Genomic DNA, 144,179 nt, shown 5'->3' on the forward strand with positions numbered 1-144,179 from the left:
ATCTCTCTTTCCCTTCAACAAGTACTTTTGGGAGTAGATCAATAGGATTCTTCATTTTCTCATATGGTCCTTTAAAGGAATCAGATGTCTCCATTTCTTGACATCTGATCAATACCTCGAAGGCATAGGTGGTCTAGGGATTGAACACATCAAAGACAAACCATGTGGGTTGTCTATCCCATGTTTGAGGAGGATGGAGAAAGAACACATATGGTCAATGTTGCTTTGGCACTTCATCATCTTTGTCAAATTGTTTATAGAGAGGCATAGTAGTTTTTGTATTTGGGAAGAGATAGATTCCAATAATGATTTCAAAGTAAAGATTATATGATTTGATGTTGCTAGGTTGAAGACTCATGAGTGGAAATCTATATAAAGGAGTGTGGATAAGCAAGTCGTGACTTGCGAGGTGACCCCTCTCTCAACCAATGCATATGACACACTTTGAGGGCTTTTTATGGGCAAATCACCTTGGTCAGTGAGGACCCAAGCCTAGTTAATGCTATAATGGTCAAAGGAATATGTAGATAGATTGACATGTGGGATTATAGACTTTTGGCTCTAAAGAACCCCCTTCAAATTTATTGGGATGTTGAGTTTGATACCAGGGAAACCAAATTGTTGATAGATATATTTTCCAAGAGAGAGGATGAATGATCCACTTTCCCTTTCCCAAGCCATTATAGCTCCACTAAGTTCATGATGACAACCTTGTTTTGATGGATTATATCTAGGATCAAAGCATTATACAATACAAGGACATGTAGGATATAGTGTTAGGTAAGATGGTATTAGGCACTAGATAGGATATTTATATGAGCATCCACTTGGTCCACAACTGCCCACCTACCTACCTTCAATGCTACTTGTACCTATGTGTGCGTATCCTTGATATGTAATACAAAGAGAACTCCAGTCTACCATTATTGCTCATCTACTCTACTCTCATTGCAATATTTGTCATCATTGTGTTTCTCATATTTATCATCATTATTGCTAGTCTATCTCATTAATTAATATAATTGAAATACTCAATGCTACTTTTACATATATGTGTGTATCCTTTACATGTAGTACAAGAGAGAATTGTAGTCTTATCATTATGCACTCATCTATCTGATTATCTATTCTCATTTGTCATCATTGTTGTGTATCTCATATTCGTCATCATTATTGCTCATCTATTTCATTATTTAATATCATTGAAATATTCAATGCTACTTTTACATATATGTGTGTATCCTTTATATGTAGTACAAGAGACAACTCTAGTCTTATCATTATTGCTCATCTATTTGATTATCTACTCTCATTGCAGTATTTGTCATATGGTGTTAAAAGTGTTCTTAGCTACACAACATAGTAATACTCATCTCTCATAAGTTGATTCAACCCTAGGTTGATAGGTTCTTGCATTCATCTTAGAGTTCATTCCATCTAGTTTGTTATGATATCTAGTTCGTACACTCTTGATAGGTGTATCATTGAAGAATCATTAATCTATGTCTTGGTTTCACTTACTGAGTTTGCATTAGATTATTGAATAATTTTCTTAATCACAAAGCATTGACTTACAATAAGAATTCTACATCAACAAGAAGGTGCTTTCCATTGAACATATTCATAAGTTCAAGGTTTATATTTCAAAGAGGCATTTGAAGGATGCTTGCTTCAAGGATAAATCATACATCAAGTTCTATCAACTATAAGTTCAAGTGCAAGATCTATGTTGGATCCCAAAATGATAATATTAGTTGGTTGTCATGTAGCTCAAAAAGAACTTCACATCTTAGAGCACCAAGTGGTTATATTCTTTGATTGTCATGTATCTCAAAGAGAGCTTCACAAAGGTAAAATCTACGCAAACATTGGAGTATCTTATTCAACTATTGGATGCTACCTTTCAAGTGGTCATCTTGAGGAATCTACTATATTTAGTAAGCATATCCTTCTCAAACTTATATATGCAAGCAAATGTGGGAATTGAATACATATTGAGCCCCTTAATAAATCCACTACAAGGAAGTGCTATTCACTATTAACTTGGAGCCCAATTAATATTCTACTAAAGGCAATGGTCACTCTCTATCATCATGGAGCCTTACAATATGAAGCATTATTGATTCATCTTTTTATGTTTACTTGAACCATGTTTTTGGTTGTCTCTAAGGAGCTACACTTTTCAAGGCAAAATTTTCACACATTGTAAGGTTTATTGTCTATTGTCTACTTCTCAAATGTGAGCCTTTGAAAAGAGGATTTCTTTTGTGAACTACAACAATATTCAGTAGTACTTATATTATCTATAGATCAAGCCATCATCACATCTTTTAAGTCTACTATAATTAAATAATGAGAATAGGAAACATACACATTGGCAAGGTGATATAATTGAAAAAACTCTCGCACATCTTGGGCTTGGTATATCAAATTCATCTTCAATTATACCCATTTATCTATCATGGAAGCTCTTTGCTAGCCACAGTGCTGTGATTGCATACTTTCAGGTTGCAACACTTATCACTCATTTCACGTCAAAAATTAGTCCCTTAGTTCTCTCACGTCATTATAGCTAGCTAGTAGCAATTTGACAATCCATTAGCACATCTAGGCAACAATGCCAAGTTAGTTGTCCTTTTTGACTCATCACCTCCTCTCTAACTATTATTAGGATAACATCTTTGACAATTGGCTCTGTTCCTCCTATTCCTCAACCTTGCTACCATGGATGTCAATATCATCAAAAGTGTCCTTCACCAATTGATGTGCAAATCTCCATGATATAGTGATGCATTCTATCCAATTAGTCCACAACTTTGGCCATCATAGCCATAGGCATCATCCTTCCTCTCTATCTTCCCTCTCTGCCAGATCCATCTCAATCATGTAAAGGTAGTATATCCTCAAAAAACAAAAGCATTTGTTATCACATCCTTGTTCATATATCCTTATATGTATCCACTTATCCTCATTGTTATTCACTAACATATGCTCTTATCTCACATTAACATGCACACTACCTACCCCTTTGTCCACATCTCAAAACATCTAATTAGTTTGTTTCTTGACAATGCAAAGTCTTGTTGTAACACTTAGTCACATAGATTGCTTTATTCATTCTTTCCAAATTTCAATGTTCCACATCCACATTACTTTGTTTCTGCATCAATGCAGTATGTGCATCTTAAAACAACAAAGAGGAAATAATTGATACTTTTCTAGGTTCTCTTGAAATTGAAGGCATAAAAGACAAGGATATCCTTAAATTATGGGTTCCACATTGCAATCATTGATGATTTATCTTCAACCACAAAAGCATCTTCTACCCATTCTTAGTTCTTGTTGATTGATGGATAACTTTGCCCTAATCATTGGTGTAATAAAAAGGATGGCTAGCTCAATATCACTTACAATTTCATGATGTAAAGGGCATGGACCCCCATTAAAATCCAACAATGAGCACTCTTATCTTGGATGAACATCTACCAATATTCTCAAAAGTGGATGTAGTGAAAATTACTTATTTGTTAGGAGGCATTGGTGTTGATATGGTAGGGGGATAATTTGTGTAAACATGGAGTACGAGTCACACATGGCTTGACCAATAATTAAAATCAGTCATCTCCGCAAGGATCTCACATACCTAGGCATCTCATGATTTATCACAATGCCATGAATGTTCCATAAGCAACGGAAAGGTGTACTACTCTTGCTCTCATTGGCATAATGGAGAGGTCTTCCACCTTGTTTGGCTCTCACAACAAGACAAAAAGGGTCACACCCTTAGTGCACCTCATGAAACACATGGAAAGGTTCTAGTCCACCACCAAATGATACGAAATAGGAAAATTAGAGTATGGTTTGAGTATGATAGAATAAGATTAGCTTTTACTCTTGTGTGTAGCCAAGAGGGCTGTCTTGTGCTTATATAGAGGTCCCGAGCCCTTACTTTCATCCTTGTTCATGAGTTTAGAGCTTGTCTTTAGCTTGTGGGGGATGATTTGAATAAGTTAATCAATGTTGTGAGCGGCTCAGGTTGCTCCAAACTGAGTAGGACTACTATATACTTCTATTTACAACTTGCTATTGCCTATCTTTGTTCTCAACTTAGTCCTTCTCATCTCCAAGATCTTGCTTTTGCCATAGAGTAGCCATTAGGCCTATTTTGGGGAGATCAAATCAACTACAAGTGTAGTAGGAGGAAAAAACATGGTAGTTCATAATACACTCCTATACTTGATGCTTGATTTTCAAAAAGCTAGATGAAGCTTTTTAACATGCTGGGTATGTCATATGTTATATAATATTACTGCTATTATTTTACTTAGCTATCACTCTACTTCTTTTTCTTTTAATACTCTTCCTTCCCACTATGATATGCATGCTTATGTGGGCCAATTTAAACTATTGATAGTACTAATATTTTATGAATGAACTACTCGTGTTAACAGACTAATGTAGCAAAGTCATACAAGAGCTATAATAAATGTATGAGACTATTACAATGGTCAACTCATGAATAAAATAAGTGTTGGCACATTACAATCTCAAAAGTTCTCCCTAACTAAAGTGCTTCAAGTCTTGATTACTTAATATTCACTTCAAATGGTATTCCACAAGCAATACTCATCGCTAGCACCCTATCCTTGTGTATTTTTGAAAGGTTCGTGCACATTAGAGTCATAGTGGGGAGAAACAATTGGATCGTTCTCTCAATGCAACAATAAATATGGAGCAATTCACATATTGATTCCTATAGTTTGGTTCACAATATATGGTGCTATTATCATGGAAACTTGGATCTACATTTGATCATATATCTACCACATCACATGAGCTACTACTCATCTACTACAAAAGTGCAAATTTTAGTAGATGCTCCCCCTAGTGCCCTCTACATTCGTAGAGTGAGGATTCACCACACCTAATCTAGGAGTGTAGGGAGGTCAAGTCTCTGTGGAAAAGAACCTTTACTTGAGTTAATAGTTTGGGCTCTATGAACACTCCTCTCTCCATTGTATGGTCATTAGAGATAAGATGCATAATAAATGAGATGTGGTTATTTTTGTCAATCATCATGTTAGCCACTCTCAATGTTGTTTGGAATTTAGGAACAAGATGGTTCTCATGGTGGCTAGCACCAGTTTTGTAAATGCCTTTGCTGAGGAAATTGTTACCATCAAGAACGAGGCCCTAGCTATTTTTGGCCAAAAGGCCAGGCCTCAAGATAGTCTTGACAATAAGCTTAAGTAATGATGTAAGGATGTCTTACTTGCAAGTGATGTATATAGATTTACTTTACTAATGTAATCTCTTTGTGTTTATTTCTAAAAGACCTATACAAAAGGACATGTTTTCTTTTTTTGTTTTGATATGAACTTAAAATTTGAATCACTACATTGGTAAATTTAGATGCTCAATCACCGCATCTAGAGTGCTACTTGATCAAGTGTACATGATGATGTTCCTCCATTTGGATTATTACTTGAATCTTTACACTTGCGTGCTTTGTACGTGTTTTCATTGCGTTTATCTTACCCATATTTCCACATTAAAATGTTCATTGTGGAATCAAAATAAGTGGGTGAACTATGGTGTATGAAAGATGTGCATTACGTAGTATACTCTAGCATGGATTACACTTTAGAAAATGAGGCAATACATGTAGTTGTCTGCTATCTTACTTATCATATATAATAAATTCACAATTTTTATGAGAGAAAATTTCAACCTCTACTTATATTAATGGATGGTAAGAATGATGTAAACATTAAATGAATACCACATCCAACATGTGACTGCATGTGGGTAATTTTCTTCTCAATGTGAAATAGTTCAATTTGTATAAGTATATCTTCTTTAGAACTATGTACACCTCTGTGTGTGTGTGTGTGTGTGTGTGTGTGTGTGTGTGTGTGTGTGTGTGTGTGTGTGTGTGTGTGTGTGTGTGTGTGTGTGTGTGTGTGTGTGTGTGTGTGTGTGTGTGTGTGTGTGTGTGTGTGTGTGTGTGTGTGTGTGTGTGTGTGTGTGTGTGTGTGTGTGTGTGTGTGTGTGTGTGTGTGTGTGTGTGTGTGTGTGTGTGCAGAGATTTTTAACACATAACAATGCACATGAGGTAGGATTAGCCTCATATAGAGTTTGCTTTTGAATTAAAGTTATTATCAACATGAAAATAACACAAGACTCTTTTAGAGCCCTGCCACACCTATGTCGATGTACTTAGGTACTTAGGGTGGAGGGGCAATGACAAGAAAGCATTGTAGCCACACACAACTAACAATTTGCGTGGACCATGGAGAGCCAACTGTGAGGTATGCTTTATCAAAAGGGTGGGGGGGGGGGGGGGGGGGAGAGAAAGAGATTTGGCTACCACCACCAAACTTGGCCGAGTCTTGCTTGAACTTGACTTCCTAGACTTCTACAAGTCTTTTTGACCTAAGCATGGCCTGGCTCATAACTTGGACTAACACATTGTGCGAGAGAGAGAGAGAGAGAGAGAGAGAGAGAGAGAGAGAGAGAGAGAGAGAGAGTGTGTGTGTGTGTGTGTGTGTGTGTGAGAGAGAGAGAGAGAGAGAGAGAGAGAGAGAGAGAGAGAGAGTGTGTGTGTGTGTGTGTGTGTGTGTGAGAGAGAGAGAGAGAGAGAGAGAGAGAGAGAGAGAGAGAGAGAGAGAGAGAGAGAGAGAGAGAGAGAGAGAGAGTGTGTGTGTGTGTGTGTGTGTGTGTGTGTGTGTGTGTGCACACACACACACACACACACACACTCTCTCTCTCTCTCTCTCTCTCTCTCTCTCTCTCTCTCTCTCATGTGTGTGTGTGTGCACACACACACACACACACACACACACACTCTCTCTCTCTCTCTCTCTCTCTCTCTCTCTCTCTCTCTCATGTGACTTTCAAGGCAAGTAGGCCTGAGGCAAGGACGAAGGAGACCATCTAAAGTGCACATGAGCTCTAATACTATTGTAAACAATGGTCTTGAGCATTATCACTAGGGCTAACTCGACCTTCAGCTTGACTTGATTGGTAGCTTCCTTTTAAGTTATCATATGCTTTATGTAATGAGAAGTCCCTATGTGAAATCATTCAACTATCCACCTATTCTCTTTGACGTCTACCCTATCCCTATCAACATGACGTTCTAGTCACATGATCATTGGGATAACAAATAGTGGAAACACTAGGCTTTGTGACATTGCAGCTCACAAAAATTAATACACTATGCACATAATAAATGGCACGCTCCACAAATATAGGGGAGGGAAACACTAGGCTTTGTGACATGATGGTACTCACAGGGCATGCATGCTCTATCTCTATCTCCCTATCTCTCTTTCTCTTACATTTGTACTATAGGTTGTCTATGCTTCTTATTTTCAGTTAACACGAACAAAATCATGCCGCGTGTGAAACCTCTCTATGGTTCTCATGCTCTCACATCAAATTTTAAGTTAAAAATAACTGAAAGATAATCAAATTAGGAATTTCTTTTGGTTCTTTTAAGAAATATAAAATACTAATAATTTATTACCAAATAATAATGAAAAACAATCAATCAAAACTTAGGTGAAAAAATAGTGAAGAGGCAATTAATTTAATGTAGATTTTTTGGGTCTTTTTGGCCTCTCCTTTTGGGTGCATGCAGGCGACGGCCACTTAAGTGTGGAGTAACAGATCCTGAGACAGACCGAGCACGCAATGTTAATGTAAGCCTTTCCATTTCCAGTAAAGTTGAGGGTGATCCTGTGCATTAATTTTCGTGGCCCCTTTCTCTGTTGCTGTATTTTTTGGGTCAATCTGGCGATTGCTTGGCGCAGATCAATCGGATGAGCGGTTTTCTCTCAGGTTTGGCTTCAATCGATACTCTAATGAACTGGGTTGGGTCATTAAACTCATCTTTTGTCTGTGATTCTCATCCGAAGCTACTGAATTCCCTGATGCGTTGACTTACCCAATTGGTTTGTCATCTGAATCAAGTAATCTTCTCAGTTGTTTGCTTTAAATCATTCACCTAATTGTGGTTTTGATTGGTTTTAATCTTTCTGATTCTACCTTCAAGCTGTTAGCTGAGCTTAGTTATCTGTAATGATTGTTATCTGTAATGGTTCTGCCAATTCATGGTTGTCCTTTCTGTAATAGTTATCTTTACAACAACTTAGTTGTCTGTAATGGTTGTGTCTTGGGTCTCGGGTTTTTGTCTGTGTCAGTCAATATCTCTGCCAGCATAGCATTTGCTCAGAGAAGACCATAAGACCATCTTTACAGCATGGTGTTGTCTGGTTGATTGTATCAGAGCATCAATATAGGTAATTGATGTTGTTTGCTTTATTTTGTATCAGAATATCAGTTTATGTCATTCTTGTTGTCTGGTTCATTGTATAAGAGCATCAACATAGGTAATCGATGTTGTTTGCTTGATTTTTTGCCTCAAGTGGACTAGGTAATCCAGAGTTTTTATTGCATCAATTCATGGCATTTGTTCGTTGTCTGCTTGATTGTATCAGAGAATCAATTTAGGTAATCGTTGTTGTCTGCTTGGTTTTTAATCTGAAAGTTGATGAGGTAATCCAGAGTTTTAATGTGTCAATTCATGACATATGTTTGTCCTGGAGAATCAGATTATGAGAAGAAATCAAGTTCTTTGGTTATCAGTGTGATATATAATACAGGTCAGTTGTTACTTGGATATTTATGAAGATATGTTATTTACAGTGAGCTATTTTTCTCTACTCCATATCCTACCATTCTGAAACACTATATGCATCTCAGAAACACTATATGCGTCTCAGAAGTTTCATTTATGTTTTCTTTTGAATCTTAGTGATTTATCGCTTCAATGGCTAGCCGTTCCCTCTTGTCATTAGTTCTTGTTATTCTTGATGTTTATGAAGAGAGTAAGTCTGTTTTTTAAGGTTTGATTCCATCAATACCGAGTTTCAGGTAGTTAAATATGTGTGTAGTTGTTTTCAGAAATTTAAGATATATCTAGTTGTTTCCAGACATCCTTTCTCTTGTTTTATATTTTCATACTGTTCATAAATCAGCCCTCTTATACATCCTTAGTCTCTATAATGAGTTTGGAAGACCTGTGTTTGACATCAGGAGAATCAGGAAAAGGCTTATTTCTTCAGAATGCAGCATCCCATCTTCATTTTCCTCTTCTTGCTAGCTATCTTCAACATCAACTTGCTGCCTGCAAGGGCATGGAAATATACACGACCAGACCCTGATGATGCATTGAGCATGGCACGTTGGCTTGTCCAATCTAACTATTGGGGCGTTGTCAGGTGGCATTGTGTTCCTTGATCTAACTTGCTTAAGAGTAGAAGATTTGAGATGAATAGCATCAGTGTGCAAATGCTGCTGCTGCTGCCGTTGTGTTCTCATGTACTCTACAGATACTAACAATGAAATTTTTGCTGAAATTTTTGCAGCACTGTATCTGTTCATCTGAATGGAATCCCTTTCGGGTAAGCTCCACTCCCCATGGCCTATTTAATTTTCGACATTGTCAAAAGTTTTCCTTAGTCCAGAAAATAGATTTTTATTCTGCTTCCTATTATCAACCTTTTATCACATCAGTTCTGCATGATTGGACATAAGACTCTTGAAAAGTCTATATTGCGCGAGTAACATTGTAGTTTCTTCAGGAACCTGATGACTTAAAAGTGTAGCCAGTAGTCTGTGCACCTCCATTTCTATATGGTTATATCACATCAGGATATGTCAAACTCTAGCACTACACATGTTATAAGGTCATTCACTTGCTTTGGCATTAAACTGAGTGCTCTCATTTGGCAGCTGAAGCTCATAAATGACTTTTAAGGTCCCATTTTCACTTCACTAGCTTAGGGACTGAAAGATACTGTTCTTACCTGTCCTGACCTGTGAGATGCGCTGTCATGATGTCTTACTAAAGTAAACTTGTTTAATGCAAATTGCATTTTTTGTTCATGCATTCTTCGATGATCTATATGGGGTAGTACCTCTTCTTAAATTTTTATTAATAAAACCCAAATGTTACTTCAACTATTTCCTGCTAAATCCTGACATGTATTTAACTGGAATTCAGTTAGTTTATGTCTTGCGGAATATCGGGGCAAACTATAAGATAACATGTACTATTTTTGCCTTATTTTTCCCATCTATAGAACATTCACCATTATAGTGACACTATAGGAGGCACAGTCTGAAATTTTGATCTTGTAAACATTTTCCTCTATTGTTTCCATCTTTAGAGCATTACCATTACAGTTAGATGATAGAAGTCTGGTCTGAGATTTTGATCTTGTAAATTGTCTGCTTGATTAAACCTTGTTTAATCAAGTGCACAAGTTTATAATCAAAATTTCAATCGTGTAAAAACTGTTACAAATTGTATGTCAAGTCAATTGTATGTCAAGTCTTCAAATCAAGACCAACTCTCTTGCCAACTGATAGCACTGTCATGGAGCTAGTTGATTTGTTCTTGTTATGGCAATCTGCATATCCTTAGTTCTTGACCTGCATATACTTCTGATGGCAGGAATGTGGCTTCCTACAGTGACGGACCTGTTGGGAACTCAACCGGTGTACCTTATTTCTACTTATCTAGTCTTGATCCAACTCCAAGAGATATAGCTATCATTCCGTATTGTTCTCTGACTGTCAGTGAGTCTCCACTCGGCACCTGTGGAAACACTGATATTGAAAACCCTACATGTGCAAAGATCACATTATCTGGACAAGTATGCTGTTTATGTGGGGATGTACTTTTGGAATTTGAAGCGCTTTCAATCAGTTGAAATTTTTTAATGAGTTGCTTCTCTGCAGATGCATGCTGTCACTGATACAGAGGATTCAAGTTTTGCAGCAGAAGCTCTATTTTCAAAGCACCCTGAAATGAAAGGTGGGCATAAAGGAGAGGGAGTGCTGATTTATTTTAAGGCAACCTTATGTGTGTGCATCGTGGGACTTTTCTTTTTTAGGTATTGACACTTACAACTGCCTGGCTTTTTCAGACTGGCCTAAGGACCATAATTTTCAGTTCTATAGAATGACTGTACAAGATATATTTCTTATCGACTGGTTTGGTGGGGCCAAGACTATACCTGTGGAAGATTATTTGAATCTTAGCCTCAAGGCCTACCTGTAAGCAAGCGTCTCTACACCAGAGAATTATCCCTATATTTTGACACTATCATAATCCCAAGCGAAGGAAAGAGCTTTGAAATTATCGACCACATTGAGCCATTAAAATGTTGATTCCTACCTGAAGCAGAATAACTTGTATATCCATCTAACATTATATGTTCTGAAGTCAATGTACGAGCCGGCACATCCCAAACCCAAGTGCAATGTATAGTGTAAGTGATCAAAACCAAAACTGGATCTTCGAGTTTCCTGTTGAGGATTTCTTTTCTTTAGGAGGAGAATTGTACAGTTGTATCGCATCTAATACAAGTGGTGCTTTAGGCTATGTGCTGACAAGTTTGAGGCTCATGGGTCCTTCAATCTGTACATTTTCAATGAGGTCTCTAATCATGGCATCATGTAGTTGACACTGCTGGTACCTACAAGGACCACATGTAGTTTACATTATAGTTTTTACAATGACATTATGCAGTTTTATCCTGTGGTCCAAGTGATACAATGACAGCATAATGGAAGTCTTAAAAGCTTGATCCCTATAGTCTGTAGTTGATGTTAGTACAAGTGGTGCTTTTAGGTTATTTACTGACAAGTTTGAGGTGATATCATATACCAATAATATAACAATGCCCTACCATTCAACTTCATCTGCACCAAACCAATATGCAAACATGGTGGCATTCACGTGTACATGGTGTGGTAGGAGAGGAGTATTAGCGAGAATAATATCAGAATCTTTTATCATTTTGTGGTACAAAGGGACAAGGTTGGTTTAACAGTAGCTGTGTCTGCAGGAGTCTTGAGTGATATATGACTTTCCCAAGTTGTAATGTCAGAATTCAGGTTTTCCAAGGATGCTTGAAGCTTGCAAATGCTAAATTGGGGTAAAATGTAACCAATTTTGGGCTAAAACACCTACTTGTTAAACTTAAGGTGATGCTTGCTTAGATATATGCACTTTAGTCTTTAGTCTTGCGTTTGAGTTGGCACCTAGGCAGCAAAAGATGATGCTACGTTTCTAGTTCTATAAGCTCTGCTACGTTTCTAGTTCTATAAGCTTGGGATCATGCATGAAACAAGGGCGAGTGTTGGGATTAGAAGTATGGAGCATCTAGGACACTTGCAAATGTTGATTACAATGGAGCTTGAAGGATCAACATCTTGCAGATGTTGGGTCATGGGAGTAAAATTGATGTCCATAGCAAAGTTGACAGAGAGATCTTTAACTTGAAAAATTATAGTTCTCTATAGTACTTTTGTACAATTTCACTATGTGTTGCTATGGAGATGTAGCTTAATTCATCATCAATGCATAATGTCATTGGCTCAGTTATGTATGACTTGTGTAAAGTAAAAAGTGTAGTTTTCATAAGAGCAACAACTAATAAAACCATTGTAAAAGTTCCTTTAGAGAAGATAATTGATGACATTTTAGTTGCCATTCTTCTTCAATACTTGCAAACCATATGTCTACAGGTCACAATAATCTACTAAAGAAACCTATTTATTGATTACAAAACCAACCCCCCCCCCCCCCCCCCCCTCTCTCTCTCTCTCTCTCTCTCTCTCTCTCTCTCTCTCTCACTCTCACACACACACACACACACACACACACACACACACACACACACACACACACACACACACACACACACACACACACACACATATTGTGATATTCAATATTTATGCATTTGGTTGCACTTAATATCTCAATGTGATCACAATCCTTATGGAAAGGGATGGATTTATGTTTTTTTGATTAGCCAATCAAAATAATATTGTCCACCCATGTTGTCACTTAGTTTAGACACTCTTTTGATTTATGATAGATTTTTCAAAAAACTACAAGCAAAGGCATGTAGAATTGTTATAGGCAATCTGTAGCAAGCAACATTGTTGGGCTTGAAGCACATGCCATGATTGGTATTATTGAAAAATCTTTAGCTTGTAGGAGTTCACCAAATGTGTAGTTGATTGCACAAAAGGTACATTGAGCAATAATGGATGTATAGATAGCTCCCAAACATTTATGAGGTGAGAGTAAAGTGATTGCCTGTGTGTGAACATTTATTATGCATGTGATAAGAGTAAAAAAGGATCTAGGTGTTGTAAGAAGAACAAAGAAAGTAGCACTACAAGCATGGATACCTAATGGAAAGAGATGAGTTGAGTAAGAATTATAAAACTACGTAGTGTAGTTGACGTAATCTAAGTAAAGAATAGAGAGTACACAATGGAGAAAAGTTGAGATTCCTTTAATTCCAAACAAAGTGATGCAACAATAGCTCTATCAACACATACACTTCCTCAGTGAAGCTTAGATGTCAATCTAGATAGATTTGAGATGAAGAGATTAAAGCTAGTTACCATTTAATAATGTAGACCTTATCTAACATATATTTCAGGGCCTGACCAATATCCTGGCTCACGCATGGCTTATCCTCATAATGGGGGCCTTACAACTTTGAGCATCATAGATTGCTGGTGCTACCTTATGAGGTGGAGTATTGAGCATATCTAATCTAACAACTCACCCCCCTCCTTATCCACTCATAAGTGAACTATATCCTTGGCCCAACATTGAGTCTGTGAAGTGAAATCAATGAAAATCTTGTATAAGTATCTTAGTGAAGATATGTGCTCCATTCTCTTTTATTGAAGAATAGGCTATCCCATCCTCAATCATATCACATATATAGTGATATTGAATCTCTCTATGTTTGCTACAAAGATATACCATTGGAATTTTGTTAACTATCACATCTTAAGCACAATTAGCTCTTCATTTTTCACATGTAGCAAAACAAGATGCCTGAAAATCATTTTTGAAAAGACATACTTTTTTCAAGACTTTATTGTATAGATTTAGGCACCACTTGTTCATAAGGTGCAATTTTAATCGAATCACATCTATTACTTGCAAATGAGAAGGTATTTTATCTTTGTAGACATGTAGTTAGGATCAATGCAAGTTATAATATCTTTAGGAACTAAATTAGAAGACCCACGATAGATGTGAGAGTTGCAGGAAATCTCTATTTAGTTTTGCCTAAAATGTGCCCCCAAAGGTCAAAATGCATGCAATCTCTATTCATTTTTACTTAAAACATATCTCCATAAGGTCAAATTGCATGCTAAAGGAAAGGACCAATCCTAATCTAAGTAGAAAAAGGTAGAGGGTGCCAAGTTAAGTGGGAAATCCTAAACTTAACCCTAATGTATAAAATATAAAAATGAATAAAGAGCTCATTCTCATGTATGCAAACTTGGAGCTTTCACTCTTGTTTCTTCTTGTCTAACTAATTTGTGCATGAGAGAGAGAGAGAGAGAGAGAGAGAGAGAGAGAGAGAGAGAGAGAGAGAGAGAGAGAGAGAGAGAGAGAGAGAGAGAGAGACCTTGGTTGGTTTGAATCTAGAGAAGTCCACTAAATGAGAGAGTTGAGCTATGGTATAAGAGTATCTATCCAATGTCTTATTACTAAGCTCTTATTGAGGACAACATTTTGGTTCCATTGTTGGGACCAAGGACAAAACTGACTCACTTGAGGTGTTCACACTTCATTTACTCTAAAAAACACATGGCTAATTAGGAGATTATATTGGTGTAGAATGCATTGGGAACATTGAACATTAGGGAAACTTGGACTCAAGTTTGGGCCTTACAAAAATTCCACCTCAACATAGAGAGGTGATTAAGAAATTACTAAAAATGACATAGACTTTAATTTTTACAAAATTTTCTTTAGTAAAATATAAATTAGCACAGAGCTTTTAAGCTATCAATTAGTCATAATTAAGAGTTCAAAGGTTAATACTTGGAATTTGAGGACTCATATATAGATTCATTTGGACTAATGGCATTGTTTCTTTTTATCAAAAGATAAGCCAAAATGCTATGCAAAGACTTGACTTGTATTTGACACATTATATTTTAAAATATTCTCATTTGATGTATCTCATTTTTAAAGGCAACTTCATAAGCCACATTAAAGCCTGAGGAGATATCTAGGGCCAAAATCAACATCACAAATGAGGATGGTTGGGGTCAAATAATCTTCAAAGAGGTATATGACTTCCATGTTGAGTTTGATTTCAAGTACATGGCATTATGAAGAAAAATAAACATTATCTCATGTCTTTTCGCGACCAAAGAAATGTGTAGATAATAAGGAAATAGTAATATAGATTTGTGGGTGAACAAAAAATGGTATCCAAAAGATTCTATGCATAAGTCTATGCCTCATTTAGGGATAAAGTATCCTCGGTTGGCTTTGTTAGAGATGACTATAATAGTCTCTTAGGATATACTCAATATAATATGCAATTAGCAATGTGTGTAAGTTAAACATAGATTTGGTAGAGAGGGTGTGTGTATTTGAGAATAACATTAGAGCATTGCAAGCACAAATAGAGTGACTATTTTGGAGCTCTCGAAACAAAGGGATCGATTTAGACTCAAAGAAATAGTACTAGGGGTTCACGATGCACGGAACTTTTGAATATTCACGATACAAAGTTGTGAGTTGGTGGCATCAAGAAGAGGATGGATGCATTGAAATAATCTCTTTATTCATTGTTTCTCTATCTCCAAAGTAGCAAAGCGTCTTGATTTTGAATGTTATCTTGCATATTCAAATGAAGAGGTGGATTCAAGCCTAGAGAAATCAATTGCACATATCAAAATACTTTTGAATAAGGAAGTTATCAAAGCAATCCTAAAGAATAAAAAATACCAAAAGCTTACAATATATGAGATTGAAACCTTCATGAAAGAGAACTAACTAAATCGAAGTGATTGATGGCATCCTCAATTTTGTATTGGAGCCTGATGAATAGTAGATTGTGAAGGAGAGAAAGCTAGATTTGATTCAACAAATTTTTTGTAAAAAAAGTCCAAATTGATTTGGTATCTAGCATGAAAATAATATATTTTCTCTAAGATCATTTGAGATAAATAATGTATTTATATTAGAGGTTTGCTTCTACAAATAGTTTGGTTGTATCAATGTTATGTGCTTAATATGTGTGCATTGCAGTAGTATCTAAGAATTTTGAAACTTTATGTTGGGTTTCCATAAGACAAATATACCCCAACTCATTAATGATCAAAGGAATAGGAGGATCTTAGAGATGGAAGACTTTGGATGAACAAACTAGAGTAGAATCTAGTAGACAACATCAAGACTTTGAAATGTATGTATGATGTTTTAAAGGGGGCCAATTCAAAGAACCGATGTATATATTGCATATCTAGTGCAAAGGGCTTGATAAGTAAAATTGAAAAAGGATACTTGATAAAAATTTAAAAGATCTAAAATTTCGGCCAATTTTAGATATTCAATTTTCAAGATTCCATATCTATACAATGCATGTTCTATGCAAAATCATTGAGAAACTACTACTCTTGTACATATGTTTTGCTTGAACTCTATGACTTATGTTTACATAGGTCAAGGTAGTCATAGCACTTGAAGAGCCTTGTCAAACATTGGTTTTGTACCGATTTACCTTCTCCCCTTATGGTCACATTGCATACATGCTCATAGGCCACCGTTCCACAAGATTTCCCCCACCTAGCCATACCAATACGTCCTCTTTTTGTTTTTGAGGGCAAAAACCTTCAGGGTCGGGATGGAATGTAAAGAATGGGATTAGAGAGTCTTACATGAGGTTAACAGAGGGATAGCACATGCGAATATCCAGTTACATGGATGGGGTACTTAAGGTGTAAAAGGACCTGGTTAGGGTACCATTTTATGAATATACATTTGTCCTTTCACCTTCTTCCCTGTCCTTCCGGGCTACCAGCCATTTCTCTCTCCTCTTCTTGTCTTTCTCTCTCTTCAGCTAGTCTTTCTCTCTCTTCTTCTCTCATCTTCTTCCTCTTTCTCTCTCCTCTCTGCAGTCTCTCCCTTCTCTCCTTCTCTCTCCTAGGTCTCCTTCATTACAAAGGAGTGGTTGATAAGTTCACATTGACAGATTTTGGTAGTCATTTGATAGTTTCCTATTGATAAGATCCCTATCACAAGTTTGCATTAACAATTTCACATCAATGAGCTTGCATCAATAAGTTAACATTGACACACTTCAATTACAAAAATATTATTTCAATATTTTAATAAAAAGGACAATCCAAAAGGGAGATGTAACCAATTCCTAGCAAAAACCACTTTTGGTAATAATCTCCCTATTCAATGCTCCACTCCCTTCTCCACTCTGTCTTCCCTCAATGTTGTATATTATGATTGCTCTACAGAAGAGAAGGGATGCTAGGGACATGCAACTTCCATTGAAAAAAAAATCGGAGAAAAATAAAATGTTGAATGGAAAGTAAAAGTGAGAACAACAAAGTGTGTAAAATGAAGGGAGAAAAGGCACTTCATTGAATTGTTTGAAATTTTTGGAAAAAAGATAGAGATAGTACAACAAAGGAAAAGTGTTCTTATGCAATAATGGAGAATTTCAAGAAAATAATAAGGAGACTACAATGTATGGAAGGCTAACAAAAAATATCGCCATCTAGTATCTTAAATTGTTTGAGAGTCTCTTAATTTATGTCTTAACGAATTTGTGCCCCAAAATACAAATTTAAAGCAAGGAAGGTAGATTGAGATAAAATTTAAATCCCATGGTCATGATGACAAACTACAATTGGTTACCATATGGTGTCACCTTCCTTGCCTCGACCTTAAGCATACAACTTGTCTACAATTGAGAGGGTAGTTGGGGGATAAGCCTCTTAGTAGTTGGGACCTTGTTCCTTAAGCATATGATTGGCTTCACATGGCAAGCCTTTAATAGTTCGAGTAGTCTTCTTTGCTCGAATCACCATTTACTAATTTAGTGTGGCCTCCATTTAACAAATGCCACAACTCCAAACTACGCTTAAAAGTGAGCTCCCAAGGGTTTATAGGCTAGGGGATCCCTCTCATAAAACATACATGCTCCTTTTAAGATTGAGACGACATCAAATATTGTGTGATATTAGATCCTAAGAAGCTGGATACAATGTGCTTTATGTGATTGAAACAGTAAAATTTACGATGTGCTATTAGATCTTGATATGTAGCCAAAAGGAATTTCACAATATCAGAGCTTTCTTAGGGATTCTTATCCCCGTCACTATTTTGATCATTTGTAAAATCTACATTTTCTTTGTTATGGTAACACCATTGAGAGGCATGATTGATCTTCATACTTGTACTATGTTTAGACTTGACCTGAAGCACTTAAAATGACACTCCAAAGCTTATTTTTCATTAAGTACTCCTTGATCTTAGCCTACTAGGTATCATAGTTAGTCCCATTAAACTTGATGTTGCTCTTTGAACTCGTATTGTCAGTAGACCATGGTAGCTTAAGGCCCTCCTTTGCTTGTTTGCAAAAACGCAATTGATAGTAATCTCAATGTATTGTCACCATTGCTTGCTTAGCTAGGTGGTCTCCATCTTCCCTATAATGAGTACATTCCTATAAAACACAAAATACACTGACTAAGCAAATATACATAGAATGTGTTTCGAGCTTTGAGACATTAATAATGTTAAGGGTGACTTTAGCATGGTACATTTAGCTAGAAAAGGTTATAGTCAACAAAGATCACCTATAGTTATGAGGAAAAAGACAACTATAACCTTCTAGTGTTGTACCCACCTACCTATGCCATGTAATATTGAAAAGTTATGAGGAGGCCAAGGTCATTAAAACACAATAATTGTTACATTTGGAGATATCTCATTTGTCAATGCCAAAAAATGATAAAGGGAGCCCAAATAAGAAAGTAATGCCAATTGGTTTAGGGTTATGTGTCTTCATCAAATGTGACATCCACATTAAGAATACATTGTTAATAGGCATATTAAGGTAAGAAAAAAGCAAAATGACTGTGTTATCAGCCATTGATTTTGAGGCTTAAGTGGTAGTAGGCACTCAAGTGTCCACATCACAACATGCATGCTCTCTCTCTCTCTCTCTCTCTCTCTCTCTCTCTCTCTCTCTCTCTCTCTCTCTCTCTCTCTCTCTCTCTCTCTCTCTCTCTCTCTCCCCAAAGCCCTTGCACCCTGTCCCTTCACCCAATGCATCTCCCACCTTTGACACACGCCAAAAACGAAAATAGTAACCTTTAAAATGAAACAAATTTTCTCAAACATTTCCTCTCTAACATTTATTAACCAACATTTACCTATGTAAGGGAAAAGGTACTTTGGTGACAACATTTTAGAAAGTCAGACACCATCATCTTCCACCTGAAAGAAAAAGTATTGCTTCGAGTATTTTTTCACTATGTTCTTTGGCAATTGATGTACCCTCTCTTTCTAGATCAATGTTATGATTATTCTTGCTTTTCAACCATGTTTATAATGTGAAATCTATCATGTGACTTAATCTTAACTTTTCAAATCTTCACAAATTGCACACTTTTGTCAAATGAAAAATCTTGAATCTTTTGTCTCCATTGTGTGAACAAAAGGTGGTAGAACATTAAAAATTTGTCTCTTTCACCTATGTTGTGTGAACTTAAGGCTAGTGGCAAGGATACTTTTGGATCTTATCCACCCAGAAAGGCATTCCCTAAACATCAATATCCACCACCCCTAGTTAAACTCAGTCCTATATGTGTTAAACCTTAAGGTGAGACAAGGGAATTAATTTAAGAAGGTATTCTAACTTTTGGTGGGCAAAATGGGGGAATCTTAAAAGGTAGAGAGAGAATATTCAAAAGGGGGAATCTAGAAAAGGAAGACTAGAATTTGCTCACCAACATGAGAATGCAAAAGGGGAATCTAGAAAATGAAGAGATAGAATTTGCTCACCAAAATGGGAATATGCTTACTAGCACTTGCTTGCCAAGAAATAAGAACCAAGATACCTGGAGGTCAATTGACTTGCACGAGTCAACTTGGTTCTCAAAATAACTTGCATGGCTTGTCAACTTGACAAAACTTAACTTGATCTCCTTGAAAAATGAAACTGGCTGTAGTGAACATAGTACATTTAAAAATAGTGAGAACTGTGTTAACTAGCGCAAGCATTGTTGACATGTTCTTTAGCCATTGGCAAGCTAGCTATTCTCTCTCCACAAATGAATCTTTCCTCTCCCTTGCCACCGTATTTAGCTACTGAATATAACTAGGTCCTCCAAATAAATTACTTGTGGATGGGCAACGCACTGGCAAGTAGATAGGCCCACCACTACAAGTTGATAGACTTGTGCATGGCAAGGCTCTAACCAGCCTCGATATACATCGGTTAGTTGCATCATTGTCTAGGAATACAACCGGTATTTCTCATTCCTTACCATCAAGCACATTAGAGTATTTAATGCTTTGCTATCCACTTCTTTAGCTCGAGTCCATCTCTTCTCCCTTGTACACAATAGGTTGTGGCATCTTGAACTTTCCATAGTCATCCTCTGAAATGGTGTAATCTTTGTCATCAATGGTTGTTGGCTTCTTCCTCATTTCATCCTCGTCTCATTTTCTTTTTTCTTCTCTTTTTCTATCTTGGCATTCACCTCTTCGTCCTTTTCTACTTGTTGGTTAACATCTCAACCAACAACTTGGTCATTCGTCCTAGTTGGTGCTTGATGTCAGAGACTCACTTCTCTTGCCGCTTTTTACAATCACGTTTTTACCCCCATCTCTTGTGCTTCTCACAAAGGTACGAGTCACAGACTATGCCCAAAACACCTTTGATTTAGGTGATAAGGGTTGTTGGAATGGGTAGCAAACGATGTATCTTTGCTTCAATCAATAAATGGTATGGGTTGTTGGTTTTGATATAGGTTATGGGATCTTTTCTCTTGCTATTGTAAGCATATCTTGGCTCTGGGTAGCACAAGATGTAAGAAGAAAGGCACGTTCTTATATGCTTGACCAAAAGAAAGATACATAGACAAGCCTTTGCAACCATGTGATGCAGCACATATGACAGTTATGGGGGAGGGGGACGAGAATTGTGAGTTCTATATTTCTCTGCCCTTATCACAACACACACACACATGTGCACGCACACGCACATGCACACACACACACACACATATTGGGCTCCATTTGATGGTGATCAAAATTAGTAGGCTTGACTTGGTGCACACTTCCATACGTTGATGTCTTTTTCGACGATAGAAGTCATGACTTATGCTTGCAAGTTTACATGCGACCACCTGAGAGTTGGTGTAAACTGGCTGAAAGGGTGGCGGGTGAGTGCGGAAGTAGAATGAGCGACAGTTACGAAACACACTCTCTGTCCCCCCCCACCACCCCGGCGCCCCCCCCCCCCCCCCCCCCCCCGCGCCTCTCTCTCTCTCACAGCAGGAATGCAGGAATCCAGCTGCCATTTGCATGAGGAGGAGGAGGAGGAGGAGGAGGAAGAAGAAGAAGAAGCAGAAGAAGAAAAAGACAGCGGGAAAGTAAAGAGATGCATGCTGTCGCCAGGCGTTTTGTACATCTAATGTTCCGTCCTTGTTCATCTCCATGAATCCACCTTTCTAATCACCCTCGGCTTTCTCTTGGTCTGAACCAATGGCTGCCGCCATCACCGCGCAGGCCCCCTCCTCCAACTCCACCTCCGTGCTTTCCACAACTCTCTGTACGGTGTCTTCATCGGCTATCTCAATTCATGCTTGGAGCAGTTTGATGAAACCCTGGCTCAGTCACTTTTTTGTGTTTCTTCTTGCAGACTCCGGAGCAGGTAAAGTCTCAGGAGAATTGCCAGGCTCTCCAGAGGTATGTGCATCGATGCAACTATCAGCACAACAGGTTGAACTATAATTTCCACATGTATATGCTCTCTCCCGCACGTTCACTAAAGTGATTTTTCCTCATCATCAACAGCGAAGACAACGTGGCATTACGGAGGTCGAGAGTGTATTGAATCGATCCCTGCGGAATGAGAATGACTTACTTCGCTGTCAACTTAATGACCTTATAGCCCGTGAAAAAGCGCAGGTGCAACAACTTGTCTCTCTCAAACTTTGCATGCGTCAGTGACCAGGAGTATATCTGATACGTGAGAAACCTTTGTGCAATGCTTTTTGGCAGAGGATCGAACTTCAGAGACTACGACAACATAGGGACGCAGATGCCACATCTATGGTTCAATCCGCCACCACACAATTGAAGACGGAAGTGGAGCATCTGAAAAGCATGCTGCAAAGTACATCAGGACAGCTTTTACAGGCACTAAGTGAGCGGGAGCAAGCGAAGAATCAAAAGGAGCAGTGTGCTCGTGCATTAGAAGAAGCCAAGCAAGCAGCAGCTGCACAGGAAAGCCACCTTGGACAGCGGCTGCAGATGTTAGAGGAGGCATTCAAGACTGGTGTTGTGCTTGCAGCTAACTTGGCTGACAATGTGGATGGCTTTCAGCGTCATGTGCTTCCAACATTCAAACCCTCAGGATTTGAGATAAATAGAAGCCCTGTCAAAAGTGGTTCTGATGCTGTTGAGGCTAAAGCACTGCTGGAGCAGGTGCTTTATGAGGGCATTTATTTGGGAGTCATTCCTGTATTGCCAGATGACAAGTCTGTACATCCCTAAGGAGCATGTCTATTATCACGATTATGGTTGTGGGGTCATGAACACATGCCGTTTGCATATAATTTTGAGCTGTTGATGTTGGTTTTTTTCGAAATTGTAGACATGTTGAATGACGATACATTTCTGCAGTTAACAAGGCTGGAAAGTGGACTTACATTACTGCGAGTTATTGTGGACGCCAAAAATGACACTCTGGTTTTAATTCGTGGCAAGGTCTTGCAAACTAAAAATTTATTATGTAATTGAGATATTGAGCACTGCACTTATATGTTCATATTGAAAGGTGGATAATGTTCACATACTGTTTGTTTGATCCTTTCTACAGTTGAAGCAAGAGAATGAGGAACTCAGAGCAGAGCTGCAAGTAGCACAAGAAGCAAAACAAGGCTCACAACAGCAAATTAAGCAAATCTCACCAGTATTGAGTGACGATACATGCTCTGAGAAGAACATGCTTCGCCATGAACTACAGTCACTACAGGTCTTTAACATATTTGGCTTTTCTTGTGCTCTCCTTCAGAACTATGCACAATCTCTCTTTCATTCTGACATCTACTTGAACTTTCAGAGTCTTTTCAATGAAGAAGTAAGCCAATTGAAAGCAAAGCTGAAGATGTATGAATCAGAAGAACAGCATGGCCAAGGTCGACTCATCGAGGTCCAGAAAGAGCTTTCTGCACTGCAGAACAAACTGAGCCAAGTAGAGGCATCACGGGCTTCTCTAGAAGCTAGCCTTAAGGAAGAAACAGCTTCACGCTCTCAACTGGTTTCTCAGTTATTTACATTACGCAAGGTAAAGTCAGAAAATAAGAAAGAGATAAAAATTGTCTTTGAAGTCATCTCTGGTTCTTGGTGTCAGAGGATTGTTGCAAAGGAGCATAGGCATTTGCAATGAGTTGAAGCCAATGTTGTTGTTGTTTTTTTGGGTTGGGGTTTGGTGGGTTTTTTTTTTTGTTGTTGTTGTTATTGTTTTTTTGTGTGTGTGTGTGTGCATGATTGTGATTTCTTTCCTGTATGACCTTACTTACTAGAATAAGGAAATGATCCAAACCTTTCTGCAGTGAGCATAATATGCCTGGGTTATCTTAAACGACAATAGACGCTTGTGTGACTTGTTTTGTGAGTGCCTCATGTTGCGATGCAGAAGTACACCGTGCATCAAGGTGAATATCGAGGAGGCGTTACACCAAAGAGCATTGAATGCCAAACTTTTGAAGCTTTGCTGGACAATCGCTCCCTAATATCGCAAAGCTCAATGAAGCACTGAAAACCAGGTCTGGTATATATTAGTTAGATGTGTGGATCCACTCTAGACTATCTTCTAGGCCTTTACCCAGCTGTGTACTCAGTCTTGCTGAGGTTGACAGAGCAACAGCATACCATCTACCTAGGAATGATGGTGGGTTTTCAAAAGAACTTAAAAGGCATGAAATTAGTAGCAACGACAATGCTTTATGTACTCTTACTATAGCCAAATCTACATCCATTCTTCTTTGAAATCATTACCACCACCACAAAGGAGAGAGGTCTCTAGTGACCCTTGTGATCAAGGCAGGAGCAACTGCAAATAGGGCTGAATTATAGCAGTGAGTCCATGATTGTGGTGACCATGGGAAGAACTGTTATAGACAGGCTGAACCAGAGTAATGACAAGACCGTTGCTTGCTTGGAGCGCTAGGGTTTCATTGTACAAAAGCAATTGTGCTTTTTGCTTCCACGATTTCAAACCCTTGTTGAGGGATGCAATAATCTCATGTGCTTTGGTGCTTTTGATTGCATAGGAATTGAAGTTGCGCCTGCCAGGCAGGTGCTGATCTGAGGATTTTGCAGCATGGTTCTGTTGTTGTATTGCTAGAGAGAGAAGGAAGAGCTGCAGGCTTATAATGATGGTTGAGAGTGAAACTAATTTGGAGTTTGTTGACACAGTCCTGTGAAGTGATGCCACGGTTTGCATGGAGAAAACACAGAATGTATGAACATGACTAAAATACAATAACTTAGACAAGAACACAAGAACACAAAAACGCAAATAGAGAAGAAAGAGAACTTTGAAGTGAATGAATGAATGCTGTAAATGAAAGAAAGAGTGTGCAAGATGCTCAAAGGCCGAGTGGTGAGAGTAGTTGGAGAGTGACATCCACCGAATATAGATCTTGAGGGCTGTAATCCCTAGTTGGAATTGAGATGATGCTGAAAATGGAATGGCAGCAGGCTGGAAACCAAACACAGCAGTGTATTGCCTGAAGAAGAGTGCAGCTGTTCACATGCAGCAGGAGAGGGCTGGGCGACAGCTGAAGGTGTATTTGATGGAGACTGAGCTTGCAGTGTTGCAAATGCATGCTGAAAACTGGCCTGGAAGAGGTGGAGAGCAGGGCGGCCCGCTCCAACTGCAAACGAAGTAGTCAAGAGGCTCTAGAACAGGTTGCCAGCTGATGGAGGTAGCAGGCGGCAGTTGTAGATAGGGTGCCAGGGGTTAGAGAAGATGTGGCAGTAGTTGCAATGGGTTGGATAGCCATTGGATGGTGTGGGATGATGGCTGAACCTGCAGAGAAAAGGATGAACTAAGTGGCCAGGCAGCCTCCTATTTATAGACGATGATCTTCCCAAAGTTTGCATGTTTGATTATGGGACATCGAAACTTTTGTAAAGTTTCAGTTTTGGTGCTGTTTCAATGAGCTAAGAAAGATTGAATGTGTAATGCATCTTTTATAGCTTAACATCCCCTCTCAAGCCCAAAGGGGGAACTAGAAATGGACTGCAAGCATGAGGCATTGGGCCAAGGGTGCACATTAGTTGCCCAAGGACCTACCAAGACAATAGTTGTGATGGTTATCTTGCCAAGGCACCGGACAAAGGAAACTTGTTGGTTGCCCAATGGCCTTCCAAGACCTGCAAAGGCGATGGAACCACTTCGAACCTTTTTTTTTTCTTGGGTTTTGGTTTGAAAGTAACTATGACGATGGAGGGAAATAAAGGGATGGTCAAGTTCAACATCACAAAACATAAGACTATCCCAACCACCCATCTAGGGTGTTTGTGAAGAAGGAAATGGTGAAGATGTATGGAGGTATGGTGGTAAAAGAGCTGCCAATGGAAACACCTCAAAATCCACTCAGAGATGCTTTTGCACATTGAGATACATAGATGAATGCTACATGATGAGAATGTGTATGTAACAATATGGCACTTGGAGAGTGTTTCTCATGGGGGAAATTGTTCACTTGTCCAAGTGCCCCTTTACAAACATGATGATGATCATGTAATGCAAAAGGTAGATGTAACAGGGAATGGAGGTTGATATCGAAGACAAATATTGAAACTTGTAGGTATTGAGTGAAGAGTAGGAACCCTCTCTCAACCATGGATGTTGATGAAGCATCCTAGTTGGAGGAGCTAGGGAGAAGCAGCTACCATGGTAGCATTGAGAGGTGTCGCAAGATCCACCTCAGGAGGGGAAGCCTTCATGTTGGTAGAAGAGCAAGTCTTCAAGGAAGATGAAGCTACAAAGGAACATTGAGCTTTCCATGTTTCTAGCCCTTGAAGAATCGGTGTAATCTTGCATGTTATTGTTAGTAGATGATCAAAGTTTGGCAGGTTCAAATGCTAGAGTTGGGGGTCGACATCCATGTTCATGATGAGCTGGTTCTTTGACAGTGAGCGGTCTTGGTTCCTAGTTTGAGCTCATATGAGGGGACACTTTGGCGGTTTGGCCAAAGGCGGGAAATCTATGGTCACATATGTTCAGAGGCATTTTTGATAGGATGGTCTTGTATACTAATGCAATACATAGTTGACATATATTGAGAGTTGCTATGATTCTTCTCTATTTTCAGGTGCTAGTACGATTGACATCAACATCAGGTTCTCTCTGAGGCACCTTGGTGGTGGCTTGTGCACCCACTGCTTGGGTATCTATGGTTCTACTATAATGTACTATGATGGGACCTTATCATTGTATTCTGTGCATGTCAATGGGCTAGGGCACCAGGATATTATCCTGATTATTTAGGCATTTTTCTTGGCATTTTATGATGGTCATTTTGGCAGTTATTGCAGGTCGACTAGCATTACATGTTGACTGACTTGGCATGATTTATGGCATTATTTTTGCCTATTTATTCAGGCTTCTCCTCCACATTCATTATTATGATCATTCATCACCTGACTGGTTTTGGTGGAGGGAGAGGAGCAGATGCTAGTGCCTTCACAGCCAGTGACTCACATTGGTTTTGTACTGTATCATATCTTGGTATATGGATTCCATTTCCCGAGTATATGTTTGCTTTTGAGTTTCTTGTGTAGTGTTCTTTTCTTTTGTAGTGTTTCTCTTTCTCTTTTCTTTCTCTCTTGTGTTCAGTAGTTTATCATAGTAGTTTTCCACATGCTTCCATCACTGGATCCACTCCTGACAATTATTCCTAGATTGAAATACAAATCTTACAAAAGAGATTAGAATATGTAAAATGGAGGTTCATAGTGAGGTGCTTTAGGGTCAAACAAAACAAAAATAGAGCTAGAATGAATGAAAAACAAAAGTAAGGATAGATGAATGTAGGAATGCAATGGAAGACAAGGAAGAAGAATCCTAAAGCTAAAGTAGCCTAAGGACTAAGAGTGCTAAGGAAAAGCTAGGCTAGCCTAGAGGACTCTTAAGGAGCCTAGATAGATGCTAGCCTAAGGGTGTGGCCACTATTGTGCATGTCCATCAGTAGATCTTGTGAGAGTGTGCAATGGAAGAGGAACACAAACAAGGAGAGAAAAGGAGAAGAGAGAAGACAGCAGGAAGAGAAGAGAAATCTGCATTGAAACTGAAATGAATGCTGAATGCAATGGCGGATTGATCAGTCCTTGCACACATTCCAATGCGTCAAAGAGGGCACTAGATCAGGCTAGAAAATAATGATAGCTGTAGAGACAGTGGCGATGATGGTGATGGTGACGCCGGATGGAGAGGGAGTGTGCAGCCAGCAGTCCTCACAAACGGTTCTGAATTTTGAGATAAGTGGATGGGTGGTAATTCCCTAATTACAACTTAGTTACATCGGTAACATTTATTACAAAATTGAGAAATGCAAATTAACTTACAATCTTGGATAATGGATACCTTGTTGGCCCCAAAACTGGCAGTGAAACCAGCCTTCCTCCTCGGATAGGATGGTAAACCTTTGTTTACAACTTAATTACAGCAGCAAACAATTAATGCAAATCTGAAAATACAAATTTACCTACTGATCTTGGACATGCATACCCAATTGGCCCCAAAATTGGCGCCCCTTTCGGATTTCTTTAGCAGAAGTTGGTTTACAACAATTTTCGGTATTTCAACTCCCCTTGCTGTCCAAAGTGACCAGTAAGTCTTCAATCTGATTTGCCCCTTGATTCAGGCACTTAATTCGCCTTCACCCACTTCATGTAGGATAGAAACGCCCCAAATTCAATGGCTGGCTAGTCCTCCAATTGAATTTAGCTGAAATTCACGTTCAACCCTGTTGAATCCAAGCCTTGGAGTTTCCAATTTCTGGCACACTTCTTGATGCTACTACTAAATCCTAATTTCTGCTGTAAATTAGGGTTTACAGCAGAGAAATTTGCAATTTCTCAACCTCCAAGGGTCCAAATATTGAGATCTTTGGAGCAAGGCTGTGAAATGGTTGGGAGATGAGAGGAAAGACTGTAGAGAGAGAAAATTCAGAGTTTTGTCGCGAAGAATGATTGAAAATTAGTCAAATGCAGCTGGCTGCCCTGCCACAATAGCTTGTAGATGCAAAGAACTGAAGAAAATCAGTCATTTATTGTTGTTGCCCTGTCTCATAGTTTATAGATGATGTCTCCTGCTATTGATTGGTCTTCTTTTGCCCTTGGCAGCCTCAGAAGGTCCTCCAATGGCTGCAATGAGACTAGCAACCTCCAATGGCTTCAAAAATACGCGTCCTCATGACAGGCACCCCTTTCAGCATTTCTTTAACTTAATTGAATAAGAAGTTGGTGTACAATGGGATTCTCCCAATCCCTTTTGGTATTCTGACTCCCCTTGCTGTCCAAAATGGACAGCAAGTCTTCAATTTGATTTGCCTCTTGATTCGGGTAGTCAATTGGTCTTCACCTGCTTTGATGGAGATGGAAAATGTCCCAAATTCATTGATTTGTTGGTCCCCTCACTTAAATTTGACTAAAAACAGCTTCAGCCCTGTTGAATCCAAGTCTTGGAGCTTTCAATTTTTGACATGCTTTCTGAGATTGCTGAACCTTGATTTTTGCTGCAGATTAGGGTTTACAGTAGAGAAATTAGAAATTTCTCGGTCTCTGGTGATCTTAATGTTGTAATCTTCGGAGCAAGACTGTGGAAAGGTTGAGAGATGAGAGAGAATGCTGAGGAGAGAGAAAATTCAGACTTTCTTCATAAAAAACTAAAGAAAATCAGTCATTTATTGCTTCTGCTCTATCTCAATAGCCTATAGATGCTGTCACTTGCTATTGATTGTTCTTCTCTTGCCCTTGGTTGCCTCAGAAGTCCCTCCAATGGCTGCAAATTAGACTAGCAGCATCTCCTCTCTCTCTCTTGCATGCTGAATGCACTAAAATGCCTCTCTCTAGCCTCTAAAGACGTTTTTTAGTCTTGCATAGGCATTTTTGGCAAGTGCCAGCCTTGCCAAATGGTTTTTCCAGCATTATCCATAACTAAATATTAATTTTCAGTCTTTAAATACTGAAAATTAATCTCATAATTATTTTGGTGCCCTGAAAATAATATGATTGTCCAATAATTAACTTGGCTAGGTAACTTCCATTCTCGAGTGTCTCCGAGCCATCTTTGACCATCAGATTGGTATTAGATACCATTAAACGCCACTTCTTTAGTGACTGACACTTATGGCCAAACGAATGACCTAGGGCAACAATTGGTACCATATATCACCAAGTACCTATGCAACATAACTTATAGCAACTTTTGTCTTTGATATCCCATGATTTCCTCGGGTCTTGGGCTTGTAAATTTACTCTAATCCCAATTACACCTCACATGTGCGACATTTACTAAACCATGTGATTAAAAATTAATCTACATATTAAGTGAGGTTTCAAAAATACATGTCCTCATGACAGTTGTTGGGTAAAAATGTTGTAGGTGGAGTCGGACAAAGTTAGATAGGGTTGATTCAAGGGAAGGAATACGCACAAAACTGAATAACATAGTTAGAGCTCCTTTGTCTTGGTCAAACTCTGATAGAGCTCACAACCAAGAGATGACAGACATACAAAATAAAATGATAGGTTAATATCCACTCTCAAATCCTGGGAGTGTTTGAAGACCCAACAACCTTATGTGATAAGTATAGAAGCCTTGGGAAAAGGCTTTGTAAAGAGATCCGTTGCATTGTCCTCCGTAGGACACCAGGCCATTGCTAACTCGGAATCCGTGATCTGCTTCCGAGCATAATGGTATTGAACCTTGATGTGCTTTGTGCGAGCATGAAACATATGGTCCTTTGCCAGAGCTAGGGCACTCTAGTTATCCATATGCAACTGAATGGGTTTTGTCTGTGGAAAGCCAATCTCCGCCAACATCTGACGAAGCTGAATTGCCTCCATAGTTGTAGAACAAAGTGCTTGGTATTCTACCTTTGTAGAAGATTAGGCCACAATAGGTTTTTCTTATTGCTCCAACCTCCATGAGATAGTTTCCGATACATGGGAGAAAGCATAACTTATAGTCGATTGTCTTGAATCCACATGACCTATCCAATTTGAGTCACTCCATCCAGCAAAGAGTGGGCCCCTCTCCATACATAATCTCGTAGAATTAAGTTCCCCTTTAAGTAGTGTAATACGTGCAAAGCAGTGCGCTAGTAAACTCGAGTAGGAGCCTTCATGAAGGAAGACAACAATGCCATCACAGAAGAGATGCCTGGTTGAGTATAGATAAACTAGATCAGTGATGCAACAAGACACTCGTACCTAGTAGCATCACGAATGGAGTTTGGTGAAAATCAACTTGGACTTAGGGTCCTCCATAGGGCACGAAATAGGCCGATACTCTGCCATACTAAACTCTGAAAAAAAATGGAAGATGTACCTATGCTGGGAGATGAAGATGTCTTGTGTCATTTGATAGATCTCTAGACTAAGGAAGAAGTGAAGGATATCTATGTTTGTCATGTTGAACTCCTGCTGTAAGATCTCATGAGTCTGGTCAACTTCTTGTGAGCCACTCCTTGTGATAATCGAGTCATCCACTTACAAGATGACTAAAACACACCTGTCACCCACAACCTTGTAATAAAGGTTGGGGTCATGATCTGATATGGAAGCCACTCTGTAAGAATAATCAATCAATCCTCTAGTACTAAGCCCAAGGAGCTTGCTTCAAGCCATAGAGGGCCTTTTGCAATTTGTAGACATGATCCTCCTTCCCCTGCACAAGGAGATCATGAGGTTGTGAAATATAAATTGCCTCCTTGAGGATGCTATTCAGAAAGGCAGATTTGATGTCCATTGAAAGACATGCCAATGGTGATGGGTTGCAAGAGCCAAGATAGCTCGAATAGTAGATATTCGAGCCATAGGTGTGAAAGTTTCTGAATAATTTAACCCTATTTTCTATGCAAATCCCTTGGCAACAAGCTTAGCTTTATGCTTGTCCAAGGATCTATCAACCAAGTACTTGGTCTTAAAAACCCACTTCACACAACCACCTTCCGCTTTCGTGGATGCATAACCAAATCCCAAGTCTAATTCCGTTCAATAGAATCGAGTTGCTCTTGCATAGCACGACACCATATATCCTATGCAAGAGTCTCATTAATTGTAGGAGGCTCATGATCCTAAAGAATTTGAGATATAAGAGCGTAGTTCACATAGAGTGAACCATTCCTCTAGGACCGATCTACATGGGTTGGAAGGGGTTGCATGAAAGTGAGTAATACTTGCATCCTCCACGACCATCCATAACATCGAGGAATGGTGATAGGCTGGTCTTGCTACTAGGGAGACTGAGAGGCCACCTTTGGTATTGGTAATGTACCCATTTGGGAACTCCCCCTCATTGGGTAAAGGTACATCCCTATCATTAGAAAAGGAGGGCTTGTCCTTGGATGGCTCAAGCCCCCCAAAAGACACATGAGGGATGGAAAGCAATAGAAACACTCAATGAAGAAGGAATAGATTGAGTCAAGGGTAGAAGAGGAGCAGAAGAGGGAGGAGGGGATGGAGGGGGAGGAGTGCAGGGGTGAAGTTGATGGTGGAGGGAATCGATCGATGACAAAGAACCACCTGCACATGAAGCACCATGAATGGGATCATCAGAGGTTGAAGTCTCATCAAAGATAACATCGCGGCTCACATTAGTCTTTTGTATCGATAGGTCATAGAGCCTGTAGCCTTTTCTGGTCGTATTGTAATCCACGAAGATTTACTTCTTTGACTTCAAGTGAAGTTTACTGTCTCGTTTTTTCTTGTCCATGTGGACATAAGTAGTGCATCCAAAGATGCAAAAGTGGTACATAGAAGGTTTCTTCCTAAAGAAAGCCTCACAGGGAGTCATGTCGTGTAGTGCAAAAGTTGGAGACTTGTTACGGATATGCATTGCTATAGCAACCGCTTCATCCCAAAGGGAGTGAGGTAGACTCTGATGCTTCAATATTGATCGGGTCATCTCAAGCATGGTTCGATTGGTATGCTTCATCACATTATTCTCTGATGGTGAGATCGGATGGGAATACTCCATCCAAATGCCGTGATCCTTGCAAAACTTAGAAAAAAGGTTAGAGCAAAAACTTGTTGTTGTGGTCAATATGTACACCGCGAACCTTGAAAGACGTTTGCAATTTAGCAAACACTTTCCACTCACAAAAGTTGAATTATACCTCACTCTTGTGCTCCAAGAAGTATGGCCACACATATTTGTTAAAATTAACAATTAGCATCAAGTACTTGGCCTTCCAAAGGGAGGCTATGCCCACAGGTCTGCATAAGTTGATGTGAACCAACTCTAGTGGTGTAGTAGCCTTTTGTGAAGCTACCTATGGATGAGGTTGCTTATGCTGCTTGTCTTGTAAGAAATTAGGGCATAGGTGTGAATAGAAGGAAAATTAGGGAGTCCCTTTACTAATTTCTTTTAAGAAGCCTTTCATATGGCATTGAAGTTGAGGTGTCCATAATGGGCATGCCAAAGAAGCCCAAGCTCATAAGTCAACAATAACAACTTGGGTAAAGACCACACGGGTGCCTAGCTGTGTCAAACTATGGATAGAAAGAAGGTTAAAGCCCAAATTTTGAACATAAAGCATTTTGGCTGTGAAGGCCTGACAATTGGGCAAAAGAGGAATGGTCCCCACTCCATGCACTAACATGGAAGAGTTGTCACCAATTGTGATTGAATCCCCTTTGAAATGAAGATCCTAAAGCCAATGCTGACAATAAGTCATATGGGAAATGGCCCCATTGCTAACGAGCCATGGCTTCTCCTTAGTGGAGGAACCAAGAGCAATATCCTCCACCTCAAAGAGATGAACAAAAACAAACTCTGTAGTAGCGAGGGTAGCCTTCAAGTCCTTCGAACCATTCTTCGGCTTCAAATGGACATACTTCTACCAACAGTTCTTGCAATGAGTGCCCTTCCCACAATGTGGGCACTTGGGGCTTAGACCTTTTCTTCTCATCCTTCTTCTCATCTTTCTTGCCATCCTCTTTGTTATTGTTATTTGTGTTCTTGGTCCTCTTTTCGTTTCCCCCTCTTGTACTTGCAGTAAAAGTTTTAGTAGAGCTGGATCCACTGGCTCCTATCTCTTTAAGATGCTTGTCATGCTCCAAGACAAGCGGGCTAACTTCTCCCAAAGAAGAGTCTTAGGTACTCTCGATGTCAAAAGGTTGGCGTAGAAGACATCGTACTTGGGAGATCGCACTTGGGTAAGAAGGACCATGGCCATCCTTTGATGATATTGTTTGTCCAAGGGATGCCAGCTTATCCCTCATATCCTCCATTTTGTTGATGTGGTGCTTCATAGAAGGAGAGTCATCAACCGAGAGTGCATGCGAAGTTTTTTATTCAAGGTGATATGATGGGCAAAGGTCTTTTGATGATAAATAGAAGAAAGATTTGTCCACACTTGTGCTACCGTCTTTAATCTGTGTATATGAACAAGGATAGAGTTTTGAAGGCTCACAAAGAGAAAAGACCGGGCTCGAGAATTAAGCCTACCCCGAAGGGCTGCATGATTGATAGATGAGCCAATAGCTGTTGCTTCAAGAGACTCCATGATTGACATTGACGCATTCAAACTTGTCATGATTTGGATCCTCTATACCAATAGGAGAAATAGGGAGTGTTTTGTTTCATATTACTCAAAAGGGTTATACGAACTTGACACGGTCTGGCTATGATGAAGAAGATGGATTGCTAGTCATATTTTGTTGGAAGTTTCTATTTTGTAGTGTGGATATCTTATGTGCATGTAATTATTGAACTTTTTCATCATATACCTTGTCAAGAAGGTAAATAAGATGACACATTGTCTTCCTTGTTGAGTCCATAATGCTGCCTCAAAGCCTCTAGTAATGGAGAAACCTGAAAAGACATTCTAGGATTTCACAAGGAAGGAGTCTGAGACATTGTGAACTGGTGACGGGTGGTTCGTGTATCTCACACAAACCAAGTCTCCACGATAACCATAGGATACTCTTTAGAAGAGCACCGGCTTTGATACCATGTGAAGTGATTCTAGAGTTTGCATAGAAAAGCCATAGATGTATGAACATGACTAAAACACAATAACTCAGACAACAATGCAAAAACACAAAGACACAAATTAGAGAATAAAGAGAACTTTGAAGTGAATGAATGAATGCTGTAAATGAAGCAAAGAATGTACAAGATGCTCAAAGGCAGAGTTTGAGAGTAGTTGGAGAGTGATGTCCATTGAAGATGCATCTTGAGGGTTATAACCATCATTCGGAGCTGAGATGATGTTGAAAATGGAACCAAAACGCAGCAGTTTGGAGGGCTAGAATCGGAAAATGCAGCAAAGTACTTCTTCAAAAGAAGCGTAGCCAGTCATAAGTACTACTAGAGGGCTGGGTGACAATTGAAGATATTTGATGCAGATTGGGCCTGCATTATTGCAATCACAGGCTGAAAACGGGCCAGGAAGAGGTGGACAGCAGGGCAGCCTGGTCCAACAGCAAAGGCAGTAGTCAAGAGGCCCGAGAACAGGTTGCCCGCTGATGGATGTAGTAGGCAGTAGCTGTAGACAGGGCGCTAGGGGCTGGAGAAGATGTTTTAGGAGTCTCAATGGACTGGACAGCTGCTAGATGGCGTGGGTTGATAGTTGAACTTGCAAAGAAGGGATGAACTGACTGGCCAAGCAGCCTCCTATTTATAGATGTGGATCCTCTCAAAGTTTGGATGTTTGCTTATGGGACACAAAACTTTGGTAAAGTTTGAATTTTGTGGCTGTCTTAATGAGCTAATAAAGAATAGAAAGCTTAACAAGTCCACCAACTTCGAGTATGGATAAGGTTTGGGATGACCCTGATGAGGGCTCTCATGTTAGGGATTTTGACATTGAGATAGTTAAACATTTAACTTATGTTGGTGGCTTTTGGGTCTAGGGCCTAGGGTTCCGGCTGCCTTGTTGGTGGAGACTGCTGCCCTTTCACCTCCTTAGGAAGCCATGGGATCTTTCAGCATATATTATCTCAAGGTGATGCTTTACTAACTTGTTTATAGGAGGGTGATGATGCATAAACAGTTTTGGGTGTGGATTTTATGCTCCAAAAAAAGCTACTTTTCGTGAGAGGGCAGCCATATTCTTCTTAATGGGTAGTGCACCATTGCTTGGCCTTATTCATGCATGGTTGGAAACCATTTTGAAGAATGGTAATGCTGAGGAGGAGGTGATGTAAGACCAATCATGAAAATTCAAAAGAAATTTTGTTTTAGACTCAGGCTAGAGCTAAGATTTTGTAGAGGACATTGTTTTTTGAATGGAAAATTGGTGTACGTTGCTCCTTGGAGGCCCATGGAGGAGTTTTGGTTCTTAGACAAGTATATCTAGTTTCATAGTTTTTTGTGGATTAGCTTCAAAAGGTTCTTTATAGGCATAAACAAATCAAGTTGGTAACCACTTAGCTAGGTAGATGTGGTAAAATTTGTGTGAGAGTGTATGCAAAAGCAACAATGCAACAACTTGTAGACGAGGGAACTCGAATACTACAAGCAATCTTTGAAGAAAGCTCCAAGCAATTTGCAATGCATTTGAGGGTAGCAAAAGATTTGGTGGAAGAAGAAAAACCGTTGATGTTGTTCGTAAAAAATGAGATCTAGCTAAGGAATATGACCCCCTTCTCTAGAAGAACGTGAAGAAGCAGGTGGCCTCAAATGGGTGATATAGATTGCATCTAGCCAAAAATGGATGTTCCAAGTCACTAGCTTGACCAAACGATGATAGCGAGGAGCCATCAAAGGTATTGAAAAGCACCCTAGCTGCAGATAGACATTAGAGACCAAAGCTTATGAGATGGGCATGCTAGTAGCAAGGAAAGGGTGGCTTGGCAAAGAGAAGGGAAAGAAGTAGCTGCATGATGAGAAGGTCTTGTGAAGATGGAAAACTTTGAAAGAGCTTCTCATAATCCTAGGAATCCTTTTGTGAAGTTGAAGGAAGGGCTAGGTAATCCATAGCCTCATCCTTGATGTTGAAATTCCCTGGGCTATTTGAGTTTTGTGATGTACATCAATCATAGTGACACCACAAAACTTAGAAACATAAAAGATGAATGTGATAATAAATCATGTACAATGCTGATACAAGGAAGTGAGCCTTAGCATTCCATGTCTTGGGGACTAGTAGTAAGATGAGCAAAGTCGAGTTTATGACATTGACTAGACCTTGAAGATGATCGCGTTGGCCTAGATAACCAGGTAGCAACACCTATGTATGAGGATGTTGTGTGGAGGGAGCTAAACGAAGTCCTTCGTGCAAGGGGATGTTGGAGAAGACATGGGATGATGATGGATAGTAGTAGGGGGAGTGGAATGGAATTTGTAGGAGTTGTAGTTGATGATGACGTTCTCTCTCCGTGTGGAGAGAGAGAGAGAGAGAGAGAGAGAGAGAGAGAGAGAGAGAGAGAGAGAGAGAGAAGAAAGAAAGAAAGTTATACTAAGTCTACAACAGGCCAAGTTGGCCTATGAGACCAAAATGTTGCATACAAATGTCTGGGAGATTTCAAAAGTCCCAGTGAAGCTAACATTTATACTATGTTGAACTAAATTGAGTAGGTACAAAATGATGTCTGGACTAGATACAATCTAGAGGTAGTCCCAGTGCGGTGTGGAACTGCTCCTGGGGTGTTCATCCTAAGATGTCCCGTATGGGTCGGTCTAGCATGGAGAGGCTAAAGCGGCGGGGCAGGGCCTTCCGATGGCGGCGTAGTATCCCTTGTATCTTCGACCAGTGTCTTCTACGGGGACGGGGGCCGGCGGGGCGTGGGCGCCGGGCTTTACCTCTCGTTGTGGCTATTTCTAAGGTGGTCCCTGGGGGTCGGGAGGCCGGTTGGGCTGGTGAGGGCTCGGTGGTGGGGAGGGTAGCTAGTATTTGGTAGAAGTCGTTGAGTGTGCGTTGGTTGGTGGCTCCTTGTCTTTGCTCCGTGGTTCGTAGGAGGTGGTCTCTGTGGCGTCGTATTTCCAGTAGAAAGAGCCCCAGGCATCTCTGGTCTTTGAATTCCATCACCTTGGAGAGTGGTCCGAATCCTGCGCTGAATAGGCAATGGAAGCGTCCCCGGATTTCATAGTACACTGGGCATCTATAGATATAATGTTCCTCTGTCTCTGGCTCGAGATGGCAGAGCTGACAGATTCGGTCTTCTGGGGGGAGGGGGTTGGCCCCGTATCTGCCCGTTTCGACCCGTAGTTGGTGTGAGGACGTGTGGATCTGTCCGATGGCACTTCTAACCCCGTGAGACAGGTGTGTGTCCATATAGCTTGGGCGGGTGATGAAGCCGTCTGGGGAGATATGCAGGAAGTGTTCTCGGTAGAAAGCCTTCTTGGTTCCTAGTTCCGACGTGGGGGTCACCCATGTCCTGGCGGCGTCTGTCTGGATGATATCCATTCTGGTGATGCGATTTACCTCCTCTCGGCTGAGCTCCAGGTGTGGGCAGTCTAGGCTGTATTGTAGTGGGGGGAGGTGGTCCATGTGCAGGCCATGGAGCCATAGCCAAGTCTCTGTTCGGGCATACCAGCACTCAGTGTCCCTTGTGTTGCTAGCTGTTTGGATGACTTCAGGGCGAGTCTGGGGTACCGGTGCCGGGGCAGGTCCCATATTCGGCGCAAGAAGGTCACGGTCTGGAAGAGGGCCTCAGCCACGAGGAGCGGTGCCCCCAGCTCTGCGCGGATAATCTCGTGTGTTACGGAGGGCTTGCTTTGGATCATCCGTGAGATCATAAGTATTAAGGGTCTCTCCATCTGCTCCCATCCCTCATAGGTGGCCTCCTCCTTAGGCAGTGTGGCTGATCCTGTGGGGCCCTCCGCGTGTGGTAGAGATTGGACCCCCATATGGGAGCCCCGTACAGGAGGGCTGGTGTGACCAAGGTGTCAAAAAGCCAGAGCTTTGTCCGGGGTTCCTGGAACTGTATGCGGGCACATTGGTTCTCCATTGACCCGAGGGTTGCATAGCCTCAGGTTAGTCTATCTTCCGCGGCTTTTCTCAGGGTAAATCTCGGTCCAGAGAATGTAATCCCCAGATAGACGTATCTTTGGACCACGTCCACGGTTTCTCCGCCATATGTGAAGGGGGGTACCGACCGTCGGAGCCATTGGGTTGACGTGTTGAACACCATGACCTTGGTTTTCCCCAGGTTCACAGTTAGGTCTTTGTCTTGGCAGAAGGCCTGTAGTGCGTCCAGTTGGCGCTGTAGCCCTTCGGGTGTGTTGGAGATGAGGACTATGTCTTCCGCATATAGTAAGATAGGTATCAGTGTCCCTCCCAGGCTCGATCCCTCCTCGCCCAATCTATCTATGTACTCTGAGATCTCATCAATGTAGAGGCCAAATAGGGTGGGCGAGAGTGGGCATCCCTGCTTGAGTCCGATGGTGCTGGTGATCTCCTTTGACAGCCCTCCCGGTGCCCGAACTCGGCCCGTTACCGATTCGTATAGTGCTAGTATCCCCCATCATATTTCGGTTGGTACCTCCAGTTCCTGTAGTCTCTGTGTGAGCCTCGCTCGTGGGACTGTGTCAAAGGCCTTGCGGAAGTCCACGAAGCAGCAGTACACCCGTCTTCCATGTGCTCTGCCCTCCTCTATGATGGCTCTCAGTGTGAGGATATGGTCAAGGGTGCAGAACCCCCTCCTAAACCCTGCTTGACCTGCTGCTCGGTGTTGGTGTTGCTCTGCCTACTTGCTCAGCTCGTGGTCCAGTATGGATCCATAGAGCTTGGCTAGTACATGGCCAACCATGACTGTTCGGTAGTTCGTGGGAACCATGGGGTCTCCGGCCTTCAGGATAGGTATTATGGTGTTGGCTGACCAACTGGTTGGGAAGCCTTCACATAGGGCTCTGTTGAACATGTGTGCTAGGAGAGGTGCCAGTATGTCTCTAGCATGGGTCAAATGCTCTGCTACCAAGCCTTCGTGGTCTTGGGCACGGCCATTTTGGAGTCTATCAATGGCGTCCTGAACCCGCCCCGTGCTGAAGAATGTGGATGATCCGGGTCTGCTCCCTGGGGGCCGGGGTAGCTGGGGCTGCTTGGGTACTTGGTATAGTGAGGTTGCATATGCGTGCCAAGTGTCCGGGGAGGTGATGGGCGTCTGGGCTTCCATGCCTCTTTGCTGTCCTGTCCTAAGAATAGCTGGTAGAATTCGTGTTCCACTTTGGAGAGGTAGGCTTGTTTCTTCCGTCGCACTAGGCGACGGAAGATCTAGCGTGCCTATTTATGCGTGTGTACTCCCCGTGCCTCGTCCTGTTGAAGACGGAGTCGGGTTTCCCTGCACTCTGCATCGTACCAGCTATTCTGTGGGACATTCTTGTTCGGAGGGGTGGGGTGGGGGGAGGGGGATGTGTGGGGGAAGTATTCGGCAGCCGAGGTGTGTAGTGTGCCCGCCAACTGTGCTGTGACCTCCTCCAGGGGTGTGTGGGGGTTCATTTCTTGTAGGCTCCAATAGAGATGGTCGAGTCTCCATCTACATACAACTTTTAAATGTAAAGAAAGTGTAAACACAATAGGACAAGTAAGGACAGTCATGTGGTAAGGTAGTCAATGATGAGGGATAGACCTATAATCCAAGAAAGGAAGTAAGTCGTCTAGAAAGAAACTTTGAGAAAGAACAATAGAAAGGGTCATAGTGAGGGTGCTCGAAACTTGACCTTGAGAGAGAAGCAACTAGCTCTTGACACTTGTGTCCATGTTGGTAAGAATGCAAAGGTGTACTTGATTTTGGGCCTTGAGATAGAGGACACTATACTCCTCTTTATGTTGGACAAGGTTTGAAGGTGCAGCCACCAAGTCATGGTTGAAGTGTCCAACGTTATGTGGGTAAATCTTGTAGATCCTGGGTGTTAGTGTCAAAAATGGTTGAGAAGTAGGCCAAGACTTATTGTCAGTGTGTGCGAACTCTACATGATGAATAGTGACCCCCTCTGAAACTAGAGAAAGAAGATCCCCCTTTGAGGTCCCATTTGAGGCCCCCTTTGAGTTCCCCTTTGAAGGAGATAGGAAATTTGAAAACTCATGAATCGTGGTCTTTGGTGTGTCTAATGAAGGCGATGGTACCGTTGAGGGTATATGAGGTTGCAATGGGACAGAGGTGGACAGCTCCTAGAGTTGTCTTCTCAAAAATGAGTAGAACAGGGATGGAAGGGAAGGTGAAACCAACATTCCTTCTTGGCAAGTGTGGCGAATGGCCTGATTTACCACAAATTACAGCAAGCAATAAATACACAAATCTGAAAATGCCAACTTTCCACTTCAATCTTGGACAGCCTACACCTGATTGGCCACAAAAACTGGTGCTTCTTGTGGTTTTTTAAAAATTGTATTGCTCTAATTTGAAGAACAAAGAGATATAGGCTGATACCTCTTCAAAGTCAATATAATGGGCTGTCATAAATGACGAACAGCCTTCAGAATTAATTTGCCTTTTGATCTGATCACTGATTGTGGCACAAATTGGTTCAAGCTCTTGCATGTGGGCCACAACAAATTGAGAATGTGCTACCTCTTGGATTAGTTGCAAATTTCTTGCCTTAAGTTGCTACATTGAGTGCAAGGTCTTTAGTAATTGGGCATGGATCCTAAGGTGGCCAAGAAACCCTAGTTGCTGCTATAAATTAGAGTTTCAGCAGCAATTTCTTCAATTGCAAACCTCTTGGAATTGGAAATGGCTGATAAATGTTTAGGGCTCCATAGACAAGAGAGAAAATCAGTTGAAAGGAGTATCTTTTGATTGGTAGCCCTGATGGCAATTTTGATGGTGCCAACAAACTTGAAAGGGGGTTTAAAACCCTTCTATCGCTGCATCTCACTGAGGCAGAGAAGGAAACTTATTGCCCTTGTATTATTGTGTTGCACGATCAGTTGTTGCCCTTCTTAGAGCTCATTATAGAATGGCGCCTCCTTCCTCCCTTAGCTGTGAATGGTAGAATCACTCTCAGCAAGTCCCCAAACAATCTTCTCTCAGCTTGCATGGGTTATTTTGACTAGTGCAACTTGTTTTGCCACTTGGCAGCCTTTTAATTTAATTTCCAGTAATTAAATTTTAAAAATTAATTTCTGAATATTAATTAGTTATCCATTGATCTTGCCCAAGAATTGGCTAGTGCCCATTCAAAATTAATGTGCTAAACCCCATGGGACATTTAATTCCCCCAACATGAATCGGCCTTGGACCATTGTACATTTAATGGCCTAGTTAATGGAATGGCCTAGACTCTGACATAATTTTATACTACTTTTCCCAATGTCACCCATTGCTCACTTGGGGGTACTTAGGCCATCACTGTGACTTAACTAACTTGTGTTTCACATGTGCACAACTTCATAATACCAAAGCTAAGCATTAAAAATAGACGACCTCATGGTGATATTACCTTCCCCTTGAAATCCTTGCAATTGTTCTGATTGTATTGGAATATGAAAAAAGTAAAGTAATACTAAACTAGAAAAAGCATATACATTATAGTCAAAGAACATCGGCTGCTGCTATTCATAGTATGCTAGTGCAAAACGCATGCTGAAATTTCCACCAAAATAACTAAGTCATAACTGACCAAAAATGATCATAATTGCTACCAGAACCACATGGGATGCATTGATTAACTCTAAACCAAAAGTGTTTTGACCACACAACCATAGTAAAGCATAAGCTAAGCATAAACCATGACTTAACTATCAATGGCATCCAATAACACTTTGCTGTCCATAAAAACTAGCTGAATACCACTGATAAAAAATTGATGATCATCCATTGAGAACCAATAACTGATAATCAATCTTTAACGACCAGAATTTGTTGCAAATGTACAATTTCAGAGCTACAACAAAAACCATACCCATTTGCATATGAACAACAGTGATTAGTACATTGAAATTGACCTCATGGCAAATATAGTGTCAACAAACTGTAGCGTGGATGCATGCTGAATACATTTGAGATCCACTATATACATGAGTTGTCCATCACTAGAGGATTGGAAGTGCTACCTTCCCCTTGAGCATCAGGTAGTGCTTTGGATCTCTTGCTTTATTGGACTTAAAAGAGCCAATCTAAAGTCGGTTCTAGCTAAAATGCCTCTAGGTTAAGTTGCAACAACTGAGAGTGGTTTGCCAAGCCACTCCCTCCTATCCATTTGGCATCCATCAATGAGTAAAAAATCAGTAACTTCGCTCCCTTCTCTTTTTGTTGCACTAAAATCTCCTCTTTAGGTCTGCCCATAGTCAATCAACCCTTCAACAATGCTTTGATACCATGTGAGAGTGCAACAAATGCAGAAGCACATTATCAGACTGAAAGAAAATGAACATAGAGAGAAGAGGGAGAGAGAGAGAGAGACAGTAGAACACAGAAATCTGCAGTGAATAAATGCTGAAATGAAGAAGGTAGATATGTACAAGGATGTTGTATGTGTATGTTGGCTGTACCTCTTCATCTGCACCAGAAAACAAAGAATGACAATGACTAGGAAGGGTTGGGCATAAATACCCGAAATAAATACATAAACAATAACAGGTCAGCTAGTAAAAACTGACTGACTAGCTTGTATACTAACTGATGTGCAATAAATGCAAAGAAAATGCTGTGCATTGCCATGTGGCACTTGCTCGGGATCTGTCCATACAGCTCGCTCTACCCAGTGTGTGATCCACCCTACTAAGACTGCTATGTAAACATCAAGTGATTGCTGAAAACTGTTCAACCTACATAGGAAAATGCAGAAATGTGTCCGAGAGTACTAAGTGCACAACTGTACATTGCCTACACCCGGTGTCTAGGGGATGAGTGAATCTCTAACTGTATTTTTCCATATTGTACTATAGGCCTTGGATATGCAAATGTAATGCTCCTTAGTCTCGATCTCCTCTTGGCATAGTTTGCAAATCCTCTTGTCTCTAGGGATGCGGGTTGCTCTCTCTATCTTTATCTTGAGAATTGATGAGATGAGACCTTGAGCTGGCCAATGGTTACTTGCATCTCATGTGGCATTTATATGTCTAGGATCTAAGTGTCTAGATTTCTCAATGACCATTTTCCATAGTCCTCATAAAGTGGTCCTTGGTAGTATGACATCTGCGGGGGGAGGGAGGGTGTAACGTGCCCGTCTATTGGCTATCTAAGTACGTTTTAGCAGTCCATTAAGAAACGAATCTAAGCGTCATCGCCTGACACTTCCATGGAATGTTCCGGGGTTTGTCGCCTAGGGTTTTCTGAGTCCGCCTCACAACGAAACGTTCGCGGTCGAACCCACTAGGATTGACCTGAAATCTGGGTTTCTAGTTGTCAAGGTCTCTTAACGGCATTTTAGCCTCGGGTTTTGGACATCCTACTTTATGCAGAGATACCCAATCCGAAGCAGATCCATACCGCCTTTGGTTCAAAGAGAATGGGAAACGAGAGGGATGCACCGCTCAACCTCTCTGCCTGTAGGGCATAGTCTCATTCCGGTCCCCTAAAACGGCATAAATCGGGCTCTAACTTAACAATACCTAAAGTCAACCCGGCGATAAATCCTTTTGAGAAGCCTCCCAGTTCTCTGGGATTACCCTGCCGTAGGACGGACCCGTCGGGTATTCCGTCCACCCGCTTCCCTTGATAGCTTTAGTTTTCTAATTAGGTCCTATCACATTTATGTGTGACATTTAAAATCGGCTTCATTAATTAAGCCTTTTAGGGCACAGGGTTCGTTCGCATAATTTACAATACAGATACGAAAACAAAACAAGCAATCCTTTTGACAAACAAGTTCCTTAACTTATCTTCAAATTAATCTTTGTCTCCTGCTCATAGAGGAGAGTTATGTATTTCTTCTGTCCAATAGAAGTACCGGGTCCAAATCACATAGCACCGAAATTTCCATCCTTTATCTAGAATAGGATCTTCCAACGCGCTAGATGTTGGGCTCACGGCAGTCTACAGTTCCGTTCCAGACTCGGCAAGGGGTGTCTAGAGCTCCACTGACCCCAAGCGTGCTAGGAGTGAGACACAACTTCCGTGGTTGGTCTTTTCACCACTCGACCTTCGGCCCGTGAATCGAGCAGTGTCCTCTTGGGGTAATCCGCGGTGCGATCTTGGAGATGATCCACTCATGCAAAATATCCTTCCTTATTTAATCCATTTAGGAATCAAGCACAATCAAGGCAAACAACCTAATATTATCTTTGAGTGAAATATTCCTTTATTTTCCATGGTTACTTGTCATTTCTGACCCTTGCCATGCTTTTGTCATCAAACACAAGCACTTGGAATATTTATCCAAATCACAATGCAACAATCAGTTGATTGTAAAAAGCATTTAGGGTGTTGTTCAATCAATCCAACAAACTAATTGTATTTTCCCCAAACAATACAAGAATAGACGCGATAATAATTCCATTGCATATTTGCTCTTCCCCTTGGGATCAAAGAGCGATTCTATGCAAAATTTACTTAATACTTGCATGTACAATTCTTAATGTATTCTTTTTACGATTATGCTATTCATAACCCCTGATTGATTGCCCTGTCAACGAATAAGCCATACGCAACTAGTGCAATTAACTTCCATTGATACATGCACTTCACAAACTTTATATTTGAATATTTGAGATGCGATTTATCATTTTCAATGACCTATTCTAGCACAACAAAGTACGGAGCCTAACGTATCTCATGCGAGAATCAAAGCAAGTATCTATCAATTTAGAAATACATTACTTACGACCGGAACCGCAGTTGGATTGACAGTGATACCTTCGCCTGAAGCTTTGTTGCTGGCTATAGGATTTCCATCCGTACGCGACATTCTTTGATTGGAGGCCATCGTCTGCAAGTAGACTCCAGAGATTAGAAAGGCGGAATAAATTTGAGATGGGAGAGCGTAAGAGAAGATGGGTAAGTCGAGGATCGAAATAAAGGGAACTGGGCTAACTCTCTTCCTTGTAGCCTCTCGGGGTGACTCTTCTCTCTCTCTCTCTCTCTCTCTCTCTCTCTCTCTCTCTCTCTCTTTTTCGTAAAAGATAATTGTGTTAATTACGAAAAAAAGTAGAAGATTACATAATTACAAGATACACGGTGGCTCTACGCCATCGTGTGCAAGAACTCTCTCTCTCGCTACATGAAGTAAACAACCCAAGAGTTACAAAAAGTCATGACAAAGACGCAGCAGAAATTGCCATATGCCAGGGAAGTAAGGCCTCCTGAGGGAGCAAGTCAAAGAGCCGAATAAAATCTATCTGCCAGAGTAAGAGACCTTTAAGTCTGGCCATGTGCCCCTGAACATTAGAGGCGGAATAAAAAATAAAAGCATTCCGAATGGTCTAGTTATGCCAATAGCCCCAATATCTAAGAAAGTGAAACAAGATTTTTATATGTGGCTGTGTCGGTGTGGGGTATTTGGGCTGCCCAAAAACCCAATCAAATGGGCGTAGCGAGAAACCGACCACCGCCGCCAAACTGCTGACAAGAAGGACCAGATTTTCTTAGCGAGAGGGCAAGAAATAAATCGATGACGAGCCGATTCCACACTGGTGGTACAAAAGAAACAATTGCCATTGGTGCGACGATTGGAAAGGGCTGAAGCCAGCGGAAGACCACCAATCATTACCCTCCAAAGAAAGACCTTATATTTGAAAGGTGTCTTGTTCAACCAGCCTTCCATCACCGTTACCCTCCACCAAGACCGAGATTTGCGCAATCCCCATAGAGTATTAGCTTTAGTAACCAGCCATTGATGATCTTTAATCAGAAGATGATACACCTGGTTAGCTGAAGCCTTTTTCAAATTCAGCAGGCCTGCAAGGTCCCAATCCTGCCAGGGACGATCCGAAGCAAGGGAAGGAAAGGGTTGTCTATTCTGGAGTATCATCAAAAGCTGTACCCATAAATCCCTGTATCCACGAGGGATCCTGAAAAGTCTCCTGGCTGTACGAAACGCTATCAACACATTGCGACTGGCAAGGGTGGTATCTGCGACCGAAGTCAAGCCCAAACGTGCCATGCGGTTAAATTTTGGCCTAAGCTCATGTTTCCCTTCCTAAGAAAGTAACCGCGAGACTGCCAACAATTCTAGTTGGAAGGAGTTAGTGGCTAAACGGTCCTCCGCTGGATGCCACTGAGCCTTTTGGAGGACCAGTCTCCAGGAACATACCAAATGGGCAAGCAGAGATGATGAAGGACTAGAAAACGGAGCGTGTGCATTAAGAACATGCCACCAAGAACCCCGAATTTGGGTATTACCATGCAGAAGCCCGTAATCCTCAAGAAAATAACAGGCTATAACAACCCACGGGTGATGATCCAAGCACATGACGCGAAAAAGAGACCAACGGAGTGCCATCATATGAGTTTTGGCATCTAATATAGCCCCACCACCCATGCGTTTCGGGGTACATACATGCGACCAAGAAATCCATGAAATGCCTGCATGCAAGAAATCCTTTTTCCATAACATGAAACGAATATACTGCGTAAGAGCATTCAATGTAGTAGTAGTCCAAGGCAGCAATGGCAAGAAATATGTGAGCATTGGCAACATAATTGTCTGAGCCGCTTTGAGGCGAATATGGAAGGGCCAAGCGTGTGACTTCCAATATAGAAATTTCGCTGCCAGTTTCTGTGAAATCCACTCCAGGAGCTGCTTTGGCGGCACATCAACACCCAAAGGGTACCCAAGATGTTTGATAATGGAACCATGAGGAACAACCATTCCTTGCCAGTCCAATGACTGCAAATCCGACTAGGTGCAGCTGAGAATAGCTGATTTCAAAGTATTGATGCGAAGACCAGAGGCCTGACCAAAGAGAGTCCAAACATCTAATGCTTTACGAAGATTATCCTTGTCCGCACGCAGAATCATAAAGCTGTCATCAGCCAAGGACTGGCCAATGAAGTGCTGTCCAGAAGGAAGAGACAATCCAGCCAACTACGAAGAAGCTGCCAGATGAGCTAACATCGAAAGAACTGGATGAGTCGCAAGGGCAAAAAAGAGAGGACTCAAAGGGCAATCCTATCTCACAGAGCGGGTAAGGACAAAAGGCTTGGTAACACCTCCATTCAGTATGACTCGCGAAGAAGCCGCAGCACTAATGGTGTAGATCAGACGAGACATCCGAGCTCCAAAGCCCATAGTAGACATAAGTTCTGCAATGAAAGACCAGTCCAGATAATCAAAAGCCTTTTCCAGGTCTAATTGAATCAGCACCACCTCCTGATTAGAATGCCTTGCATAGTCAATAGCCAGTTGCGCATTTAATACATTATGCAGAATGTTGCGGCCCTTAATGAAACCATATTGGAGAGGATGTACCAGGGCAGGAAGATGCTTATGGAGCCGATTTGCCATTAGTTTGGAAAAGATTTTATACATAGAACCCATCAAAGAAATTGGTCGCCAATGTTTCAACATAGACGGCAAAGGAACTTTTGGAAGCAGTTTAATAAGTTCTTTCCATGAGGAAGGCATGAACCTCGTTTCCCACACCTGCTGAAACATAGCCGTCAATGGTTTCGCCAATTGGTTAGCAAAGACCTCAAAGAACTCATTGGTGAGACCATCCTAGCCAGGACTTTTATCCTTGGGCAAGTGTAACATAACATCCATAGCCTCCACCTCACAAATGTCTGCCTCCAACGTAGCTTGCATGTCTTGTGGAACCTGATTGCGGACCAGATCATAGAAAACTGAGCGGGCATGGATAATATGGTCTGAAGGTGGAGAAGTGGAACCAAGAAGGTTGAGGAAATAATTCCTACACATGTTCACAATAGTCTGTGGATCAAAGACCATTTGATCTTCTACATCCTGGAGTCTAGTCATATTCTCTCGAGCAGGAGAGGCATGGAGAGCTCGAAAGAACTTATGCGTCTGACAAGCAGTGTCTTGCAAATTCTCTGTCAGATTTTGCAATTTGGCCTGCTGATAAGATTTCAACTGAAACTTTCTAATAAGAGCAGCCAAACGCATCTCTAGTGACAACAGAAAAACATCATCTGGAGTGTCCACCTGCAAAGAACAAACCAAAGCCAGTAAGTCCTCCGCTGCCTGTCAACGCTGCTGACAAAGAGAGGCATGATGAATCCCATACTGCCGGGCAATCCGCTGCACATTAGAGAGCAATCATTGAAACAAAGCATTGCCCTCAAAAGAGAAGTCCAATAATAATCTATCAATCAATTGCTGCATATAGCCCTAAAAGAGTGAATGCTTCAGATAAGACAAGTTGAAACGCAAAGGGAGTCTATCCAGAAATTGCTTAAAAGGTGCAATGGGTTGTGCAAGCATCTCAAGCTGTAGAGGGAAATGGTCTGACAAGGCATATTGCTGCAACACTTTCATTTCGAGCATCTCAGGAAGAAAATCATTTGTATGCATGATGTACATGCGGTCCAACCGCGACCATGTAGTCGCATACTGCGCAGAGTGGAAAGTAAACCCTGTAGAAGAAGGGTGTAGCCAAGACCAAAAGGTCTTAAGAACGTCACGAGCCAACACATTCCACACACGACTTTCCGGAGCGTCCATTACCGAATGCTCCGATGTGGACTGCGAAGAGTCAACACACATATTAAAATCCCCCCATCAAAAAACCCCTTCTGCCGAGTGACAAGGAGGTCCACAAAGTATTCCAAAGATCCCGGCGGGATAAAGGATCACTCGGAGCATAGAGGCCAAGTAACCATAAGATCTCTCCTTCAAATACAATTTCAATCACCACAAAACGGCCATGCACATCATTTTTAACAAGAACCGGCTGATATTTTTCATGCACAATCATAAGCACCCCAGAATAATGCATGGCATGTGTCCTTGCATAAAACAAGTACGTACATCAACCCATTCATTGCTACGGGAATCCAAACCCGAAACCTGTTGTTTACCTTTATTTAAAACTCTAGGTGGCTGGGTTGCTTCCTGCGACGGAGCATCAAGCGCCATATCATCCATGGGCAGCATAACATGCTCAGTATCTGAAGTCAGTGGCTTCTCTGGGCATTCAGCCATAAAATACCCCAATTTTCCACACGAAAAGCAGTGCCCTGCAAAGTTACCCCATTTCAACCGAAAGTGCAAAGGATGCATGCCTGAGCAATTAAGACGTAACCAAGCAGGCCTTTTCCTAGCAGTGTCCCATAACATACATAAACGGTTATGATTCATGACCCTGAGGCTTGGGGGGACCAGAACAGTGCCCACCATGGCCATGGCGTCCTTTAACAGGGGCCAATAGACGGCCGGGCAATTTTCCACTTCAACCCACACCGGGCATTCACGTTGAAGCAGGCGCTGAAAATCTGCCATTGGGCGCTATGGCACAACATGGACCAAACGGCGATCAAAGAACAATGGCAGTTTGAACAGGAGATCAACATGATGCTTCTCAGATTTCAACAGCACCTCATAAAAACCTCTGGGCCCAACAAAAATCTCTTCAACACACTCCCCTTGTAGCAGACTGTGCAGCCACTGACGAATACGGGAAAGCATTGGGATCCTGCCAGTGAAGAAGAGTATAACAGCACGTTCATAAAATACTGAAAATGAGTGCAAGACATTTTTCGGGTCCACAGTGGCTTTGAGAACATCTTCAGTTCCAGAGTCAGAAAACGCTTCCTGATTATGTTGCACATGATCGCCAAGCAGAGTGTTGGCAAACTCCAAGAGATGCTCCCAGTCAACATCCTGAGAGTCCACAGAATCCGAGGCAACCTGCGCATAAGAACGATCTTGATGATCCATTGTCTCATCCGACGTATGCTTGGTGCGTTTGCCCGCAGGCAAGAAGTCAGGACCAGGGGGCATCTCCTCTGTGCAAGGAACCATATCTTCGGGTTCCTCAATATCAGAATCCGGACCAAGAGCTGCCACTGTTTGGTCTATAAAAGCCATATCCAGACTAGCCATGTTGTAGCACTACGTGTGCCGGTCAGCGGTCGAACCAGAAGCTCACAAGAAGCAGAAACGGCGCCGGTCTGGCTCTCTCTCTCTCTCTCTCTCTCTCTCTTTATACAGACCAGTGGGCACTCTGGCCGAGACGCTGCCTCTCTGACAACTGTCGGGCTTAGGATCTACAGCAGCTGGGCGCCTCGGCAGAAAAGGACAAGCACAGGCAGGCGGAGCCACGAACAACACTACAGTCGAAGGAAACGAGGCGACTGCAGACGTGCAGCGTGATTGGGCAGAAGATAGGGCGGGATAGAAGGCAGGGTGAAGCAGGGGCGGCGCTCTCTTCTCTCTCTCTCTCTCTCTCTCTCTCTTTCTCTCTTTCAAGCTCTCCCTCACAATCTCTTAGAGGGGTATCCTTCTCTCTACCTCTCTCTCGCAGTCTCTCGGGGTCTCTTTATGCTCCCTTGTGCCTCCCCATGTCTCATATTTATAATGAATCAGAGAGGAGGAGATAAGGCTGAGAACAAGAGTGGAGGGGCTCTTGAAAGACTCAGTGATCTGATGCTCATATCATAAATCTGATGGTTGCATTGGCTCCAAAAAGGGGGTAAAACCTCAAGACACTTGCTTAGAAAACTCTTAGTTCACCCCTTTTTCTTTTCTCTGTTCGAAGTGCTGTCTACTGCCTGTACACTGCGATTGCAGCGCGCGCGATTTCGCCAGTCACTTTTCTTTATTTTTTCTTTTTATAAAATCTCCAAAACTAACTAAAACATTACTTGTCTTTTCTTTTAAATGACTTTCAGTTCTATCTTTTTAGGATAATATCTAAAATATACTAGTTTTTTTTTTCCAAAAAATCTAATATTTTTGGACCATCCAAACTATACACATTAATACTAGTGATTAATATGGCTCATAAGTCTCGTTCACGTTGTAACTTCCGTGAACGGTGGTTATGGTCCTTGTCAATCCGAGAAAAATATCGGATTACGACTCTCGGTTTATTTTAAAATATATTTTTAATTAAATAAAAATTATTAGTTATTAATGTTAGTTAGTTTTTACCTTAGTTAGTCTTTAGTTAGTAATCTTACTAACTTATTAATTGACTAACTAACTTTCGAACTAATCAACTAACTTTTATTGCGTGAAAATATTACAGAGGGAGAGGGGGGCCTATTGGGGTGAGATCCATGTATGTTGTATGTGTATCTAATAGAGAGCATGTCACATGACTAGGTTGCTCTCAGTGCAAGAGCGTGTATGGAGGGTCATACTAGAAGGGGGGGAAGTGGGAAGTGGTCCATGTTAATCCTATATCTTGTGAGCCATTGCTCTACTTGTGCATACCATTAGCTTGTGTCTTGTGGCTTACTTGTGCTAGCTACGAGGAAGCTTTGAAAGCTCTCCCAGGCAATTTGTATGGGTGCATGCCTTGTACTTTGCATATTAAGCTAAGGGTCTAGAAGAGGGCCTTTGTCATCATGGGTGTTGCAAGCTCTGCTCTAATGATCTCATGTGGTACCGATGGTTTGTTGTTGCTGATCATCCATGAGAGCATGATAGTCTATGGTCTCTCAATCTATGTCCATAGATCTGTAGTTGAGCTAGGGGTCTAGACAAGTGCTTCATACATCATGCTTGGTATGACTAACGTGTGAAGTAACCACCTCCATGCGTGAGGCTCATGGAAATACGCTTGATGGCATTGTCTCTCTAGCATGGCTTATGGTGCATACACTAGTGAGTTGGTATCTAGTTGCGTGTGCCATGGTGAATGTCATGAGGACATGTATTTTTGAAACCTCACTAACATGTGGATTGGTTTTTAATCACATGGTTAAGTAAATGTTGCACATGTGAGGTGTAACTGGGGTTAGAGTAAATTTACGAGCCCGCGACCCAAGGAAATCATGGGATGTCAAAGGCAAAAGCTGCTATAAGTTATGCTGTACATGTACTTGGTGATATTTGATGCCGGTTGTTAGCTTAGGTCATTCATTTGGCCATAGGTGTCAGTTAGTGACACTAGAGAAGTGACGTTTAATGGTACCTAATGCCAATCTGATGGTCAAAGATGACGCAGAGACACTTGACAATGGAAGTTGCCTAGCCAATTTAATTATTGGCAAGTTAGATTATTTTTCAGGGCACCGAAATAATTATTAGATTAATTTTCAGTATTTAAAGACTGAAAATTAATATTTAATTATGGATAATGCTAGAAAAACCATTTGAGAAGGCTGCCACTTGTCAAAAGTGCCCATGAAAGATTGAAAAGCGTCTTTAGAGGTTGGAGAGAGGCATTTTTAGTGTGTTCAGCCTTTGCAACAGGGAGGGAGTAGATGTTGCTGATTTGATTTGCAGCCATTGGAGGACCTTCTGAGGCAGCCAGGGGCAGGAGAAGACCAATCAATAGCAAGTGATAGCATCTACAGGCTGTTGAGACAGGGTAGCAACAGTCAATGACTGATTTTCTTCAGTTCTTTGCACCTGTTGAGACAAGGAAACTGAGCAGTAAATAACAAATTTTCTTCAGTTCTTCGCGAAGAAAGTCTGAATTTTCTCTCTCCTCAGCATTTTCTCTCATTTCCCAACCTTTTTACTGCCTTGCTCCAAAGATTGCAGCATTGAGATAACTAGAGGCTGAGAAATTTCAGATTTCTCATATGAAACCCTAATCCGCTAAGAAATTAGGGTTTAGTAGCAACCTCGGAAAGCGTGCCAAAAATTCGAAGCTCCAACTTGGATTCAACAGGGTTGAAGCTAGTTTTAGCCTATTCAAGTGGAGGGACAAGCAAATAATTGAATTTGGGGCATTTTTCATCTCTATTAAAGCGGGTGAAGGCCAATTCATTGTCCGAATCAAGGGGAAAATCAGATTAAAGACTTGTTGGTCATTTTGAACAGCAAGGATAGTTGGAATACCGAAAGGAATTGGGAGAATCCCATTGTACATCAACTTCTTTTTCAATTAAGTTAAATAAATACCGAAAGGGGCACCAGTTTTGGGGCCAATAGGATGTCCAATGTCCAAGATTATATGGTAAAGTGTACTTTTCAGTTTTGTGAATTTGTTAATTGCTGTAAATAGTGCTTAATTAGGTTATTTACCACCCTATCCTAGGAGGAAGGCTAGTTACATGATTCTGTTACCGGGACACCACTTAATCCCTTAATTTGGTGGGCTTGAGGCACCTTATTCCAAGAAGCTACAAGCCAAAGCTTTGTGCTAGTGCTGATTTTTATTCTCAGCGGAGAAGTTACAGCAATATGTCTTTATACAGTGAGATAGACTCAAGCAATGACAATGCCTCTTAGTATGAACGTTCACATGGTAATGAAGGAAATGCAATGCCTGACCTTGAACAAGGCTCAGACCATGGACAAGAAGCTGAAAATGTTGCTGTTGGGCAAGATGCACGACCTTCTAGGCATAATAAGGCCGATGACCAGCAAAGTGAAGAGGAATTTGATGACCAGTTTAAGAATCGGATGAGGACAATAGCAAATCTCTTTGCTGATTTGGCAAAGGATTCTCAATTTACCCAATTTTTGAATGCTCCAAAGAAGGACAGCAAAGGCAAGAAGAAGAAGATGTCTTCTACACCTTTGGGACAGCAGATGCACTGAAGATAATGCCAAACCTTTCATTTGAAGCTCCCAAAGATGCTAATGAAATAAAACAGTTGGTACCTACGGGGCAAGAAATGCAAATGCAAGGCCATCATGGAAGTGCCAATCCAATGGATTTTGGACAGTTAGGCATGCATGCGATGATGGAGCAGCAGGATACTTTGGTGGAAGCATGATTTTTCATGCTATGGTTGGACAAGGACCGCATACGAGAATGTATGGCACAAATCCCTATGGTATGCAGCAACTAATGCATGGTGTGTAAGGCCCAATGTATTCGGGTATGGCTGGAAATATGCAAAATCCTATGTATAGCAGCATTGGCTTGATGCCTGGAGCATAAAGTAGCATGTTTGGTACTACATCTGCACCCCCAAATGCTTATGGGTCTCAAGGAATGAATGTTGGTCATGCAAATGCTCTGTTCGGCGTTGGTTTTGATATAAATTCAGCAAATGCACCATTTTTGCAGCAGCAGCTAGTGTATGATAACTTGACACCCAAAGGGGTAGCAAAAGAATATGATGAGGGTGGAGTGAAGTTTGAGTCATTCAGTGGTGTACAAGATAGACTGACAGCTTTGACTTTCATTCAGCAATTTGATGCAGCCTATTCAGAGGGAAACTTCACGGAGTCCTTAAAGGTTCGAAAGGTAGCCACTTTCTTGAAAGGGAATGCATTACAGTGGTAGTCCACTCTTTTGATGCAAGGTAGAGCACCGTCAACGTGGATACAATTCAAGCAAATGTTTGCATCGAATTGGTTGACAAGTACCTTTGAAGTGGACATCATGACAGCTAGAATAAGCTAGATGCTAAGGAATGTAAGAATTTGGAGCAATATAATAAGAAGTTTTGGGATGCATTGCTGTCTATTACTTCTTATTGCCCCGTACCCCTTCATGAGTAAGTGGAAAAATATGTTTGTGGGCTATCCAAATGAATCAGGGATTTTTTGCATTAAATCCACCGTGTCTAGCATGTCTCAGCTTATAGAGATTGTTGCTATAGTCGATGCTTTGCTGCGTGGGAAGAATTCGGGCTTCCTAGAGAGTGGGGAGAAGCCGAATAAAAAGTTGTTTAAGGTTGCGAAAAGGGGCAGATTTGAAAATCAGCCTGAAAAGAGGCCAAAACAACAAAGAAAGGGCTCAAAAACATTGGCACAACGTAGGGAATTGATGACTACTAATAAATGTTTTATTTATGAATAGAATGGTTACATTGCAAGGGAGTCCCAATAGATAGCAAGTTGGAAAATTAGAAAATCAAGGAGATTCTAAAGGAAAGAAGCCCAAAACATCAATGGGATTGGTGTCCGATATTATTAGTGATTGGTGTCCGATGTTATTAGTGATCAGCCCAATGATGATGCTACTGAGTTGTGCAGAGCATGGGGCAAAATTAGGGATCAACATGCATTGATTTTCTTTAATAATGGTGCACGAGCCAACTTTATCTCTGTTGATATGGCTGCCCGTCCAGGCATCAGAGAGGATGAGATGGGACCCATGGGGAAAGTTGGAATGGCATGTAAAGGCCATGCATAGCCCGTCACACTGCTCATTGGAAAGCTTCGATTGCATATATAAGGATATGTGAACAGGGAGGAGTTCTTTATTGCTCCACTTGAGGATTTGTAATGTATTGCTTGGTATGCCATGGTATCACTGTATGCATGCAGTGATTGATTCTCATACAAAAAAGATCACTATTCAGTATAAGGGACATGTACTCACACTTAATATAAAGTTGAAAGATGAATGTATCCCTGTTGTATCTGTATCTGCCCTTTCTAAAGTAATGAAAAATTATCTTTCTTCACACTTGGTTTTTACTAAGGATAAAGATGATAGTAAGAATGTTGGGAACATGTCTTAAGTTAAAGAAGAATCGCATGTCATTTTTGAAAATGTATGTTGATTGTTTCTCTCAGTCACTTCCAAGGTAGCTACCGCCTGAAAGGCCAGAAGATCATGATATAGATCTTATCCTTGGAAGTAGCCCACCTAATAAGCCACCCTACAGAGTGAGTGCATCCCAACAGGAGGAGATTATGAGTCAAGTAGATGAGTTGTTAGAAAAAGAGTTGATTTAGCCCAGCTCATCTGCCTTTTGTTTTTCAGTGCTTTTGGTGCAGAAAAAGAATGGTTCATGGCGTATGTGCATTGATTATCGTGCTCTGAACAAGATCACAATAAAGAATCGCTTTTCGATTCCTCGAATTGATGATATTATGGATAAATTGCAAGGGGCAACCATATTTAGCCGTATAGATTTGAAAAGTGGGTATCATCAGCTACACATTAGATCGGAAGATGTGCCTAAGACAACTTTTAGGATATCTTTTGGATTGAATGAGTTTTTTGTTATGCCTTTTGGACTTACGAATACTCTTGCCACTTTTAATCGGATAATGCATTGTATCTTCAGGCCACATAGAGGATTTGTGGGCACTTTCTTTGATGACATGATTGTCTATTCAAAGAACGAGGCAAAGAATAGAAAACACTTGGACATTCTGTTCAATGAACTGCGTGAGCATAGGGTGGTTATCAATGACAAGAAAAGTGAATTTTTCGTGCATGAAATCCACTTTTTGGGGTATATTGTATCGGCTGATGATATTCTCATAGACTTTGCAAAGGTTGAGGCAATACGATCATGGCCACCTTTGAGGAATGTGTATGAGATCTGCAGCTTCTTGGGTTTATGTTCTTACTACATGAAGTATGCATGCGGGTTTGCTGAAATTGCATCTCCATTATTGCATGCCTTGCAAAAGAAGGATGTGCCATTTAGATGGATAACAGTGGAAATTTCAGCATTTGAAAAGTTGAAGAAAAAGATGACTTCAGATCTTATGCTTGTGTTGCCTGATCTAAGAAAGTCATTCATAGTTCAATGTGATGCATGCGGTAACAGCATTGAGACTGTTCTTATGCAGGACGGCCGAGTTGTGGCTTATGAGAGTCGAATTCTCCACAGTGCATAAAAGAATTTGCAAGTCTATGAGAAAGAGCTCTTGGTTGTAATTCATGCATTTTCTACGTGGAAATATTATTTGTTGGGGGTTGATTTTACAGTGCAGACAGACCATCAAACTTTGAGGTACTTTCTGACATAGACAAGGTTGTCAAAGAAGAATATGAGATGGGTAAATTTTCTCTCTATGTTTCATTTTCAGATTATACATATTGATGGTAAAAAGAATATTGTGGCTGATGCATTGTCATGTAAGCCACAAATTTCAGCCGTCAGCATGGTTTATCACACTGAGTTGGATGCCATGAAAGAGCAATATATTGCTGATTCGGACTTTACTAATGTTTATGATCAGCTTTGCAATGGCCAAAGGCATGGATACTTTGTGCTAAGAGACGGATTTTTGATGATGTATGGATGAGTGTGTGTCACAAAGCAGTTAAGGCCTAGAGTTATCATTGAAAGTCATGCTCCTTCGTATGCAGGACATAGAGGTATTGATGCCACAATCAAGGCAGTGAATCATTTCTTTTATTGGCCAACTTTGAGGCATGATGTAGAACAGTTTGTTAAGACATATTTGCAGGTTTAGCAAACAAGCCCATTTCATTCCAGCAAGCGAGGAAGAAAATCAAGGCTGATCATGTAGCACGATTGTTTTTGTAGCACATCTTTAAGTATCATGGTATGCCAGAGTCGATCATTAGTGATTGAGACCCCCGGATGACTAGTTTATTTTGGAAGGGCTTGCTTGAGATTATGGGTACCACGTTGAAATTCTCATCATCCTTCCATCCACAGACAGATGGTCGGTTTGAGGAAGCAAATTCCACAGTGTTAGATCTTTTGAGGTGCTATGTTTCAGACCACAAGACACAGTGAGAGCAATATTTGCCCTTGGTTGAGTTTGGTTATAACAATAGAGTGCATAGTTCTACAGGCAAAGCTCCATTTGAGGTGGTTGAGGGTGGCAAGGGTACCACCTATTCTGCAAACTAAGATAAGATCTTTGAGGCTGATCGTTAAGTGGAAAACTTGGATGTAGCCTATGCAAAGATAAAATATGCACTTCAGAGATTGCAAGAAAAGCAAAAGAGGACAGTTGATTGCCACAGACGTGCTTTGCAGTTTGCAGAGGGTGATTATGTATTGTTGCGTTTTGAAAAGGCAACGTCAAACGGGTAAAGGCCAATTGATTGCCCAAATCAAGGGGAAAATCAGATTAAAGACTTGCTGGTCATTTTGAACAGCAAGGGGAGTTGGAATACTAAAAGGGATTGTGAGAATCCTATTGTACATCAATTTTTTCTTCAATTAAGTTAAATAAATATCGAAAGGGGCACCAGTTTTGGGCCAATAGGGTATCCAATGTCCAAGATTATATGGTAAAGTGTACTTTTCAGTGTTGTGAATTTGTTAATTGCTGTAAATAGTGCTTAATCAAGTTATTTACCACCCTATCCGAGGAGGAAGGTTGGTTACCGTGAATCTCCTAGTAGATGCGGTAAATGTGACCCCCAAGTAGACGTGTAAATCCACTACCTGTACTTGTCCTGCTTCTAGAGTGAAGATAGATCTCCTCCATAGTGGGACTAATTTGTGGAAGATTAGGATCATGGTTTTCCTAAGAATAATTGTCAATGTGTTATGTTCAGAGTCATGTAGAGCATGGAGATATCGTTGTGGACCCCCTCCTACAACTCAGACACCAAGACAATATCCTCATCATAAAAGACAATAGAGACCAATGTACCTACTATGTCCTATTAGAATTTTCCAATTCTATGGGTAGAGCGCAATGTTCTAGTCAATTAGCTTACAATGTGAACGCAACTAAGTTAATACGTTGTGTCACCACATGTAGAGTTAGTACTAGAGCTAGTTGACCCCAGTTGAGTTAGGGATAGGTCCTTACTTACTTAAGATGTATTGTACTTTCATTCTATCATTCTAGTACTTGCATCTTTTGAGTGTGGCATCACACACACACACGCTCTCTCTCTCTCTCTCTCTCTCTCTCTTTTCGTAAAAGGTAATTGTATTAATTACGAAAAAGACAAGATTACTTGATTACAAGATAGTTGATGACACTAAGCCATCAGGTGAAGAAGTGCTCTCGCTCTCTCTCTCTCTTTCTGATTACAAGAGGCACGAGGGCCCTAGGCCAACGTGGGGAAAATCCCAGTAGTAATGCATTAAAAAGTTACACGAATCATGGCAACGACCCAGAGGCAATTGCCATATGCCAAGGAAGCAAATCCTCCCGAGGGAGCAAGTCGGCGTGTCGGATGAGATCTAACTGCCAGTGCAAGAGGCCTTTAAGCCTGGCAATATGGCGCGGTACATTAGAGGCCGAATCAAAGAGAAAAGCATTGCGCGTGGTCCAAATGTGCCAGCATCCCCAGTATCTGAAAAAGTGAAATAATATCTTCATATGCAACTGTGGCGGTGTGGGATACTTCGGGCGCACAAAAACCCAGTCGAAAGGAGTTAGCGAGGAGCCCACCACAGTGCGCCAAATGTGCGACAAGAGTAACCAGATATTCTTGGCAAGCGGGCAAGAAAGAAAGCGATGTCGAGCCGATTCCGCTGTTGTGGTACAGAAGAAGCAATTGCCATTTGAGATGCGACGCTTGGCAAGGGCCGAGGCAAGAGAAAGACCACCAATCATTACTCGCCAAAGAAAGACCTTGCATTTGAAAGGTGCCTTATTCAGCCAGCCCTCCATCAGCGTTGTCTACCACCATGTCAGCGATTTCCGCAGTCCCCAAACAGTATTAGCTTTGTCACCCAGCCATTGGCGATCCTGAATAAGAAGATGATACACCTGATTAGTAGAGGCCTTTTCCAGACTCAACCGGCCTGCAAGGTCCCAGTCCTGCCAAGGGCGATCCACAGCCAGGGCAGGAAAGGGTTGCCTGCTCTGAAGCTCCGCTGAAAGCTTTCCCCATAAATCACGGTATCCGCGCGGGATCTTGAAAAGTCGCCTAGCAGTCCGAAAGGATACGAGGACATTGCGCGTGGCAAGGGTAGCATCCGCAACCGACGTCACACCTAAACGGGCCATGCGGTTAAATCGCAGTCTGAGCTGATGTTTATCTTCCCATGAAAGTAGTCTCAATACTGCCAACAATTCCAGCTGAAAGGAGTTAGTTTGCAAGCGGTCCCCTACCGGGTGCCAACGGGCCTTTTTTAGCACCACTTTCCAAGAGTCGACCAAGTGTAGTAACAAAGCGGAAGAGGGGCTGGAAAAACGGGAGTCAGCATTAAGGACATGCCACCAGGAGGCCCGAAGCCGGGTGTTACCATGGCGGAGCCCGCTGTCCTCAAGAAAATAGCGGGCTATGATGGTCCACGGGTGATGATCCACACACATGGGCCGAAAAAGGGACCAACAGAGAGCTAGCATATGATTTTCTGCATCCAAAAGAGCTCCACCACCCATGCGCTTAGGGTACATGTATGTGACCATGAAATCCAAGAAATGCCTGTCTGCAGAGAATCCTTCTTCCATAGCATGAAACGGATGGGATGAGTGAGAGACTTCAAAGTAGTAGGCGTCCATGGCAACAATTGCAGGAAATACGATAGCATTGGGAGCATAATTGACTGAGCCACTTTGAGGTGGACATGGAAGGGCCACGCTTGCGACTTCCAATACATAAACTTTGCCGCCAGTTTTTGTGAAATCCAGTCCAGCAGGTCCTTTGGCCGTACATCCACCCCCACTGGGTATCCAAGATGCCTAACAATAGAGCCACGGGAAACCACCTGGCCTTGCCAGCCTAATGACTGTAAATCAGGCTCCGTGCAACTGAGAATGGCGGACTTAAAGGCATTGATGCGAAGCCCAAAGGCTTGACCAAAAAGCGTCCAAACATCTAATGCCTTGCGAATGTTGTCCCTGTCCGCCTGCAAAATCATAAAGGTGTCATCAGCCAAAGATTGGCTAATGAAGTGTTGGCCCAAAGGAAGAGACAGCCCTGCCAGCTGAGCCGAATCTGCCATGGAGGATAACATTGAAAGGACCGGGTGAGTCGCCAGGGCAAAGAAGAGCGGACTCAAAGGACAACCCTGTCTGACTGAACGTGCCAGGACAAAGGGCTCTGTAACCCCACCATTGAGCATAACTCTGGATGAAGCCGCAACACTAATGGTGTAGATCAATCGGGACATTCGGGTACCAAAGCCCATAGCAGACATGAGATCTGCAATGAAAGACCAGTCCACATAATCAAACGCCTTTTCCAAGTCCAATTGAATCAATACCACTTCCTGACCGGAGTGTCGCGCATAGTCAATAGCCATTTGCACATTTAAGATATTATGCAGAATGTTGCGGCCCTTAATGAAACCATATTGGAGAGGATGCACAATAGTGGGAAGGTGCTTGTGAAGCCGATTCGCCAACACTTTGGAGTAGATTTTATACATGGAGCCCATCAAAGAGATTGGTCTCCAGTGTTGCAGCTTTGACGGTGAAGGGACCTTTGAAATTAGTTTGATAAGGCCTTCTTTCCATGAGGAGGGCATGACCCCCGTTTCCCAAACCTACTGAAACAAGACCACCAATGGCTTCACCAACTGCGTGGCCGAGCTCTGAAAGAATTCATTAGTGAGACCATCCCAGCCAGGACTTTTATCCGTCGGCAGGTGCAACAAAACATCCATGACCTCCTCCTCGCAAATATCCGTCTCCAAAGTGGCTTGCATATCCAATGGAACCTGCTGGCGGACTAGATGATAGAAGACTGAGCGGGCATGCGTAAGCTGGCTAGAAGGCAAGGGAGAAGAACCAAGGAGTTCCATAAAATAATTTCTGCACATATTGACAATGGTCTGCGGATCAGTGACCATGCGACCCTCCGAATCCTGGAGTCTGGTCATATTGTCACGAGCCGGAGACGCATGCAAGGCGCGAAAGAACTTATGAGACTGGCAGGCACTATCTTGCAATGTGTCAGTCAAGTTATGCAGCTTGGCCTGCTGATAAGATTTCAACTGAAATACTTGAAGAAGATGGGCCAAATGCCTCTCCAATGATAGCAAAAAATCATCATCTGGGGAATCCAGGAGCAAGGAGCGGACCAAAGCCAGTAGCTCCTCTGCTGCAGATCGACGACGGCGACAAAGCGATGCATGATGGATCCCATACTGCCGAGCAACACGCCGTACATTAGAGAGCAACCGTGCAAATGAAGGCAAGCCCTCAGAGGCGAAGTCCAATAAGAACCTCTCGATCAATTGCTGCATATAGCCCTGAAAAATTGAATGCTTCAAATAAGAGGAGTTGAAACGTAACGGGAGCCTATCCAGCAACTGCATAAAAGGTGCAATAGATTGTGCCCGCATCTCCAGCTGAAGGGGGAAATGATCCGACAACGCATACTGCTGCAAGACCTTCATTTCCAGCATCTCGGGAAGAAAATCGTCCCCCTGCATGATATACATTCTGTCCAGCCGCGACCAAGTAGTTGCATATTGTGCGGAATGAAAAGTAAACCCCGAAAAAGAAGGGTGAAGCCAGGACCAAAGATCCTGCTTAAGAACATGCAAAGCAAAGGAATTCCACACCCGGCTTTCCGGCGCATCCATTACCGAATGCGCTGAAGTGGACTGAGAAGAGTGAATACACATATTGAAATCTCCCATCAAAAGCCCCCTTCGGCCACGTGACATGGAGGCCTGCAAAGTGGACCAAAGATCCCGTCGGGATGCGGGATCATTCAGCGCATAGAGGCCCAATAACCATAAAATCTCTCCTTCAAATAAGACTTCGATAACCGGAAAGCGGCCCTGCACATCATTTTTAATAAGGACAGGCTGATATTTCTCATGGACAATCATCAGCATGCCCGAATAGTGCGTAGCATGGGTGCCTGCATAAAACAAACGGAATCCATGACAATCCACAACTTTCCCTGCTTCACCGTGACTTTTGTGCTCAACTGCACACAATACATCCCACTGATTTTCATGCAAGACGGTCCACATGGCATGTTGCTTATGGCGAGAGCAAATGCCTCGCACATTCCATGTGGCTATCTTCATATCTCTTCAAAAAAGAAAGTCAGGAACGAGGCACCTGTTGCCTCGATTTCACCTTTTCCGCGAGAGCATCCAAGACGGCCTCATCCAGAAAATCAGCCAATACTGCAAAGGAATTCTGGCGACCTGCTTTAGAGGTAGAGGGTAAATCCACTGCCTTTGGAGTGGGGCGGGGATAACGCCGATCCCATGGAGTAATCACATTACCTTTGGTATCAAACGCCAGCTTAGCAGGAGGGCCTTTGGGACCATCAGTATAGACTTTCCTTGGAGCCTGATTACGGGGGGCAGACGGGGCCGTAGTGCACGGAGCCTACTGTGAAGTGACCATTTCTTTTCTGCGCGTATACGTGCGCACGGAATCCTGGGAAACAGGAGGCCCAGGATCTGCCAGGCCTGCATCCAACTTTTTACCTTTTTTGGGACGTGCCTCAATCCAGTCCATGCGACGGGAATCCAAACCCAGGACCGGTTGTTTGCCTTTATCCATGACTTCCTGGGGCGGAGCATCAAGCACCATGTCGTCCTTGGGCAGCACAACCTGCGCATCCTCCAAAGACGGTTGCCTTTCAAGGCATTCAGCCATGAAATGCCCCAATTTCCCACATGAAAAGCAGTGCCCCGCAAAGTTGCCCCATTTCAAGCGAAAATGCAGAGGATGCATGCCTGAACAACTGAGGCGAAGCCAGGCGGGCCTTTTCCTGGCCGTGTCCCATAACATGCATAAACGGTTCCGGTTCATTGCCCTGAGGCTTGGGGGAACCAGCACCGTACCCACAACCGCCATCGCATCCTTCAACATTGGCCAATAGACCGCCGGACAATTTTCCACTTCCACCCACACCGGGCATTCTCGTTGAAGCAGACGCTGGAAGTCGGCCATGGGGTGCCATGGTACAACATGGACCAGGCGGCGATCAAAGAATAGTGGCAACTTGGACAGGAGCTTAGCTCGATGCGTTTCCGATTTCAACAGCACCTCATAAAAGCCGCGAGGTCCAAGGAAGATCTCCTCAACAGACTCCCCTTGCAATAAATGGTGCATCCACTGGCGAATATGCGACAGCACTGGGATCCTGCCAGTGAAGAAAATGATAACTGCATGATCATAAAAAACCGAGAAGGATCTCAAGACTGATTTAGGGTCCACCGTAGCTTCCAGCACATCATCCGTTCCCGCTTCAGAAAAAGATTCAGTATTATGCTGGACATAATCGCCAAGCAGAGTATTGGCAAAGTCTAGCAAATGCTCCCAGTCAATTTCCTGCGAACCCACAGGATCAGAGGCCACTTGCGCATAGGAACGTTCCTGAGGACCCATTGGCTCATCAGAAGTATGCTTGGAGCGTTTGCCAGCAGGCGGCAGTTCAGAACCCGGAAGCAGCTCCTCCGTGCATGGCACCATATCCTCTGGCTCCTCTGCATCGGAATCAGGGCCAAGGGCTGCCACCGTCTGGTCGAGAAAATCCATATCCAGGCCAGCCATACTGCTATCTTCTCGTTTGCACTCTCGCTCTCTTTCTTTCCTCGACGGGCGACGGACGACGGCCCTGCGGGCGACGGCCAGACGGCAGTTGCAGGCGACGACGTGGAAGCAGACGCGCAGGTGCTGACAACGGGGAACCAGGCTATGGCGACGCGACAGGCGACGCGATCTCTCTCTCCATCTCGATCCCGCTCTCTCTCTCTCTCTCTCTCTCTCTCTCTGTGTGTATCAATCTCAAAAACCTTTTTCCCACTTGCATGAACAAGTATTGCCATGCAACCTCTCTCTCTCTCTCTCTCTCTCTCTCTCTCTCTCTTTCTCTCTCTCTCTTTCTCTCCCCCATTTTCAACAATTGGTATTAGAGCTAGACATGTGGGTTCTATCTCACCATTGCTCAGCCCGTGCCACCCATGCAAAGTCGACTCAGCTGATAAAGAAAGAGGAGCTGCTGTTTTGGAGGGAGAAGTTGCTGTTTTAAAAGAGAACCTGCTGTTTTGGAGGAGCTACTGCTATTTTCAACCTGCTGTAGTCTCGTATGCAGCATAGTTGTTTTCAGACTTGTATGAAAAAAATTTCAGACATTTGAAAACGTTTGAAAAATAGGCATTTAAATTCATCATTTCAGACTTGACTTTTGTTGGGGCCTAAAATATTTGGTTAAGTTTTTCAAAAAATGACAATTTCTGGTTGCTTTCTCCATTTTCTGGTCTGTGAGTGTGTGCAATCTGCTAATCGCTGTTGCTAAGTGAAAATGACAGATTTCACAGTCTGCACAAAGTCCACAAACAGTGAGAAACATAGTTGCTTGCCTAGAAACACTGTTGCCTCAACAAGAGTGCAATGTATTTAGCATGCAGTGTTACACTGCTGAAAGCTGAAATCTTATATATATACATACATATATACATATATATATATATATATATATATATATATATATATATATATATATATATATATATATATATATATATATGTATGTATAGTGCAATCAGGTTGCACTGTAAAAGCTGGACACTCTCTCTTTTCGTAATAGTTTCTCTCTCTCTCTCTCTTTCTCTCTCGTATTTATCTTTTTATTTGGACATTGGCTCATGGTATTTGCTATGGTTTATCTAAAAGTAGTTTTAAAGATGCTTGCAAGATTAGAACTTTTCTCATAATTTGCAAAAATATGTTAACAAATTAGGGTCATGTAGGATTGAGATCTGGGGTTCAAAGCATACTCGAATCATACTTTCATATGCATTTTTGTTTAACGTTTGATTCACGTATGTAAAAACTATAGTACGCAGTCTTGCATGCAGCCCTGTAGATGCAACCTCTCTTAGCCCTGCCCCACCATTTTCTTAGCTTTGCCCACCATTTTCTCAGCCTTGTCCACCATTTTCTGCAGATTTGAAAGAAATCGCAGAAAACTTCATTTTTGAATTTGAGGATTTTTGAAAATTTTGCAATTTCTCATCCATCTTGCTTGTTTCATCCCCAATTTTAAAGAAATTTTCAATTTCTCACACTTGCTGCCAAGAAATTTGGGAGTTTTTGATTGACTTGCCCAATTTTTGAAATTTTTGTGAGAAAATTTGGGGCTTTTGCTTGATTCAAGCTTTTGTTTGTGAATCTCCACCAAAATTGCCAACATTGTGGAATTTCTTCAACATTGGTGTGATAAATTTGGGGCTTTTTAGATTTTTGGGTTTGACATGCATCCAGAGGTAAAGTCCAATTGCTGGTTGCTGTTTGCATGCATCCTGAGGTGACTACACTGAATTTTAATACTGTAAGTATAAAATCTATTCTATTTCTCAAAATTTTGTTGAGAAAAATTGGGGCTTTTGGTTGGCATGCATCCCAAAGCAGTAAACAGGTGCTCAACAATAGTATCTTGTTGTTCATGTTAGATTGGATAGCCAAATTTGTACAAATATGGGAAATTGCACTAAAATTTGGGGATTTTCGGCATTAAGTTGCTGAATTTAATATTTGGCACACATTTCGAGGCAGATGCAATGGTACAACACCGAATTGCTGTAAATTGTAGATTGGATGCTATTTTGTGTAGTGTGGGCATGCTTTTTGAGGGCATTGCTAGGTTTGATGGTTTTGTACTTGCATTAGTATCCCGTGTCGGGATTTTGGTGCTTAGAAGAGTACATTTCACACTTCAAGCTTGGAAGTGTTTGGTTGCTGAATTTGTGCATTAGCTTGCAGCAATGTCAAATGAGGACACGAGGGATAACAATATTTTGAGAGTCCTCACTAAGGAGGATAAGCTAGATGGCACCAACTATCCCTTGTGGAGTTTTATGGTGCGCAATCTACTTGTTGCGAAGGATCTTTGGGGTTATGTCATAGGTGATTTGTAGAGACTAGGTGAGCTTGCACCTTAGACACCTCAACATGGTGCTAGAGGACACCCAGCTGCCCTTGCTGTTGCCCCTACTCCTCCTATAGCAGATCAAAGGACATGGGATTTAAAGGACGCACATGCTTTGTTATTGATTGCCTTGTTAGTTATTAAGAGAGCTATTATACCTTATACATGGTTATCTGAGGCCTCTAAAGCATATTAGGATGTCTTGGAATGCATGTTTATAGCTCATAATGAAGCTAGAATCTCTTACTTACGAAGAGAATTGGCTAATGCGCATATGGATGAGGGTGACAAGATGATTGATCATCTTACACGCTTGCAGGGCTTACATGAGCAATTGCTGAATATTGATGAGGTTATTCTGGATATAGAAATGGTTAATGTTACTTTGAATTCACTTCGAGAGTCTTATCTTGGGTTCCACACCTCACTGATTTTTATTTTTTATTTTGGGGGGGGGCAGCAACCCCTTTTTTTGTGAAATTGGGGAATGGACTCAGAAAAATATTGCTATGCGTTCAGGTGATGTAGCCATGCTCTCTAATTATAAAGGCAAGGGTAAAGCAAAGCAACGTGTAAAAGATCAGCCCAAGGCTGATATGGGACAGCCATCTAACAAGGCTGCCCAAGACATAGAAAAGACAAAGAAAAAGGGAAAATAACACTATTGTAAGAAACCTGGACATTACATTGATGATGCAGGAAAAGGTTGGCCAAAGAGAAGAAAGACTCCGATTTGGTTATCTAGGAGACATGTGTTTGAATGGGGATGCTATAGCCAAATTTGTAGAGGAGGACTGTGTATTCTTGACATGCAGTTATGACCCTTCCATGGTTGATTCTGCATTTAATGCTGTTGAAATGCATCATACTTGGTATTCTGATAGTGGGGCATCCAGGCACAACACTTAATGGAAGTGTTTGTTTACATCCATGCAATCAGCCCCTGCGGGGAAGGGAGTTTCTTGTGTGAATAGCTCTAGCTATGATGTATGTGGCATTGGTACAATTGTAATCACTGCTTGGGATCACTAAAAACCCTATTTCAGTTTCAGTCTTCAATAAATAAGGTTTTCAGGTCATCTTTGAAGATGACAAATAACAATTGGAGTCTTGTTGACTTGCCTCTGGTAAAAAGGCCATTAGCACATGTTGGGTTTACAAGTTGAAAAGGAAATTTGATGGGTCTATTGATAGAAACAAGGCAAGGCTGGTCACGAAGGGATACGCTCAGAAAAAGAGCATTGATTAATTTGCTCCTACATCCAAGATGACCACCATTAGATGTGTGATTGCTATGGTTGCACATTTAAGTTGGGATATACATCAATTGGATATAGAGACAACATTTTTAAATGGAGATTAGGAAGAGGATATATTTGTTGCAAAACCTCCGGGCTTTGTTGTGCAATGCCAAGAGCACAAGGTTTGCAAGTTGAATAAAGCCATGGATGGCTTAAAACAGGCTCCATGTGTCTGGTACTCCAAGATAGATGCATTTTTTACCACACAAGGGTTCCAAAACAGCCCAATTGAACCCACCCTCTATGTCAAGAAGGAAGGGGGGGATTTGATCATCATCATTCTTTACGTAGAGGATATGCTGCTCACTAGACCAAACGAGAGAAGAATTGCAGATTTCAAGGCTGACTTGTTGTCTACTCTTGATATGTCAGATATGGGGCTCTAGTAAGGTTTAATATACAAGATTGTAAACCTATAAACAAACCTGTAGGAACAAGATTGAAGTTTTCAATGCACGATGACAATGACTATCGCATGTTGCTATTTACAGCCAAGTTGTTGGTTGTGTCATCTATTTGTGCAACACCTGACTTGACATACAATATGCAATATTATAGGTGAGCAAATACATGCATAGTCCAAGGATAATACATTGGCAAGCTATTAAGTACCTTTTTTGCTATTTGCAAGGAACATAGTCATGTGATTTGCTATTTTCCAAGGGGGGTGCAAATGCATGCTTACAATGATTTAGATTGGGCAGTGATCATGATACAAGGCAATCTACTAGTGGACATTGTTTCTTGTGCGGCTAAGTAAGAAACAACCTACATTGGCTACCTTGTCTTGTGAGGCTAAGTACAGGGCAGCCTTCATAGCAATAGTGGAATTCCTATGGTTGCATAGATTGTTGGCTGATCTATAGATTTCATTGGAGGGTCCTACACCCATTCTTTCTGATAGTCAAACTGCTATTACAGTGGCACGGAATCCTATGTTTCATGCTCGCATGAAACACATTGAGGTACAAAGATGCTATGCAGGAGAGATCAGTTTGATATATGTTTTTACATTAGCAAAATGTTCTCAACATTTCCACAAAAGCTCTACCTTATGAGAAGTTTCGGGCTTTTTGAAAGTCCTTGGACTTACTATCCTTTGGTGATTGATCTTCTTGTACTTCCATCATAGTGGCATTGCAGGGAGGTGTTAGAATTTGCCAATTCTATGGGCAGTGCCCAATGTTCTAGTTAGTTTGTTTGCAGTGTGAACACAACTATGTTAATAAGTTGTGACACCACATTTAGAGTTAGTACTAGACTTAGTTGACTTTAGTTGAGTTAGGGATAGGTCTAACTTACTTAAGACCTATTGTACTTTCATTCTATCATTCTAGTACTTGCATCTTTTGAGTGTGGAACTGTTACCTACTCTTACTCATTGTCTTGTGTTCACACACACACACACACACACACACACACACACTCTCTCTCTCTCTCTCCCCATTTTCAACATGTCCACCCCATCTCTCATTGTATGGTGTGGTCCTCTATCTCATTGATGTATAGTCCAAAGAGCGTAAGGGAGAGGGCATCCATGCTTCATGTCGATGGTGCTGGAGACCACATCTAAAAGTCCTCTTGGGCATTTGACTTCGCTTACCACCCTCTCATAGAACACATAGATGCCCCAAATAAGGTGTAATGAAGTTTCAAGTGTCTATAGCCTTTGTAGTAGTCTATTTCATTGGATTATATCAAAAGCTTTGTGGAAGTCCACAAAGCAGCAATAGAGTCTCTTCTCCTTGACTTTTGCCTGCTGAATCATGCCTGTCCTACAGCTCTCAATATTCCTCTCTTTGCATAGGCACTCAGCTTTGTCTCCATCACTTCTCCATATATCTTGCTGTGGACCACTATGGTGGTGGTGTAATTGCCTGGATCTAGAGGATCTCCAGACTTGTGGATAGGCACAATGGCATGCATGGTCCATTCACGGGGATTGCCTTCAGCAAGCACCCTAATGAATATAAAAGCAAGTAGAGGGGCCAAAATGTCCACTGCATAAATGAAGTTCTCACCCTATATACTTGTATGATCCATCAATCGTCCATGTTGTAGGTGCTTTATAGCCCTTCTCACCATATCCTATGTGAAGAAGGCAGATGTGGTAGAGTAAGGTTGGAGGATATGGAATTGGTGGCTGGTGTGGTACATCATATAGCCTCTCTACATAGGAGTGCCATCCATCCCTAGACTCATTATCATATCATTGGTTTTGGGGCATGGTCCCAAGTTGAGTGCGTTCCATAGTGTGTTTGGAGTGTGGAAAGCGCTGAAGGGAATTTGACTATAGGATGGAAGTAAGGTGGGAGGTGAGTGGCCTTAGGGGAGCTGTGCGCTCAAATTTGGTGAGACCATTGTAGATATGGTGATTGTATATGTCAACTAGCTCATGTGTGAAACGGAAGGTGGTGGTTTAGGTGTGGGTGGTGGTTGGAATCTATGGGTATGGGGAAGTGGATATGGTGAGGAATAAGTAGGAATGATTTGCGCCAATTGGGCAAAGGGGGGAGGGGGAGATAGTGAAGGATGTGATTAGTTGTATTTCGTTAATGGAGCCTAAGATGTAGTCCATTGTATTGGAACTAGTGGATTGGAAGCAAGTCAATGCTCTAGATCCTGGCCATTTCCTTATGTTGTGGATAATGAGATGATGTTGTGACCTGAGCTCTAACAAGTGCTGACCATAGCATGTGCTATCTTCTCCAGTGTCGATTGATATCCTACATGGGTCTACATCCTCTACCTCCATAACTTGTAGCCTCCGTGGATCCTCAAAGTCATATGTATCACATTGTCTACTTTGTGCCCTAGTGTTAAAATCTCCCATGAAAATAATCTCTCCCAATCCAAAGTAGTGTATAATGTCGTTTAATAAGTCTAGGAAGGGTGACTCCCTATCAACTCCTCCATCTCCATCTCCATCCCGCTTCTATATCTCCCCATCAGCATACTTTGATCCTTTTGGCGGAAGCAGCACATGGTGATTTATAGCATCGGACCTCGTGAGATCTCCAACCTCACCCACATATATCGAACTTTAGGATTACGTGCCATGATGCATACCTGGTCGTGTAGCTCATGTCAGGTCAGTACTGCTTCTTCGGATCCCTGTGTGGTTCCTCGGTGTCTCGTACTGGCTCTGTAAACCGACTTTCAAGTGTATCCATGGACTTAGGGTAGACCTCTCTCTTGGCTTTGATGTGTCTCTGTAAACATGACTCTTCTTTTCTGTGTCACCTCCTCCATCCTCCCTAGATGTGTCCAGAAGGAGCCATTGCAGTTTCATACTGCCATCCATACCTCAGATATGGTTGTCTCTTCATACTGCTGTCCATACCTCAGATACGGTTGTCTCATAGGCCGGGAATCCCTATTTGGTGACCTGACTATCAATGATGGCTTGGTTGTCCCTATATACTGCTTTCTTTCCTTCCTTGTGTGCCTGGATCACTGTAGGCACGTGAGCTGATGGATGCTCCTCCTACATCTTTGTTAGATCCCCATCGATGAAGATGGGATCTCTTGGTAGCCCCCATAGTATATCATTCTTGTGTGTGTGTGTGTGTGTGTGTGTGTGTGTGTGTGTGTGTGTGTGTGAGAGAGAGAGAGAGAGAGAGAGGTGAAATGTTGAGAGAAGAGAGAGAGAGAGAGAGAGAGAGAGAGAGAGAAGGCCCTGAGAGACGCGATGAGCAGCGATGGCGGACCTTCAACCCCCGTGACCTAGCGACCAGATCGTGGTCTCTGCGCAGCCGCTGAACCTGTCTGTACCTGCCGCTGCTGCGCCCGTCTGTACCTGCCGTTGCTACGCCTGTCGCAGGTACGCCCGCCCGTCTGTACCTGCACCTGTCAATCTCTACCCGTCGTCTGGACCTGCGCCCGCCTTCATCCACGCCTCACGACTGCTCGCCGGACGTCTGCTGCGCCTTTGTGTGCCCGCCTTCGTCGACGTCTGACGTCTGCCCTGCCGGTTAAACGCCGCCCGTCGCCTGTACCTGCAGTGCCCTTCAACTCTGCACCATCGACGCCTGCCCTGTGCCTGACCCCTTGGCGCCTGCCCCGTCGACGTCTGACCTGTGCAGAGTGCTCCGCCTGTGGTTGACTACTCTGCGTCAGCGTGCAGGGCTGACGCAGCCCCGTTTAAGCCTCCTGTGTTTGATCCGTTACACGGCGCCCCGGTTCATCTGCGCGTGTCTGTCCTGTTCTTCGTTGCAGTCCTGTTGCTGCAGCCGGGTGGTGCACTGATTTTGCAGGTCTGCGGGACCTGCAGAGCGAGTGAGAGAGAGAGAGACAACGAGAGAGAGAGAGAGAGAGAGAGAGAGCTCGCCCTCTGTGTGAAGACAGCAGTGTGGCTGGCCTGGATTTGGATTTTCTTGACCGGACGGTGGCAGCCCTTGGCCCTGATTCCGATGCAGAGGAGCCGGAAGATATGGTGCCATGCACGGAGGAGTTGCCGCCGAGTTCTGAACAGCCGCCTGCCGGCAAACGCTCCAAGCATACGCCTGATGAGCCAATGAGTCCTCCGGAACGCTCCTATGCGCAAGTGGCCTCTGATCCTGTGGATTCGCAGGAAATCGACTGGGAGCATTTGCTGGACTTCGCCAATACTCTGCTTGGCAATTATGTCCAGCATAATACCGAATCTTTTTCTGTTGCGGGAACGGATGATGTGCTAGAAGTCACGGTGGACCCCAAATCAGTCTTGCGATCCTTCTCGGTGTTCTATGACCGTGCAGTTATACTTTTCTTCACTGGCAGGATCCCAGTGCTTTCGCATATTCGCCAGTGGCTGCACCATCTATTGCAAGGGGAGTTTGTTGAGGAGATCTTCCTTGGACCTCGCGGGTTTTATGAGGTCCTGCTGAAATCGGAAACGCATCGCGCTGAGCTCCTGTCCAAGTTGCCGCTATTCTTTGATCGCCGCTTGGTTCATGTTGTGCCATGGCGCCCCATGGCCGACTTCCAGCGTCTGCTTCAACACGAATGCCCGGTGTGGGTAGAGGTGGAAAACTGTCCGGCGGTCTATTGGCCCATGTTGAAGGATGAGATGGCAGTTGTGGGAACAGTGCTGGTTCCCCCAAGCCTCAGGGCGATGAACCGCAACCGTTTATGCATGCTATGGGACACGGCCAGGAAAAGGCCCGCGTGGCTTCGCCTCAATTGTTCGGGCATGCATCCTTTGTATTTTCGCTTAAAATGGGGCAACTTTGCGGGCCACTGCTTTTCATGTGGTAAATTGGGGCATTTCATGGCCGAATGCCCTGAAAAGCAATCGTCTTCGGACGATGCACAGGTTGTGCTGCCCAAGGACGACATGGTGCTTGATGCCACGCCCCAGGAAGCCCTTCAGTCTCCTCATGTCATGGATAAAGGCAAACAACAGGTCCTGAGTGTGGATTCCCGTCGCACTGACTAGATTGAGGCACGTCCTCAAAAAGGTAAAAAGTTGGATGCAGGCCTGGCGGATCCTGGGCCTCCCGCTTCCCAGGATTCCGTGCGCACGTATACGCGCCGGAAAGAAATGGCCACTTCACAGCAGGCTGCACGTCCTAGGGCCCCGTCGGGCCCCCGCAATCAGTCTCCAAGGAGAGCCTATACCGACGGCCCCAAAGGCCCACCTGCCAAGCTGGCGTTCGATGCCAAAGGAAATGTTATTACACCCTGGGATCGGCGTTATCCCCGCCCCTCTCCCAAGGCAGTGGATTTCCCTTCTACCTCCAAAGCAGGTCGCCAGAATTCTTTTGCAGTATTGGCTGATTTTCTGGATGAGGGTGTCCTGGATGCTCTCGCGGAAAAGGTGAAATCGAGGCAGCAGGTGCCTCGTTCCTGACTTCCTTCTTTGAGGATACATGAAGATAGCCACGTGGAATGTGCGAGGCATTTGCTCTCGCCATAAGCAACATGCCATGTGGACCGTCTTGCACGAGAACGAGTGGGATGTATTGTGTGCAGTTGAGCACAAAAGTCACGGTGAAGCAGGAAAAGTGATGGATTGTCATGGATTCCGCCTGTTTTATGCAGGGACCCATGCTACGCACTATTCGGGCGTGCTGATGATTGTCCATGAGAAATATCAGCCTGTCCTTGTTAAAAATGATGTGCAGGGCCGCTTTCTGGTGATCGAAGTCTTATTTGAAGGAGAGATTTTATGGCTGTTGGGCCTCTATGCTCCGAATGATCCCGCATCCCGACGGGATCTTTGGTCCACTTTGCAGGGCTCCATGTCACTCGGCCGAAGGGGGTTCTTGATGGGAGATTTCAATATGTGTGTTGACTCTTCTCAGTCCACTTCAGGGCATTCGGTAATGGATACGCCGGAAAGCCGGGTGTGGAGTTCCTTTGCTTTGCACGTGCTCAAGCAAGATCTTTGGTCGTGGCTTCACCCTTCTTTTTCAGGGTTTACTTTTTATTCCGCACAATATGCAACTACCTGGTCGCGACTGGACAGAATGTATATAATGCAGGGCGATGACTTTCTTCCCGACATGCTGGAAATGAAGGTCTTGCGGCAATATGCGTTGTCAGACCATTTCCCCCTCCAGCTTGAGATGCGGGCACACTCTATTGCACCTTTTGTGCAATTCCTGGATAGGCTCCCTTTACGTTTCAACTCCTCTTATTTGAAGCATTCAATTTTCCAGGGCTATATGCAGCAGCTGATTGAGAGGTTCTTATTGGACTTCACCTCTGAGGGCTGGCCTTCATTTGCACGGCTGCTCTCTAATGTGCAGCGGGTTGCTCGCCAGTATGGGATCCATCATGCCTCGCTTTGCCGCCGACGTCAACATGCAGCAGAAGACTTACTGGCTTTGGTCCGTTCCTTGCTCCCGGATTTCCCTGATGATGATTTTCTGTTGTCTCTGGAGAGGCGGTTGGCCCATCTTATTCCAGTGTTTCAGTTGAAATCTTATCAACAGGCCAAGCTGCACAACTTGATGGACACAATGCAAGATAGCGCCTGCCAGTCTCATAAGTTCTTTCGCGCCTTGCATGCGTCTCCGGCCCGCGAAAATATGACCAGACTCCAGGATTCGGAAGGTCGCATGGTCACGGATCCGCAGACCATTGTCACTATGTGCAGAAACTATTTTATGGAACTTCTTGGTTCCTCTTCCTCGCCTTCTAACCAGGTTACGCATGCCCGCGCGGTCTTCTATCATCTGGTCCGCCAGCAGGTTCCAGTTGATATGCAAGCCGCTTTGGAGACGGATATTTGCGAGGAAGAGGTTATGGACGTTTTGTTGCACCTGCCGAATGATAAAAGTCCTGGCTGGGATGGTCTCACTAATGAATTCTTTCAGACCTCGGCCACGCAATTGGTGAAGCCATTGGTGGCCATGTTTCAGTAGGTGTGGGAAACGGGGGTCATGCCCTCCTCATGGAAAGAAGGCCTTATCAAACTAATTCCAAAGGTCCCTTCGCCGTCAAAGTTGCAACACTGGCGACCAATCTCTTTGATGGGCTCCATGTATAAAATCTACTCCAAAGTGCTAGCGAATCGGCTCCACAAGCACCTTCCAGCTATTGTGCATCCTCTCCAATATGGTTTCATTAAGGGCCGCAACATTCTGCATAATATCTTAAATGTGCAAATGGCTATTGACTATGCGCGGCACTCCGGTCAGGAAGTGGTATTGATCCAATTGGACTTGGAAAAGGCGTTTGATTATGTGGACTGGTCTTTCATTGCAGACCTCATGTCGGCTATGGGCTTTGGTACCCGAATGTCCCGATTGATCTACACCATTAGTGCTGAGGCTTCCTCCAGAGTTATGCTTAATGGTGGAGTTACAGAGCCATTTGTCCTTGCACGCTCGGTCAGACAGGGTTGTCCTTTGAGCCCTCTCTTCTTTGCCCTGGCGACTCACCCAGTCCTTTCAATGTTATCCTCCATGGCAGCCTCTGCCCAGCTGGCCGGGCTGTCTCTTCCATTGGGTCAGCACTTCGTTAGCCAATCTTTGGCTGATGACACCTTTATGATTTTGCAGGCGGACAGGGACAACATTCGAAGGGCATTAGATGTTTGGACACTCTTTGGTCAGGCCTCTGGGCTTCGCATCAATGCCCTTAAGTCAGCCATTCTCAGTTGTACGGAGCCTGATTTGCAGTCCTTAGGCTGGCAAGGCCAGGTGGTTTCCCGTGGCTCCATTGTCAGGCATCTTGGATACCCATTGGGGGTGGATGTACAGCCAAAAGCCCTGCTGGAGTGGATTTCACAAAAATTGGCGGCGATGTTTATGTATTGGAAGTCACAAGCGTGGCCATTCCATGTCCGCCTCAAAGTGGCCCAGACAATCATGCTTCCAATGCCAACGTATTTCCTGCCTTTGTTGCCATGGACTCCTACTACTTTGAAGGCCCTCACTCATCCCATCCGTTTCATGCTATGGAAGAAGGATTCACTACAGGCCGGCATTTCCTAGATTTCATGGTCACACGCATGTACCCCTAAGCGCATGGGTGGAGGAGCTATTTTGGATGCACACACTCATATGTTAGCTCTCCGTTGGTCCTTTTTTCGTGCCATGTGTGTGGATCATCACCCTTGGACCATCATAGCCCGTTATTTTCTTGAGGACAGCCGGCTCCGCCATGGCAACACACGGCTTCGGGCCTCCTGGTGGCATGTCCTTAATGCTGACTCTCGTGTTTCCAGTCCCTCTTCCTCTTTGTTATTGCACTTGGTCGGCTCTTGGAAAGTGGTGCTCCAAAAGGCCCGTTGGCACCCAGTAGGGGACCGCTTGCAGACTAACTCCTTTCAGCTGGAATTGTTGGCAGTATCGAGACTCCTTTCATGGGAAGATAAACATCAACTCAGACCAAGATTTAATCGCATGGCCCGTTTAGGTGTGACGTCGGTTGCGGATGCTACCCTTGCCACTCGCAATGTCCTCGTATCATTTCGGACTGCTCGGCGACTCTTTAAGATCCCGCGTGGATACCGTGATTTGTGGGAGCAGCTTTCGTCGAAGCTTCAGGGTCGGCAACCCTTTCCTGCCTTGACTGTGGATCGCCCTTGGCAGGACTGGGACCTTGCAGGCCGCCTGAGTCTGGAAAAGGCCTCTACTAATCAGGTGTATCATCTTCTTGTTCGAGATCACCAATGGCTAGGAGAGAAAGCTAACACTGTTTGGGGACTGCGGAAATCGCTGTCATAGTGGCACAGAACGCTGATGGAGGGCTGGCTAAATAAGACACCTTTCAAATGCAAGGTTTTTCTTTGGCGGGTAATGATTGGTGGTCTTCCTCTGGCCTCGGCCCTTGCCAAGCGTCGCATCTCGAATGGCAATTGTTTCTTGTGTACCACACCGGCGGAATCGGCCCGACATCGTTTTCTCTCTTGCCCGCTCACCAAGAATATCTGGTCACTCTTGTCGCACATTTGGCGCGCGGTGGTGGGATCCTTGCAACTCCTTTCGACTAGGTTTTTGTGCGCCCGAAGTATCCCGCGCCGCCACAGTTGCATGAGAAGATCTTATTTCACTTTTTCAGATATTGGGGATGCTGGCACATTTGGACCACGCGCAATGCTTTTCTCTTTGATTCGGCCTCTAATGTACCCCGACATATTGCCAGGCTTAAAGGGCTCTTGCATTGGCAGCTAGATATCATCCGACACTCCGACTTGCTCCCTCGAGAGGATTTGTATCCGTGGCATATGGCAATTGCCTCTGGGTCGTTGCCATGATTGGTGTACCCTTTTCAATGCATTACTACAGGGCTTCCCCACACGTTGGCCTAGGGCCCTCGTGTATCTTGTAATCAGAAAAAGAGAGAGAGAGAGAGAAAGAGAAAACCTCTTCACATGATGGCTTTGTGTCATCATGTATCTTGTAATCCAGTAATCTTGTATTTTTTTTCGTAATTAATACAATTACCTTTTACGGAAAAGAGAGAGAGAGAGAGAGGTTGTGTATGTGTGGGTGGGAGGGAGGGAGACTTAATGTTGCAGGCAGGAGTGGAAATATTAATTTATGATGTTTTTGCATGCACTCTTTTAGGATAATGAGAAGACCAAAGCTGAACTTGAAACCCTCAAGCTTAGTCAGAAGGTACTTGTGATTTTCTTTTCATGATGCCATTTTATTTGTTAATCGTGTTAATCATTAGTATTTGTGTCTCATATCTTTTGTGAAGTTGTTTGACATTATTGTTATTGTCTCAGTTTTTGGTACGACAGCCTCGCAATGGTCGAATTCCTGTTGAGAAAATGGACTTGATGAACACAGTTAACCAGCTGCTGGCTGAACTAAATAAGATGAAAGGGGAAAAGGTTGCCCTGGAGGAGGAGTTGAAAGCTCAAAAGCTTTCCCTAGTCAGGGATCGTATCCAAAGAACTGTTACTAGTAGGGATGTGGAGATGGCAGCCTCTAATAAAGTGAGTCACAAGTTGCAACCTACATTGAAAAATTTGTCCAGCATGGTCACAACAGACTGCTCTTGTAACTTTTTTTACCTTGTGTGAAGTGACCCCTTTTATCTTATCATTCTCAATTAGGCAGGACCCATGCTATGCACAAGGAACTGATACAAGTCTAGAAATACAGAGAGTGCATAAGCCAAACATGTTTGGGTTTTAATTATATTTGTGGGCACCCATCTTGACTTTGTGCACTGCATTGATTGAGGTAATTAAGAAAAGACTTTTGTAGACATGGTTTTTTTGTGGTATTGACTACATCTGCATGCAAGTAATCTGCATTGAGTAGTTGTGGATGCAAGTGATCTCCATTTGAGGGTTGTCTTTCTTCTTACTCAACTATATGATAGATTCATTCCTAGTGCAAGGGTTGTGAGTCCATTGACCTACCATCTTACATTGATCTCTCATACCAATTTTTGGGAGGCTTGTCTACTGGTTGGATTACTTTGCGTGGGGGCTGGGAGTATGGTGTAGAAACTTACAACTGCAACCAGGCTGTACACGAGTATGATGCAGCTGGAGAGCATTCAGGATCCCTTTGACTATGACCAGGCTGTATGGGAGTATGATGCTGCTGGAGAGCACTTAGAATCCCCTTGAACTTACATGTTGCTAACACCCTTCACAACCCTTTTATGCAGGTTTCCACTTTTTTTTTGTTTGCTTCATAGGATTGTGCATTTATACAGATTGAGCTACATGCAACTTCTCAATTTCCCATTGATCAGATGATTATGGTTTTCCACAAACAAGCTTTGTAATAACTGTTATGATACCTTAGGTTGTGGGCTAGGATTCCAGCCCCTGGACAAGGTCCTGAAGGTCTTGTGAGTCTAGAACATGGTGCACTGAGTTAGACCAAGTCATGAAGTAAGACCTGTTGGAAATGGGTGTTGACAGTGAAAGCAGGGTTTGCAGATGTGGTTGTGTGAAAAGAATTGTGAGGTGTCCCATAAGAGGGGTGAGGTGGGAAGGCAGAAATGGAGCCTGCAACTATGCGACACTGTGTGGATAGGCATGGTGACATGTGGTCCTTGCCCAAAAGTAGGCTATGGTACTTCATGAAAGAATAATGGCCTACTAGGTAAGAATATGTGTGCAAACTGTGGTGCTATCTCAGTGATACTGGGGGGTTGATATGCTTGGATAGAGAACTTTTCATAGGAAATGTCTAAGGTCACTAAGCATAAGGATCATGATTGTATCATGCATGTTGGTTAATCTGAAAGGTAACATAAAACTCAAGGATTCTGTGATAAACCCAGTCCAAGTATCATGAATTGAGTCTAGGAGGATTGACTTCCAGCAGGCGCTTTGTGAAAGTCTTGCAGGATGTGGTCATTAGAGTGATTAGGTGGCATACCTTGTCTGTCTATGCACCCCCTTGCGAAGTAGACGAATTCCATCAGTCAACCTCTGTAGCATCTGGCCATGCTGAAATTTGTTGCAAATGCACACTGAATGCTGCCGATAACCCCCCGATTGGTGAGGACAAATCAAGGAGCCCTGAGTCTCTCTGAGTACATACACAGATGCTGCCAGGATCTCCGAGAGAGTGAACATGAGTCCTACCACATCTCTAGCTGCAGGGATCCAACCGCTGTTCTGCTGATGGTGTGGAATGTCTTATCTTTCTGAGTGCTCATCTTGACCTATAGACACCTACGCCCTTGGACCCTGCTGTGCAGTGAGTCTAAGACCTCAATGCTCCAGGAACAGCTGGGTCAGGTCTTAGCACAATGAGAACATACCAGGGAATGATTCACAATAGCATCAGGTCATACAGTTAATTCATCATTGTAGTGATCCAAGTCAAACCTGTTGACCTTGTTGTGGCAGTCAGATGTTGAGTTAAAACATAGGGAAACAGTTCGGAAACTTGGTGGGGCAGTTGTTTTTGTCGAGTCCATTTCTGCCTAGCTGCAGCAGGATAATGAGTAAATTTATTGATTTGATTTGCAGCTCAAAGAAGTCCAGGTAGCAAGATATGCTTGAAATGTTCACTGTTTGTTTCTGATGGGGCAATATCTGATGCATTCACGTCCCCAAAATAAAGACATAGTGCAACTGTTTCATATACACCAATCAGTTTAGGTTAACCATACATTGAAGTTAAAAACTTTCAGAGTCTATTGGCTGGTTCGTACTCTACATCACTTGTGCATAAGCTTGATTTGTTTTTGTTTCACAGACATTTTTCATTGTAGAATCTTTTTAGTCTCTAATGTTAGATGTAACCTCCGTACGGACATGGTACCTACCATGCATTGCATAGTACCTATCATGTGTTACTTTATTTTTTGTTTGATAAAACTGTTTCTGAACGTGTTCCAGGTCGGAGACTCTGAATTGGCATCTAAACTTGTGAGAGCACGACTCCAGCAGCTGACACTGCAGGACAGTGGACAAAGCTCAAGAGTCACCCCAAATCTAGCTGCTAGTGACGGACCCACGCCAACTATGAGAGCGAATGCAGGTCTTAACAGTGAGCTTCCAGCAGACTTTCTTCAGAGTGGCCTGCAAGGCACTCAAAGCCTCGATGTACCCTGCAGAGATGAGATAATGAATTGTGCTGCATTGTACGCAAATAGCTTGCCGTCAAAGGTTGGGTGATTTGTAGAAGACGGTGTCTCTCCTTCAACATGAGAGAGGAATGCTCTATGTCTGATTCGGGTCTTGGTGGTGATCAAAATGCCCGTGCCCCCCTCAAACTCCTGCTCAAGGTTGGGTGGTCGTACAACGATCGGGTGAAAAGCTTTGAGCTGCTCGAAGGATGGAAGTCATCATCATCATCATCATCATCGTGCTGAGAGTGGAATGGTAGTCGCTGTTTATATGCCATGCTTTAAAACCCACCGAGTTTGCATAGAAAGCTGGATGCTGTCCTGTAATTCATTTTTTTACCGATAAATCACGAACAAAACTCAAAGAACAGAAGTTGGAGTGGCATCGGATGCACGGTTGGCCTTTTTCTGGCCGGCATGTAAACCCCACGTTAAAGCTGAAGAATTAGAAAGTCAAATGGACACCAAACAAACAAATGCCTGCGCGCCTCTCTCTCTCTCTCTCTCTCTCTCTCTCTCTCTCGTCTCGACGGGTAAGACCTTGTAAGGGCCCCGCCTGTCCTGTCACACCCAGGGGGGCAACAGGGTTTGTGAGATGATTTACGTTGGGTGCCGTGGCACCTTACCAAAAACATCGCGTGAAAAGAAAGCATGCAAGAGTTCCATCAGATTTAAACTAAAGGGCAACGGGGCTTCTGATTTGCCACTTAGTTTAAATCTTTTCCTCCTGCAGCCTTTACTTTAAATCTTCTGCTTGCCCACGCGCACGCCCACGCCCACACAGAGAGAGGAGAGAGCGCAAATGGGTGTAGTAGCTCACCCGGTCAAGTTGAAGTAGTGCTCCAAGCTACAACACTCACTCCATTTTGCTACTCATTTTTTATTAGTCTAGGTTTAAAAATCATGCGTCAACCATACTCTTATGCTTGTTTCTTTTCACAACTACAAAGGTATGCCCCTTATTTGTGCATGAGCCAAAGTGACACCTCATCCTCACTTATTATTATTTTGAAACAATATAATAAGTAAAGTAATATATTAATACAAACAATGCATGATTTCAAAAGGGGGGGGGGCGCGGGGGGAACAATGAAATCTTAAGGAACATTACATATTTCCACTATTATTTAGTCTTTGAATAACTTTTCTTTTGCGAGCATTGTTATCAATGATAGCATCTGTTCTCTTTTCCACATGTAGAGGCATTGAAATTTTAGTTGAGCTATTGTACGTGGATTGCACTTTACAAAACACGGCATTTGTTGCCACAATAATGCAACATTAGCAAGAGTGCAAGCCATGAGTAGGAAACAAAAAGAAATTACAATGCATGCATAGGAAATACCTTGGTCGAAATTCATATTTAGTTGATGCAGCATAGGTCACAACACTCCCATCGTTTCCATTGAGGAGGGATTCTTCTCTAGTGTGGTTGAGATATAATGTGGTTGTAGATAGGGGATGTTACATAATAACACTACACATATCCCTCATAAATACTAAACAAGTGTATGCCTTTATAACTCCGAACAAATGGAAGACTCAAGGTGCTTAAACATGTTTGTAAGAGATCTTTGCATTTTAGGGTCTTGCATCAAATGCACGAATTTCTCTTCTAATCTCATTTGAGTTTGAGATGTGTGGTAGTAACCAAACATCAAGGTTTTCATTTTCCTACAAAACAAAAGCGGAAAGATAAAGAAAACGAAGATGAAATTAGTTTGTAAACAACAAAAGTGTTCAAGGTAATCAAGTGTGATACAAGTAGCAAGTATAAGGTGATAAAACTCTTTGCAAGATTTCCTTCTACACAATATTAACATTGGAATTTTCACAATGATCTTTATTTTGTAGCAAAGATCTCTAGCTCATCAAAGGATTTCACTCGAGAAAAGGCCACATACAATTTGCCTATGACCAACTTAGGATAGAGCCCCATTGAAGCCAAAGTTTGTCCTTGGGCCTTGTTAATAGTCATAGAGAATCCTAGTTGCATAGAAATTGGTATTGCCTCATAGTGAAGGGAAAGTGCAAGGTCGTATGAGAATGAAAGTGATTCTTGAAATGAACATTATGGCACCAATGTTTATGTTGGTAATGATCTTAGCTTCCAAAATCTTACTACTAAAAGCCTTGTATATCAACATCGTTCCATTATACATGCCTTTCATAGGGTTTAAGTTTCGAAGCAAAATAATTGGTGCATTAACCTTCAAGAGCAATAAATGCAGTGGAAACCCACCTTCGAGATCAAGAGAATTCAAATATTCTATGCAATAGAGAAACATATTATCATTAGTATTAGTAAAATGATTAGCACTATAATACTACCTCATATCTCTTAGCATCAAACACAATGCTTCCAAATTGATCTCTTCCATTTGTATATTCCTTGGAGCAAGAATCACCCTTTCAGCAAAGAAAGTTGCTTGGTTATGTACATTGAAAAAGTCATTATACACACATGCAATGAAATCCACAATTGAAGCCTCTTGTGTAACTATGCTTTCAGGCAATGCAACTCTATTTGTAGTGTCTGTCAAGCCAATACCATCTCCAATATCTTGAAGCCATTGTTGTCACACTCATGTTCTGCATCAGGCTCAAAATTATCACATGCTACCACAAAGTCCAATAACAAAGGGATGCACTCACAATGTCCTTATAACCTTTCTTGATCACAATACATAGGATCTATCTATATCACCTCCAAACAGTGCTATCTTCCCACCAAAAGATCGATTGCAAGACATGATATCTCTCAAACTCTTATCTAGGGATTCAAAAGCATAATGGTGCATCATCGGAGCTTCATTCCACAAAATGAGGCAAGCCTCTCTTAATAGCCTTGTTAGGTCACTTTGCACGAGTATGTTGTATATAGAGCGGCCCTCCAATTGCAAGGGGATTTTGAATCTTGAGTGCATCGTGTGACCTTTTTGCAACATCAACGTATCAATCAATCCTTGATGATGCAGTTACCAAAGCCAAATGACCATGTGCACGTAATGTTACTAAAATACAATTGTAAAGAAACGTCTTGCCTACCTCTCTAAAACCATCCAAAAAGAAGCTATCACTGGCATGTGAGGCACCAAGAAGAACGTGAAATGTAGTAGGATGCCTTTCATTGAGTTGTGATTTAAAAAATTCAACAATTTGTGCCTCATTGGATTGATCATATTAAGCTCCTCAAGAATAAGATGATTGCCCTGCAATACTCTGCTTCACAACTGTATTTTAAGAATCCTGAGGAAATCAGACATAGTCTAGCCATGTTGTCTCAAGAGTGATTGCAGGTGTCTCAAGGATTCATTTCCCACCTTAGACTTTAGTCGGTCACGCTATATGCCAGCCATTTCGGATCTTTAAACAATATCCTTTGGAAGTGGAACTTCAAATATCTCCCACAACCTTCTAAGCACAGTTCGCAAAAACACCAATATTGTCACAAAAATAGATTATGTGATTGTGTTTGAGGCCTCCCTTACAAAAATTGAAACCATTCATCATCATCTCCAACATATCCATCGATGCGCAAGCTTTCTTAAATGTGGGATACAACATTGATTGACCAATTCTTTAGTCCTCGAAAGACATGTAGTAGCCCTTGCAAACTATTAGGAGTATTCTCAAATAGTACCGTTCACCACTTGTTGGTGATATAAAGAACATCTGGACATTGGTATATCCTTTCTTTCTTTTTGTCCAAGCCCTTTCGCTTGCATTCCAAACCCATCGAGTAGGGAAATCTTGGTACAACAATGTCCTCGCTTGTGATACTATTGATTGCAAGAAAATCACTCCCTAAGAGTAGTCTTCCTAACATTATAATCAGAAACCACATCTTGCACATTGTCACCATCTTTGAACACCATTGTGTTTTATCCTCGCAAATGGACTTGAACATCATGCTTCTCATTTTGAAGTTGATAATCCAAAATGCCCCAACATGCCTTGGAGCCAAAGAGACAGCGACCATCAAGGTATTTATCAATATCATCAAACATTTGAACCAAAAAATTTGTATTGTCACCTTCTATTCTTACATATGCATCCCTAACTATAGCTCTATCATCCCCTTTATAAATGTACTTGTAAAGATACATCACTAATGGGATAGTGAAACATATCTTAGTATTGATGTGTGCATTGCACTTTTTTAAAAAGGTAGGGATTGTAAGGCATGATTTAATTATTATCAATGATACTACCCCTAATGTTCATACACTTACCATCATCGTGTCTCCTATAATTAACATAACCAATATCATTAACAATGGATTCCTAGACAAACTTCTTTGGGTACCCCTTTATACACTTTTCTTCACTTATACATGGATTGCATGAATTAAATGGTCCACAGGGTCCATGTCTATTACAGCTACTCAAAGTCTCATGCAAAGCAAGGGCTTTCTCTTTATTTGGTAGCCCAGTGCAAGCTATTCCGCCATAATGCTCTGTTGTCGAAGGCTTGAATATCATCTTCAAAATCAACAATGTATGAGAGTGAGGCAACCCTATCTTTTAAAACTCTATACCACTAACATATGCAACAATATCACCAACAATTTTTTTCTTAAGTGTGTCCATCAAATCCACATGGTTTAGAGTTAAGGTCATAATTAAGGAATGAAACTCATGCATGTGATTAAGTGAGTTGGTTCACTGCACAATGTAGTGTAAGTCTGCAGGCCATGCATGTTCCCACATTTCATAGCAATGCCATTGTCATTAACTACCTCCTCAATGTTTTTAATGAGCTGAAATTTAAGATCCCCTAGACCCCATATGGTGGGTTGTAAGTTGTACTTGTCGCATCGATCTATGCTAATGAATTTTTTTTTTTTGATCCTAGGGTCATTGATTAATGTGGGAAATTGAATGTAAATCATTCTTTTAGGAGGAGTTGTCATTTGCAATAACAAGTTGTGAGAATTATGAGAACAAAAGACAATTCAATACAATTGAAAACAATGATTTTGTCATTACATCACAAATTTGCACGATTCAATACAATTTCCCCCCTCTTAGTGAAGATGGACAACTTCTTAGTTGTATGTTGGCTGGGTTTAAGATGTGTATGTGTATGTGTTTTTTAAGAAAAAATATATAAATACAAGCAATAAATAATTTGTGATTTTCTATGTAGAAAAGGTGTGTAACCTTAAAAAGAAACATTTCATGAGGTGGTTTGAAGAAGCCACCAATCAAAAAATTTGGGGTTAAATTGGAGTTTAACAAGTGCATCTAAACTGAACGGTTAGCATGTGAGTTTATGGAGGTAGGTCATTGAGTAGATTTGGGCCTTCTAGTTTGCTTACTACACGAAGTTCTTCTTTTAGCAACATTTGTCCAACAAGAGATGTTGCTCAAATTTGGAAGGGTATAGAAGAACTCGAGTGATGAGGATGGCATGAACCAAAATTCCAGTGTAGAACATAGGGTCATGCTACATGGTTTTGATCATTGTTCCTCATTTTTCATTGAGTGATTGCCATTAGTGGTAATGTCAATGCAATGATTGTACCAGACCCTTAGGAAATGATAGTGTGATTTACATTTCTATTGGATTTGTTGAACAAGTACCTAAGGATAATAGTAATGATTGGTTAGTGACCTCTATGGTGAATCTTTTTGGGACTGTTGGATAGTATCCTACCTAATGTATCTCGCAAGTGATTACTAAACTATTATTTGCATGTTGTACTTACATGTACTCATGTATTTTAATTGAGTCAATTGTGTAAGAACTCAGCCTCAAGCTCATGATTTTTGCTATAGAATGGAATATATGACTTCTTCAATGGGGTTGCAAACAAGCTAGTATAGTTCCATCATGACAATGGATTTTTTAAGATAATTGTACTGTGTACATGTAAGAGATTTAGTTAAGACATATCTAGGGCATAATGTATATATTAGGACATCACACATGGCGCATATTGCCCTAAAACAATTGCAATTTAGGACAAGGGGCTAGAATGTATATGGTGTTATTGTTGTATACATACTCATAGATACGGAGTAATGAATTGTTTTAAATGGTTATGATCTTTGCATAGTAAAAATCTCATAAGTATCTGGGATATCATCAAATTTTCTTTTTTTGAAAAGCTTTGTGTCGTCTTATATGGGTATCTATGAGTTTGCATGTTGTTAAATGGATTTTCCCTATATAACAAGGTAATTCATGTCATATAACAAGGTATCAATGAGTTTCCATATAACAAGGTATCTATGAATTTCCTTATAACAAGGAACCTATGAGTTTCCATATGTCATAAGGCATTTGTTAAGGAATATCTCATCTTTTGGAGTATGCCTTAAGATTAGCTCTATTCTATTTGTTGTTATGCATTAGGGTGCCTATCATTCTCGCTAGTTTCATATAGTTAGGTAGTTGTCGACTTGGTTTTATGAATTTGGGCAATTCATAAATTGGTTGTTGCATTTTTTCTGGTTGACTTGCTCATGGTTCCTCCCAATTTGGATGAGCAACAATATGATCTTACCTAAGAATAGGAGTAATAACTAGTCAATGACCTCTATGGTGAAACTTTTTGGGTCTAGTTCGCATCCTACCTAAAAGGTTGTAACCTACAAATGATGAGTAAATTGTTGTGTACACCAAGTTGTACTCTAGCAATAGAGCACATGTACTCATGCATTTTGATTGAGACAATTGCTTATGTTTATAGGTTATCTACGTGATATGTGGTGTAATTACTCAACCTTAGGCTCACGCTTGATGTAGCATGGAATACATGAATACATCAATGGGATTGCAAAATAATTGATACAATGCTACCATTACAATGCATCTGTTGGGACAATTATATATTGTATCTAAAAATGATTTGATTAGGACACATTGAAGGAATAATGTCTATATCAAGATAGTATACATGATGCATACTACATTGAGATTATTGCAATGTAGGATATGGAGCCATAAGGTATATGGTTGTTGGATAGATATGGGGAAATAAACTTTGCATTGTAACTTGAGTTTTGATTGGATTTTAACTTTACCCAGATCACTGGGGTAGTAGCATCATAAAAAAGGGATAAATTTACTTCAACTTTGATCGGCTTTTAGCTTTACCTAGATCAATGGGGTAGTAGCATCATAAAAAATGGATAAATTTGGCTAGGTGTATGGGCCCTTTTCTGATTCAACAAGTTTCCCTCTAATGTATTTTTCCAAAAATGATACAACAAGGATCACCAATGGGGAAGTAGCATCATAAAAAAGGAACACATTTAGCTAGGTCTATGGGCTCTTTTTTCATTTAACAAGTTTCCCTCTATTGTCTTTTTCCAAAAAATGATATGATGACTCCTTCAATTTTATTGTTGCATACAAATAAAGTTGTACATGGCTAATTGAGAGGCCCATGACATTGCACCTCTTGTGAATGTGAAGGCAAAACCTATCATGCACTTCTTAAAGTCCTTATTCCCTACAAAATCAACATTTACATACCCAAGAATAGATGTATCATTTCCTTCCAAAGTATATGCACATACCTCTAGTACCATTCAAGTATTGCATGATACTCTTTATTGCTTCCCTATGCTTCTTGCTAGGGTTTGCTATAAACTCGCTAACCACTCCCATTGCATAGGCAATGTCTGGACATCTGGTAACTGGCAACCATAGCATACACTAATTTACCAACCATGAATGTATAAGAAACCATGGCTATTTTGGCTTTTTAATCATCCAACTTAGGGATGTCCTCTTGGCTAAGTTTCAAATATGGAGGCAATAGAACATTGATAGCCTTCCCCCTCTCCATATTAAAACACTCAAGGTCCTTCCCAATGCAATTCTTTTTAGGCAAATAGAGAATCTTCTTATGCCTATGTCTCATAATCTACATGCCAAGAATGTGATGTGTATTCCCCAAGTCTGTCATATCAAAGGTTTCATGCAAACTTTTCTTCAATGTATCCACATCCATGACTCGTGACTTCCCAACAAAAATATCCACATAAATTATCAAGATTAAAAGATTATCATCCCATAGTCTTTTGTGTGTATAATCTGTAATCAATCTCAATTTTAGTGTATCCTTGAGACCTCATGAAGGCATTAAACTTATGGTACCATTCCTTGGGAGAAATGCTCCAACAAAAAGAGGAAGTATAGAGTGGAAGGTGATATACACTCTACCTCTTACCTTCCAAGGTATGGAAGAAGAAGGGGAAGAAATGAAGAATGTAAGATAGAAGAGAACCTTCACTCTCTAAGCCCCACATGCACTCTCACTCTCACACCCTCACTCTGCCACTCTCAATGTGGTGCACAAAAGGATAGGACGGATTGAAGAAGGTAGCTCTCAAAATTGCACACACAAGAATGAGCTCATCTATTCACTTTTTTACTTTTGTACATAGGTTTGGATTTAGGGTTCATTCCATATATTGGACATCCTATTCACTTTTTAGGCTCTTGCCTAGTCCCTTTTTAATATATGCATGTACTTCATGTTACAAGACCGATCCTACTTAAAGTGAACAGAAGCTTAATGCTCACAATCTCACATGGCTATGGGTCTTACTATATATTCTAGGATATTTTAAAATTTTCATGGGAGTGAGCCCATCTCTCAAATAATATTTCAAAAATAAAAGTGCAATTGAAATATAATTGGAGTACACTAACATTGCATATCGTAGGATGACAATGCCTAATTTAATATGATACACTCCTAAAAATATAGTCCTTTCCTTCAATTTGCCACAATATGATTTACTAGACTTGCATCCTTCTTCATCATTGGAGGTTAACATTACCGTCCTCCTAGAGTCCCATTATACTCATTGTCATAGGTAGCATACTTCAATTTGCATCGAAGAGATTGAATGCTTGGGACATCATGAACTTATGCTTAGAGGGGGGGTGGTATTCCTTAATATAAAATGCGACTTGGTACTTGGGTTGGTAGTCAAAGGTATAGTTGGTAATGAAGCTACTCAGAGCAGATCATTGTTGGTATACCCTGACTGATGGTCCTATTGGTTAGATAAAATCCTCATGGGCATTGGATTGTAGGTTGCAGAAGGTGGGAGAGTCATTGTTGTTGGATAGAAGATGGCACATGGGTCTTCAAAATCTTTTGTTCATGCAATAGGAAACCTTTTATACCTTCTCTCCCTAGGGAAAGTGTCAGTCTTCTTTTTTATGCATAGGGCATACTGTATTGGCTTGGAGATGATCAAACTCTAAGCCTGAATCTTAGAGTGTTGTCCCACATTGAGAGAATGTTGATGGGAATAATTATTGTTATTGAGGAAAGGGAGCTTGAAGTGGATTGTAAAGGAGAAGATGGGGCTAATAGAATAGAAAGTTGAGTCCAAGAAAATAACTTATGAAGGATAGGATCTCCAAGGGTTACAATTATATGTGAAATTCTAATGAATGATGCCTTTCTCAAGTGTCTTTTGCCTTACTATATTGCCACTCTAATGGAAATGAGGTGAATGAGAAGTAGATATAGAAAAAGATGCTAGTGGCCCATGAAGATAGCTCTAACCATAGTTGAGTTGAGTTTCCTAGGTGGGTCTTGCCATTGAGGCATGAGTAAGTGTGGCGGAATTAAGAGGGACTAGGGGATCACGGTTGATTGAGGCCATCAAGGATGCCTATTCTTTTTCTTTTTTCTTCTCTTTTTCTTTTAGAATCGGTTAAATAAATGTACAACTACCATATACAATGAGACTCTTGGCCTTACAAAAGTGAATGGAAAAAATTAAACATTAGCATTGCAATTATGTCTCTTAGTCTTTATACATTGGAGCATGGGTAAATGAGTACTAAATGCAAGCATCAAGATTGGAGCAAGTGTTGTCAACAAAGAACCTTAATTATTGATGATGTTTGGGGTTCTTAGAGAAATTCACACATCCGCTTGAGGAGGTAGAATGTCTTGAGGTAGAGGTTAGGATATATCTTACTTGATGAAGTTAAAGCCTCCCTAGTGATGGTTTTTTGTATACCTTGAGGATAGCTGAAGCTTCTTGTGGTGTGCATAGTTGTTTCTATTTTGTGTGTGTGTGTGTGTGTGTGTGTGTGTGTGTGTGTGTGTGTGTGTGTGTGTGTGTGTGTGTGTGTGTGTGTGTGTGTGTGTGTGTGTGTGTGTGTGTGTGTGTGTGTGTGTGTGTGTGTGTGTGTGTGTGTGTGTGTGTGTGTGTGTGTGTGTGTGTGTGTGTGTGTGTGTGTGTGTGTGTGTGTGTGTGTGTGTGTGTGTGTGTGTGTGTGTGTGTGTGTGTGTGTGTGTGTGTGTGTGTGTGTGTGTGTGTGTGTGTGTGTGTGTGTGTGTGTGTGTGTGTGTGTGTGTGTGTGTGTGTGTGTGTGTGTGTGTGTGTGTGTGTGTGTGTGTGTAATTTGTAAAAAAATTGGTTATTTATATATAAGTTAATGAGCTAAGGAACAATGTCACTCAACCTAGGAACAATCCATTAATAATAAATGGGATTAAACTGGAATGAAACATAATTATTAAGGAATTGTGGTACCTTTTTAAAGAATACTATATAAGAAACAATCTCAAGTACTGATATCCATGGCCCAATAAGCCTAGCAATATGCAATTATTCCCCCATGAGGAGTTTGTGTAATAGAGGATGATCTTGGACTAGTTCAGGTAGTTTGACATTGTGTACATCGCGATCACTACCCAGAGGGAGGTGGGAGCTATATACTTTGGATCATTCTTGAAATTCCATACAACTCATCTTTTGTTAGTGAGGTCATTAGTTGAACATCAAATTTGTTGTAGCATTCAATCACTGATTGACTCTCAGTTTGTGCCTTTTCCTTTGCCAACTTCAGAACAAACTTTTCTATACATTTTGGATTTAAGTTTGTTGGGGATCTTAGATGAGAAGAGTACTTTTTTGCAAGGGCTAGGTCAATGATGCTTTCATAATAAGCATTTGTACCCCATTTCATTGAAGCATTAGAGATCTTTTTCTTGGCAGAGTTGACCATGTCACCTATCACAATCAAGGGTGCAATTGTTGGGGTTCCACATTAGATTTGGACGTAGTTGCAATAGTTTCTATGGGATTGGTGACATAGTGGTTGGTTGAGGGTAGTTTCTCCTCAAGATCATGGGATTGGACGAAAGCATTCTTGGGCTTAATTTTATGAGAGTATATGAGACAGTGCTTCTAGCTTCCTTTTGCTATGCATCTATTGGCTCTTGATCCTTCCCCTTAGGATCCATTTTTGTGGGTTAAGTAGTGGTGTGAGGCTATTGCTTTCATGTTTCTCGTTCCTATTTAGGTGACAAAGGTTTCTTGGACTTGGGGGACATAACACATTTTGGGGGACTAGCAACTACCTTTGGCTGCTAAGATAATCAATGCTTGATGTTTCTACTATCTATTTTAATGTTTGTTTAGTCAAGCTCGCTAAGATTTAGAAAAAAATTCTCTTTTGCTAGAGATGGCTTGTTAGACTACGTTGGTTTCTTTTGTGAGTCAACATCCATCAACACACTATTAGTGAATTTGGAAAATTTTCACAAGTTTAGGACTCATGGTCAAAACTTTCTCTTTGCTATAACTCTCACACCATTGCTCCAAATTTATAGTTCAATGGCTCAAAAAAAAATTTAAAGGTTTCCAATGATGTGTCACATGATAGCTTTGGGAAACTTAAATATGTCTTTTTGGAGTCCCAATATTCTAAATAATGAAGAATGGGACTTGAAAGATTTCCAAATTCACTAAAATTGTGTTCATCTTAGGCTGTTGCTCTTTGGTAGTTGTAGGTTCTAGGGTCTTCTTTTGATAAATGAGAACTTGCTTTTTTGAAATCTACTCAAGTGGTCTTAATTCCACCATTAGCTTAGTTTATAGCCTAGATTTGTATCTTGAATGAGCTCTTTCTTCATGAAGGTGTTGGACTCATTATGTTAGCCAACAAAGGTGGCCTTATAGGTGGTTTACGCAACCATAACCATCACTATCCTACATAGCACCACTGAGAATCTAGTAAAGAGATGGGGAATAGGGGAATAAAATAATGGATGAAAATACTTGCTACATTGACAGGTATATAGGGTGTAAGAGACTTGACATTTTTTCTCGTCAAATTATAATAAGAAGTCTCTCTCTATCTTCTATCTCTCTCCAAATTTCATGGCTTCCTTCCTTCCTTTTTTGTCTTTCTCTCTCCTCATCACTCTCTTTCTCTCTCTTCTGCTTCTCTTCTGCATTATTCTCTCTCCTCTTTCTCTCTCCCCAGTCCTCTCCTTGTTGACAATTAGTATCAGAGCCATAGGTTCTTGATCCAGTTGGCCAACATTCCATTCAGTTATCCTTTTTCAGTCGTCACATAGATCTAAGAGCCATAGGTACACAGGTACACACGACATGGAGTAGCAATGGAGTTACCAAGGGTCTGTGGACCACAAGGAAGAGGGAGAGAGAGAGGAGAAGAAGAAGAGAAGAGGAAGAAGAAAAAGAGGGAGAGGGAGAGAGAGAAGAGAGAGAGAGAGAGAGAGAGAGAGGGGGAGAGAAGGAGAAAGGAGAAGAAGAAGAAGAGGAAGAAGAAAAAGAGGGGGAGAGAGAGAGAGAGAGAGAGAGAGAGAGAGGGAGGGAGGGAGAGAGGTGAGAAGATAGGGAGATAAAGAAGAAGAAGAAGAAGAAGAAGGAGAGAGAGAGAGAGAGAGAGAGAGAGAGAGGGAGAGAGAGATTCTCTCCCTTCCCCTCTGAAAGAGGGTGGCCACACACATCTCTTTCCCCCGTGGCTGCAAACCTATACATGTCTCGCGAGATTATCCACCACTCGTAAATGGCCCCACTACTCGAGCACAAGGTGCGGATGTCTTGCGTGACTCGCAAAGATCAGGGATGGCTCCCAAGTAGAAAATGATGCGCGCGGATGGAAACCCCACAACGAGCAACGAAGCCTTGAGCAAGGACATCATTGCCATCCAATTGTCATACCAGTCATAAGTAATGTATTTTCAAATTAATGAATGCTCATTTTGATTCACGCGTAAGATGCATTAGACCTGTAATAAGCCACACGAGAAATTCGAAAGATGGGGTTTACAAAGCACATGTATCTAGGAAAGTTCGTTGCACCTAGATGCTATGCAACAAATTCATATATAGTATGAATGGCATACAAGGCTCCAAGGTATTGTCGACTCTCCTTTCCTGGAAATTAATAGATAAAGTATTGTACCACACTAGAAGTACGTTGAGCTTGCATGCTTGACAGATCACATGGTAAGTAATCTAACCTAGAGGAAAATCAATCACAAAACTCTAGTGCGTAGTTAACACAAACAATGACCGTAAGGGTTAGGACTTAGGTGCCTTGAGATCCATCTGATAGCAACTATGTTTATTAATCCTGTTCGAGGTTGGGCTAGATACAACAACAACTCTAAGGCAAGCGAAGAGATCAAGGATTAGGAAACCCTAAGTCGAAGGAAGGACCGATGTTTTTGTACTTGTTGGAAAGAAGGTAGGGTTGTCGATCAATGCAAGTAACCTATAGAACTTATGTTGCATACAGTGTTAAAACCCCTAACATATGCCTTAGCCGAAAGAAGAGCGTGTTAGGTAAAGTTTACATAGAACCGCTCCTGATCCCAAGGGGGAGAGCAAAAACGTGATGGAAAGGTTATCGCGACCATTCCTGCAATATTGGAAAAGAATATCGTTGTTTTATTGATTGATCCAACATCACCTTAAATGTTTTTCACATTAAACTGATTGTTAAGATGTGATTTCAATGATTATTCCAAGTGCTTGTGCTTGATGGTAAATGCATGGTAGGGGTCTGTGATAACAAGTTGCCATGGCAATAAATAAATGTTTTCTTGGAAGATGATATTAGGTTGATTGCCTGGATGTGCTTGATTCCTAAATGGATTAATTAAGGAATGATATTTTATGTGGGTGGATCACCTCCAAGATCGCACCGTGGATTATTCTGAGAGGGCACTGCTTGATTCACGAGCTGAAGATCGAGTGGTGAAAAGGCCAACCACGGAAGTTTTGTGTCACACTCCTAGGTCACTTGGGGTCAGTGGAGCTCTGGACACCCCTTGTCGAGTCTGGAACGGAGTTGTAAATTGCCATGAGCCCAACGTCTAGGGCGTTGAAAGATCCTATTCTAGATAAAGGATAGAAATTATGGTGCCATGTGATTTGGACCGCGTACTTCTATTGGACAGAAGGGAATATATATAATTTCTCCTATATGGGCAGGAGATAAAGATTAACTTGAAGATGAGTCAAGGAACTTGTTTGTCAAATGGATTGTTTATTTTGTTTTCATGTCAGTGCTGTAAATTACGCAAACGAATCCTATTCCCTGAAAGGCCTAATTAAGGAAGTTGCTTTTAAATGTCATGCATAAATGTGATAGGATCTAATTAGAAAACTAAAGCTATCAAGGGAAGTGGGTAGACAGAACCCTGACAGGTTTGTCCTACAATAGGGTAGTCCGAGAGAACTGGGAGGCTTCTCACAAGGTTTTACCGTCGTTCAACATTTAGATATTGTTTAGTTAGAAACTGATTCATGTCGTTTTAGGGGACCAGAATGGGACTATGCCCCATGGATAGAGAGGTCGAGCACTACATCCCTCTCATTTCCCATTCTCTTTGAACCAAGTGCAGCATGGGTCTGCTTCGGCTTGAGTATCTCTGCGTAAAGTAGGATGTCCAAGTCTCGACATTAGAATGGTGACAGGAGACCTTGGCCACTAGGAACCTAGATCTCAAGTCGATCCTAGTGGGTTCGGTCGCGAACATTCCGTTGCAAAGCGGACTCGAGAAACCCTAGATGACAAACCCCGAAACATTCCATGGGAGTGTCGAGAAGCAACGCTAAATCATGCTTGGACAACCGAGAGGCGAGCATGTTACACTTGAGTCTAAGGGCAAGGTCCCCCAAGACCTACCTCCAATTGAAGATAGTAATTGGTTGTCAATCATCAATGTGGGGAATAAATGAAGCATAAGATCATTCCTCAACATGCTCAAAGCAAGATATGCCAGTTACTTTACTAGAAAGTATACCATGGTACCCCTAACATTGAGGAGATATGCACCAAATTTGCCAAATTCTTCATTTATAAGCAAATACCTTTGTCGAGTGAGAGGCTAGAACAACACATGATTGCTTGGGTCCAATTTGGGGCCAATGTATTGAGGAATATTAGGCTTTTGTCAAGGGGGCTTAGTTGAAAAATTGCTAATTGAAGGAGGGCGAATGGACCTGCATGTGCAAGTAGTGTTTTATTGAAGTCTAAGACATCTTAGGCTAGAGGACATACAACAAAAGTTCAACCAATGTGCTCAAATCTGAGCATAACTCTAGATAGAAGTTTTGTATCTCCATGGATATTACATGATTTAAATGCTCTATAACAGAGGACAAAGAGTCAATTGCAAGAGGAGCAACATCTTTCTCAACAAAGGCGTAGTATGAATAAGCAAGAGATGACATTTTACGCTAGGAGGGAGCATCTACTATAGCAAAGTACTTCATACATGAGTTGCAAAGGCTCAAGATAGAGTTGCATGAATTGAATGCTAGTTCGAGCTCTGATGGTCTACAAACTGTGCAAGTACATGGAAAGATTGAAGTGTGTGAAGCTAAACTCACCTACTGCAACATCAATCCCTCGACTCTCCCTAAAAACAATGGCAAGGTTACTCACTACCAAGTAACAACTGCTTTTGTGTAGCTCAATTCTATAACTTTGAGGACCTAATCATTATATCTTAATTGTAATTAGTATGCAATTTTGTAATTTTGAGGATCAACAATAGATTAAAAGCACTTTCTATAATAATAGATTGACTATTGAATGCAAGCAAAAATTATAGAGCACTTTTTACACTTGCAAAGTGTTTTTAAAAGTCATCAAATTTTATATATGTCAAAGCACTTGCTGAACTCAAGAACCACTTATGTATAATAGAGACACCCCTTAAGTAAGTCTAGGGTGATGAAAGTACTAACACCAAGTTATGCATTGCCAAATCATGACCATGAGGTGGTCAATAACCTTAATTGTAAAAAACTCATTATGATAGTATTACAAATAAGATAACCCGATCAAAATATAGCTCAAATTGTGCCCTTTTTAAAAAAAAGTTATAAGCTAGCAAATGATCCAAAACTCCAGTGTGACAGCATGCGGAGAGAGAGAGAGGGGGGGTGGCACAAAGGGTTTTGTGTGGTGGAGTTGTTGCTTGTTTGGAAAACATGTGAGTGCAAGTGAGGTTGCACTTTCACCTGTACTTTCAATGTGTGATCTAATGGAGTTCAAGTAGTGTATGATGATCATATGGTAAGTGGGGTGTGGCAAGTCTTTTGGGGACCCTATACCGATTACATTTACTTGAGAGGTCAACTAGTGTGATGATGCACAAATCTTACACAAGGTTAAGTAAGTCTTGGAGAAACCTTACTCTAATTTCCATTTATCCTTTTACATGCTCTTGAGGTTTAGATTGCTAGGGAGAACCAATTAAAGATCATACTAATTGTTGTGAGAAATCTCATCAAACTAGAGTATACATGGCATGTGCAATGGAGCCATCAAAGCCATATTTCTATCCTATTGCATGCTTTTGTGATTGGTTATAAAGCTAAGGCATGCATGCACAACACATGCAAGAGAGCATGTAGACTACGCCTTCACAATTCAGTCATTGTCAAAGTTCCAACTGATTTAAGGTCTTCTAGCATTTTCTTCTGAGAATAAAAAACACACTCATGGGTTCTCCGCCACACTTACAACTCAAAGGCACTAATTCATTAAACAAAAGGAAATTAGCTACCAAAGGAGTAATAGAAGGTGAGTAAGATACAAGAAGCTTGGCAAATACTTTATAGACATTTCTTCATGTGTACCATTCCCATGGCTAAAATTTTAGTTCTAGTAAGAGAGTTCAGCATTCTTGTAAGGAATTCAACCATTTGCTTCCCCAGTCTTGGAACTTGGAGTGAGAGACAGACAAAGAAGAGAGCTGGAATACTGGTGTCAATGCTCTTGGAGAGAAGGTTACTGAATTCATGTGCAAAATTCAGCTTAGCACAACACAGTCTAGGGAGAGGCTACTTGCTCTGTCAAGACTAAAACATACATATACGCCTCTTTTCATTGTGCAATCCTCATGCCTAATATTATTGTTATGGGAGTAATACATAAAGGTGATAGCAAGGCTAAGTGATCCATGGAATGTCCTTTATACCACCCTTTGAAATGGTCAAATCTAAGTCTGTGTGTGTGTGTGTGGGTTTTGGGGCCACCGCCCGGGAGGGAATCTTTTTGGTTGCACTGTTGTTGACTTTCCTTTTCACTCACTACAGGTAACAGTTTGAACCACCGAAGATCAGGCCCAATTTATAAAGACTTTTAGATGACCTAAATAACAAAACACTCCTGGACACACTTCTCCCACTAGACTTGACCAGGATGAAAGAGAATTTGGGTAATCATATGGAAATACAGCAGTCCTCATGGATGCTCCAGATATAATAAGACCACATATGTGTATGGGCAATAATTAAAAGAAAATCATAGTCTAATGACATCAAATAATCATAAAGAAAGGGATGGATAGACTTTAGTAACACCAATGGCTGTCTTTTTGGTTGCACTGTTGTTTGCTTTCCTTTTTAGTCACTACAGTTGACAGTTTGAACAACCAAAGATCAGACCCAATTTATAAAGACTTTTAAATGATCTAGATAACAAGACACTCCTGGACAGCTTCTCCCACTAGACTTGACCAGGATGAAAGAGAATCTGGGTAATCATATGGAAATACAGAGGTCCTCGTGGATGCTCCAGATATAATAAGACCACATGTGTGTATGGGCAATAATTAAAAGAAAACCATGGTCTAATTGACATTGGATAATCATAAAGAAAGGGATGGATAGAGTTCAGTAACACCAATGGCACTACATAAAGATGTGTGCAGAATACACCAATTTCACGTCCACATCTGCATGTAACAAAGGGAGAGTGATGATGATGGACTCCTTGCGTCACACCACATCCCCAACAAGATTCATTCCTCTATACACACCCCAAAAACCATGCAAAGAGTATACAAGTACAATGATACTGCCCTACACCTTGATGGTTTTGACCACCACTTTTATTAGCAGGGTTTGTGCTTCACTCTTCATCTTAGAAGTTGGGCCACAGAAAGTTCTTACATTGCTTAAGCATTCAAGCCCATAGATTTAGACAAAGCTTGCATGCACATTCATGCATTCTCTTGAATCCTTAGTCCACTCTTGAGATAGTATTACTATAGGGTTTCTTTTGAACTCCTTACTGCACACTTTCATACATTGACTGCTCCATGAGTAACCTGATGCTGCTTATTCCCCATCAGTGAACGTTAAACCATCAATGCTGGCTCATTTCATATACAAACTGTTCAATGAGTAGCCATCAACTGCTCCCAGTTCACCTTCAGTGAAAGCCAGACCATCTTGTTGCTGTGGAATCAAGAAGCTGCATATTAGGTTAACAGAAACACAATACTAGCTGACTATTACTTTGAACTTTATTACTGATGCAAATATGTGGTTTGTTGTCTTGTGCACATGCAGACACCTATAGACACCCACAGGTCAAAGTCTTTACATCATGAGGTGACTTAAATGCTAAGTGTTAATGTAATCGGTTTCATGGCTTGGGGATTGATCTGACCTGTTTGAGGATGATGTTTAGCAAGTCTTCTGATACAGGTCCTGGCAGGAACCCAGCGTCCAATTTTGACTGCAACTGAAAGTTGCTCTCTCGGGCTTTCCTTCCATTATGAGACATCGTTTGCATGACCTGTAAAGAACTGTCAATGACAGGAGCCTTCATACATCCACCATCAATGCTGAAGTCACTGGAAAGACCAGAATTTAAACCCAGATTGTGTGTTTCACACTCTTCTTCCCCACGATTCAAACTTGTAATGCCTTGGTTACCAGTCAGGGCTTGGGTGACTCTCAATGACATGGCATTATGAGCCTGACCAAATTCCTGAACACCAAAGCCTTGCCAAGTGTCCTGTTGCTTTTGCACTGCATTTACCACTTGCCCATGTTTCAAGCCAGAACCTAAAGGTAGTTTTGAGCTGAGAATGCTCTGTGACAAGACATCACTTACAGAACTGCTAGAAGAACCCATGTTGCTTATTCTAACAGCACCAGCTTTGTCAAGTCCAGAAGAGGTAAAAGAAGAGGAAATGCTCGAAGAATTTAGAGAAGGGAAATTGATACTCCTTGCATCAGAACTGTGCAGAATGCTGATGTCTCCAGTTGTTCTTCCAGGAACGCCTAGCAAATTTGAGGAAGAACCAGTGACAACAGCAGATGAGCTAGGTCCTACTCGCACACCGGCATTTCTTGATGTAGCAGCATTATCAATACCAGGAGATACACTTGCATTCAAGCCTGAACCTACCCAAGTTCCCGTGTCATTGATAGGTCTATGATGGCCTGTATATCCATCCGAAGGAAAGTTAAAACCCCCTACATCGCTGGAACTTTCACTGCCCTGCTGCTGCAAAGCCTGCAGAGCCAGTGCATGATGCTTGGGTCTTGGAGACTGAAAATTGCCAGTATTTAGCCTTCCAGGGCTCCCTGAATCACCAGTAGTGGCATGTTGCTGCTGATGTACACTTGATAACCCTTTGTCAAGTGGCTCTGCAAACGATCCTACTGATCCTGGGCCTGGAAATTGTTTAAGATCTGCCCCACCATTCCCAAAATTATTTGAGAAAGCTTGACCATATGAAAGTGGTGGAAAAGCACTAGTATTGGCGCCTTGAGATCCAGCCATTTGCAGCAAAATTGATGTGTCTATATCTCTTCCTGAATTGTTAGCAGGCGGACGAGATCTACCTAAAAGTCCTGCTTGTAACATGGAAACAAGAGCCTGAGATGACAGTTGACCAGGTCCTGCAAGAGTTTGCATGTCACCCAAACCTCCAAGCCCAGCAGTACCAACTCCTCCAAAATTGAAATCTGTTGATCTTGACAAAGAGGAATTTAAGCCACATGATTGATGGGCCACACCACTGATCCTTTTCAGGTAAAGACGATATTTCTGCGTTACATAATGTACATATGTATAAATAGCACTTCCACCTTTCAGAGTCTAAAAACTATAAAACAAAAGGAGTAAAAGTTCCTCACCTGTAAATGGCTTGCCACATTTTCCCTGGTAAGCCCTTGAACATTCATTATTTCCAAAATCCGCTTGGGTACAGCCTCTGACAGGACAATTATGTTTATATAGCTGAAACAAACCTTTAGAACAAAAGTAAAAGCTACCTTCCAAGCCACAAAATAAGCAATAAAGAAAAATGCACATAAGCACTCCCAAGAATTTGGAACAGCAAATAAGCAAGATTGTGACATACATAATATTAGGTTAGAAGACTGCAAGACGGTACTTACTGTCTATTCCTAACTGATTCACAGCATTCACAAATTGTTGATGCAAATCTACCGACCACACAACACGTGCCTTCTTTGTTGTTGATGGGTCATCGTTCTCAAGATCAGGATCCTCCTCTGCTTCCTTGACATCTTTCCGTTTTTTCGAGTGCTTATCATGCCCCTCATGTGCTGAAGAAGTGCAATTTCCATCATCTGGAGCCCCAGTGGATCTGTCATCTGCATTGCTTCCTGCTGGTCGTGAAACCCCCCATTTCTTTCTAACGACATGTTGCCAGATGTTCCTGAGTTCTTCCATTCGAACGGGTTTCAATAAGTAGTCACAAGCACCATGTTTGATGCCTTTCATCACAGCACTTGTCTCCCCGTTCGCAGACATCACTGCAATCTTGCAAGTTAAGTCCATGTGTAAAATATCACCAAAAGAAGAATAAGAGGTATAAAACCAAGGACGTGTGCTCACTTATAACTGGGAGATCCATCTCCAGGCCCAACAACTCCAAGAGCTTGAACCCATCCATATCAGGCATGCAAACATCGCTTATCACCAGATCAAAACCATTTCTGTTTTTCCTCAAAATGTCAAGGGCTTCAGTTGCTCTTCCACAAGTCGTCACTGTAAGTTTTAGAGAGAAAAGACATGGGAGCTGAGGCAGGTTTCTTTGTTGTAATTTTTCTCAATCTAAGTAAATAAATCTGAAAATATTATTTTATAGCTCTAAATCTCAGTAGATTATTCCATAGTAAAGCCTCCTGATCCAGCAACTATATTTGAAGTACTCTATAGTAAGGCTCAAAAATAACATGCAGGTGGGTTCAACGTCTTGCAACTGCCTCGTAAAGCACTACAAACATTGAGAAACCCTACTATCTGCAGAATGTTTCCTCAACTAATTTGGTACAGGAAAAAAATACAATATAATTGCAAGTAAGCATGACCCTAAATATACTCGTTCTATAGTTACAGTCAACAACAAAGAGGCAGAAGAAGATGACAAAGACGTACTAAGCGGAAGAATAATTACCTGCCAACAAAAAAGTAAGCTACTTTGTTGGTAAAAATCATGGAACGTGAAGAAAGGAAGACACAAACAGAAAGTGGAAGAGGAAGAGAAAGAGGAAGAAGAAAAAATAAACAAATTAAAATTTTATTTAAATGTTCAGTCTGACAATAGGGTGCATTTAAAAACGAATGAAAATCCTAAGAACAATCACTATGGCCTTCACTATTGGCAGGCCAAAAATTTTAATGGCTCACAAGTCACCACATCTCCATCTCTCTCTCTCTCTCTCTCTCTCTCTCTCTCTCTCTCTCAGAATGAGAAATAAACTTAATGCTTTGATTAAACTTCACCAAGCTTTTTAAAAGAACTTTAATTTTGGTACCCCTAGCTCTTGGCATGGTAACTATTGCACTGGCAATGAAAGATTTGATACTAAGCATGTAGTGGACAAATGTACAAGCTATGTTGTACAAGGACAAAGCAAAAGGAACAAGGTGTATTGTGAAACGTTCATTAAACTAGAATGTTGCATCTTATAACTAAACTATATTAAAGTGTCGCCCAATGAGCAGCTTTAAATGCCAAGCAGTCCCCGTTGTGAATTAAACAAGCAACCCCCTTGAGATTAATGTGATTAGAAAGGCATGTGTTGCCAATGTTAGCTCTTCTTCTACCTTTTTGGCAGCCCATGCGCTCATTGTTGGCTGTTGAGATCAGTTTGTTGTAGTTCTCTCTTTCTCTCTCGGCAATGAGAATACAATACAACCTGTCCTCTCCTCCCTACTTGGGGAATCAACTAGCCACCTCCATGACTCCATTATCAGCAGGTGGTGTTGCTGCTTTTTATCTAAATTTCATCAAAACAAGTTATTACAGCACAATGGGCTGAGATCCTCTCTTTTGCCTAAGATCTCAAGCCTTAAGCACTTTCTAAACAACTTCGTTGGAAATAAACTGAAAACACTCGTTAATCACGACAAGTCCCTCTTGTTGTGAGAGAAACAATCTAGGATTGCATAAGTATGCAAGACAATTATCAAGGCAAATGCTCCATGGGATTGGGTTCAAATGTTGCTATCATTTTTAGAGTTTGGCAAGCTGAAGTGCTCATGTGCATTTTTTAATACTCTACAGTTGGTTGGAGGCCAACATTGAAGGTGACAAGGTCATTGTGCTCCTATGGTTCAGCTATGCCACAGCTGAAAATATAGCCATTTGTAATTAATTTGGGGCATGCATCAATAATCTGGAAAAAATATCAAAAAGGGCGCCATGCTTTGGAGCCAACAAGGGTCATGGATAGTGTTGGAGCACTTGAGCTCTAGTCATATATGTGTTTTTCTTGCTGAATTTGCTATTCTAATGAATTATGAATGAAGTGTTTGCTAAAATGCAGTTTACTCTCCTTGGGTTCTCTCTCTTTTTTTTCGTAATAGTTGGGTTCTCTCTCTCTCTCTCTCTCTCTCTCTCTCTCTCTCTCTCTCTCTCTCATATATGTGGGATATGCCTTGGGCCTTGGCCCTCCTCAATTCTACTAAAACTTTTTTTTTGGTAAACAATATGATTTAAAGGCTAGTAATATGCACAAAGGGCCTTCTAGCCTCTCAAGAAAAGCCAAAAAGAAGTAGAAAACCACCTAAAAATCCAATAGGCTAATTGGTAAAGCAAGGAGGCTGAACTAGAGTCATCTAGTGTACAGAAAAATTGTCACCAATGATGACAGATCCCCCTCTAGAACTCATATCCTAAAGCCAAACCTATCAATAGGTCATGTGGGAAGAAGCCCCACTATCACGAACTATGGCTACTCTACAGTGGAAGAAACAAGAGTAGCATTCTCCTCCTCGAACAAATGTACGAAGACAGACTGACTACTAGCAAGGGTAGCCTTTGAATCCTTAGACCCCTCCTTGCACTTCAAATGGGAGGACTTCTACCAATACTTCTCCGGATATGTATCCTTCCCACACTGTAGGCACTTGGGCTGCTTCTTGGTATCCTACTTGTCCTATCTAGTGATCCTAAGCTATAGCTGACAGCTTCCATGGCTATTTGATAGGGCAGTAGCAGTAAATGATTGATTTTCTTCAGTTCTTTGTGAAGAAAGTTTGGATTTTCTCTCCTCAACATTCTCTCTCATCTCCCAACCTTTTTATGACCTTACTCTAAAGATTACAGCATTGAGATCACCAGAGGTTGAGAAATTTCAGATTTCTCTGCTGTAAACCCTAATCTACTTAGCAACAGAAATTAGGATTTAGCAATAGCCTTGGGAAGCATGCCAAAAATTGGAAGCTCCAAGACTTGCATTCTACAAGGTTGCAGTTCTTTTCAGACAAATTCAATTGGAGAGACTAGCAAGTCAATGAATTTGGGGGATTTTTCATCTCCATCAAAGCGGGTGAATGCTAATTGACTGCCCGAATCAAGGGGCAAATCAAATTGAAGACTTATTGGTCATTCTGGATAGCAAGGGGGGTTGGAATACCGAAAGGGATCGGAAAATTTCCATTGTACATCAACTTCTTCAATTAATTTAAAGAAATACCGAAAGGGATGCCAGTTTTGTGGCCAACAAGATATCCATTGTCCAAGATTGTGAGTTAATTTGCATTTCTTAGTTTTCTAATAAATATTGCTATTGTAACTAAGTTATAAATCAAGAAACTACCACCCATCCATGAAAGGAAGGCTAGTTTCAGGTGCATTTTCTTTATTTGTCGGCTTCCTATGTGCATTCCTAGGCCAATTTCTACTTTCCACAATCAACGTACACCTACCGAACATTATCACAATATCTATCTCGATTCTCTCTTTCCCCTTGGGCCCCAACCCCATCTCTCTTTATTCTTGAATCTTGAAAGTTCAAACTTGAAAGCATCAACTCTCGAGTCTCTCTTTCTCTCTCTAACCTCCAAGTATTGTTAGTATACTTACTTGCAATTTGTAAATTGTAGTTGTAGGTGGGCCCCTTGAATGTGGTGCAAGTTGTTACCGACAATGCATCGAATTGTTGGTGCATGGGCCGCTTGCTTGAGGTCAAGTTTTCCATGATTGTATGGACTCCATATGCAAGTCATTGTTTGGACTTGCTAATGGAGGACATTGGGAAGCTGAAGTGGATGAAGAGGTTGGTCCGCAAAGCTACATCAATTGTCACCTTCTTCATGGTAAAGATAAAGGTGCTTGCGATGTATCGTGAGCATAGTACACTGGAGTTGAAGAAGCCTTCTTCAACTCACTTTGCTTACATGTGGTTATTGCTGGAGTGCCTTTATGAGGTGCAGTCCGCCTTGCACCAGACAGTGGTGTCTACTATATGGAATGAATAGGATGTGCATGAGACAAAGGAAGCCAAAGCCATGCAACACTTGTGCCTTAATGAGCAGTTTTGGCAAAAACTCCATGATGTTGTCATTGTTGTAACTCCCTTTTACAGGGTGTTACGTATGAGTGATTGCAAGGGATCCCCACCATGGGCCTTCTTGTTCACTTCTTTAGAGCGACATTGGTGGAGGCACGTGCTTGTACAGTGATCACAGAGACACAGCGTCACATGTTTTAGAGATAGCACAGAGGAGATGGGCATGGATGGATAGGCCCATCCATAGTTTTGCCACCTTGGTACATCCGGCCTACAAGTCATCGGCGGTCATGGATGATAGAGAGTTCCATTCTGACCAGCTTGCTTATTTGACTCATGCGGTCCCTATGGATGACCACAGTACAATGCTAGATGAGCTAGGATGCTATGCTAATTAGAGAGGGCATGTAGCTTTTGCTTCTCCCACTTGTTGGAGGAGAGAGCCACTTCCGAAGCCTTTATTTTGGTGACAAAACTTTGGATACGCATTGGAGACCCTTCAGCCCTTAGCCGTGAGGGTCCTTACCCAAGATTGCTCTTCAGGTGCATGTGAGAGAAACTGGAGTGCCTATTCTCTCATTCACACAAAGATTCGCAATCAGCTTAGCACACAACAATTAGAGCAACTAGTCTATTGCCGCACTAACTTACACATGATGAGGGCTTTGATGAGCATGGGTAGTTCAAAGCAGGTAAAGTTTAAACACTTAACCATAAAATTTACATTTTGTTGTTTTAAACTTTGAATTTTAAAGTTTATCCTTTACAATTTAGACTTTAGCATTTACAAACTTACATGCATTGTGTAGGTGAATGCTGATACATTCAATCTAACGGGCAACACTCTTCCGAGCACACATCAGGAGGTGGACGAGGAGGAGATGTTTTTGTAGAGCTTTATAGAGAGCTTATAGCAACAGATACTCGTGACACTCGCAGTCAGCATACTTGTGGGCGAGGAGTTCGAGTAGGTGGTAGCAAAGGCATGGTCATTCGGCACCCTTCAACATCGAGAAGGGGTGGTTCGAGTGGCTTGCAAACATATGTAAGGCAGGGCTCTAGTAGCTCATATCCTATGCTTCATGATGACATCCCCCCCTTGCCTACACAGCCACCTAGGGAGCCATCATTTGATGATAATGGTAACCTCATCAGTGAGGATGAGTATGAGTGTGTCTCATCATCCAATGCCAAGGAGTCATCTTCGGACCCTCTTGATGAGCACTCAGATGGTTCTGATGATGATGATAATGATAGTGATGCCTCATCATAGATTCATAGGTCTCTCTTTTTTGTATCTACTATCATTGTATCCACATGCATCATGCCACTATGACACACTAGAGTCTAGACTATAGTTATATTGCATGTTTTGCGCAGCCCATGCGACCACTATGGTCACTCTCATATATTTATCTTATTTTGTAATGAAATTGTTGGGAATAAAGGCTCGCCGTGCCTTTTACCATGTTCGGGTGTGAACACACCCTTTCACTTGTTGTACTTTATATATATTCAAAACCTAAAATGTGGTACACCAGATTATCAAGTGTCGTGTTCACTGTCTCACTCTACTGCTCTCAACTCTTTGCATCTTCACTCTCAGCTCAAGAACAGACTTCACAACAAACTGGTATTAGAGCACACAGGTTATCCACACTTCCCAAAGCCAGTGACGGGCGTCAAGCCGCGTGACAAGTGAACAAGAGCTTCAGGCACCAATCATCAGTGTTCAGCAGGTGCAGGAGAGGCAGATGGACCAGCAAGTGTAGCGAGCAAGGAACAGACTGCACAACAAACACGCGATAGGTTGACGCAGGCCAAACGGGACCTGAACGTGACTAGCCAATGCAAGCGTGACCACGCTCAACGTAACGTGACCAGACCCAAGTAACACGGCAACAGGTTCAGCGCGGACGAGCAGCACGGACGAGACAAGCTCAGCGGCGCTCCAACGGGTCAGGCGATGACCTGTTCGACAGGTCACCCGTGACCAAGCGGGTCACGAATCATACTCGACAATCCACGCTATCATTTTTTTTTAATTCATTTTAATTTTATCCCCCTCCACAACTAGGTGTTCACGCACACATGCACAGTGTGCAAGCCGACTTGAAAAATTGGGGCTTTTCCCGGATTTAGGGACTATAATGCAAAAGTGGACAATCTGACTCAAAAATTGCAAAATTAGTGCACATTTGCCCGTGAAATTTTGGGGCTTTTCACATTTTAGTGAAATTTCTTCAATTTCAATGAAATTTGTGCACACATTGGACCCGAGAAATTTGGGGCTTTTGCAGAATTTCATCAATTTGTGCAAGAATTTCTTGGTATATGCACTTGGGTACTTGAATTGATGCAATTTGAACAGATTATTCAATAAAAATTTGGGGCTTTTGATCTGAATTGTCAAATTTTTGCTCGGGAATGTCTTTGGAGCAAAAATTGCACTGAAATTTTGGGGATTTCACATGTAACTGATGGCTTGGTCTCTAATTGTGTCAGAAATTGCTTGAGGAGTGCAGCAAGTGACTTTTTTTTTTAATTCTGAAATTTCATTTACAAATCTGAAATTTCAGCAATCTTTGGATTTTCATTGCTGGTTGGTACTCTTGTGTATTGTGGTCACTTGTGTCACATTTGGGCTTGCCTTTGGTGATTGGTTAGTCAATTTGGGACTACAAATTATGGTTGGAAACAGTAACAGCAGTAATCTTTTGCACATTAAGAAGCTTGAGGGTGCCCATAATTTTGCAATTTGGCAAAAACAATGCTATAATGTCTTGGTGCAGAAGAAACATGTAAAGCCCATCAAAACAAAGGGAATCAAACCAGCAAACATGTAACAAGACGAGTGGGATGACTTGGACGAGCTTGCTCGCTCTACCATTGAGCTCTCAGTGTCAGACAACTTGCTCTTCAACATTGAGAAGCTGAATTCAGCATATGCAATGTAGCAAAGGCTTGAAGAATTGTATGCTCAAGAAAGTGCAGCCAGCAAGGTCTATTGGCTGAAAAAACTAATGGACTTTCGCATGAAAGAGGGTATAGTCATGTCTGTACATTTGAATGAGTTTAACTCAATTTTCAGTCAGCCGATTGCTTTGGATTTTCATATTGATGAAGAGTTCAAAGCTACCTTCTTGCTATGCGCTCTACCTGAAAGTTGGGATACTTTCAAGACAGCTTTGAGTAATTCGAATGCTCACCTATTATACTCTAATGTAGAGAGTTCTTTGCTGATGAAAGAACTCAATAGGCAGAATAACTCAGCAACAAGTCTTCAAATGCATTACACAGTAGAGGCAAATTTCAGTATAAGAGCAGTTCTGAAAACACAGCACGCAGCAAATCTCGTGGAAAGAATGTGGAGTGCCATCATTGTGGCAAAAAGGGCACTACAAAAGGGATTGCTTTCAACTGAAGAAAGAGAAGGGCAAAAACAAAAACAATGAAGCCAACATGGCTGAAAACAAGGACAGCCAGCCTGCCAAAAAGAGCAATGTGAAAATAGAAGAGGTTAATGTAGTCACTCATGATGATGATAGTGATGGTGATGTACTTCTTGCTTCTTCTTTGGATGCACATGCATTGATTGCAAATTTTGAGGATAATATTCACACTTGGATGCTTGATTCAGGAGCGTCATTTCATGTCACACCACATCATGAGTGGTTCTATGACTACAATGGTGTTGTATGTGGTGTTGTCCACTTGGGGGATAACTATGCATGTAAAATTACAGGCATTGGCAGTGTGAAACTGGAATTTCAGTATGGCTCCATGTTTTTTTTGGGTAATGTGAGGCATGTACCTCAACTCAAGAAGAGTTTGATAAGCACAGGGCAACTAGATGATGAAGGCTATCACACCACCTTTGGGAATAGCACATGGAAAATATGTAAGGGCTCCACAAATTGTGGTGAACCATCATGCTTCCAGGAAGCAATGGACAGACAGGATAGTAAAAAATGGCAAAAAGCAATGCTATCAGAAATGGAATCTCTCACGAAGAATGGCACTTGGGACTGGTACATTTACCAAAAGGACAAGAAGTGCTACCCTGCAAATGGGTTTACAAAATGAAAGTCACTTCTGGTTCTTTGCCAAAGTATAAGGCACACTTGGTTGCTAAAGGATACAAGCAAGAACATGGACTTGATTTTGATGAAATCTTTTCTCTTGTAGTCAAAATGACTACTCTGCGAACCATCTTGGGCTTGGTTGTATCTGAGGACATGGAACTCATAATACATATAGATGGATGTAAAATTGCATTCTTACACAGTGATCTCCACGAGGAAATCTATATACAACAGCCTGACGGTTTTGTTGCAAAGAGAAAAGAGCACATGGTATGTAAACTCAATAAAAGTCTGTATGGGCCGAAGCAGGCACCACGAGAATGGTATCACAAATTTGATACATTCATGCAATCTCAGGGATTTCATTGTTCTCAAGTTAATCACTGTTTATATACCAAGAAGGCAGCAGATGGCAGCCTTCTTCTCTTAGCTCTGTATGTTGATGACATGCTAATTGCAGGCAAGGATGTTCATGCCTTAGACTCCTTGAAGTAGAGTCTACACAATAGCTTTGATATGAAAGATCTCGGTGAGGCAAATCACATTCTTGGCATTCATATACTCAAAGACAGATCAAATAGTCTTCTCTATCTATCATAGCAGGAGTATATTACCAAAGTTCTGCAGTGTTTCAATATGGAGGGGGGAAAAGCTATGAGTGTACCATTGCCTCCATATGTGAAACTTAGTGCAGATGACAGTTCTACATCAGATGATGGAAAGGCTGAAATGGCCAAGATACCCTATGCTTCAACTGTTGGTAGCTTCTATATGCTATGGTTGCTACACGTCTTGACATTGCATTTGCGGTGGGAGTGGTTAGCAAATACATGGCATATCCTGGCAAAAAGCATAAGGAAGCAGTGAAGGGTATTATGAGATACCTTAAGGACACAAAGGATTTGTGTATCTGCTTTGGTAAGCAGAAGTCATATGTTGTCGGTTTCACAAAGCAAACTATGCTGGCCATCCTGACTGTAGGAAGTCTACTTCAAGATATGTGTTTATGTTCACAGGAGCAGCAGTCTCTTGGATATCTAGACTGCAAAAGTGTATTGCATTGTCTACTACAGAGGCAGAATGTGTGGCTGCCACAGAGGCATGCAAAGAAGCTTTATGGATTTCACGTTTGGTGAGAGAGCTTGGGATTACAAAGGTTCCTATCCTCCACTGTGACAATCAGAGTGCTATCATGCTAGCACGAAATCCTATCTTTCACGCAAAGACAAAGCACATACAAGTAAAGTATCACTTTATCAGGGATGTACTTGCAGCAAAAGCATTGGGCTTGTCAAGGTACATACACATGATAATCCTACAGACCTTCTTGCGAAGGGTCTTCCAACCGAGCGGTTTGCTCATTGCCACCAGATGATGGGGATTGGATACTATATGTGTATTTCAGCTTTGTACATACATAGACTTAGCTGATTCTTTCTTCTACCTTTAGGCACGTTGCCTTTAGATGGGAGGTTGTTGGGAATAAAGGCCCATCGTGCCTTTTATCGTGTTCGGATGTGAGCGCACCCTTTCACTTGTTGTACTTTATATATATTCAAAACCTAAAATGTGATACATCAATCTTTGTACCGAACATCAAGGATTTGCTTACTCTCTCACTCTACTGCTCTCAACTCTCTACATCTTCACACTCAGCTCAAGAATAGACTTCACTATAGAAATGGCTATTTCCACTTTAAACATGTTTTCTATCATTTAATGATTTATGGTTTTTTTTAAATTAAGTTAAATTTTTTTCGTACTAATATTGTATTGTACCTTATAAAATCATAAGGTACCATTTAGTACCGTATTTTACCTTTCGTACCAAACAACTATGGCACACTCTCACAAAAATACCCCAAGGGACACCAGTTTTGGGGCCAATAGGCTGTCCATTTTTGAAGATTAAGTGCTGACGTTTAAATTTTCAGTTTATGTGAATTTTATGATTGCTGTAATTGTTGATTAATCAAGTCATTACCACCCTCTCCAAAAAGAAAGCCAAGTTTCATATTGTTTCTTATTATTAAAAAATGCTCAATTTTTCAAAAAAATAAAAAAGAGAATTCAAATCACCTAATTAATAATTAGTATTGATGGAAAGGGAGGAATAATGAAGCCCACCATTGCCTTTTTATCATAGACCACAAATAGCCATTCCAAAAATAATGAGCCCAACCATGACCCCTCCACCCCATGCCCCTCTCAATATGTTGAGCAACGAAAAGACTTAACAACCCACTACACTTGCCCACTAGCCTCTACCATATCCTTTCCTCCAAATTCAACACCATCTGCACTTCCTGGATATAAAATACCTCACTCTATAACAATATATCATGCATCTCTCACACCCAAGTGTGCACTACCTGTTCATTTCACAATCCATCAAAAAAAAAATGGTAATTTCTTTAAAGAGATTTCGCTCGTATAATGTTGGTAGCTAAGGTTTATGAACATAGACACTAGAAGTCTAGGTTGATGAACATAGGCTAGCCTTTCCACCATGTCTTGGTATGTATTTGGGACCTTTTAGATAGGTTCCACTCTCACCCATGCCAAATCAATAAAAGGCTGAGATCAAACATGACGACCCCACATAATGGATGCTGACACCAACCTTCCTTCCTTGATAGGGTAGTAAATAACATAATTTAATACTATTCGCAACAAGCATAAAATTCACATAAACTGAAAATGCCAATATTACCGCTTTAATCTTGGACAATGGATAGCCTGTTGGTTCCAAAACTAGTGTCCCATGCAGTATTTCTTTAACTTTTATTGCAAATGGATGGAGTACAACTGAGATCCTCTAACCTCCTCTACTAATCTAAATTCCCTTGCTGTCATAAATGACCAGCAAGTCTCCAAACCAATTTCCCCCTTGGTTTACTTGGTTATTGGCCTTCACCCTGCTCCTTGAAAGATAAGTTCAGTCCCAAATCTGATATTGGTTGAATGGCCTCTTAAATCTCCCTGAAATTCCTCAATTTCAGCTTCTCAAATTCAAGTCCCAAGCCCTCAATTCTGAGCATGTATCTTGAGGTATCTGTCAAACAGCTGAGATTGATTGAAATCTCTTTCTCTGATGACTCAAATTGCTGAAAAATGCTAAGATAACTTGAGAGACGGATAGAGGATGAGAGAAATTTCAGAGTTTCATCGCAAGAAGAACTAAAAATTTATTACTGCTCTGCTCAAATAGCCATGGAAGCAATCACATATAGCCTAGGACCACCAAAAAGACTTCTACCCCGTCTATATGTTGTCATCTACACCAGAAGAACCTTCGGCTATTATCACCTGTTGCTCTTGGAGGGCCCCAAAACGACTGTCACATGCTATAAGACTAATCCCTTGTGGCTACAAATCACATCAATAGCCTCCTTGCTCTCTAACAACCTCCATCTCTCTCATAATGGTTGGAACAAACTTCCAATAGCCCCTAAAAACGTTTTTTCCACTTGCATGGACAAGTTTTGTCCAAGTGGTTGCCTTCTAATCCTATTTTTCAACATTATTCAACTTATTAAACTAATTTTTAGAATATCAATTGTAAAAATTAATTTAATAATTATTCTAGTGCTTGAAAATTAATTTCACCAATCAATAATTAAATTGGCTAGGTCAATTTGTCTTCCAAGTATCCTTGAGCAATTATTAGCCCTTAGACCAGCATTAATTAACTAATTCAAGCCTAGTCTCTAATGTCACCACTGACATTAGTGGCCAATGAATTGGTCTAGGCCAAAATTTGGCATTGGGGCCCACCTAGTGCCTATCAGGCACAACTTATTACAACTTTTGTCTTTGGCACTAACTAATATCTAGAGGTCTTGGGTCCCATATTGTAAAATTATTAACATGCATCTCACATGTGCAAGTGACATTAGCACATTTGATTAACTTTTAATCAAAAGCTAAGTAAAGCAATAAAATTTCACGTCCTTGTGACAAACCACTCCCTTGGAATCTCTACAATCGTTCTCAATTGCAATGCATTGTGCTAGAGGAAAAGCATACTGCAATGGATTTCCATAAGGCATCATGGTCACAACATTGGCCACTATTGTCCAACCATGCCATATGCCCCAATTCTGCTGAAAATTTCCACCCAACATATACATAACATAAAACTGAAAACTAGTCTAAAACTGTTGCTAGAAACCCATTGGATGCATCCATAGCTCATGTTTCTTGACTGTTCTGACTATCAGACATAGAAAAGCATTAATGCAACATAAACCATCGCTGAAATTCTCAATGGCATTTACTAACATGCGGTTGTCTATGAGACTAGCTGTAAACCATTGAAAACTGAGCGTAAACTAAACACCTATTGTGATCTGAGATTTAATCCAAACTGCTGCAAATGTGATCCCAAACTGATTGCAAAAACTGATACAAAATTGATCCCAACAGTAACCATAATCTGTTCTCAAACTAATCAAAAATTGAGTTGAAATTGATCAGAATTTGTCTCTAAACTAAGGCAAAAACTTATACTCAATTGATCATAAACTGGTGCAAAAGTTTAGTTTCAATGCCCAAGTGAAACTCATACTCATTTGCATGCATCTCACAATGACTAGTACACTAAGTAGTCAACTCATGGCAAACATACTGTCAACACAATACCTTGGATACGTGCTGAATATATCTAAGATCCACTACATACAAGAGTTGTCCACAGCTAGCAGAGTGGAAGTGCTGCCTTCCACTTGAGCATCAGGCAATGCCCTGAAACCTTACTCTACTAAGTCTAACTGAGCCCCAACTCTAACTGAAAGACATCTCAATAAAGTTACAACAACTAAGGATGGTTTGCCACGTCATTCTCTTCCATCCACTTTGCATCCATTGGTGAAACAATGCTAAAGCTTCACCAAGAAGCATATGGAAACTTTAACTTTACTTGCCTCAAACCCTTCAACATCTATAAACAGATAGGCTGCCCACCATTCAGCCTCATCTTTTTGTACAAGTTTCTCACTCTATCGTGAAGATTTTAGCCATTAACTACCTACCATCTACTATCTAGCCATCACCGACTATTTTCAACCGTCGCCTTGTTGTTTGAACGTCGCCATCTCTCGCTTCATCATAGCACCTGATTAGCCTGCGTTTTCAGCATCTAGTGCCATGCGACAAGCTACTACCATCTCTCCCACCAAGCGATCACTGTAGTACTTGTGTTTTTGTAGTCCAACAAGGTGTCTACATTAGCAAGCACCTCTCCTGTTGTCGCCTGACAATTCTCTGCCTCGAGTGATCAACTTCAGCCTTCCTTTGGTGGTACACTACTGCATTTACCAAATTTCAACCTTCGATTGCTGTGTTTTGGTGACCAGCCTACTACCCTTCATTATTCACCACTCTCTCATCTCCAACTAGTGGTCATAGCAGTTAGGATCCAGCTTTGGTGGACGTCACTCTCCGACACTGCATTGCTCTACCTTTGGGCATTCTATACACTCTTACATTCATTCACTTCAAAATTTCTTCTCTCTATGTTTGTCTCTGTGTTTGAGTTCCAAGTTTTGGAGTTTTGCATTTTCCGTTTAGGTTTTGAGTTTAGTTTGGCTCTGTCTGAGTCTTTGTGTTTCAGTTTGGGTCGTACATGCTGTGTTTCCTCAATGCAAACCCTAGCCTATCCTCACAACCCGGATACACTAGGCCTTGCACACCACGCATTGGTTGCTACAGGCCATAAAAAGTGTCATGTGTTCTCGTATGTGGTCTCTAACCCACCATAGCATGGAAACTAGTGTCACCACCAAAATAACATGGCTGCCTCATCATTGCATGCATGCCCTGCTGTCCAAAAAACATTCGATTCGCACTACCAAGATGGCCTTGCATATACATCATTTGCTTATGTTCACTATCCACACTTGGAATATCATGCTACTAAGTGGCTCTTCCTTCAATGCACCTTGTTGTCCCGAAGCTCTTGAAGACAATCTCCTGTTCTTGCCTTTGCTGCCCTCCTTTAAGGGGTTCAAAAAGTGTATGAACTAAGGATCATTTGACAATTGCACAAACATTTCAGTTGTTGTCTTCAACTGATCTTTAAACCGGTCATCTCCTCTTTCTCTTGTTAATCATCAACTTCTAAAGGCCTAGAAGGATCCACCTTTTGGTCTAATTCCCTCATTCTCAGCTTGTTGTCCAAGCTATGTGCCTTGTTCAAGATCACACATTGCATTTTTCCCAACACTTTATGAATTTTTAGATTAAGAGGCATCATCCCTACTTGATCCCATCTCACTATCTCAAGATATTCTTGCTATAATGCTCAGTTAATACAATTTCAGCACTAGAGCAAAGCTTCTAACCTTTCAATCAAGTGCCTCAGGCCTACCAATTCAAGGGAATTGATGGTGTCCTAGCAATGGAACCATGAAACCAGCCTTGCTCTTGCATCCAGTGGTAAATAACCTGATTTAACACTAATTACAACAAGCAAAAAATTCACACAAACTAAAAATGCAAATATTACTACTTTAATCTTGGACAATGGACAACCTATTGGCCCCAAAACTAGCGCCCCTTGCGGCATCTTTTTAACCTTTATTGCAAATGGATAGAGTACAACTAAGATCCTCTCACCTCCTCTACTAATACAAATGCCCCTTGCTGTCATAAATAACCAGCAAGCCTCCAAACCAATTTGCCCGTTGGTTGTTAGGGGTTGGCATTCACCCTAACCCTTTAAAGACAAATTTATTCCCAAATCTAATATTAGCTAGCTGGCCTCTTGAATCTCCCTAAAATTCCTCAATTTTTGTTTCTAGAATTCAAGTCCTGGACCCTCGACTATAAGCATGCATCCCAAGGTGACTATCAAACCCTAATTTCTACTACAAATTAAGGTTTTCACCTGAGATTAACTAAAATCTCTTCCTTTGATTGCTCAAATTGTTCAAAAATGTTGAGACAACTTGAGAGATGGATAGGGGATGAGAGAGACTATTGTAGAGAGAGAAACTTCAAAGTTTCATCGCGAGAAATGCTGAAAAACTATTGCTGCCCTGTTCAAACAACCATGGAAGCAATTACCTATGGCTTAGGACCACCAGACAGACCTCTGCTCCCTCTTGTATGTTGTCATCTATACCAAAAGAACCTTGGGCTGTTGTCACCTACTCTTGGAGAGCTCCAAACAACTGTTAGATGCTATAGGACTAATACCTAGTGGCTGCAAATCACATCAGCAACCTCTCCTTGCTCATGGACAAATTTTGCCAAGTGGCAACCTTCTAATCCCACTTTTCAGCATTGCCCAGTTTATTAAATTAATTTTTAACATATTAATTCTGAAAATTAATTTAATAATTATTCTAGTACTTAGAAAATTGATTTCACTAGCCAATAATTAAATTGGCTAAGCCAATTTTTCTTCCAAGTAGCCTTGAGCAGTTATTAGCCCTTAGACCAACATTAATCAACTAATTAATGTCTAGTCTCTAATGTCACCATTGACATTAGTGGCCAATAAATTGGTCTAGGCCAAAATCTGACACTAGGTACAACCTAGTACCTATCAAGCATAACTTATTAGAACTTTTGCCTTTGGCACCAACTGATATCTCGAGGTCTTGGGTCCCACAATGTGAAATAATTAATTTACACCTCACATGTGCAAGTGACATTAGCACATTTGATTAACTTTTAATCAAATGCTAAGCAAAGCAATAAACTTCATGTCCTCATAACAAATGCCACATCATAGTCTTCTAGCAATTGCCAGAGCTGCTACTTGCCAATGTGCACCCAAGTCTCTTGCCAAAATCTTCAATTAATTGTTATCAACCTGGTGTTCCACTTTATGTTCAAAAAAATGAGAATCTATGTATATTGGAAATGAAACCTCCAAAGACAAGTGGGTTATACCCATTAAACAATCATATTAATCAACATCTAGCCAAACACCATATGTCACATACAACCCAAGAATATGTGCCTAGTGCTTAAACAATTTTATTTGTCCACTAGTTATTGCCTAATATTTTTTCCCCTATCAAGCAACAGCATTCCCAACAATTCATCTAGAAGCCACAATGGTCCATCTATCAAGTCTCATACTACACCATAACTCCTAATTGGTACCTTGTGGTCCCATCCAAGTATTAATCTACCTATTGCCTATTGCCCATCCAATATGTAATCTACCATTCCTACCATACATCACATGTCTCCCCTATTGACCTCTACTGTGTCAGACACCTCCAATCCATCACATTATCCACTTCATTTGCTCATCATCTCCACAAGGCTGATCGTCTACCCATTGATCATGATAAGGTTTTTTAATTAAACCTTATCAATTAAGGTAACATTTATTTTCATTTAGCAGCAATTCACATAAGTTTGGGGCTTTTTCAATCTGAGGCCGATTTCTTAAAATTTCATCAACAATATTTGGGCCTTTACACGCTGGAGCCTTTTGACATCCATTCAAAGCCTTCAATCACACATTGAAGACTACCCAAGAACTCGCCTTCAATATTCAACATAAAATGACTCACCAAGCATCCAATGCTTGGCAAAGCCATCACAAGCAATCAACACTAATTGCAATGCCTTGAAATCAACATTGAGGATGAATTTTTTTAAAAAAAATTAAAAACTAAATTAAATTCTATACATATAAAATTTAATTTAAATTCTCATTTTAAAGAATAAGTTCTTAAAATATTAAGAATTAGACATTGCCTCTACTCAATGTAAGACCTTCCCATGATTGTTTTCTTATGTTTCATGTCACGGTTTCAATCACCCATGACCCAAAGGGAGATTTGTTAGTTAACCACATATTGTGTGCGTAAAAGTGAGTGTAACGTGCCCGCTCCTCAAATCGCGGGACACGTCTTAGCAGTCCATCGAGAGATATATCCAGAAGACGGCGCCCAATACTCCCAAGGAATGACACGGGGTTTGCCAACTAGGGTCTCTCGAATCTAGCCTGCAACGGAACTATAATCCGGCCGTTCCCACTAGGATTGACCTGAAGTCCGGGTTCCTAGTCAACATTGTCTAAGGTCATAGACCGACTTTTTCCTAACATTTCCTGTTAACATCTCCTTTGAGGAAAGCTCTCGGCTAACCGAGAACACCCTTCCATAGGATAGACCCATTGGTCACATCCACCACGCTTCTCTCGAGGGTTGTTTTAGTTATCTAATTACCTACCATGTTATGCTTGACACATAAAAGCAGCTTCCTTAATTAACCCGTTAGTCACAGGTTCCTTTACGTAATTTAGGCCACAGACATGAAGACAAGATAAAACAAGATCAAACACTTCCTTAACTTATCTTCGAATTAATGTGTGTCTCCTGTCCATACATGAGAATTAAGTGCTCCTTTTTGCCTCCGCAGAAAAATCCTTCCGTCTTTTAGCAATAAAACCCGAAGGTTTATCCTTCCAAGATTCCACCTTGTAACTAGTATCAAGACCTCGAGATCCCATCCCAAGTCACGTAGAATACTTGTGTAGGACCCGGAGGTATTTGGATTTACGGCCAGAGCCCCCCACTAGCACCCAAGCGTCCTCTACGCCAAGTGATTTCCACGGAGAGACCTCTCGCGGCGGGTTCGGTCCACATTCCTGGCGCGGATTCATAACCCCCTTGGTTAAGGTTTTCCGACTCGCCAGGGGGAGGGGGGGCAGCTAGCGCCATCCTTCCTTAATTAATCCTTTTATGAATCCATCACAACTAAGGCAAAACGAGCCTATCATTTCCAATCAAGAAAATATCATTTTCTACATCAAGCAAACACTTTACTTATAAACCGCTTGTCCTTAGTAAGATCTCCTCTTACCAAGGCAACCAGCCAATTCACTTAGAAATATCCTTTTCAAAACAACCAAGCATAAGCCTTGATCAACATTCCATTTAGAGTCAGCTTACTAGCCTAGCTTAAACTAGGAGGATATCCACTTCCAATAATCTAAGACAAGATCATTAAAAACAACTCACAAGCACTTGTGTTTAATCACTCAACTTCTTTTGAATCTCTCTTCCCCTTGGGTTTTATCCTAGGGTTCCAAGTTGTGAATCCTCGATTCTTTGCACGTCTTTTAACATAGTTGGTAATCTTTAAAACACATTAAATATATTGCAAGACTTGTCATACATTCTTTCCATCCTCTCTTAGTGCGATGCTATGCAGAATTTTGCCATCAAACTCATCTCCCGTGCACAAGGGTCGTTTAATAAACTGACACAATCTATGATCCTTAACTCCCTTCACATTTAGTCGATGACTTTTTTATCCTAATATGCATGCATTTGTGTGGCTTAAGTATATGAAAGCCTAAATTTCCATGCATTTGTGCATTTGCATGCTAAGAGCGGGAGCTATCATTTCATGTGTTTATTGTAATCACGGGCGCGAACCATGAATCCTAGATAACTGTTCATGTACTAGATTGGGAGAAAACCTATTATTTTATGTGAAATATTGTAAAAAACCTATCATTTCATGTGTGTAAACCTATGCCGAAATCCATTTCTCATTATTTCATGCATACAAGCTTATCAATATCCTATCATGTAAGTCTACTCTCACGTTTCCTTTAATGAATGTAAGATCTTAAATTAATTTTTTAACGCTTAGAACCTGGGCTTGATTTGTGTGTGCTGCGTTGGTCCTTCCCCTTGTCCCTCCAGCATTACCGGTGGCTTGGATGCCTACACTTCCCACGACTTTCTTCTTGGGTGCCATTCACCTCGCGGAGATTGGACAGTCCGGTCCTTGACGGGTTTCGGGTAGATATGTTTGGTTGGAAAAGACCATTGGACGGGGTTCGTTGCCGAGAGAATGGTTTGGGTGACTTGTGGCGGTTACTCTCTTTCTCTCTCTTCTTCTTCTTTTTCTCCTCTCCTCCTTTCTTTCTCCCTCTCTTCTTCTTCTACTCTCCTACTCTCTTCTTCTTCTTTCTTACTCTCCTACTCTCTCTCCCTCTCCTCTTCTCCTTTCCTCTACTCTCTCTTCTTTTCCTTCTCTCTTATTTCACTACTCTCTCTCTCCTTCCTCTTTTCCTTCTCTCTTATCTCTCTACTCTCTCTCTCCTCTTCTTCTCTTCTACTACTCTTCTCTTCTTCTCTTCTCTTTCTCACTCCTTTTTGTATCTCCTATTCCTCTTCTCTCTTCTCTCCTTCTCTCTCTCCCTCTTCTTCTCCTTCACCTTCTCTCTCTCCCTCTTCTCCTACTCTTTTCTCTCCCTCTTCCCCTCCTCCTCCTCCTTCTCTCCCTTCTCTCTTCTCCCTCCTCACTTCTCTCTCCTCTCCTCTCTCTCCCTCTGCTTCTCCTTCTACTCTTCTCTCTCCCTCTTCCCCTCCTCCTCTCCCTTCTCCTCTCTTCTCCGTCCTCACTTCTTCTCTCTTCTCTCCCTCTTCCTCTTCTTCTCCTTCTTCACCTTCTCTCTCTCCCTCTTCTTCTCCTACTCCTCTTCTCTCTCCCTCTTCCCCTCCTCTCCCTTCTCCTCTCTTCTCCCTCCTCACTTCTTCTCCCTTCTCCTCCTTCACCTTCTCTCTCCCTCTTCCCCTCCTTTCTGGAAAGCCTCAATGCGCTCGCTCCACATGCGCACGGTGCCACCCTCTGACCACAGCTCCTCGCGAGCCTCTTGCAGACCCAGCTTAAACTTCCCCCCTTTCCTCTGAAAAAGGGGGGCTACTTCATCGAATAGGAAAGGGGAGGGTGTAATTCGCCCCCGGGGGGGAGGGGTCGCTGCCACCTGCATGCCCCCCAGCTCCCACACGTCACCCCCCCCCCCCTCTCTCTCTCTCTCTCTCTCTCTCTCTCCCCCCCGCCATGCCACAGTAGAGGGAGAGAGAGGGAGAGATTTTTTAAAAAAATTAAAAAATTGAGGGGGGGGGGGGGGGGGGGGGGGGGGGGGGAGGGACTGTTCCTATGGGGGAGCACGGGGGTCACCGGGGGGGAAAGAGACATTACATCCTCTTCCCCTTAGAGGGATCGAGATGTCCTCATCTCGAGAGAAATTGGGGAAGACAACGCAATTGGGGCTTATAACCTGTGGGTTAGGGCCCATTACACTTTCACTCCGCAACCCTGATTACTCAAATTCTCATCTTAAAATAACAACTTGCTATAACTCATAGAATGCAATAGGATTTATTCCAAGTACAGGACTTATTATCTTGAGAGGATCTTCCTAGGACATCTAGTCATCCTCAAAGGTTACAACAGGCTCCAAGCCTTCATCGTCATGTGGTTCATAATATGAACCAAAAGTATAGTTTAGACAGCTTCATTTGACCGCACGTTCCTGATTCTCAAGGTCCAACTCAGGACAATCTGTTTGGATGTATCCTAGTTCATTGCAGTGGAAACATCGGCGGTTGGGACATCTCTTACGAATGTGTCCTATCTCTCCGCACTTGTTGCACCTCCTGTCTTGATCTAGTGAGTCATCATAGTTGCTTGATTTAAGTTCTTGGACGATTGGATTCACTCGGAGTAATGCGTCTTGCAAGTCCGTTGGGCGCATTGATTCCAACGAGTGTTTATGGGTGAATTCAACCCAGCACAAAAGCTTGAAACCTGTTGTGTCGTGTCCATTGGGAGTGCATACTTTAGGAGTGAAACGAACTTCGAATAGTATACTTCAAGGGATAATCCTAGCTGCTTCAAGTCATAGAATTTATTCATCTTTTGTGTGCGGTAGGCAGGTGGCAGATACCTCCCTCGCACAGCTTCCTTAAGCTTATTCCAAGTGACGGTCCCCTCCGAGATCGCTTGGTCTCTGCACCACTGTTTCCACCAAAGTCTTGCTTCGCCAGTAAGCTTAAGTTTGGCGAGCATGGCTTGGTTAGCAGGTGCAGTTCCTACTGCCTCAAAATAGTCCTCCATGGACTCAATCCAGATCTCGGCGTCAACTTGAACAGTTCGTCCCTTGCCATCAAACTCGGGTGGCTTAATTTGCTTGAGAAGGAACTTCTTCTCTTGCATGTCAACATTCGTGGGTGCAGAAGGTGCCTGACAATCAAGCCATACCACTTAGGTTATTTAGGGTGTCTATGATCCGAACATTAATCAATCATGCATCATTAAGAAGTTTTGCTCTGATATCAACTGTAACGTGCCCGCTCCTCAAATCGCAGGACACGTCTTAGCAGTCCATCGAGAGATATATCCAGAAGACGTCGCCCAGCACTCCCAAGGAATGACACGGGGTTTGCCAACTAGAGTCTCTCGAGTCTGGCTCGCTGCAACGGAACTAATCCAGCTGTTCCCACTAGGATCAACCTGAAGTTCGGGTTCCTAGTCAACATTGTCTAAGGTCATAGACCGACTTTTTCCTAACATTTCCTGTTAACATCTCCTTTGAGGAAAGCTCTCGACTGACCGAGACCACTCTTCCATACGATAGACCCATTAGTCACATCCACCACGCTTCCCTCGAGGGTTGTTTTAGTAATCTATTTACCTACCACGTTATGCTTGACACATAAAAGCAGCTTCCTTAATTAACCCATTAGTCACAACTTCCTTTACGTAATTTAGGCCACAGACACGAAGACAAGATAAAACAAGATCAAATACTTCCTTAACTTATCTTCGGATTAATATGTGTCTCCTACCCATACAGGAGAATTAAGTGCTCCTTTCTGCCTCCGCAGAAAAATCCTTCCGTCTTTCGGTAATAAAGCCCGAACGTTTATCCTTCTAAGATTCCGCCTTGTAACTAGTATCAAGACCTCGAGATCCCGTCCCGAGTCACGTAGAATACTTGTGTAGGGCCCGGAGGCATTGGGATTTACGGCCAGAGCCCCCACTGGCACCCAAGCGTCCTCCTATGCTAAGTGATTTCCACGGAGAGACCTCTTGCGGCATATCGGTCCACATTCCCGGCGCGGATTCATAACCCCCTTGGTTAGGGTTTGCCGGCTCACGAGGGGGTAGCTAGTGTTGAGATTCAGCAATCACACTCACTAACAGCCTCTTTGTACGGAGCTTCAGGGCCAAGGACATGCAGGCTTACCTATCCCATATGCACAGTGGTGCCTACTACAGTTTCCTACTTTCCTATAAAGCATTGTACTTGCTTCCTTTTCTTAATGCAATGATAGTACTCTTTTCTTTCCAGTAAAGTGTCAATGTCATTGTCCACACACAAGATTGTGTTTATGAGTTCAAGTCTCAATCTTGAAACCTAATTCACTTGTGTGACAGTCAATGTCTAAGTCTATGTCTACATGAGTTTTCTTCCCGTCTTTGAACCACCATAGCCATGCTCTAGATCCGTGTTTCTCACATGGTATCAGAGCGCAGTTGAGCATGGCTTAGCATGTTTCAGGTCCTCTCTCTGCTCTCTCAGCTTCTCACAATTTCTATGCAGCTCAACTCAAGTGTTTGACTTCATCTCCAACTCTATTTTCACTCTCTACCCCTTGGCAGCCATAGCCAACCTGCAACCTACCTCTGTTGGAGGAGCTGGATCTCCACTTACACTTGCCTCCTTCTGAGAAATTGTCTCCCACTTCAAGGCGCTTCATCCCAACACCTCAATCCCTAACATTGGTGACTTATAGCTCCAACATTGCGTAATTCGTCGGTCGCAGTCTAAAAAACAGCGCCTTCTGTTCGTACAGCCCAACGTCCATCTGCACAGCGCGATTCATCCCGAGTCATTAGGGCTTTTGAAGCCTATTACTTAGGCTATCTCTAGCTTGAATCTTGAGGCATATGGTTCACGCTACGAGCTGGAATCTCAGAAAAACCAGTCGTGCAGAAACCCTAAAAGAAGACCGCCATAGCTTTTTGAGCTCAAGCTCATCTCTCACTTCATTTCTCACTCCTGCCACTTAAAGCAAGTCTAAGCCACTCTGATCAGAATCCTCCAGCAAGATTTCAACATCCAACAAGCAATCTTTAAAGATCTTGAAGACTTGGAAGATTCGAAGCATTCAAGGACAAGCATTGTGAGATCCCACTACTTGTGTCTCTTAACACATTTGGTGGCTGATCAATCTCAATCAAGTGAAGCCATTGTGAAACTCAGAAGATTTGGAAGATTCTTGAAGTTTTGAAAAGACCTCAAGATCAAGTTCAAGATTGAAGGACACGCATCAAGAACCATCATCAAGTTTAACCATAGTATCTTTTGATACTACATAGTGTGTTTTCACACTGACATTGGTTGCGTTTTTTGACACATTAGATTTCAACTCTCTTGCTGGTCATTTGCTACTGATTTGCTGCTGATCTTGCAACCTCAACATGGGAAAAGACTCTCCAAATGCTCGATTCAAAGGAGTCGGGTTTCACACCTGGCAAACCCACATCAAGCTCATCCTGATGAAGAAGGTTCTCTGGACCATCACAAATGGCAAAGAAAAGAAACCTCGAGATGTGGACCTTACAGTTACTTGGCAGAAGAATGATGACAAGGCACAAGCCATCATTAAGCTAGAATTGGATGACAACTACATCCATCATGTGGATGCCTGTGACACGTCCCATGACACTTGGGACAAATTGGATACCTTATTTGGTGCATAGTCAAAGTCGTCTAAGTATGGTCTATTGATTGAATTTTTCCGACTTGATATGAAGCCTCATACGTCCCTGGCATCCCATCTGAATTACATGGAAAGCCTGCTTACTCAACTTGCAGGGATAAAGCTAAAAATGGACGAAGATATTTGTATTGGTGTCTTGTTAAAAAGTTTGCCTCCTGCCTATGATAATGTATCAACCACTCTAACCAATATGCCTGATCCTCAACTTGTTGATATTAAAGCCTCTCTGCTAGAGGAAGAAAAGAAACTTAAAAGCAAAGAAGAGCCTAGCACTTCAAAGGATGAACAAATGTTATATGTAAACAACAAATACAAAGGTAAAAAGGAACCGCTCTTTTGTGACTTCTGCAAAAGGACCGGACACACTGAGAAGTTCTGTCATGCTAGGAAGAGGTCCCAAAAGGCCTATCTTGCAGCTGTGAAAGAAGAAGAAGACCATGGACCAAAAGATGAAGATGAAGATGAAGACCACCAGGATCGGAAGGGCAAGACTCATTAGTCCTTCTACTCTCATTACTCTGATAGACTGTTTTAAAAGCCTTGTATTTCCTTCCCCTAATGCTTCTTGTCATAAGCTTTGTAAACTCCTCATGTAACCTGGCACTACAGTCCCTGTACACTTTGTGAGGCCCCTGTTACAGCCTCTGGATGTCCATCATGTTTTGGTGCCCACACTTAGCCTTTTCTGCGATAGCCTCTGGTGTCTACCATGTTTGTGGTGTGCCCACACTTTACAGGTGGTTCTCATTACAGCCTCTACACACTTTGTGCCTTTCTAGTTGTGATTGAGGAGGGGTGTTGAGATTCAGCAATCACACTCACTAATAGCCTCTTTGTACGGAGCTTCAGGACCAAGGACATGCAGGCTTACCTATCCCATATGCACACTGGTGCCTACTGCAGTTTCCTACTTTCCTATAAAGCATTGTACTTGCTTCCTTTTCTTAATGCAATGATAGTACTCTTTTCTTTCCAGTAAAGTGTCAGTGTCATTGTCCACACACAAGATTGTGTTTATGAGTTCAAGTCTCAATCTTGAAACCTAATTCACTTGTGTGACAGTCAGTGTCTAAGTCTATGTCTACATGAGTTTTCTTCCCGTCTTTGAACCACCATAGCCATGCTCTAGATCCGTGTTTCTCACAGCTAGCGCCATCCTTCCTTAATTAATCCTTTTATGAATCCATCACAACTAAGGCAAAACGAGCCTATCATTTCCAATCAAGAAAATATCATTTTCTACATCAAGCAATCACTTTGCTTATAAACCGCTTGTCCTTAGTAAGATCTCCTCTTACCAAGGCAACCAGCCAATTCACTTAGAAATATCCTTTTCAAAACAACCAAGCATAAGCCTTGATCAACATTCCATTTAGAGTCATCTTACTAGCCTAGCTTAAACTAGGAGGATATCCACTTTCAATAATCTAAGACAAGATCATTAAAAACAACTCACAAGCACGTATGTTAATCACTCAACTTCTTTTGAATCTCTCTTCCCCTTAGGTTTTATCCTAGGGCTCTAAGTTGTGAATCCTCGATTCTTTGCACGTCTTTTAACATACTTGGTAATCTTTAAAACACATTAAATATATTGCAAGACTTGTCATACATTCTTTCCATCCTCTCTTAGTGCGATGCTATGCAGAATTTTGCCATCAAACTCATCTCCCGTGCACAAGGGTCGTTTAATAAACTGACACAATCTACGATCCTTAACTCCCTTCACATTTAGTCGATGACTTTTTTATCCTAATATGCATGCATTTGTATGGCTTAAGTACATGAAAGCCTAAATTTCCATGCATTTGTGCATTTGCATGCTAAGAACGGGAGCTATCATTTCATGTGCGTAAACCTATGCCAAAATCCATTTCTTATTATTTCATACATGCAAGCTTATCAATATCCTATCATGTAAGTCTACTCTCATGTTTCCTTAAATGAATGTAAGATCTTAAATACATTTTTTAATGCTTAGAACTTGGGCTTGATTCGTGTGCTGCGTTGGTCGTTCCGCTCGTCCCTCCAGCATTACCGGTGGCTTAGACGCCTACGCTTCCCGCGACTTTCTTCTTGGGAGCCATTCGCCTTGCGGAGATTGGGCAGTCCGGTCAGGTTTCGGGTAGATATGTTTGGTTGGGAAAGATTGTTGGACGGGGTTCGTTGCCGAGAGAATGGTTTGGGTGACTTGTGGTGGTTACTCTCTTTCTCTCTATTCTTTTTCTTTTTCTCCTCTCCTCCTTTCTTTCTCCCTCTCTTCTTCTTCTACTCTCCTACTCTCTTCTTCTTCTTTCTTACTCTCCTACTCTCTCTCCCTCTCCTTCTCTTCTTCTCCTTTCCTCTACTCTCTCTTCTTTTCCTTCTCTCTTATTTCACTACTCTCTCTCCCTCTTTTCCTTCTCTCTTATCTCTACTCTCTCTCTCCTCTTCTTCTCTTCTTCTACTACTCTTCCCTTCTTCTCTTCTCTTTCTCACTCCTTTTTCTATCTCCTATTCTTCTTCTCTCTTCTCTCCTTCTCTCTCTTCCTCTTCTCCTTTTTCACCTTCTCTCTCTCCCTCTTCTTCTCCTACTTCTCTTTTCTCTCCCTCTTCCCCTCCTCCTCTCCCTTCTCTCCTCCCTCCTCACTTCTTCTCTCTCCTCTCCTCTCTCTCCCTCTTCTTCTCCTTCTTCACCTTCTCTCTCTCCCTCTTTTTCTCCTACTCCTCTTCTCTCTCCCTCTTCCCCTCCTCTCCCTTCTCCTCTCTTCTCCCTCCTCACTTCTCTCTTCTCTCCTCTCTCTCCCTCTTCTCCTTCACCTTCTCTCTCTCACTCTTCCCCTCCTTTCTGGAAAGCCTCAATGCACTCACTCCACACGCGTAGGGTGCCGCCCTCTGACCACAGCTCCTCGCAAGCCTCTTGCAAGCCCAAATCAAACTTCCCCCCTTTCCTCTGAAAAAGAGCAGCTACTTGATTGAATAGAAAAGGGGGGGGGTGTAATTCGCCCCCAGGAGGGGGGGGGTGTGTACAGACGATGGAGTGGGGGGCCGGTGCCCTATGCGAGGGAGGAGGGGGAGGTTTTATAGGGGGGGTCGTTGCCACCTGCGGCCTGCATGCCCCCCAACTCCCACACGTCACCCTCTCTCTCTCTCTCTCTCTCTCTCTCTGCCATGCCACGGTAGGGGGAGAGAGAGGGAGAGATTTTTTTTTTTTTAATTAAAAATTAGGGCGGGGGGGACTGTTCCTATGGGGGGAGACATTACAGTGAGTGTCTAGGTGTGAGCACCTTTTACACTACCTTAGCATTAAATAAGTATCAAATGTGTAGGTACATACTTGAGCCCATATATTTAGGTCCTATCAATGGTACTTTCATCAATCATTCTATTGTCATTCATCTATCTTAGTTCAGCTTTGGTGCTTGTGCAGTTCTCTCTCTCTCTCTCATCTCCATGGAGTTCCATCTGCCTTCACTGTCCATCCTTCGCAAGCTCCTCACCCCACAAAAACATTAATGCAACGCAAAAAGTAGGACAAAACTCAAAACTGTGACATTGGAACACCAGATGCAAGGCCAAATCATCTATATTAGAAGCCAAGCTGAATCACCATTTCACATCAGCACAAGTTCACATTCTATAGGAAAGTTCTTCCATCCAATAAGGTGACATGAGAAGTTATTCTACAGCTTTGTTTTCATTAGGGGACCTATCTGTTACCTTTTCTGCTACATCATAGAGGTGTCCAACAGCATCTTTTTCCCAAAATGGAGCTACCCACTTAACGCATTCATCAGGTGAGTCTGCTCTAGCTTTTGTTGTTTGTTAGATGACTGATTACAAGAGGCCACAGACTGCTACATAATTGGCAGTAGGGTGTTTCTCCTGCTTCCCTCTGAATAAAGAAATTGACTCTAGTCTCTGATTGAGAATCCTGGGACATCAGTTGCTTTCAATGAAATACACCTGGCTAGAGCTGTGAATGCCAAGCTGTTTGAAGGAGGATCTTTTAGTCAAATGCAGCTCCGATTAACCTACCTGTGACACCACTCTGCTCTTCTAGTTTTCGAGTGTTTTTGTGCTCTACTGTGTCTAATTTGATCAAATGTGACTTAAAGAGTGTTAAATTATCTGTCACACAACCATTGCCGAGTTATAAAAAAAATGTGTGGCAGGTCAGCAATCACTCTATACACAATGGCACCCAAATCCAGCTATTGACTTAGCAAGCAGTTTCTACATGACTGGCATTAAAGTTATTGGCCTCCAAAATTGCAACTTGGAAGGACCAAACAATGCAGTCCATCCTATCCAGAAGCTAGTGTAATCACTCCATCCAAGCCTTTGATTCAAAACAACTAGCATAGTTGCTCTGAGAAAAATCAAAGACTCTGGTTGGAAATAAGTAGCAGACGTGCTCTGAGGAACTCCCAGGCTGCATAAAAACTCCACAGTCAATCCATCCCCACCAGGAGTTCTCCAACATCCCACATTAAGTGCAACTGCATCTAAGTCATCCGTCATAAATGGACTTTCTATACTTGTGGCTTCAAGTGGATTGCCGACAAATTGTTTCTCAATTTGGATAACATTTATGAGTTCAAAATCCCTCCAACATTTTCAACTAGAAAAGTAAGCTTTACAACTGTGCAATGTGCAATCTTTATAAAATATATCCCTTGTCTACAACATTGCTTTTTTTTTCCTAGCCAAAATTTGGTAGGTTTTAGGCATACAATCGTAAGTAACCATCTATAAAGCATTTGCAGCTTAAACCTCATGAGATTGGACCTCAAAATAGTACATATAACGTAGAAATTTTGACAAGCATGGCAAAGCTTGTTTCACGAGCGCCTTTTAATAGAAAGGATACCATCCATGTATTGAGAGGTTAATCTTGGATTGATAGTGGATTGACACCTGAAAGTGTTTGGGAGGGACTTGTTCATGTCTTGGGCCAAGATAGTCCCCCAGGAGTGTTGCTAGAAATCTGATACTCAGTTGGCAGTTCACATTCACATGGAAACTGCTACCTTGGTCAGTAAGGGTGATACATAGGTATCCAGGACAAAGGTGGAGAGGGTAGCCATCAACATGGTTCTAGAACACTAGATCCAGTGAGAATAGGGGGTCAAACTTTCGTCACTTCATTGAGTTACAAAATGGTGCACAAAGCATTTGCTTGCAGGGGTGTAACCAGCTAGTGAAGCTGTACATCTCAAACAGAAGAACTTGTATGGAAATGGTGAAGAAGTGATCATAACAAAAATATGCACGTGTGCATTCATGCACACATGCATCATAGTGCTACAAAGAACAGCAAATGAAACAGCCATCAACCAAAAAAATGTCATTTACCTTATGAATACCATCACTTTAACAGTAAAGCTTTGCCCTCATCAAGAGATTTAATGTGCAAACCTAAAGTTCTAACGTCTTTGAGATGAATGAACATGATGACCTATAAGGAATAACCAGTCAAGCATACCCTTGTGCCCTGTTCATCCGGCTAAACATTGATATAGGAAAGAGCTTCAGTACCCTCTTCCTGCTCTGAGCTGCCATTTGGGTACATATTACACTCATGTGAAAGCAACAACTTAAATCTACACAGATCAACAGGGCTGTACTGCGAACAAGTCAGAGTGACATGATCCTCTGCTTAAGCATAACAACTTTACGACAGATGCCGGAGATTAGTAAAGAGAAGTAGTTGAGAATCTCTGCAAAGTGTCCTTTTCAGGCCACCAAATCAGAGATCCAGCGGAGGTGATCTGTCTATACTGCAATCCTCATCTTGTACTCAAACAGTGAAGATCATGAACTGTACTGTACTCACATCAGGTAAATGCATGCATCCAGATATGCATAGTTCAATTGTTGCAATATCTTAGGCATGTATGAATTGGACATAATCTTTTTGTTCTCAAGCCTAAGAAGCAAGAAGGAAAAATGAAGGCAAGCACTTAATATCAAATGAATGCTGCCTGACAGCCCGATTATCCTAACGATCGCACACTGCCTGTCTGCCAAATGATCATGTCAAACTAGGGAGCGGGGAGCATGCATGCAATGTCCACTCGACTAATTCTCAGAATACTCTTATTAAACTTGAGAATATCTTTACTCTAATTTAGATCCTACAAGCTACTTCGTGTCTGTAAAAGAATCAGGGTTGAATTGTGAAAAGCGGACCTTGATACTGACAGCGACGCAGCATTCGGTCAAGAATGAGAAGACAGATAGGGTCATCATCCACCACTAAGACCCTGAGGCCTGCTGGGAAAGTGTCTTCTTCAGCTGCTGCCTGCACCACGAGTGAGCTCTCTGTTTTCACACATCCTGAACTGTTTAGGATAGAGCTACTGCAAGCCGCAGGGGCCAACGTCTGGGTAGTTGTCATCGCCATCGTTCAGAGCTTTGCAGTATCCACCACCACCTGCAATGGTGTGTTGATTACATGCCAGATGCTGGAATTCTAGACAATGCCAGAAGGTTAAGGGGGGCCATTGCTGCAAATGGTGATCAGCTCCCCGAATTAGGCCATGGTGATGATCACCTCCGCAGATTGGGCCATGGGAGCTTAGAATTGACAGCACCCATCCTTGTACTGAGGGCCTCTGTGTCTCTCTCTGTGTTGAGCGCAACAGGGGAGGGGTGGCGGGGGGTCCCCAATTTGGAAAGCAGATCGAATGGGCAATGGCAGATTTGTTGGAGGCGAGGAAAAAAAGATTCAGGGCATCCCTTGAACGTTGACAGGCAGGCGAGAAGCCACCACCCAAGCAAGGGCTCTCTCTCTCTCTCTCTCTCTCTCTCTCTCTCTCTCTCTCTGTGCCTGTTTTGAGGGGTATGTACTCACGTCCCTTCTTCTGCGATCTCCACGAAGCCACAAAACTTGGATGTGTGCAACAGAGGATAAAAAAGAAATCCGGAATGCAGGCCTTTATTGTCTCTTCTCTCTCTCTCTCTCTTTCTCCCTCTCGCTACCAATAGCCTATAGGCATCCTCTCTCACTCTAGGCCCCTCCCTCCCTTGATGAGTAGTCAATGAATCAATGAATTGAGATGATTTGCCAAATTTGAGGATGTAAGAAGAGAGACACAACCAAGACTATGGTGGGTTGTCACAATCATGATCCAAAAAGACATTTTCTTCCCACCCATTATAAAAAGAACATGTGCTGTGGAGCCCAAGATGCCTTTTGTGGGCCCCATTATCATAGATGGTGTTCCCATGCATCACTCTCTCATGAACCTTTGGAAGCTATGGTTGCATCGTGTGCTGACCTATGATTCATTGAACCATTGTTGCAATACGCTACATGGCAAATGCCTCCTTTACTCATTTTCTTGCTCTACTATAAGGCATCATGTTATACTTGAGTAGATTTCACTCCCATTGGTTACTTGTGTAATTTTGTGGTAGGGTCTTGTATTTAATTTTAGTTAGACTAGATGATGATATTATGTTGAAAATCAATTTTCCTTAGAAAGGTTTCAAAGGGCCTTTAAACCAATGCAAAGGTTTCATGATAGCACAAAAAGGTTTGTGAGAAGTGAATAGATTAGAGCACAACTACAAAGTTCCACCGTAGCCATGTTTTTGTTGAAAGCTTTTGTAGATATTCATTCAAATCTAGCACCCCTCCCCCCCAAATTGCAAGGCTTGATTTCTTACAAGTGGCCTAAATTTTGATGAGATAAAGAGATATTCTAACAAGTTTGTGTTTGTTGTTATGTATAAGAAATAAACCAAAAATACTACAATCAAAGAACACCAAATTCAAGGATGATGATACACACAAAGGGCCTCAATGGTAGTCAAATAAGGTCCCAAGACCCAAAGCAATACTTAAGGAGTTCTTGCTCTCTGAAGCTTAGTAAGGAAAAGCTACTAACATAACCAATCTTTAATACTACTTGGGTCATGAAGTCAATAACTGGCTCAGGAGCTTAATTTCATTTCGCCATCGATTGTTTCACTTAGATATAGTCTCCATGCATTCTTGAATCTAGAATTACCTCAAAATACTTGCAATTACTAAAGTGAAATAACATCACCTCCCCTACAAGGAGTTTGAAAATTACCATTCAATGAAGGCCCAAAAAGTTAAGATTTGATTCAAAAAGTTAGTCTACTATATTATCATCATCATGATACCCCCCCTTTAAATCGACACAACACTGAATTTTCTATCCACCACAATATGGATATGCAGGTTCAATGAAAGTGGAGGTTTCAAAAGTTTCCACAATCGCCCTAAAAAGGGTGTTTCCATACTACAAGACACATATATAATGTTAAGTTCCTTTTATGAGTGCCCATGAGAGTGCTATGTCGTTTGACTAGAATTCAAAGAGCTATTAGGATGATAATGTCATGGTTATTTGAAAGCATGTGGAAAAGAAAAACACTAAGACAAAAGAGCTTCGCACTAATGAGATGTGTATGTAGTTGTTGACAAAAGAGGGTTCTCATACAATAAACATTTGGATGTTGGGTGTGTGACCTTCTTACACATGAAGGAGGTTGTTCACATGCATTTGAAATTAAGGTTGATGGATTATCCTTAGATTAAGGGCACACCAAAGCTTCCACTTAGTTTGGAAAGGAATTTTCTAGCCCTCTATGGCATGAAAAGGTAGATGAGAGAAGAAAGATTGATAATTGGCATGGAAATGAATTTTCTAGCTCTCTGTGGCATGAAAAGGTAGATGAGAGAAGATAGACTAACAATTGGTATGAAATACATTAAGACATCACAATATCAAAGTTTTGGCAACCCTTAAGAAATTTCCTATTTTTAATATGCGATAAACTATTGTGCACAAAATGTCAAGCTTTTAGGCTCTTAATAAAAATACCAACATCCAAGAAATCCTATCTATACAAGTTTTTACAAAGGTGTGAATTCTCAATGGGATTTGAAAATGTCAAGTGTAGCTCTTTAAAGGCGTGATCCACTTATGGAACCAACCTACAAGTTTAGGTATTGTTAACAAAAGATAATGTGATCCATCTTTTGCAATGGTCCCAAGTGTATGAGGCTTTGATGCAAGGAAAATGTGGTCAAATTAAACAAACTCTATGACATGCTTAGCTTATATTATGCACCATGAAATAAAAAAGGCATGCCAAGGCCAAGCAAATGTTTTCCTTCATGAGCCCAAGAATAGTGGCATTTCCTGCACATTTCCAATCGTGTGCATGCAAGAAGCTGTTAATGCTATTACTGTTTCTTTTTGCTTCAATCATCTCATGAGAAGGGTCTTAGTGATGGTTTCGACTCACAATCATATTCACTAAATTTCTACAAAAACCAATTGATTTTCCTTCTACTGCAATTTTTTTGCTATGTCGAGATTCTAGCATTTAAATTAAGATTTGGTGATTCTTAGTTTTCATATGGTGTGAAGTCATTTAATATGTGTAGAATATATTAGCCACCTCGTTGATAAGCACTTTAGTAAGTCAAGGTTGGCTAAGACAATATGCACATGTGAATACAAAATTAGAGGGACCTTGTTATAATGTGAAATCTACTTTGATCATGTTGCAACCTCTTGTTCTTTAGAGGGCTTGGTCTATTGTAAATACATGCATGTTTAAGTCTAATGTTGGTCATGATTGAAGGCAAAGCATTTTTCTTATTATTATCATACATTAGTCAAAATTTGCTAACATAATCTCGTCACAATGTCCTAAGTATTTTTACTATTTTAAATCATACGTGGATCTCTTCACCTAATGAAGCTATTAGCATAACAATTATTATTCTTGTTATTTTCCTAAATTAGTCAAAACTTATTATATAATCTCGCCACAATGTCCTAAGCAAGTGTTTTGACTTTTTTTCTAGATCGTATGTGTACGTCTTCTACTAATGAAGCTTTTAGCATAAACAATTAGAATGACCTTGATTGTCCTATGGTGTTGAATTTAGTGAAATACATATTTTTTATTTGTAAAGCATGTGAATCCATTGTTTTTTTATTTATATAATTTAGTGAAATATATACTTTTTCTTTGTGAAACATGTGGAGCCATTGTTTATTGATTTATACTTCAAAACACATTGCAGCGTCCTCTTCTTCATGTGAATTGAGTTGCAAGCAACATAATTTAGTCATTCATATTGAAGGCAAAACATTATTTCTAGTTTCTCGCATAAAGTAAGCAAAGTTTATAGCATAACCTCATGGCAAGGGCCTCGGTGTGTGTTTCAACTCATTTCTATCATGTATGTGGTTTGGTTAGAGTGAATGGAGCTTGAAACAAAACAATGAGAATGGCTTACTTTTGGTTGTCCTCTATGGTGTTGAAATTAATTAATTTGTTTTTTTTTAAATGAGGGAGAGAGAGAGAGAGTGTGTGTGTGAGTGCATGTGTGTGTGTGTGTGTGTGTGTGTGTGTGTGTGTGTGTGTAAGCACATGCGCATACACGCATGCAACATGTGTTCATGATGCAACAAACTTCTCATCTTTAAAAAAACAATGAAAAAGGGCCATGATCGAGCATTTTTAAGATCATCCTTAGGGCAGTTGCAACCTAGAGCTTCATCTTGCTAATTAAAAGCTAATACTCGAAAACAAACCTTTATGATGCAGTAAAAAGATACGCCGGAGTACTTGTTTTGCATATGAACCAGCTCCCATTTATTATTTGGTCTATTGACGTAAGGAGCACTCTATTATGACAAAACACATGCAAACAAAAGTTGAAAGCGTCCACTTTAGATTTTGATTAGATGTACCCACGACAAAGAAGCACTCTCAAAATGGGTATGTCTGTTCAAATAGTCTAGACTTTATCTTCTTTAATTGCTCCTCAATCATGATTTTGACCTTTGAGGGGGTTGTCATTTCCATCTCTTAATTTTGGTTTTTGACATGCTTTGTGTTGATTAACATGCCAATTCTACTCAGGGATCTTAGGTTTCATAAGTAGTCAACATTTGACTACACAGCTTATGAGTACAAACGTCGTAATCATGTCTTACGACATTCAAGAAAATGTCAAAAATTAGCGAAATTATTCTTTATCGGGAAATTATTTTAGCTTTTATGATGTTGCTCTAACTAGTTTTATTGTGGTATCTTAACTTTTAAACTTCCATGACCATGACATACATAATGTCAAAACCTATTCCTTGCCTCACACTCTCTGATGCTTACAACTTCAAGCTCTTTATGATAATATAAATTCACACAATGGCCTTCTTTACTTAGATTTGTCACAAATCACTAGTAAATGGAATCTTTTCAACTTTCCATAATCCACTCTCTCGTTGTAAGTGAGCAAGGACATTGCTAGAAATTCAATGGATATGAAGATCTCTACGAGTGGTTACTTTTAGATGTGCTATCGACTCTCAATTTTATGTCATGATTGATTACAATGTACCATTAAATTTTCAAGACACAAGTAGTTGTTGGACATTGTTTGCATTTTTTGTCATAGTGAAGTGTTATTGCATTATCTTTGAGCTCATCTACCTAGGTCTGATTAAAGTATCCTCCTTTTTTCTCCATATAACTTCACCATAGATGTTTTGAGATACACTTTGCATTGTTTTGAACAATGTGTTGCAAGTGATTACTACATAGTTAGTTGTACTATTAGCCTTTCAAATACCTATGCATATTGCCACCTTATCTCCTAATTGCACATTATGAAATGTTAACTTGTTTGAATTCTACAATCAACTTGAGTCTTTCTTGTTAAGAACCATGTTCTCAAGTATGGATACCATTATGAATGGAAATGAGCCCCCACTATCTCATATTGGCAACAATTCTTCCCACTTCATTTTGGATATTGTCATCCATGGTTGTAAACCCCACCTTTCATGCTAACCATAATCCTTTCCACTTGTAAAGTCTAGTCATCAAGTGATAACACAAGCACACTAGCTTTTTGAACACTAGCTTTTTGACATCTTTCTTGAGGAGCCCATGTCTCACATTAGTTATTATTGTCATTGTGATTCTTTCGCATTGTCATGTTATTCTTGTTCTTGTACTTCTTTGATGTTGTAATCATTAGTGTTATCATTATTTTTGTTGTTGAAATGACTAAGCCAATATCATAGTGTTCATACTTAAGATTGATTATATATTCATTATCATCATTATATACCAATTACATTGTTATACTTGCGCATCATAATAGTAGTGTTAGTGTAAAAATCATGGTGGTTTGTTTTGTTATAGTTGATATTTGGTTTTTCCTTTAGGGTCTTTTCATCAATATGTCATTCTTCTTAATCCATTAGATAGGTTGTCATAGTACACAACTACACTTGCTAAACAATTCTGTCGAATTTTGGTTTTTTTAATATGTCTTTGTAAAAGGCATGAGGTTGGGTTGACAACTACCTTATCTTTGAACTAGTGCTCTTGGAAGGCTCATATTGATCTCCCCTTTTCTCTTTGTGCCTTTTGATGTGATAAGAAATTGAGGGCTTACCAAATCATGCATTTGGCCTTAAAGGTGTCCATCTAAGTAGTAGTTCTTATAGCCACTCCTAGGTTGATCAATTGCATTTGATTATTGTATTTTCCCATTATGGATGCATTTTGAGTGTTTCTTGCATGGACCTTTCTTTGTCATCATAGATGTAATTAGCTCTTCATCATGAGTTATTGGTGTTGATGGCGAGAGGTCTTAAATTGATGGCTTGGGTAAGGGGTGTTGAATATGCTAAAAGGTCTTCAATCGATGGATTAAATAACCATTAGGAAACACCATCAGGAGGTATGCATATCTCCCCACAAAGATCGATCAAGTCTTCTGAAAGACAAACTTACATATTTGCTTATGGCTTAGAATAAGCATCTTCTTATACAACTGCCATTACAAACACTCAAACAAGTAAAGAGTCTTTTGTGAAAATTTAAGGGTAGAAAATTTCAAACATTTAGATCTATTAGCGTTAAAACTTTTGTCATTGTCTATGTTTTGGTTTTCCAATTCATATTATTGATCAACAAAATCTTTATATGAAAATGAGATTTGCTTCAAATAAGGAGCTTAATTTTTTTGTTAATGGGTTGCATAATTTTTTCTAGTCAATTTATTTGTGTCACATGGTGCTAGCCATGTCTTCTTAGGACTAATCATGGCATTGCTTATTCTTCCTTCATATTCTTTTTTAGATATGCTATTTTGTCTGTACAGATATGCTAGGTGTAGAAGCAAGCCTCCAAACTATAGCAATAAACTATAGTAGAAAAACTACATAACTACCTATGCATCAATCAATATAAGGGTGATGCCCTTAGAATTAAAAAGAGGGATATATTGACCCAAATAGTTGCACCTTTAATTGTATTTCTAATGTGACATGCTTATGTGCACCTTGGTATCAAAGTCTTTTGTCTTCTCAAGGGTTTTTGTTCTAATTTAGCTTGTAGAGAAATTTGCTTTTAAGAAATTGATGAGCCCATATGTATTACATAGTTTCATATGATATCCAAAAATAGAAAGGTGGCCTTAGAAAAAGAATGATTGAGTTTTAGCACACTTTTTTTTATTAAAGCTTTAAAGTCATGTTCAACAAATGAAAGTTAGTATTATACAATATTAAAGTGTAGTGAATGTTAATTGGCACTAGATGATTTCTATTCAATGATTGAGGATATTGTAAAGGATTTGTAAATAAGAATGGTAAGGTATATGGAACTAGCACTCATGAAGTGATGTATCTAGGTGACTCCATCTAGAACTCCCAAGGAATATCCAAACTTTGTGACCTAGAATCACTTTGACTCTAACCTTACAGGGAAAGGTCCATCTCATACAAATAAGGATCAATGTGAAAAAGGGGTCCAATTTGACTTCTAAGGCCTCCTAACAAAGTTTCTAGCATTGGTCTAGGGTAGTTATGTAGGGGCACTAGTCTAGTTTGATTTGAGAAACCATAACTACCCTAGGCCACTAATATGCCTAATAGCTATCAAAGACAGTGAGAAACAAGGGGAAATTATATTAAACTATGTTTCTTTTGGGTAAATGGTTGAGTAAGGATTGTGAAGTTCAACTAGAATGGTTGCTTTGTAGAAAATTTAAGGAGAACAGATGTAAATTGGTTGCACAAGGCAAGTGTGTGAGGATATTTACCTCGGGTATAAATGTACTTGAGCTAAAGGCTACTATGTTTGCACAAGGTGTAGGAGTTGTGGTTGATATTAACATTTGGTGTAAACACATTGGCCATGTAAATATGTAGCAGTTGAAGAATATGTAGTCATGTGAAATTGTGATGGGCTTGCCTAAGTTCAAAGTGACTGATATGCAAAAAGTGTGTGAAGCATGCCAATTTTAAAAATAGATATGGGTGTATTTCATGAAGGAGAAAAGTGAGTGTTCTCTCACTTTCAAGATTTTAAGAATCTAGTTGAGAAACAGATAGCTGTGTAGATTAAGTGCCTGAGATAAAATGGAGGGAGAGAATACCTCTCCAATGAATTAAAACTTTTTCTAAAACAACATGGAATTTAAAGGCGGTTTACATGTAGGTACACTCCAGAATAGAATGGTGTTATTAAAAGGAAGAACGTGCACATTGTAGAAATTGCACGAGCCTAGGCTAAAAAGAATTTGCCTCACTATTATCGTATTGAATCTATCTTTATAGTTGTGTATATTATGAACTAGACTTCCACTACTATAGTGCATGATGGACACTAGAGAAGAAGTTTACTTGCAAAAAACCTTATTTGTCACATGTTAAAGTATTTGGATGCATTGCATATGTATATGTTCCTGATGAGCCAAGAAAGAAGTTGGATCTAAAAGCTTAAAAGTGTATATTTGTTAGCTATTTCCTTGAGCAAAAGGGTTACATGTGTTATAATCCAATTACATGCAAGTTATAGGTGACCAAAGATGTTGTGTTTGACGAGATGAGCAGTTGGTATGTTGCTGCAAAATAAATTATTGCAAATGATGTAAAAGAAAATGCAATTGCAAAAAATATAACTCTATAGTCACAAACATTGAGTTGGCCAAAAGAGTTCTCTTCTAATAGATCTATTGAGAGATCATGGAATGGTAGGTTGCATGTGAATAGCACTTCTACAAGTGTAAAAAATATATTGCAAAAGGGAAAAGAAAAAGTGGTTGAGCCATTTGGTTGCTAGATGTTTCTACAAGCTATTATCTGGTGTAAGAAAAACTAGGGCTAATTTAAAGGGATCACATACTACTCCACAAGCAAACAGGTCAACAAGAGTAAGGTATCCTCTAAATAGGTTGACATATGATGGCTATGTTGCTTGCCATTATGCATATATGGTGAAGGTTATAAATTCAATTGAGTTGGTCATGGATGAAGAAATTGCTGCATTGGATGTAAACTAGACTTGGAATTTAGTGCCACTACTTGAGGAAAAGAAAGTTATAGGTCCAAGTGGATTTACAAAGAAAATCATAATGTAGATGGAAATCTAAGTAGGTATAAAGCAAGAGTGGTTGCCCAAGGTTATGCAAAGACTATAGATGATTACAAGGAGAGATTTTCTTGAGTGGCAAAGATAGAAACTATAAGAGTTTTTATTGTTGTGGCTACAACGAAAGGTTACATCTTATAAGAGTTTTTATTGTTGTGGCTACAATGAAAGGTTACATCTTATATCAAATGGATGTAAAGAATGCATTCTTACATGGTGAGTTGCAAGAAGTGTACATGGAGTAGCTTGTTGGGGGTAAAGGTGCCTCTGCCTAGCCGCCTATGTATTACTACACTGACAATACCCACCATTGCACACCTACAAGTGATAGGATCATCACTTTATTCTTTAATCTTTTAGTGACAGTTTGAATAAAGGAAGGCCTGGTCACACATTGTGACGGTTGGAATTTCCATTTTGTGTCTCTCTCTTTCTTGCTCTTGCTCTCCCGCCATAGCTCTTCCAAGCAAGCTTTGATCCTTCTCACCTTTCAATTGGTATCAGAGCGTGGTTGCTTGAGCATTCGAGCTTGGTCCGTGACTCCTTTAACTTCCTATTGATTATCTACACTCATTGGGTCTCCTTTCCGGTAGCCATAGTCGACTCTCTCGAGCTCCCGTCACTCCCCGACTTCCCAAGCACCTACCCGGCCCATTTGGGCACTCTCAAGGCATTCATTCAGAGGTATTGAAGCATTATTTTGAGTGTTTATTTTAGTTTGCAGGGTACAACAGGAAGGGACTACAAAAAATTTCGTTTTTTACTTCAACCCTCCCTTGGCACTCATTGGCAGCCTCATTTCGACACTATACACTTGGTTTATGCTTGGCTTGGCATTGAGCATTGATGTGATTTGCTTCAAGTTTGGGACTGTTATACACAGTTTACAGGCAGCCCATAGCAGTGTTACATTAGCATTTTATATCTGGATCACTTTAGCATTGACATTTGATACTCGGTTGGTCCCGAATGCTAGCGGAATGTATGCCTATGACGTGAGATACTTTTGGGGTTGAATTTTCTCAGCCATTGATTATTTTACACAATCCATAGGCATCCCAAAATAGGGCAGTCCCCCTATCATTACACTTTATACTTATGCTACATGGTCATTTGATGCCCGATTATGCCCGATTGGTCCCGAGTGGTCCCCGAATGTTTGGGGAATGTATGCCTATTGATTGGCCATCATTTGGAGCTAATTTAGTGGCCTAAAATACTCAGTTTTACATAGTAAATCATTTCCTTACACTCCATGTTTGAAGTTTATTTAGTCACTTTATGCTCTGCCTACTGGTCACATGTGCTTCCCAGGTGTTTCATATAACTATTGGGATGCAAATGAAGGTTGAAAAATGCTTTGAATGGTTTCGAAATGTATTTTGAGCCTTGTTTGAGCTTTGGATTGGTTGGCATTTACTTGACATTGATCTACATTGGCATGCTTTGTGACAGAGGTTATACCTATGGTCTATGTATGACCCATTGGTACATGCTTGATGCTTATGTTACCTACACATGCTAGTTACATTGTTTGGACTTGGATGCTACTGGAACTTCATTTGGGCTTGACTTTGGATGTTTTGGAGCTTATTTTGGTCTTGCTTTGGCTTGTCACAGAGATTGATTGGGATTGTCTTCATGACATTGGATGCTATCATTGGATACTTGACCACTCATATGCTCTAGATGTCTTACTAATGTATGATCTTGGATACTCCATCACCGGTACTCTTACATGCTTTGTTTGAGCTTATTTTCATGACACTTACAACTTTTGTGCTAGTGGGAGCGTCTTGATATGCTTAATAGACATTGAGCATGCGGTTTATGCCACTTGAGCATTCGGATACTTGAGACTAGGATCTTTGCTTTGATGTTGCATGGTTGATATGCCGTAGTCCTCACAGATGTACTTGGGCTGATTTGGGTTTTGCACTCCCTGAGCATACACATATTTGTGTCAGGTCTTGCTAGTATTGTGTACACTTTGCCCTATTACACAGGGGGTGTATCGGTTTATTGACAGATTCATTTGACATGCTTGGGTGTTTCCTCGATGTCTGTATGACTGTCACATATTGATTTATGCTCGCTTGATGCCGGTTATGCATTCATTTTGCCTACAGTTTACTCTCATTGTAGCTGGCTATAATTTATTACAACAAGTAGTTATGCATGGACAAACATGGAATTTTCATGTTCAATCATCCTGATTTTATATATTGTTGATGGTACTTGGTGGGCAGCATCATTAGCTATCAGTTCATGGTCATTTTGCCTTGGTTTTGGTGGTTTTTGGTCATCTTTTGAAGTTTACAGTAAGAAGTTTTGAACTGTCTGCACTGTTCAGCTTGCAGTATGGCATCTTCTTCCACAGACAATGCTATCTTCAACATCACTAAGCTTGATGGTACGAATTATGCCTGTTGGAAGAGCCAAGTTTGGCAGGTATTGGTGCGGAAATTGTAGATAAAGCCACTAAGGATGCATGGTGAGCAGTCTGATACTATGACTGGTGACAAATGGGATGAGCTTGATGAGTTATGCAAGTCCACCCTCATCTCGTCTCTCACACTGAATAGGTGCATTACAATGTGGTTGAGGAAGCATAGAGCACTTGGCAACTTTGGGATAAAATCAAGAATCTCTATGATAAGAAAAGTCCAGCAAGTCAGATTTATTGGCTGAAGTAACTTATGGACCTGCCCATGAAGGAGAATATGATGATATCTGCTCATTTGAGCCAGTTCCATGCTATTCTCAAGAACTTGACTTCGCAGGGCATTACCTTCAATGATGAGGTAACTCCATTGTTTTCTCTTGGGACTCTGATTGAGTCATGGGATATATTTCGCACCGCCTTATGTGCTCCTGCTACTATTTTGAACTTGCCTGATGTAGAGAGTGCTCTTCTGCAAGAAGAGATCAACCATAAGAACTTGGATGCCTCTCATGTGTCGCATGCTTTGACTATTAGAGGTAGAGGTGGTAAGAATGATCGTGGGTATGGATGTGGCAGAAACTCACAGATGTCTAGGTTTAAGTCATGCAGTAAGTCGCATGGGAGAACTACTAATGTGATATGTCATCATTGTGGCAAGAAGGGTCATATACACCCACAGTGTCATGAGTTGCGCAATGAGAAGCACAAACATAAGGGAAAGACAAAGTACATGAAAATTCCAATGATTGCAGCATGGTACCTGCAA

At 41.4% G+C, this 144,179-nt stretch overlaps 3 protein-coding genes and 1 pseudogene across 7 annotated transcripts; 2 read left to right on the forward strand and 2 right to left on the reverse strand.

Annotated features, from left to right (window-relative positions):
* The first annotated feature begins 7,575 nt into the window (after positions 1 to 7,575).
* On the forward strand, positions 7,576 to 11,475 carry LOC148041476 (Pyridoxamine 5'-phosphate oxidase family protein). Of its 5 annotated transcripts, XM_087679956.1 has the most exons (8): positions 7,632 to 7,706; positions 7,818 to 7,845; positions 8,619 to 8,669; positions 9,103 to 9,287; positions 9,435 to 9,470; positions 10,526 to 10,727; positions 10,813 to 10,888; positions 11,001 to 11,475. In XM_087679956.1, exons 4-8 carry the CDS (start codon positions 9,133 to 9,135, stop codon positions 11,132 to 11,134), a joined length of 603 nt encoding a protein of 200 aa, XP_087536082.1. In that variant the 5' UTR covers positions 7,632 to 7,706; positions 7,818 to 7,845; positions 8,619 to 8,669; positions 9,103 to 9,132; the 3' UTR covers positions 11,135 to 11,475. The 5 variants fall into 5 exon arrangements, with proteins under 5 accessions (XP_087536069.1, XP_087536082.1, XP_087536075.1 ...); XM_087679943.1 differs by lacking the exon at positions 8,619 to 8,669 and having other exon boundaries at positions 7,576 to 7,706; XM_087679966.1 differs by lacking the exon at positions 7,632 to 7,706 and having other exon boundaries at positions 7,750 to 7,845.
* A 9,959-nt stretch (positions 11,476 to 21,434) lies between these two features.
* On the forward strand, positions 21,435 to 81,820 carry LOC148041477 (uncharacterized). The gene is made up of 10 exons (XM_087688376.1): positions 21,435 to 21,719; positions 21,810 to 21,856; positions 21,965 to 22,078; positions 22,172 to 22,597; positions 22,796 to 22,879; positions 22,992 to 23,147; positions 23,235 to 23,459; positions 78,065 to 78,115; positions 78,229 to 78,441; positions 80,821 to 81,820. The coding sequence occupies exons 1-10, from the start codon at positions 21,653 to 21,655 to the stop codon at positions 81,097 to 81,099; spliced, it is 1,662 nt and encodes a 553-aa protein (XP_087544502.1). The 5' UTR covers positions 21,435 to 21,652; the 3' UTR covers positions 81,100 to 81,820.
* LOC148041478 (uncharacterized) lies at positions 31,011 to 38,494 on the reverse strand (annotated as a pseudogene).
* A 16,942-nt stretch (positions 81,821 to 98,762) lies between the features above and the next one.
* Positions 98,763 to 132,531, reverse strand: LOC148041479 (uncharacterized). The gene is made up of 6 exons (XM_087679983.1): positions 131,710 to 132,531; positions 101,986 to 102,138; positions 101,523 to 101,903; positions 101,259 to 101,335; positions 99,778 to 101,169; positions 98,763 to 99,563 (listed from the first exon to the last, which is right to left on the reverse strand). Exons 1-6 carry the CDS (start codon positions 131,921 to 131,923, stop codon positions 99,483 to 99,485), a joined length of 2,298 nt encoding a protein of 765 aa, XP_087536109.1. The 5' UTR covers positions 131,924 to 132,531; the 3' UTR covers positions 98,763 to 99,482.
* Positions 132,532 to 144,179: the final 11,648 nt, after the last annotated feature.

This window comes from Lygodium microphyllum, chromosome 1 (assembly GCF_053477565.2).
Source record: "Lygodium microphyllum isolate KBCC chromosome 1, Lygodium_microphyllum_v1.1.10, whole genome shotgun sequence".
In the NCBI taxonomy this organism is placed as follows: domain Eukaryota; kingdom Viridiplantae; phylum Streptophyta; class Polypodiopsida; order Schizaeales; family Lygodiaceae; genus Lygodium; species Lygodium microphyllum.

Coding starts and splice junctions, on each gene's coding strand:
- LOC148041476 (XM_087679943.1), top strand. CDS start 9,133: ATGCAGCATCCCATCTTCATTTTCCTCTTCTTGCTAGCTATCTTCAAC. Junction 9,288..9,434: donor AACTATTGGGGCGTTGTCAG/GTGGCATTGTGT, acceptor AAATTTTTGCAG/CACTGTATCTGTTCATCTGA. Junction 10,728..10,812: donor AGATCACATTATCTGGACAA/GTATGCTGTTTA, acceptor GCTTCTCTGCAG/ATGCATGCTGTCACTGATAC.
- LOC148041477 (XM_087688376.1), top strand. CDS start 21,653: ATGGCTGCCGCCATCACCGCGCAGGCCCCCTCCTCCAACTCCACCTCC. Junction 22,880..22,991: donor TGGTTTTAATTCGTGGCAAG/GTCTTGCAAACT, acceptor TCCTTTCTACAG/TTGAAGCAAGAGAATGAGGA. Junction 23,460..78,064: donor AGTTATTTACATTACGCAAG/GTAAAGTCAGAA, acceptor GCACTCTTTTAG/GATAATGAGAAGACCAAAGC.
- LOC148041479 (XM_087679983.1), bottom strand. CDS start 131,923: ATGGCGATGACAACTACCCAGACGTTGGCCCCTGCGGCTTGCAGTAGC. Junction 101,904..101,985: donor GATGGATCTCCCAGTTATAA/GTGAGCACACGT, acceptor GCAAGATTGCAG/TGATGTCTGCGAACGGGGAG. Junction 101,170..101,258: donor ATGTGGCAAGCCATTTACAG/GTGAGGAACTTT, acceptor TATGTAACGCAG/AAATATCGTCTTTACCTGAA.